Consider the following 144,179-nt stretch of genomic DNA (forward strand, 5'->3'; position numbering starts at 1 on the left):
CCAGACTTGAAAAGATCTACAATTCCCCCACAGAAACAGAAAAGTAAAAAAAACAAAAAACAAAAAAACAAGCTGCCAAAAATAATTGCTGGATAAAAGTCAGAAGGATATTTATATTAAAGCGTTAAATCATCAAAGTACACAGAACTACACCTTTAAACTGATGCACCTCGTTTTTCCTTCAAAATAGAACCCTGACTGAGAAGCAGCAGCCTTCAACAGTCAAATGTCAAGTGGACAAGAAAAAGTCACATGTAGCCAAGTTACCGTTTAAATACATTTTATTTATTATGCTGGAATATGTGCCAACATGGATAATTACAGAAAGGCCATAGTCAGACAGCAACATCACAGCGCGAGTGTCTCTGCTGGGTCTCATCACTGACTTTATGTTCTGAAGTTTAGGAGGAAACAAGAGAAACAGAGCGAGAGAGGAGCTTTTTTTTTTTTTTTTTTTTTTAAATTTATGGCATGTTCTTGCTTAAAAGTCTGTGAGACCATTACTGAATCATCACAGTGCACATCTGTTCAGAAATGTGAAATGTTGCCATCTTCATGGTTTCATTTGCTTTGCAAGAAATGCCACCACACTGTTCATGAGCAACAGGGCAGCCTAGTATCATGTGGATGTCCCACCAATGTAAGTGCTGATTTAAAAACAGAGTATAATGCAGAGAACATATACTACTCCTGGTGAAACCATTGAAGAATCGCCATTGATGACATTTCAGCAACTGGAACATCTTCATATTATACTTTTCACCAGTTACAAGAGTGGTGAGGACTTTAGGAAAATAAATGGCATCTTGCACAGACATTCCTTCTAAAAAACTAAGCTAGACAAAAACAAACATCATCAACAACAACAACAAAAAACTTGTAAAAGGTTGGACTTCCTTTTGCAGGCTTTTCAGGCAAATAGTGGCAATAAATGATTTATGGTGGGAGGACTCGTGAAGTTCATGATGGTGACAAAATAACTGAGCAGTACTCTGACCGCAGCTGTTTCATGTCATTCCTCAACTGTTCTGTCTCAACTGTTTCCATTTAATAAAGGCAGAAAAATATCTTAAAAAAATTTTTACCTGCTGTAACATAATAATAATAATAATAAAAACCAAACTGTGATGTCATGTTTTTCATACCAGACCATTTAAACTGATATTAAACACAATTTAAGGTGTGACCACACCAAATTCACGGAAATCAGAAGAGGGTGCAATCACAACTTCCGCTCGATAAACGTCCAGTGTTTGTCTGATGTTCACAGCTGGAACATCGGCTGCGGTACAGCGACTGTACCGAAAGCATGCAGTACATAGCTTACACTGTATTTCAAGACATTTTTGGTTTTTCCTAAAGATGGACCGATCCCATATTACGTATCGGTATCGGTCCGATACTGACCTAAATTACTGGATCAGATATTGGAGAGAAATAAAAAATGTAATCCGGTCCATTAACTATCACAAAAACACCTCACAAAACTTGCGACATGGCGTAACCCAGCTCATAACCTTAGCACGTCGGAGGAATATGCGTCACGTGATAGAGCGGCTGTGGTGTGCGAGACCTGGAGGCGGTCTGGTTGAGCATTTGGAGCCTCGCTATGTGCTTCCAAACCGGCATTTAATCTCCGAGAAAGGTATCCCAGAGAAGTAAAGCAAGCATCTCTGAATGTTTGTAAAGCACTCCCACGTTAAGTTTAACTTATACAAAATGCAGCAAGATATAAAAAAAAAAAAAAAAAAAAGTTTTATTGATTATAAAATACCCTATATCGGATTTATATCGGTATCGGCAGATATCCAAATTTATGATATTGGTATCGGACATAAAAAAGTGGTATTGTGCCATCTCTAGTTTTTTCATTCTTTTTGTGTGTGAGAAATACTCAAATGTGAATATTAATTAAATTGTAGTTTAAATGCTCCAATATGGATTTCTGCACATTTTCACCAAACTTACAAAATCATCAGTCACATGGGTTTAAAAACCTGTTCTATTTGGACTTGTTGTGATTGACCTCACCTACTCTTATCCCTACATGATGGACTCAAACCTTAAAGTGTAAGTGCACGTCCACAGCGTTTGTGCTGCCACTTTCAACCATGAGTGAGAAAGAGCAGTATTTGCCTAATTTTGTTACATGAGGAGGTTCAATCAGACGCGGGTCTCATGCAGGCTGTGCAGCTGCTCTAACGTGGATGCTGAAATAAAAAGGAGGATTCGTGAATGCCACGCACAGGTAAGCAGCCTGTTCGGAGCTTTGCGGTCACTGCTAACAAACCTGCTAATTGTTTGTCCATTTTTTACATGAAGTGCAAAAAGATCAAAACTAAATAACACAGCAACCTTCAGCATTTCCCACATTAAGAACAACACGATTACCCATCTGTGACGCTTCAGTAAACATGTACTTTCAGTTTCTGATCATTCATAAAGGTTGTTGATTTACAACTTAAAGGATGAAACCGCGTTGAACTGATAAATAATAAACTGCTGGCTCATGTTTTGTTTGTTTTTTCCCATTGCATTTGTTTCCATCGATTCACACGCTGTGCAGGTCGCGCCACTCTAAGCTACGTTCACTGTGAATACGGGGAAGCAATGCCAGTTAATTGCACTTAAGCATTACACATTTCATAAAAACCTTTCTGAAACAATTCATTTTAGTCACTCGGCCTCTTACATTTGCCTCATTCATGAAAAATCAATATAATTCACCGTCTATATCGTCTTTGGTGTCAAGTACACTGCATTAACATTTTCCCTTTACAGCAAAATAAAGCGATCTCTTAGGCAACCCAGTGAAATGTCTAATTCGGAATAATAAATGACATTTTATTCTAAAGCAACTTAGTGGTCACAATGTGAATAAAAGAGCATTTTAAACAGTGGTGCTTTGTAAGGGGAGATTATGCTTTTAGCTGTATTTTCCTTCAGTCTTAATGGCTTCTAGAATATAGCAGGTAACACTCAGCCTCACCAGTTCAGGAAAAACTCTATGCAGATGTTCAACTCCAGGAGCTAAAAGTAAGTACATTTTCGGGGGTAGGGGTGGGGTGTCTTGATATTGCAGTGACAAATCAAGTTTTCTGAGGTAAGAAATTATAGCACTGGAAAAATAGGCACACAGATGGGTAGTTACTCACAGGCAAAAAACCTTAACATTCATGGGAGGGCTGTCAACAGTAAAGCACAAGACGGCTATTTGGGATGCCATCATCGACGCAGAGCGTAACTCTGCCAGCGCGCCCGAGTCTTGTGCTTTGAAGTTTCTTTTCGTCTCTGATCCTTTAAAATCAGGACCATTGATCTCCGTTCAGCCGACTTTAATGGTCACTGCTTTTTGGGATTCTCTTGAAATGCAAAGGATCTCCAGGTGCAGACCCGTCGATGCAGAGATTAATATTCGGTTCAAAGGACGCGAGCGCGCTCCTGGGTGTCTGTTACATCAAGAATCGTTCACATAAAGTAACATCTAGTGATTTCGGTCCATTCATAATAAGGTACTTGTACAGTGCGCGTGGACGTATTTGACCCTGAATCCTTTGATGTGTGTTTGGGATCAAACGTTCGGGTCCACCACAGTTTGCCGACAGGAAGAAGTCACATGCGTCCCTGAGCCAGCTGAGCTCGCCTCTCCTCCAGACAGCGGCACACCCACATTGACACCACCTCTGCATTTCCATCGTTATACTGTACGATGAAGGGATGATCCTGTATGAAGGAAAAACACAAGCGCTTAATGATTTTATTTAGAAAATCTAAGAATTCAATTCAATTTTAAAAAATGAAAAGGTATTTGTAAGTAAATAAAGGCTGCTGGGAATCAAAATGAGCCAATTAAATTAAGGTTCTACTAATAATTTACTTTTTTTTCAACAAAACTTACTGGATTAAATGGTAAATCATACTTTTCACTTTTTTAACAAACATAAAAATAAATACAACATATATGACCTTCATAATAACTGCTATGTGTTAAAAAATGAACTAAAGTGGCTGTAAAAACACAAGTAATGAGCTTTCTCATAAAAAAAGAAAAGAAAACTCAAATGTTTCCACCCATTCTACAATATTATTTTATTATCAAACAGATTGGAGCCACAAACATTATTACATCTTTATGCGAAGTGTATGGTGTAGCAGCTACTTGCATCTGAGTCATGATTCACAAAATGATAAAATGCAAACAACTTAAACGGGAACATCATAAAACCCTCTTAAATATTAATGTCCAACAGATTTGGTTTTAAAGACAGAACGTTTAAGTAATGGCTTGTCAGAGCATTTCAAACAAATATCTTTTAAGTTTAATGAGCTACGTGAGTCATAACAGGATGTGGGATGAGCTTTGTAATAAAAGATAGCCATGGCAGAAACACAGCCCAATCATGAACGCGCCTTCTGAACACATTTTCCAAAAAAATAAAGACTAATGCTGAAGCCTTCTTGTGCTTCGGGAAACCCAACAACACGACCCTGTAGCCCATCGAGCCGTCAGACTCCAGCACCATTCACTTGTTACTGCTGCAGGACTTAAACAGAGATGTCACATGTCAGCGGTCCCAGTAACCAGACTCATCTGGAGGACTGTGGACCAGAGGTTGCAGAGGTCACAGAGGGTCAAGAGGTGAGAGGGGAGGAGGCTGCAAATGAGACAAATCAACTCGGACTAACCAGGAATTTTATTTGAGTGTCTAGATGTCCAATTAGATAAACAGCGCTCTGGCCGGCCGGTTTAAATGAACTTGTCAACACTGATCTCAGTGATTTCCGTCCTGAACAACAAGAAGCTGTCAGTGTTGCACGCCGTTTGGAGGAGTTCGGTTCTAAGTAAGAAGATCAATCTCAGCAAAAAGACAAAGACACACGCTCTGCTTTTTTTGTCATGGAGCTATGTCAATGAATCTGGGATAACAGGAGACAATAACATATATCAGCCAATGATTAACACAAAACATTAAAACACAACAAAGCACATTTTTTTTTGTAGAACATGCAAGCGGGCTGTCGTTATTGCCGTATTTGTCGGACTAAGGTGCTCGTAAATCTGGGAGTAATCTGGGTCCTAAACTCCCTCCGCTTCAGGTCCCAAAGTCAAACGAACACTGCAGCATCACTAAGAGTTAAAAACTGTCTAAATTCTTTCATCTTTAATAAAACGATCAGCATTGCTGCTTTACCAGGTGTAACTATGAAGTTTAACATCCAGGCACCCATGAAAACAGAATTTATTACATTTTACGGAGTTAGAAGTTAGCAGGAAGTTAGCGGAAGTTAGCTCGATAAAAGTTAACGTGAAGGTTCCTGATGGTTAGAGACAAATGCAATCGCATAGCAGGATGCTGTAAACGGACCAAACTTCAGTCAGGAGAACAACTGAGATAATCCATCCACAATAGAAGGTTAGTCATTAATATACTGCAACAACATGGGAATAGAGCAGCTGTGATAGAATACAGCATTAATGAATCAATGGTACAGAAGTGGAGGAAGCAAGAAGAATGAGTTGAATAAAGTTTGACTTATCTGACTGCTTTGTTTCGCTTAATGTGCCTTATAATCCCGTGCACCTTATGGTCCGAAAAATACATATTTGACTTTTTGATTTGGCACACTGCAGTTTAATGTTGCAAAGCACCTCTTTTCTTCAGTGGATATTATACATGGTTATGCTCAGGATATGTCAGCCCATTTCTACTGGAAATGTGTTTTGGTTAAACTTTCAGCAAGGAATTTACATTTGCACTGTTAAATTTTTATATAGCTTTAATGCACAAAAAAAACACCGCTCCTTGTTTAAGTGAAAATAAATGGATGGGTTGGGGGTTTTTTGCGCTAGTAAAGTTGTGGAGTTGTATTTTGTCTTGCATCAATTATATCGTCAGTTATATCGTTATCGCAAATTTTCAAATCTAAATCGTGATAAATATTTTTGGCCATATCGCCCTGCTCTAACTGGCACCAATCTGGCAATCACCGACCAAGAGGGATAAACCTGCATTTTCAAGTCATGCACATCTAGAGCCCAGTCAGCAATCCCCTTGGCAACCATTGGTTGCTAGAGAAAAGTATGAATCCCACAACTGGTTTGCAGCACCCCGATCTGCGACCAATCTCACCCAGCAACTGCCATCCACGAAACAGTGAATACACACTTTTCACTAGCGACCAGGAGCTGCTAAGTGGTTGCCAACGAATCTCTATGGTTGTGTTATTGAGCCCTTAACTGCACTTTGTGACCATCACAAACCCACAGTCTTATTAAACTTTGTATCCAAATCTACGTCAAATGTTACATAAACAGAACACATTGCCAGCTACAGTGATTTTATTTTAATCTGCCACTTATTAATTTTGGCCTTAAAACATCAAGATGAGTTCTATCTTCTTTGCCAACCTGAACATTTTTTTAAAACAAAACTTTAACATTTATATTTCCTTGATCTGCAGGGCTGTAGGTCAAAAGCAAAATGCAAATCTTGTCAATATGAAAAGAACATCTCCCTGCAAAAATGACATTACTAGTGTGATTCAAATTGGAGGCAGAAAGTGACTCCAAGGTGAGTAATGTTGTTGTCAGCTGTTTCTTCTGGGGTCTTTAATACCCGCCAGCAACACCCAAACTGGTGCAGACAATATAAGATTAGTGATAAAGTAGGACAGGCTGGTCCACTTTTTTCCTCCTGAGAGCCTTCTTGTCTATTTGTGGTTACACGGGGAAATATGTGACAATTATGTTCATAAAAATAAAAATCACACTGAGGGGGAATACAGTGATAACTTTAAAAAAAAGACAGTATCAGGATTTGTTAGATTTTTGACTTTTCTGCTTTCTCTGCTCGCTGCTGTTTCCTTTGTGAACACTTCAAAGAAAATGGAAACACTTTGCAGTGTGTTTTAATCATGCACAAAATGTAGAGATTGTTAAAGACTAGGGGGGAGTCCCATCAATCCTGTTGTCCTTCTAATGGCCAGCTGGGGTTAACACAGTCTGAGGTTAATTACTCTCATATCATTGTAAGCGTGTGTGTGTGTGTGTGTGTGTGTGTGTGTGTGTGTGTGTGTGTCAGTATGAGACGGGTGGAGTGGACGCTCCTGGGTGCCCCTATGTGCTGAATACCCATCTCATCAATCATTCTTCCTTCCCTCAGTAGAGAGGGAGTGATACAGAAATAAAGAAGGAAGTCCTGAGTAATGTTTTTAAAATCAGGCTCTCCAACCTCCGCTCTAGAAATTAACCCTAAAGGCCAGAGACTTCTGCTGGAATTTGACCTCGATGAAGGTACTTCTCATAGCGCTCTTTTAGCCTCTTTTCTGTCATCACATCCCATCACACCCAAGAAATAGATGAATTATGATTAAAATGAGGAAAAAAGAACTGAACAGTGTATACAAGACATCACAGGAAGTCCAGAAAATAAAACTAAACATCAAAGGTTCAAGGAGAGCGAGTAAACTGTTTCCATGGTCAAGTATGAACCTAAATCTGAATATTTAATGCTACACAAACAACCAGCTGACAAATGTCCTGATCAGGTCACCCGCCCAACACTGGGCTAACACACACAGAGACAGACAACCACGAACTCCCACATCCACACCTACACCAATTAACCTAACATACATGTCTTTGAACTGGGCACCTAGTGAGAATCTGATCCTTTCCTGAAAACGTTTAAATTTAGAATAATGGATTACACAGCAGTGGGGGACAGATTTCATCACAGTAGATGCTGTAACTAAGTTTAAAGATATATTTCACCCACTGTTATCATCTTTAATGCCTTGTACCAACTTGGAGCAGACCAGCTACCTGAACGCTACTCCCATAGAAGTCGATTATCTTGTTAAAAATTCTACTTCTTCATTACATATGACTCAACTACAAGTACTTGAAGCAGATAACGCTTAAGCTGGAGAGGAAATGGCGTATCACAAATTTAGAAGATCATCATTTAGCCTGGAAAATTAATTTGCTGCTTGGTAAAAAAAAAAAAAAGCCCTCTGTAAAGCTAGAACATCTTACTATTCATCATTAATTGAAGAAAATAAGAACAACCCTAGGTTTCTCTTAAGCGCTGTAGCCAGGCTGACAAAAAGCCAGACGTGGGTCTCATGAATAGCCAAGTCAGAGCCATTCATTCTAACATTATGGTACATGCAGTACCACTGATATTTATTTAGAATCTTTTTCTCCAAAAGATCTTTCTGAGTTAACTTCAGTAATTACTTCCTCCAAACCATCAACGTGTCTTTTAGACCCCATTCCTACAAGACTGCTCAAAGAAATCCTGCCATTAATTAATCCTTCAATCTTAAATATGATCAACCTATCTGTGAACTCATTGTTTGTTTATTTTATCTTGTGTTTTTTAAATTGTTCTTTGTTTTGTCATTGTTCTACGATGTGTCTTATTCTACTTTTTACTGTCTTTGGGTTTCTTGAAAGGCGCTTTTAAATAAAATTTCTTCTTCTGATCTCTAATAATTGGCTATGTACCACAGTCTTCCAAGCTGGCGTTACTTAAAAAGCCATCTCTTGACCCAGCGGTCTTAGCTAATTATAGGCCAATCTATAACCTTCCTTTCATATCAAAAATTCTTGAAAGAGTAGTTGTAAAACAGCCAACAGATTATCTTCAGAGGAATGGCTTATTTCAAGAGTTTCAGTCAGGTTTCAGAGCTCAGCACAGCACAGAAACAGCTTTAGTGAAGGTTACAAATGATCTTCTCATGGCTTCTGACAGTGGACTCATCTCTGTGCTTGTCCTGCTAGACCTCAGTGCAGCGTTCAATACTGTAAACCATAATATTTTTTTATTAGAGCAATTAGAGGATACTGTAGGTATTACAGGTACTGCACTGTAATGGTTTGAATCATATCTATCTAATAGAGTCCAATTTGGTTATGTAAATGGAGAGTCCTCTTCACACAATAAGGTTAATTATGGAGTTCCACAGGGTTCTGTGCTAGGACCAATTCTGTTTACATTATACATGCTTCCCTTAGGCAGTATCATCAGAAGGCATAGCATGCATTTTCACTGCTATGCAGATGACACCCAGCTTTATCTATCCTTGCAGCCGGATAACACACACCAATTAGTTAAACTGCAGGAATGTCTTAAAGACATAAAGAACTGGATGGCCTCTAACTTTCTGCTTCTTAATTCAGATAAAACTGAGGTTATTGTACTCGGCCCTAAAAATCTCAGAAATATGGTATCTAACCAGATTCTTGGATCATTACCTTGGCCTCCAGTAACACTGTGAGAAATCTTGGAGTCATTTTTGACCAGGATATGTCCTTCAATGCACATATTAAACAAATATGTAGGACTGCTTTCTTCCATTTGCACAATATCTCTAAAATTTTAAATATTCTGTCTCAGAGTGACGCTGAACAAGTAGTTCATGCATTTATTACTGCTACGCTGGACTACTGTGATTTGTTATAATCCAGATTAGAGATGGCACGATACCACTTTTTAATATCCGATACCGATTCCGATATCATAAATTAGGATATCTGCCGATACCGATACGAATCCGATATAGTGTATTTTGTAATCCATAAAACTGTTTTTTATAAATATCTTGCTGCATTTTGTATAAGTTCATACTCAAGTTTTAATAAACAAGAGACTGAAGCTATTCTGTTATACCTGTATGCAAAAAATACACTCCACCCAAAACATTTTATAGTTCAGTAACACTGATCAATCTAATAAATTTAAACCTACACCATTCTCCCTATTCTGGATTTTAAAAAGTACATACCTACCAAACTAATAGGGTTGTCAACTCCCAGCAAAAATATTAGGGAACCACCCCCCGCCCTTAATCGACGTAATCAACTTTAATTTATGCAAGTGTAAAACAAATGCACAGAAATCACTTATTTTTCTACAATATTTAAATAGATTCAACATCTTTCTTCAACAGAATTGCAGACTGCACAGACGGTACCTTCCCAAAGGAAAAAGTACTATAGCTTACTAGGGTGTATATTAGACTTATTACTATATACAATAATGGATTTCTATACATTTAATCAGATGACCACTTTTGTTGTAAGATTCAGATAATTATTTATTCAAAGTTTTTAAATGACATAAAGAAAAATATTTCTTTGTGCCCCCCTTTCCCTGTTAATGCCCAACCTGGCCCACGACAAAACTTTGCTAGACCCGCCCCTGCACAGTTACCAGCCGTCAGCTATGTAAAAAAAACGATCCTGGTTTTATTTGTCTCTCAGAAACAGTTCATAACTTCCCTTCAACTCATTCATGTCACCTAAAAGGTAAACCTGTTTCTCCATCACCTGTTCAGCTCTGATGATTCAGTAAGGACATCTCCTGGTTTCATCTTCATGTTTCCCTCTCACCACATATCCAAACGGATATCATGACCAGCAGCTTTTACAGCCGTGGCTTCAGCAAACCTCAGCTGATACTAGAAAGTAATATTAAATACATTCTAACAACAGCTATCAAGCTTAAACGTACTGCTGTTGTTTATCCGCTGGTCTCCTCTTTCTAGCGCAAAGTGGGCGATAAACAAACAAGAAAGACGGGACTTGCGGCAGAAAAGCCGATCAGCTGATCATTGATCAGTTTCATGTTTGAAGTAATAACAGGAGAGGGAGGGGGAGTGAATGAGAGAAGTAGATGCAACTGCGCCGCAAAGACAGAATAATCCAGCTTTGTGTCTATTTTTTAATTCTAGCTGAAGTACGGGACAAATCGCTTCCTTTCCACCTCAATATGGAACTCCGATGGCCAGTCCAGCTGCGGCTCAATATATCAGTTGTTAAGCTTAACGTGGAAATACTATGCAAACATTCAGGGATGAACTTACACACTTGCTTTACTTCTCTGGGATAGTTTTCGCCGAGATGAAATGCCACGGTTAGGAAGCATGTAGCGAGGCTCCAAATGCTCCAACAGACCGCCGACAGGTCTGGCAGACAACAACCGCTCTATCACGTGACACATACTGCTCCGATGCGCCGAGCTGGGTTACACCAAGTAGCGCGTTTTGTGAGGTGATTTTTTTGATATTTCGGATCGGATTACATTTTTTATTTATCTCCGATATTCGATCCAGTAATTTAGGTCAGTATCGGACCCATACCGATACGTAATATCGGATCCGTCCATCTCTAAAAAGCCTTCAGTCAATCCAAAATGCTGCAGCAAGAGTACTGACAGGGACTAGAAAGAGAGAGCATATTTCTCCTGTTTTAGCTTCCCTTCATTGGCTTCCTGTTAAATCCAGAATTGAATTCAAAATCCTGCTCCTCACATACAAGGTCTTAAATAATCAGGCCCCATCTTATCTTAATGACCTTATAGTACCATATCACCCCATTAGAGGACGTCGCTCTTGGACTGCGGGTTTACATGTGGTTCTAGAGTATTTTTAAGTAGAATGGGAGGCAGACCCTTCAGCTTTCAGGCCCCTCTTCTATGGAACCAGCTTCCAGTTTGGATTTGGGAGACAACTTAAAACATATAGTTAGGGCTGGATCAGGTGACCCTGAATCCTCCCTTAGTTATGCTGCAATAGGTGTAGGTTGCTGGGGGAATCCCATGACGCATTGAGGTGTTTCTTCTTCAGTCACCTTTCTCACTCTTGTGTTAATAGATCTCTCTGCATTGAATCATACTTGTTATCAATCTCAAACTCTCTTCCATGGCACGTCTTCTGTCCTGTCTACCTCCCCTCACCCCAACCAGCAGATGGCCGCCCCTCCCTGAGCCTGGTTCTGCTGTAGGTTTCTTCCTGTTAAAAGGAAGTTTTTCCTTCCCACTGTTGCCAAAGCGTTTGCCCCAAAGGGGGTCATATGATTTTTGGGATTTTCTCTGTTGTATTATTGTAGAGTCTAACTTACAATATAAAGCTCCTTGAGGTGACTGTTGTTGTGTTTTGGCGCTGTATAAATAACACTGAACTGAACTGAAACCACAAAGACAAAGCAAGAACATGCAAACTTCACACAGACAAGCCCCAGCTCTGCAGCAGGATCCATCATGAATAAGAGTATTGGGCCACACCTCTTAACCTTATATTTCAGGTGTTTTCAGTCCCATTGCCACAGGTGTATAAAATCAAACATGCAGATATGGTTGGGTGCTTGATTGCATCCTTTGAAAACAAGAAGTCTTGTTTTGAAGAGCTTACTGAATTTGAGTGTGTTTACTGTAATAGAACGTCGCTGCAAATCAATTTGTAAATTTTTTTCCCTGTTAGACATCCCATGATCGGCTATACGTTGTGTTATTGCAAAATGGAAGTATTTAGGAACCACAGCAACTCAGACACAAAGTGGCACATCATGTAGCACAAAGCATGTTGCAGGGTGCTGAGGCACATAGTGTGTTAAAGTCAGAAATGCTTTGCCGAGTCAATAATTGCAAAGGTCTGAACCTCCCCTGGCATTAACATCAGCACAAATACTGTGCAGCAGGAGCTTCATAGCATGGGTCTCTATGGCTGAGCTGTTACCGTAGGTATGATTTGTATGTGGACCAGAACTTTTGCCCATATAGTCTAGAACCTTCTTACGGTGACGGAACAACGTTAACCACTGTACCAACATGCTCGTTGGCTTTATTATACTTAAAAACAGCAATAATTCAAAAAATAAGTACTCTGAGTACACTTCACACTGTAAAGCAGGGGAGTCAAACGTACAGCCTGCTGGCTGGATACAATTATATCCTGCCTGCGGATACATTTGAGTCAGGCAATTGCGATTTAAATGCAAGCGTGTCAGGAAAAAGTGAAGAAATGAAAAAGCGAAAATGTAAAACGAGCAGCATCTGGTTGCATTTCAATGACACTGGAGAAAGCTGAGTGCAGAATTTACAAAATTAGGAGCTGGATAAATGATACATGGTTTTTGTTTTTTGTCCTCCACAGTTTTACATTGTGGTTTCAAACTTGCCCAGGCCTTAAACCTTATGTTCTCCCCAGTAGTAGTAAATCTATAAAAATAAGGCTTTTATGAAAACTGAACAAAAAATTGCTTCCTTGAAAAAGACTTAAGTTATAGTTCAGTATTGAATATTACATGCAGTAACAGTGTTTAAATGCTGAAGTGCTCAGTCTATTATGGGATATTTCTCATTATCTTAGGCCTAAAGCATCAAAATTAAATCACTGGCACCTGAGATCATCAGAGGCAGCCTAAATAAATATAATAGCATGTTTGAGTGACTAGACTCCTCCAATCAAATTTGAAGGATCTGAACCAACAGGATCCACAGCAGATAGAGTCTAATTAAAAAGCCTTTACTGAGTTCTTTGTCACATGCAGCATATCTATGAGTAGAAGTAAAAATAAAGCACAAGACTTCAAGAAGTTCAATATAATATTTTTGAAGACAAAATGTTTATTACCAGACTGCTCACATGCCTAAGAAAATAAACAAACCCTACATTAACCTAATGACCGTTATATCAATGTCATTTTGAATGTACTGCACGTGCACTTGGTCTGGTGCACTTCTACACGGCTGTCTAATAATTAAAACTCTGCAGCTTAAATGAAGTATGAAACCTGTGAGGGAAGAGTTTCTAAACACAGAGTGAACAAGTGCTTCTTAGTCAGGTCATTGAAGGTGTCTGACTTTCTGCTGTAGCAGAGCATGGACAGAGGTGAGCTGGGGGAAGGACTCATTTAAAAGTTGCATTAATCACCGTCTGGCCATATCAAACTGGGATAATCACCTGCAACTGCTCTGCTCAAATAGAAATGGCCTACACCCAGGGGAAATACTACCTAACTCTGTAATTGTTTGAAGCCTTTGAAGGGTCTGTTTAATCTAAGATTAATTTATGCGATTTTAAATAACTCAATGTATGATTAATACGCTCAGAAGAAATTAAAAGGAGTTAGAGGCAATTATAACAAGAGACTGGTCATCACCTCATTAGAATAGTGTTGGGAAAAACACTGTGTGTGTGTGTGTGTGTGTGTGTGTGTGTGTGTGTGTGTGTGTGTGTGTGTGTGAGAGAGAGTGTGAGTAAGAGAGAAGGGTAAAGAGGTAGGTAGAATAACTGGGACTTTACAGATTTGCATGCTAATCACTAGCTCCCTTTGGAAACTGCCTGGGTGAGTGTATGAATGGCCAGTGTGTGGGCATGTGTGCACCAATTTTAGTTCCCAGAGAAAGCTACACTGTTACAGTGGCATCTGACCTCAAAACACAATAATATACATATTTAATGTTACTGTCAAGAGAACCTGCTGTTCTTCAAATATCCACCAAATAATGTTTAAAAACCAAAAGAGTGACAGTGTCAGTCTCATGTCTTAGTTTCCAACCAAGTAACCAAATCAGTAGCCAGGATTCACACTCAGAGCTAGTAACCTGTTAGTGTTGTTAAATACAACAGGCAGATACAACTGAAGGTGCATGGGAAATGAAGTTTTATATGCACTGCACAATAAGCCTCACACCATGACTTACAAACCAGAGTGGTCTCTCTAGGATATTTCTCATACAATCTAATAAGAGTCCAGCACAAATCAACATGTTGTGATAAAGCGCAGGTACTTTCATGAATAAACTGGATTATGAGACATTATATACAGTCAGAGTTTTATAAAAAAGTATAAACGTCCACTACTGGAGAAAATGAGGGGAAAACCTATTACTTTCCCAGAACTTTTGAAGTATTCTGGGATATATTGAAAAGGGAGAAAAAGAATGAAGAATGACTAACTTTACATTTTGAACTGATAGCTTGCTCTCTAATCCTCACATCAATGATACAAACGTCCATTTAACTTTCAATTAAGTTGGCATGTTCAGTTAAACAATAGCATTCACTATTATCTAACTTATTTTTACACCTAAACAAAAAGGTCAAATCAGGAAATGTTATATTAAAAAGGATAATGTTTTGCTTTTATTATACAAGCTCCAAATATCGATTTATATGTAACTCTGACTTCAGCCATCATTTAAAATGACTTGGCTGACGTCTGAATGACTTGAGTTGAAGCACTGTAGTCCGAGTATGTGTAAATGGAGTTTACATCAGTGAACACCCAAGGGTGAAATGCGAAAACATTTGGAGGGGAAGGTGGAGACAGAAAAGTTTAGGGAGGAGGAGACACTGGTGGCTTGGTGCATGTCTCAAAAGAGGTGCTTTGATACACAAGCGGGCATGTGAAAATCCTTTTTGCACATGCAACAATGTAAACATTAACAGGCCAATTCCTCGGACGATAAAACTGTTTCCAAAGTTTTAACACACATGATAAGTGCAAGGCATGCAACTACAGTTAACACATTTTCCCAGCTGTCTAACCTGAGTTAAAATAGAGTGAAATCAATGAGAAAACCGATGGAAGTGGACCTAAAAAGCAAAGTAGATGTAGGCAGATTACCATTAATTAGTCACAGTAAATCACAAACATCCACTGTTTTTGATTCAAATGGTCAAACTGTGATTTTAACGTAGTTTATTTAGTGTCTTCCTTTCTTTGTGGTGCGTTTGTGGTTCTGTGTGAGTGTGTGTGTGCGTGTAAGTTCAAACTAGATTTGAGGACGGTCAGAGACAAGAGGGGGTTCCTTTGTGAAAAAAAATGAGGGGCTCATCTGGTGTCTCTGGGGTTGAAAGGGGGCTATGAAATTTGTGTGCGTGTGTGTGCGTCTATGAATAGAGAAGCAGAATAGGAGGAATGCTTTGACAAGGGTGCTAAAAGGCTGCGTGAAGGCTGCTGGCTGGGGAACAAGGGACAACGAAGGAGTGGGAGAAGGGGGAGGGAGAAATGAAATGTCCATCAAATCCCAAATAAACAACATAAGGTTGTGCGGATCATCGCTCTAGTTTTTCTTCACTCATATGCACAAATTAACCACATAAAAACAAGGAAACAAATACGGATGATGATATTGTGTCCATGTAAATCCCAGAAATAAGTAAATGCTTGAAACCCTCACCAACTCTTTCTTGCTCCACAGCTTAATAAATAAGCCAGGCCAGAACCAAAAGCAAGAAACCCCAGACCGGACAGGTCATCACCAAACACCGGCAGCCAAAGTCCTGGGAGCGAGCCAACGGAAAGTCTCCTCAACTGACTCAGCTTATGACGACGGGATTGGGTGTCCACAATGAAAGATGCATCAGTATGAGGACAGAAAAAACACACACTTGCCTCTCTGATGGCTCATCGTGTGATTTTCTAACTAAAGAAGAAAGATTCCTCAGCCAGAGTTTATTAAATCAAGTCCATTAGCCTTAATTAATAAATAAATGTATCAAATTACAACCCACTGATGTCACTGGGTAGACTGATATTGTTTAGCATTTATCTTATTGTTCTCAACATACACCCACCGGGTACTACATTAGTTACACTTTGCTAGTGTTGGGTTGGACCCAGTTTTAACTTCAGAGCTGCTTTAATTGTTCACAGCATAGATCCAACAAGGTAATGGAAACATTCCTCACAGATTTTGGTCCATACTGACATGCCAGCCTGAACCGTTGATACAAGGCAGGTTGGCGCTATGCTTTTATGTTGTTCAAGCCAAGTCCTGATCCTACCATACTAACATAGCAACAGAAAGTGAGACTCATCAAACCAGGCAACAGTTTTCCAATCTTTTATTGACCAATTTTTGTGAATTATATCCTCAGTTTCCTGTTCTTAGCTAACATGTGTCTCCTGGTACAGTATTCTATTACTGTAGCTTATCTGCTTCAAAGTTTCATGTGTTTATTGTTTATGTTCTTCTGCATGCCTTGGTTGAAACAAATGGTTATTTAAGTTGTTGTAGCCTATCAGCTTGAAGCACGCTGGCCATTCTTCTCTGACATCAATAAAGCATTTTTACCCAGAGAACTGTAGCTTACTGGATGCTTTATGTTTTTCAAACCTTAGTCTAAATACTGCCATCTCTAAATTTTGAGAAGGAAGTGCTGAAAATCCCAGCAGATTTCCAGAATACGCAGACGAGCCTGTCTGGCACTACCAGCCAGGTCACTTAAAAACCAGTTTCTTGCCCATTGTGATGGAAGGTAGAGCAGTTATCCAGTATTCAGTCTGCATGCTAAGTATCCTTTGGCAAGATCTCTGATCCTTTCATCAGAGAATGAGCGTGTGTGAATATTAGATAGAAAGCACTTACATGCAGGAAAAAAAGTGTTTGTATGAGTGGATGTGAATGGGTGGATGAGGCACGCTATATGAAGCGTTTGAGTCCTCAAGTAGAGTAGAGAAGCGCTATATAAGAACGAGTCCATTTACCATTTACACGATTCTGATGCTCAGTTTGAACTTTAGCGGGTCGCCTTGACCATGTCTACATGTCTGATTGTATGAGTTTCTGCAGTGTGGTTGGCTGATTAGATACTTGCATTAATGAGCAGTCGAACACAAAGTGACCAGTGATTAATTGGGGGATATTTCAGTGAGCTGACTACGTTTTGCATTGATGTTTAAAACATGCCCTACGGTTCACCAGATAATAATAAAAATGAAGGACACACTTATACTACTTCTGTTACCATTAGCTTCTGTTAACTTCGCCTTTTTTCTTTGGTAGTGTAATCAAAACACTGCGCTTCCTTTGGTCACGTTGGGATCATAGCATGAACCATTTAAAAAGCTTTTTTCTTACACTGTGCAATGATAAAGCTGCCTAATAGAAGAAGATAGTTTCATGCGCAAAGCGTCAAGTATATAACAGACATAACCCGAGCTTCAGGGATGTAACCTACGAGCAGGCACGCAATCAAACAGCAGCCTTTTTAAGAACATCTAATAGGATAAAATCCCAGTGACAATGATGTCAGTAAAAGCTACACCAGTGATTAGAGAAACCACATGCTGAAACCTGATGAGCAAACTGGAGCTACTATGTCACTTTGTATGGTCACAAAACATTATTTGTTCAGTGTCTACACTATTGTGTGCATTTCCTGCATTATCGTCCACAGATAAGAAGTGAGAGTAAATAGTGGAGCAGAGAAAAGAGAAAAGGGGGGAGCGATGGCTGGGTGCATTAACATACAGATAGAATAGGCAAAGAGTTTTAATGCACTCAGGAGGCTTGGGGAATGGAGAGCATGAGAGGTGGGGAGGAAAAGGGACTAAAGAAGAGAAAAGAGAAAGACAATCAGCAGGCTGGTGTCACAAAGGCAGGCAACCATGACCTTATATCTCAGTTCATCATGGGCACAGAAAGAAATGAAAGGCCTACAGGAGGACAAAATATAGGTAAAGGAAAGATGAGTGGGATGGAGCGAGACAAATATAGAAAACGGAGAACTGTGAAAATTTGAAAAAGAGCACAAGGATCACAGTATGAATATGAAAGAAGTGGGGCACAGTAGGAATATAGGAGGAGAGTGACAAAAAAGAAACACTGACGGGAACAGGGATGAAAGTGAGTTACAACCACGACCCCCAAAAAAAACAGGATGGGGAAAAAAAGCACTAAGTGACTGAGAAAGGAAATCATAAAATAGAAAAATGTGTTATTGCTGAAAAGCAAAATATTAAAAAGAAAAAACTGAAATTAAAAATCAGAAAAACAATTCAACCTCACGGGTGGAGAGAATCTCATTAAACTATGAAACAAATAATATTTCTTGTTCTTAAAGACACGCCGCATGGATAAATACATGATTGAACAAAGAGCCGTTTAGTTTTTCCTCTGAACAGTAAAGAATACAGACACTGGGCATCTTCCTTGGAGCTCCAGTTCATTCTTAATGGCCCAAATCAAACCCCCCCTCACCAAGCAAAACATTATTATACTTTGACTAGTTTAATTATTACAAAGGAAAATACAACAGGTAAACTGAGGTAAACTGAAAATGTTAAAAAGGAAAATATACAAAGGAACTGGCTCTTTAATTCCAGCATTGTGTTGCTATTGCCACACTTATCCACTTAATGACTGAGCCAGCGTACTGATTCAAGAGACAGTTTCACTAACAGCTACTGAGGGTGTACTCATAGAGAGCGATGAGTGCCTTGCAGCGTCTCCGAGCACGACTGACCCGCCTCCCCGCTCCACTGCTAGCCTGTGCTCACGCTGTCCGACAATCTAAGCACGCTTTGGTTTGTCTTTCGTTTTCACGCGCACTTTCACACTTGAAAAGCACGCTTGGAAAACATGACTCAATTAATCGCACCCGGGCAAGACACACAGCGATCACACTAGTCAAATTAACAACACTTTGACAGTCAAACCTGCGACTACACCTTCAGTAGGCGACTTTTTATCAAGGATTAACGGACGCACTGTAGCCAATGAAAACTGAGTGTTCAGCCAGGCAGGTTGTAAAGTAACGTAAAGGTAATGTCTGACAAGAATCTGATATTTAATGCAACCCCTGTCAGAAAACCACAAAAGACTGTAAAATACTTATAATCTTCCTTATGTGAATGAGAACTGACATATCAAAGGATGTGCCAACTATGCATTCAGGTAAAGAGAAAAAATAAATCAAAAACATACAAATAAATCTGCCTTTGAGCCAGAAAAACGATAAAAGTTTGGTTCACATAACAAAATGGTCTGAGCAGAAGATCACAAAAACATCAAGTTGAGCTTCATTTTTGGATGGAAGCATGAAGTCCCTGTACAGCCAACACTTCCCAATATTCCTTCTTTCTAGTGTGAGACTGAGAACATGCAATCTGTTAGCAGCTCTGCATTTACCCTCTCCAGCTCACCATCCCCACAACACAAACCTTTAGCCCTCACCTCTCTCGGGACATAACTGTCAGTGTCCTTGATCCGAGCACACAGAAAACCCCGAGTGTTAAAACTCTTAAAAGGCAGTCTTTACAAACTGACAGTTTTGTGTGTTAATGCTAGAACTAAAGACAATCGTCAGGTTCACAAATGGAAGGAGCCATTTGACTTGGCTTGTATGCCTGTCCCTTATTTATATACTACAGCAGGGTCACTGCCCTTTCAGCATTAAATTTAAATGCAAGTAACTAATTTGTTGCTGCTGTTGTTCACCGCCAAGCTTGATTCCTGGATTATGTCAATTTTTTCTAAAAGAATTCAAGAAATTTCAACATTTTAGTGTAAAAATATTAGCTACAATGTGCCAAAGGCAAGTTAAGCAGCCAAAAAAAAGCTACCTTTAGCTAATCCCTTATTCACAAGTGGGTAGCTCAACATCTTCAATTTAGCATTTTCATGCCGGATGCCCGCCTTATGCAACCCCAAAGGGATCTGTGTCCTAATGTAGCCTGAATGAGCAGCGATAATATTGCAGAAAATGGTAAGTGTGCATGTAGATGACTGAAAGGAAAATTTAATTTATAAAAACATGTGAAACTGACCAAGTGATTTGTTTTTAATTTTGGAAAAGGGTTGAGCTGATAATTCTACAAAGTGTTGGAGTCCTAATGATTTATGCACACACACGCACACACACACACACACACACACACACACACACACACACACTTACAGTTTCTAAAATAATTTTCTTTTGTCAGCTGGTCAAATTTAAAACTTGATTTTGTTAACCTGAATGATGTGACTCTTGAACAACAGCCTGATTTATTCATGCTGACTCCAGCGGAGTGAAATGAATGAATTATTCCTGGAGTAGGTCTCAATCCTTCCTCAAGGTTTCTGGCTGACCTTTTTCTGACACTGTTTATCCGAAGCAAAAAGTTCATTACTGCCGTTTCCACACATCAATGCTAAGTTGGAGGGTCCTTGACCTGAAACACCTCAATCTTTGCGGAAAATACAACTGCATATTCCAAAAGCTACAGAGATAATAAAATTATCTTTAATTGAATTTTTATTGGAATGCATGAATATGATCATTCTCTATACACATTTATTCAAAACCTATATTTTTGAAGTCCTTGGAAGTGTTCAATAGGAGGTTTGGTTTAACTTACCATGAGGTTATTGGGTGCAGGTCTCTCCTTGGGGTTCCGCCTCATGCTGAAAAGAGAAATACAACAGCTTAAAGCCAGACACTATTAAAACTGAGTTTCTAAGTGCCCAAGAGATGGTTTTTAGTTCTAACTTACAATTCATGCCTAATTTTATTTATAAACGAATATCAAAAAAAAAAGATGGAGGCTTGAAACTAAACTCTTTGCTCTACAGAAATTAAAAGCAAGAGTTTAATTCCCTTACAACCCAGTACTTTTCTTTCAGACAGATTAGGGGAGTATTGTGTGTTTTTCTGCAAGCGTCCTTCACACTGTGAGGTGTGCAGTCAGGTAACTTGTTAAAGCATCGCTTTGAAAGCACTATGACCATCTAGGAACAGATTGGGAGAGGATAGTACCACCACTGAACGCAGGCAGGGCGGAGTACCTCGGTCCTGAGAGAGAAATGCCCTGTTTAAGTAAATGCAACACCCATCGGGGACAAACAGCAGCTGGTATAATCAGCTTGTGAGTGCTGAACACACACATATACACATGTGGTTAGGGTGTGTATGTAGATGTTTGTCTAACTGTAAAGGTTACAAGAGGCAAATTAATCACAAGCAAATGCTGGGTAAACATTTTCTGTGTCCTGACGCATTAGATAAATCAATCATTCCTCATAAATAAAGAAAAGCTTTCTATTCAAACACACAGGAGAACAGAGCTAATAGCTATTTCAACCACAATGCATTAACACTAATGCAGTTTATTTCCATTACGCTATTATACCATTATACTTCATATTCATCTACAGTAATCTGAATGAAACAAAAAGTCCTTCTATATTTGACCATGGCAAACATTTAAAGATAGTACAAACCAAATTTACAAATTAAAGGACCTCACAGTCAATAGCTGTTGAATACACATAAAGTGTCTCTTTCATTTAAATAATTAATCTCGTGCTTCAATTTCTATAAACAGATCATTTAAACAAATAACTCACCATTGAGTGATGAAGTGAACAAACTTTTCGCTAAACTGGCTGACAGGGAGAACTGGAGGATCCTGTAAAAAGAGGAGGACAGTTTTTGACCTACTGGAGAAAACAAAAAAACGAACATTTACCTAACATCAGCAGGGATGTATTAAAACTAAGATGAGGGTTGTCATAGTCAAGGTTGGCTGAAATTAGTAAAGCAAGAAGAAACTGACAAAATTTAAGGCCGGAGATGAAAGTTGAAAATTGTTAAATGTGTTATGACTGATCAAATCAACCAAGTGATGACATGTACCCACAGAAACATTGGCTAGATTAAAGTTTTGTTTTGTGAGGTTATTCTTTTCATTTTTGAAATATGTAAAAAAAACAGTAATCAAACTTGGGGTGATGATGTCACACTGCTCTGTAAGCATTATCAAACTTTTACTGGTAAGCCCCCAACCTCAGAAGGTTCGTGCCCTACACTTCACAATGTTTTAAACATTTGTAACGTTAAAAAACAATCCAAGTTGAATGGAACTTAATTAAAAACTATATACAATAGCATCAGGAAACTGAACTGAGGTTCAACTCAACACATATTTTACACTTTGATGACGTGCCCCATTTTTTGAAAAGCACTGCTGACACAGAGATCAACCTTGATTTTATTGTGCTATTGTTATTCTCTAACAATGTGTGATGCAGAAAATATTCACACACTTAATGCTTGCAGTCTGAGTTTAGAAATAACATTGGATTTTTTTTCTCTATTTCTCTCCTGAAATTCTGGCAAGGGGACTAGTTACGGTCTAAGGTTTTAGCAGAAATGTTTTGTCTACCAGACACAGAAAAAACAAAAACACACAACACAGAGAAAAAAAGAAATAATTTGACCGTGTCCGGCATATAGCATAACCAGCAACAGCATAACAACACTAAATCTGCCACGTGGGAGAAAGTGCTCGTGCTGCTAGAAAAAGGTTTCCACACGCTTTCGTCTCAAAGATGCTCGAGCTCAGCGGTCCCCAACCTTTTTTGCGCCACGGACCGGTGTATGTCCGACAATATTTTCAGACAATATTTTATTGCCTGAAGGTGTCGCGGATAAATACAACAAAATAAAAGAAGATTTATTCATAACACACGGGAAAAGACCCAGGGAAACCGAGTTAACAATAAAAACGATAAAAAGTAACAGTAAAAAACGATAAAAACCCTAAAAACAATAAATTTCACACCAAACGGGTCCGTGGCCCGGGGCTGGGGACCGCTGCTCTAACTGAATGAGATCAAGTCATCATACTTAGGACTACAAGATTATTGAGATTGTTTGTCATCATTACTCACTGATTTTAGTACCAAAAATGTTTTCATGCAGATTCATGTTAACAGAACACTGCTTTCAAAACAAAACAGATCCTATTTATGAACCTAAATTCAGGGCTTCTCTTCAACAGAAAATAAAAGATCTAATTAAAAAAAACTATTACCAAAAAGTAGAAATTAAATCAACATGGCGCTGCTATATTCCTATAGATGAATAAGGTCTGCCAGATGTTTTTCACCTAAGTGCATCTCCTAGAAGCAAAATATAAAGTCTTTCACGCCATTCACTGCACCTGCATGACCGAGGTGACACTTGATGTCACTTGTAGCAAGATGCCACTGCATTTCTCCTGTGGCTCGTTGCATTTAGTGCAGGTTTTGAGAGGATAACGCGTCTCTTGTCCAGTCAATTGGCCCTTTTTCTGCTTTGAGGGACAAGCTCTTCTGCTGGGCCAAACATCTGAAAGTAGTTGTACATCTGTGTTTAATGCAATGTTACTCATCCACACTAGTCTGGGAAACTTTAAGCTGCACAGTGCAAGGACCAGCTGTGATTGGCAGGCACATGGTCAGGTGTCGATGCAGGGAGCGCTTATTAGATATCAACATCCCTGGATCATGTTCTTTAATTGTAAGCAGTCAAACTCTTGATCAACAATAACATCTGATTAACTACTATTACTGATAAAACCTATCACAGTGCTGAAGAGATTTAGTGATGTTCAGTGATGTTAAGTACTTTTCTTGTATAAAGACTGACCTCAAGGATGCACTCTTGATAATGCCAGGACTGAGTGGTGATTTGCTGTCAAGTTGTAATAAATGTGTTGCACCTTTGGAGTTTCTCTGGTTGGGCCAACTAATCAACAAATGTGACGAGCTACCAGGTGAAAGTGTTAATATAAGAGAACGTGTTGTACATTAAAGCCGGTAAGGTTCATGTCTACCGCCATGGTTGTACAGAGCCCAGTACAGAAAGAGATGGAATAAGACAAGATTTGGATCTCAATGAAAAGAAAATCAGACCAAAGGGAAAAACCTTTAAAGGAAACAGCTGTATATTTGGTGTGGAGCCCTCAGCACAACGCACACAACTAATTAAGTGTCACCTTTTGAAAACGAGTGCTCTTAACAGGACAGCAATTCTGTTTGATGGTTACTAAAACAACCAAATGATGCAAAGCAAAAACTTTTTTCTACTTTTTATTTTCTTTGTGCCTGCCAGGTGAACAGCTGTTGAGGTACCTGCTGGCACACAGTATGTTTAAAGTCAGCCTGGTGGGGAAAAACGGACTATTTAAACCCACTTTAAAGTATAAGAGTAAAAGGAGTGTGTTACAGTGCTGGGAGAATACAAAAATGTTATTATATTAGCAGATATCTAAAGGTGCACACAGACACAAAGATGTTATGGTAACGAAAGGGTTTTAAAGCTCTTTGAAGCTACCAGGATGAATGTTAAATTTGTAGCATTCAAGGATTTATGTAGGAGAAATTTCTGAAAGATTATTCAGTATTTTCGACATTGTGGTTTTTTGCACTCCTTTACTTTATAGACAGTGTACACAAGTCTTTTGTGCAGTTCACCTCACTTTTATCATTGCAGGTTTTTGTTCCAGGGAAATATGTAACTTAAAAGATAAATAAGAAGCTAAAATAAAGACAAATAGAAAAAAGTGGCCAAGTAGTCCATGAACTCATTTTACTTTGTTCTTAAATACAAAATATCAATGCGGATTTTGTTGTATACATCTGGGAAAGAGGCGACTGTGGTGACTGAAGAGGGAAATATTTTTTATTTCAGTATTTAATGATTGAAATTTAAACTTGAAAAAGCGTATCACACTGACAAAAAACTTAAACCTAGAACCAAACAATAGTTTTCTATAAGTGTTATTATTGCTATTTAATTTAAAAAAAAAAAGACTCTGGTTATTACTCATGTCATCTAACATCTTTGAATCTTGTAACTTCAAACATTTTCTAAAACTTCTTTTAATGTTTTGACATCCCTTTTAATTTCATTGTTAGATATTTAACACACCTTTAAAAGCAGTAAGCTCCGAGGCTGGAAAATGGAACAAACACATAAGTGTCCTAAACTGCAGCTGTTACAAAACTGAATCAGTCCTCACAGGCTGATAAAACAGTCGTCTTTAAAGCAGCCTGGTCTCTATAGCTAAGTTACCTCTTTATCACAACTGTATAGTGATGATTTTTTTTTCTCAATAACTCACATGTTTTATCAAGGACTAAAGTTAGGAGAACACCACTTTCACTGACTGCACGAATAATTAGCAAATATGTGTGTTTGTGCATTGCAGCCGATAGATGCAGTTTCTTAACTAAACCCGATCAAGCTTGAAAAAAAGCAACACGGTGGTGAGAAAAATGCTAAGCCTAAGGCTACAAAACAAAACTTAACAAACCAATAGGTCACGTAAGGTGGCTACATTAGTCTTTAATAAAGAGTCTGAGCTTTATTTACCCATTTTTCAAACATATCATTTCCTATGAATCTTTTACCTACACTGAGATAATCAATAGCAAAAGCAAAGACATGCTTTAGGATTAGTATAAGGATGCATTTAAGATAGAGTTAACGTTATGTTAATGTTACAGGATGTCAAAAACTTTGAAGCCATCTAAGTGTGTATCCCTCTGTGTGTGTGTGTCTGAGTGTGTCAGGCCCGCTGCCTGTTGTCAATCGAAGTTCTATGAACCGTGTCATGTAGAACAGCTGTGCCCGACTGACCCTCCATTACAGCCCTTCACCTCATTACTCCATCCACTTTCCCACTCTTGCTTTATCCCTGCCTTTGGCTGCTGGCACGAAAACCTCCCAACACAGTATATTATTATTTTTACACATGAAATACTTGGAGGAAAAGTCTAAACCACTTTACAGCAGCAACCTTACTAAATTAACATCTGTATTTACTTTGTTTCCAACAATACCAGCAAGCAGAAAACCAAGTATAAAACTGTGTGAAATTAACAACAATACAATTTTTGTTGTAGATACATTTGGAAGATGCTATCTGTAACTCTAAAATTTTACATACACAAAATGTGTTGTGCTTGGATATAGTAAGATCGGTAGATGCCGCAGGTGTAGGTCAAGATTTAAAAACATGTAGTGCGGCGTCATACAGAGATGATGCAAAGAGGTCTTAAAAAATGAAATAAATCAACTACTCAGATAAAACTCATACAGCCCAGGTTCAAGACCACGCATTCATTCAAATGCAAAGAATTAAACCTCTTTACATCCGAGACCCTGCTGTGCCATTAAAAACACCTCTGGGCAGTGTTCGCCATTCCTTAATGCTCTGATCGGCAGGCTCCCGCAAAGCATGATGCATGAACCCATTTAAATTAACAAAGGAATGGATTCCTTCTAATCTCAGTGCACTTCACAGTTCTGCCGCTGCTTGGATGAGCAATATATCATAGCGCGCACCCAAAAACACACGTGCACAAACAAATGCCCTTGAGCACGAAAACCCACAAACGTCAGTATACACTGTTTAGAGAGACAGAGCACCAAATAATTTGCTATCGCTATATTTTGGTGTACACACACACACAAAGCAACAATCAATTAGGTGCACCACACACATAAAGTCTTGACTATACAACAAATGTATGTGTCATGTAGGCTAAATCTGATGCAAAATTTCTGTCTGCACTTTTCACACAAATCTGCATGCAGATATAAACATGCACATTTATGCATGTATTCATGTTTCCACCTGAGAGGAACACTGCTGCAGCTTTGATGTGGCAGCAGGCGATTGCACAAAAGACAGGCAGGCTGATGAAAGTGGCTAGTCTGCGTGAATTAGTCCTCTGGTTGTCAATGTGCACCACTAGGAGACAGAACACACACTACGAGGGTACAAGGGTACAAGTAAATATACATGTCATTGCCATGAAGCAATTATTAGGCAAAATTAGATCAGTAATTACAGGCTTGAAAATAAAGTGGGAGTTCTTTATTAGTGGAGCCACTTGCTATTCTACAAACAGAGGAGAGAGGCGCATTAATGAGGGAGGACAGCTTACAGATGGTGGAAACAACTGCGGAGAACTTCTAATTCAAGACCCTGCCTGAGCAGGGTGAGTATGTTGTTTCTCTAGCATGCACTCATAACAAGGATTTCCAAAGATGCAAGTACGATGCATTTAAGTGGAGGACTGGCATGTTAAAATAAAAATTAAGGGAACACTTAAAACACATGTTCTAGTTGAATATCTTTACTGACATGCATTGTGCAATCCGATCAGCATGAAGTGATGAAACATCAGTGGAAAACAAAACCATCACAGCTCTGAGGGCTGGATTCAGAAATCACATCAAACATCAAAGTTAAGATTTTTCAAGTGTTCCCTTGTTTCCTCTTTGAGCAGCATACACGTATATAAAACCACTCTTCAGGATCAATATGAATTATACCCAATTTTATACTTTACTTATACTAGTATTTATACTTTTGCTGATGATTGGAAAGGTTTGTATTTATGGCATAAATGCAGCATAGATTCAGTGCAGAAGTGCAAATGCCCCTTTAAGTGTCTTAGATACAAGTGTGTCATTTTGAGAGTGAACACTAACAGTCCTTAGAAAGAGCTATTCAGTGTGTTACTAATGAGATTCAGCCTCGAGTGCTTTATAGCTGTTGGGTTACGGAAAATTTTGGCGTTCTCCAAATATTGACCAAAATCAACCTAATTAAAAAAAAAAAAAAAAAAAAAAAGCATTAAAAAAACCTTATAAATGAAATCAAGATAAAGTGGAGGTGATGTAATGTTATGTTAGGTAAGTCAAAAATGTGTTTTCTCTAATGCTGGCAAATTAACTGTGTGGTAAACTGTCAACAACGACTACATGTTCTTTGTTCATGAATGTCAAAACCATTTTCTTGTCTAAATAAATAAAAAAAATAAACTCCTTTACTTGAGCTGAAACCACAGTTCTTACTACCTCTACTATTCTGTGTAAGTAAATCCTTCTTTCAGCTGCTCCCTTATTCAGACAGCAGATTTATGATCTGGAAAATGTTTATGCCGCATGCTACTTCCTCACGCAACCTTCTCGGAGATTTGCATCTCCTCCTGGGGAGCAAATCTTTTGTGTGTTGGATAAATGTGTAAACCACCACACTACAGAATCACCGGTAATCAGCAATTTGAATTTTTATCATTGTTTATTTGGCCTATATGTTGAGGGCATACCTCAATTTAGGTTCAAAATGAAAGAAATGGAAGCCAAACCACACACATTTGTACCTAATATTAAAAGCTCCACTCACAAGAGCACATTCATTCAGCCAATAAAGCAACTTTCAATTTCCCAGTGGGTTAAGTCACATACAATATCCAAAAAATGTTCACATGTACAGTACAGTATATAGTAATGAGCAATATTTACAAAATGCCAGGGAGTCAGGTGTAATTTATCACACCTGCCATAGTGTTGAGTCAGGTGTGTCTAAACTAATTAAAAATACCTTTGTATTAGAGTAGCTGCTCCATGTGACGTGTCCCAGCCCAGTTATTTGGGTTTAAACAAAAATAAAAAAGGGTTTAAACAAGTTGTGCCAGACTCTGGACATCCAAGTGGGAATTTATGCTTCAGTGGGAGATCTACACTGTAGGTACACCGTAACCGCAAATACCTCTAAAACTCTATGACGTAAGCTACAGTGTAACCTGATGTGCACCTGGCCTGTTCAGAACCGTTGAGTCCTCTCCCCTGTTCATTTCTGGCGAGTTTTTTGGCAGTTTTTGAACACGACAGGGAGAGAATTACAATCACTGCCTCAATATAAGAAACAATAATGATAGTAAAAACATAAGGACTCAAAAAAAATCTGTAAATTCCTGGAGGGAGAGGGAGCCGAAACTATCTGAATGTACAAACTTGATGCATAAATGTGTTTTCCTTTGGAAAAAAAAGAAAAAAGAAAACAAAGAGCGAGGACCCTGGAGGGAAGAAAATCGAGGCATTTCATTTGTTTCTATCGGCTGGCACTGCATGTAAAACACATAATTAACACATAATGCACCACATACAGCCATAAACGCTGGCAACAATGTCAGCCACTTTATGTAGCTTGTGTCATCGGCTCTGCCAAGTCTCAATGCACAAGTCTAAATCGGGCGTAAGTGGGAACAGATAGATTTCATCTATGCAGCATCAACTGTCCAGAGAGAGGTTATCCTCTTGTCTCTTCCTCCAAAGCACTGCACTAGCTGGGACGGTAAGGCACGGACAACAATGAGAGCTCTCTTGCCTCAAGGGGGAGACGAGAAAGGGCACAGAAAAATAGTTTGAGTGATGGCTACGTCTAGCTGACTAATGAACAGTTCAGCCCAGGTCAATCCATTACAACCGAAAGCATTTAATTATTAATTACGGCCAATCTATAGGCAGTTAAGGACAAGTGACATTGTATGTTTAATGTGCGATATAGCTGGTGATGGGGGCATTGCAGGAATGCTTTATGCTGTGTAGCCAATTTGACTGTACATCAGCAAAGAAGAGGGGAGGGAAGATTATTATTCCTGCTTATGATGTAAATGCAGACAGAGTGAGCTTATATATAATGCATATTTTTGTGCACAGCAGCATCTCAATGTATAAAGAAACTGTTCAAGATTGACTTGAACAAGGTTTGGTTTCACTATGATATTTTGTCCAAGCTTGCATTTTGTATTAGAAAATGGAAAGTGTTAGAGCATAAAGAAATTTGATGAGAACGGGTACCTGAATGCTGTTACTGAGGAGATTGATCCGTTGGCTTAAATAAATTCTTATGAAGTCATTATTATGTCTTTTTCATCTTTGACATCCCTTTGCTTCTACGCAAATTATAAAATTAAATAAAACTTTATTGGATGGCTAATCAGTCGCTGTGGTCTGCAGTGTGCGTGCATCATTATCAGTCCTGTGAGTCTTTGGTTTGATGCTCCTGTGAGTCTTCTCTGACTTTTTTTTTTTTTTTAAGACACAACAATAAAACCCAGTGCAGTAAGGAGAGAAAGCCTGGTTAAACACATTTTTGCATACACTAGTACACAGAATTCAGAGCTGTGCTTTGTGTGTACGTGTTACTCATGACAGGTCCAACCTCTACAGTAATGTGCATGTGCATATGTGTATTGCCTGAGGCAGTCGCGTAGGGTGAAGGGTTGAGTGAATGGGGAGCAAAGCCGCCTGAGTGGTTTGCTTCATTAGGAAACAAAATATAAGCTTTCCGGGCCATTAGGGCTGACTTTAGATGCAAAAGCACATAAGACGACGACTCACCTCATCAACAATGCATTGCAGTAACTGGAGAGGCTGGAAAAGGAGAAGCACAGGGAGGAAAAAAACATGTTAGCTTACATGGAATTTCTTGGCAATGGAGAAAATCAATAGTGTGATATTAAAAAAAAAAAAGTATCTACCTAGATTAATCAAATTCAGTGAGCTCAGGCAAAGCCACCATTCAGCTTCTGAATGTTTTTATTATTCCATAATGGCACCTAATGTAATACTAGCAGTTTAAGCATGATCCAATATTTTTCTGCAAAAATGGAATTTGATGGGCTTTTTTTTTTATTATTATTTCAAATGAGAGAGTCAACCAAGAGTAACAGACTTCAGAGTTGTAGACCTCTAGCTTCTTATTCCACTGCAATAAAACTTACCATTAAAGATCCTTGGTTTTTCTGAATCTGTAGGGCGAGAGAGGGAGAGAGAGAGAGAGAGAAAGAGACGAGGCAATATGTAATTAGCGTGTCATAATCAAGACGATGCACTTGGACACATTATGATCACTGGGAGAAAATTATTGCTTTCCTGTTGGCAATTTGTGAGTATGTGTTAACACCATTTACATAATGAAAACACACAAATGTTAATGGCCTCGCTCTCATTTGAGGAGAATGGGGGTAAAAGATCCACTAATGCTAATTTTCAGAGCTGCACTTCATTCCTGCCCTCCAGGTGATCGAGATGTGCTGGGATGCAAAGTGACTGTCACAAACAGTATTGAGGTTTTAGAAGAGCGTGCTCACTGTGGCGGTTTCCCAGGTGACACACCGACACCGAACGAGCTAAACACACGATGACAACAACAACAAGGCGGATCTTGAAAAGGAGGAAAAAAACACAAACCCAATTCTTTGACTTACTAACACACCATCTCATTTGATCAGAATCAAAAATAAAGAAACTTTTCTTAAAAATAAGAGCCTTCGTCTTAAAATGTACGACACTGCAGTAACAAAACTATAGACAGGATTTAGTTTTCCTATTTAAACACCCCCCGGGGCTGAACTCATGAGGAAACCCATGCTTTTATTTCTAAAGATCTAAATTTATAACTTCATCACACAGACTAAATGATACAAGGCTCAAAAACTAGGTTCAGCTAAATGTCTAACAATGTTTGGTGAATAAATTGCTCATTTCTCCAGGCCTTCTGACAGTGCATTAGAGCACTTATTGATCCACTCGATTAAATACAGGTTTTTACACTCTGTAAATACCAAGAGACTCCTAAACCGCCTCTATATCCAGTTTTGCCTGATTCAGACACATTAAAGGCAACTATGGAAAACTAATTTGTTCAGAAATAATTACTAGAACAAAATTGCGTGCTGCTCCAGGAGTTGGAATTGGATAGTGGGAGACCAACTTATTCAAGCATAAATGAGCGCGTGTTCCTCTTGTACTGGGTGGCTTGACCACACATCAAAAAAAAGATTTTTTATTTTAAAATACCTCCCTGTTATTCCCCATGAAGTGAACCTTTGGATGGGCCGCATTTCTAAATGAATGTCATCATGAAATGAGTCGGATCTTCTCCTAAGTCATAAACACAATCTGACTAAACTACTAGCACGCAAATAGTGCACAGTGGAAGATGTAAATGAACCTCTGTGCCGGTGACTCATAGTGAATTAATACGAGACTGGAAGTGTGCTGAAGACTGTAGATGTATCCCACCCTAAAAATAAAAAATAATAATAAAAAGAACCCATAAAAAGAATAATCAAAAAGCTAGATCCCAAAGGCATAAAAAAAATGCATGTTTGCTTAAGTGTGCACAGAAATAAACTCTCTCTTGGTAAGCAGCATGACAGACCAGTGACCTGCCTGGGGTGTACCCCACCTTTTACCCAATGACAGCTGGGATAGACTCCAGCCACCCCATGACCCTGAACTAGATAAACAGAAGAAAATAGATGGACTCAGACTTTTATTTGTATGTTAGCTATGAACAAACACCTGTATTGTGTACGTGAGTGTATAAAGCTGTCTGTGTGTGTGTGTGTATGCAAATGTAGCTGTGTAGGAAATAAACACCAGCTTCTCGCGTCTTTGAGGTGGAGAGCCCACTCAAGTTTTTGAGCTTCTCTCATTACTTCAAACCATCACAGTGTGCTCAGCATGAAAATAAGAAGTCACAAAATCAATTTTTAGATGTCAAATGATTTCTGTCCCTTCCAAGAGCCGCTCAATAAACACTTCTAAAAGATCAGATGGCTTTTCCCCTCTTGAAAGAAGACATTTCTTCAAGGGTAATGAATCTAAAAAACTCTCTTTTAGATAGATAATAAAAGAAAAAAATACATCACTTTCAAAAGCTGAAAGGCATGTTTTCATTATGATTAAGGGCAGCCCCAAATGAAGATATGCTTATATATATATAATGAGAGGTCCGCGCCTCTGTTTTCGTAGCTGTTAGGTCAACAACAAGCATGCTGTTGCATTAGCCTGAGATGCGTTTCCCTGAAAATGAAGGCTATTAAACATCATGCAATGAAAGCAGCTCATCTCTGATCTCCTTCAGCTGCCAGCCTTTCATCCTTAGCCACAGGAATACTGCTCAAATTAGATTCTCTAAGTGTTAAATTTAGATTTGCAACGTGATTGATTAAAGGAAGCGCTATCAAGTCAAGACAACAGATCATTAAAATCAGTTTTCGGCTGCACAGATGAGCCAAAATGAGTTGTAAGCGAAACGGCCAAAAATGTGCAAGCGACAATAATTAGCACTGCAATAAACAAAAGGTCCTATAATATGTTAAGGCTTCACATATTGATTACTTATCTATTGAAACAAAATGTTAACTAGCTTGCTGACGGAGGACACGTGATCGAACAAAGTATGAAGCAGTTTGGATTTGTTGTAGCGAGCTAAAAAATTACAGCAAACATTGTTTACAACACACACTACACTGTGGGAACAGATACCATTTCCTCTCCGTTTCATTTCAGAGTGAAAAAACAAAGCAACAAAAGGAAAGCATCTATACTCTCTGATGGATGCGCTGACGTGTAATGAAAGTTCCTGAAACAGACACACTAAAGATTGACACGGCATTTCATCCACAAATCCATTCAAATTTGAGGGGGGGAAGAAAAAAAAACATGACAAAATGAAGAGAAACAAAAACAAGCATAAAGCAAGCAAAAAAGACAACAAATCAATCAGATACAATACTGCTGGCGGCTGTATACACATCACATCAGGTCTGGTGTCTTCAAAGACTTTCAGAGCGAGCCGTGCAAAACTCCATTAACTCCTGACAAAGAATGCAAATGAATCCCGACATGTGGTGAAGTGGAATTAAAGAGACAATCTCTAATCATGACAAACATGAGGTGATGACTCCACTGTGCATGCATACACACTCACACAACAATGAATGGAGGATAATCCATTAACTAAACAACGTCCGACAAATAAAAGCAAGTGGAACGCGCACACGCTCCCTTCCTTTACTTCCTTCAAAGGCTGAAATCTAAACGCCAAACCGCTTTAATAAGTCATCCAGCATTTTTCACTAAGTAAAAATTCAGACGCCACAGATTTCCTTCTAATTTTTCCTCACTCTTTTAATCTTCTACAACTTCTTTCTGAGCCTGTGCTAAAATGTTCTCTGTGAAGTGTAGCAGGGGGTTTTGCACAGACAGCTGTGCCAGCGTCTGCAAAAATGACAGCTTAGGCCCGAGGACTTTGGCAGGCTGCGCCTGACGAGCTGGATCCGAGCGCTCTCGCCACACTGCTCTGCTACAGCCTGCAGGTGAACTGTCTGCAGTGCCATATGGAGTTAGGGGAAAATTAACACCGAGATGAGGAAAGCTGCGTGATGGTAGAGAGCCTTACCCAAAACAGAGAGGTGTTTCTATTTTGTCCACCCCTTTTATATCAACGAGGGAGGACTAAAGTGCCTCTCGTACATTAGCGATTAACATGATAATGACGGAATCAAATGAAGAGAGGAGAGCGCACAAATCAGACACACCCAAGGCTGCAGGCGCACAGATCGATCACTGTATGACATTTACGTTACTACACGATCTACACCTTTGCTTTCCTGGACAAAGACCTGCACTTGCTTTTCATCGTACTTAAGAATTAACGATCGACGCCGAAAATAAGTCAAGAGCTACATCGCAACTCTAATCAGTCTCACAGACAGATGTTTACTGTGAAAGCACAAAAAGAGGTGCTGAATAAATTCCTGTCAAAACACATGACAAATGGCTTTTACTGGAGAACATCATTAAACAGAGGCAATGGACATTATCAGCCAAAACACCAATGGCATACAAGAGCACATTTTCATGCATACATCCTGAGATTTTTAAGCCTTATAAAAGATGTCCGGCTCGTTCATTTATTGAATATCTGCTCTCCTTGGGAAGGATAACTGGCGTTCCTGAAAATAATCAGTAACTCGCCAATCCATGGGCAGATGGTGCAGCAGTTACCAAACAGTCTGCCTTTTAAATCACTTATTTTCAAGCGTGTTTTGACTAACAGAGCAGTCCAACTGTTGCACACAACAAACCATTAAAAAAATAAAATAACTGATTCACCGTGTAAGACTTTTTGTCAAATGCACCGACGGGCAGAAATGGAAAATCCCAGCTCATCTATAAATAACTAATACTCTCACACAATCAGTCTAACTTCAGAAACAAATTTTCCTAAATAAGACCTGCCCCTTCAAATTTTGTAAAGGTGGACAGCCAGGAGGTAACCTGAGGTAACCAGATTGAGATTGCTCAGCTAGGGATTAGTGAGATAAACCCATCTTAAAAGGGCTAATTAAGACTTGATGGGATTGGGAAGCCACTTCTGTAGCAATTACATTTGAGCAGGATTTTAACTTAGTGTAATGAGGGGAAAAAAATAAACCCAAACAGCAGTTCATACACTTGAAACTGTAAATCAAAAACTGATCTCAATGAACTGATAACAAGAGGAAATCAGTTTCCAGGGGTTATGATTCCAGTTTTCTCCTATAAATAGAAAACTACAATTTCAAAAATAAAGAGAAAATTATCCAGCACTTTAGAATCGGGTGGGAGAAGCTGGCCAACAAAAAGCCTAATCAGCACAGTGCTGAGCAGTCTTCAGGTTGTTTGCAATTTTTCTTTGTTTCTTATTTTGTCTTAACATACTAAATTATTTCAAGAAGAGAAACTGTTATCTATCAAGAAAACTATTACAAGAATAAACATCCAACAGGAACTCCTTCCAGAAAAATTATTTGAAGCAGATCAAAACTCCCAGCATTTATTCATCAGTGCCATAATCCATTAAAAAAAGCCCTTACCTGTGGATACGGGAACATGCCAAGCGCCAGCTGTATAGAGAAGATGATAACAATTAATTCTCAAGTATATCTGACAATAAACAAATTTAGTTTTATCCATCCATCTAAGAAGTCCTGCGTGAGAGTCTCAGATTAAAATGCAACCAAAAACACAAGGCAATACTTTTTCTGACAAATGAAACCTCACAAAGGTAAAACTTCCTGTATGACCACAGGACTGCATTCCACTAGACTGTAAAGGGCAATGATAGTGTATCCATCATTGTGCGTTACTGTACAAACACCTTGCCATCAGCAGTGTCTTAATAGCATAAAATCTCAAGTGTAGACAAGGAAGCAAAATGCAGCTGAAGCTACTCGAGTATGCAGAACTTGAGACTTTCAGTCTTTGAGGTAAGCTTAGTGCCCACCTGCTGATAACACTTCCTCATCAAACAACATCAGCCATTAGTTAATAACCCCCCCACACGCACAATTACCACCTGCAGAGAACAGAATAGAGGGATAAAGAGAAGGGGGACACCGTTGGAGGGCAGTTGCGTATAATATGTGTGTGTGTGTTGTTTTCACTGGGGTGTTGGGTGTCAGCTCTCCCTGACATTTTGCAATTCACTTGGGGGTGGGCATTTTTCATCTTGGTCAAGGGCAGCTTATTGGCAACATTACTTTATTAAATTGTCAAAATGCTCAGCTCTTTACTTGAACATAAACAGACTAACTAGTAAAGATGGGAGCAGGACCGCAAGCCAATTCATTTGGCTTAATGCGCACGTCCACAGCTAGAAACAAAGAGACCAGACTCTTATAAAACGACTATATGTCTTAATCACGCAAACTTACGTCAATAAGTTTGACATTACTGCAAACTCCATTATAGTTATAATTGTAATGATATCAAATTTATTGACCAACAAAGGTGAGGCAGAAGCCACAATCGTTTATTATAGTGCTGAAGGAGAGCTGGAGACAGAAACAGATGGAGAATCAATAATGTCAGCAGGAGGACAAAAGACCGGGGAGGTGGATGCTGAAATTAAAATGTTATTTGAACACACACTGTCAGTTAAGCACTTTATCGATGCTATGTGGAGAGAAGAACAGTGACAGTGATAAACCTCCACACACAATGAGCAACAGACAAGACTTAACACATGCGATACCACCTATTACATTTTAATTACACTGCAGCTAAATCTGCCATTAAATGGACCGCTCATGTAGCGGTTAAGTGTATCATAAAGTCACTTAAAAACTGTTATACCTCCATGAAAGAGATGCCCGCACTCCAGACATCTGCATGGATCCCATACTGTTCTCCTGATATCCTTTCCGGCTATGAAGCAAAAACAAACAAGTGTAAAAACAAAGTCAGAGGCCAACGTATAACTGCATTAAAACAAATTTAAAAGTATCTGAGAATAAACTCAAGTGGTGTCTCACCGCCATGTATGCATTAGTTCCCACGTATGTTTTGGCAATGGAATTCACCAGCTGCAAATAAAACCGCGTTTAAGTGAGTAAACAATAAAAAGTATTCAAACGATCACAACATAAATAACTTAAATTAACTAAGATGACCTTAGGAATAAAGAAAAACAAGGGGGATTAAGTTTATTTACGTAAACCTACTGACATGTCAGGTCGATATTTTGGGCTGCACTAAACCATCGCACAAAGGAACAGGAGTGAGACAAGGAGACATTAGTGAGTTTGTGCATGTGGACACAATGGCACATGCCATCAATGACAGGACTGTGATAATGAGTGTCTGTTCCCTTAAGGCTGTTTTTTTTTCTCCTTTTTTTGTGAGCATGCCCTCTGGAGCGTGAAAGAGTGAGGAAGCATGTGCATGTGTGGAAAAGACTTCAACAGAAAAATATAGTTAAAAAGACAAGTCAGCGAGGGTGTAAATTCACCTTGGAGTTGAGCAAGGAAGTGGAGGTTAAAAATGACTAACAATTTACCACAGAAGCGATGTGTGTTAAAAAAGCAGACCTCGGGTTGATGTTTTGGAGAGCGGTGAAGGTCTGTCCCTGATGATTACACTACAAAACGCACGCTGATGCACACACAGACTTGCACACACGCACAGACTCCATTGTCCGTCACCCACGCTTTCCCCCAATCTACTGAATACATATCAATGAGGCTTGGCGTTGTGTGTGTGGGTCATAATTATAACAAGTGATTTTTCTCAGAGGCTGCAGAACAATGGAGGTGGGGGGTTAATGTGAGAGGAAGACCCCTGGGATAGCGCTGATGTCTTGAGTTGGAAAATGAATGTGGTGATTGACAAGCTGACCATATGCACGCGCACACAGACACGCCGAGAGCACAGGACTGAGGTTTTTGAAGCCACAGACAACTGTTCTTTTTCTTCTCTCCTCTATCTCCCATTCTCTTTTCCTCTCTCACTCATGCTCGCACAAACAAATCAGTGTACCTGTGTGCTGACACCAAAGTCACAGAGCTTGACTCGTCCTCGGGTGTTCACCAGCATATTGGAAGGCTTGACATCTGTGGAGACAAACTGCTTCATAGAACTGCAACATCAGCACACCGCGGCTTGTCTTTATCAACCTGGCTCTTTTTTAATAACACGGAGGCCGTGCACTACCTTACTCACCTCTGTGAAGTATCTTCAGGCTCCACAGATACGTCAGGCCTTGGACTACCTAGAGACACAAGCGGCAGAGAACAACTATCAATTCTGACAGCATGAGGCGTGTAACCAGCACACCCTGGTGAATAACAACTACTTCACATTAACTCAGGTTTATCGCCACCTCTGTTTTGAAAGAGTTCAGTTATAAAGTACAAAATTTAGCAGGAGGTGAACAGGCTCCAGGATCCCAGTATGCGGCATGATGGAAGGACTCCTTCAGAGTAACTGTCACTGTATAATAAAGTGGTGATTACAGGAGATTCAACTAAGACCAGCTTGCACAATCTATCAAATTTGTACCAGACTAACCTCAAGAACTAGTATGGCGTGATGTTATTAGCCAAACAACTTGTAAATTACATCATTTTAAAAACAAGTATGGAGTTGCTGCCTTGTTTCAGTGAATATTAGTTCCCATATTTAAGTAACAGAGCATTTAAATTATAGACCTGCAGGTGAATAAGGCAGTGAAATATCTGTCTTTCTAGTCTAATGGGCTTTTAGATCTGTAAAACGGCTTAAAAGCGTGTTGCTCAAAGGCTCATTGAGTCCTCTCAGTCCATTCCTATGAGGGAATGGGACTGAGGGCCGTGGTTTCACTTTTCACAGAATTCGTCAAATAATTAAACTGTGAGGAACAGCGCTGCCCAAAAGTACTTGTCTACTTCTGCTTCGGCTTGGTTCTTGTGACAGAGTCACTATCCCGACTCATCCAGTGATTTCACTCCCTGGCAGTCTGTTGATATCACATTTTTGGCTAGACTCGGCTCGCTTGGAACCCCAGCCAACTGTGTACTTAAAAATGAGCACGTAATGAAAAACCCTAAAAACCAAGTAGAATCTAGTAGAGTCGAGCTGAGTAGAGTGGAAAGTGGAAAAGAGGTTTCAGATACTGACTTTTAACTCTTTCTAATTGTACAAATTCCAGTTTTGCATTATTTACTGTATTTCCATTTATGCTTGCGCACATTTCAATAAACTGTTATTTCCCAATACACAGGGGAATGGGAGAAGACTTCTGCACAATACTGTAGGCAAGTTCTACAGTCTAGCCCAACAACAATGTTAAGCTATGAAGTCATTTGAGAAAACATGGACATCAAATTGGCTAAAATTATGAGGTGCATTCGAATAAAATGTCTACAAGTCTCCGGTGACAAAGGGAGAATCAGGAAGCAACCAACAAGAAGTGAATACAGACACAAGAAACTCTTTCTGAACAAGCTGACTTTCTCTCTAGAGAAAAGAGAAAATAGCTGAAGAATTAGGAAGGAGGCAGTTTAGGGCACCTAGAAAAGTAAGAAGTAAGTATTCAAGTCATTTGCAAATGTGTAATGTTGCTTTGTGGTGGTTTCTTCATTTACGGGGTGTGACAGCTGATTTTAGCTTCAAGGCTCCCGTCATCCAGCACTCGTGCAAAACAACCTCTGTGATAAATTAAGAAATCACAAAAGCTCTCTGAAGTCCTGCTGCTTTGAAAGGTTGTGGTGCAAGCGCAACAACTGGCGTCTGCAGCTCCACTCGCACCCTCTTGGGTGCTTTTCCTTCTGTGATAATTAACAACTGTGACAGTGGAAAGGAAGGAAAGCTGTGAATTAGAATTAACACTGACTAAATAGCTGTCATTGTTTGATTACGGACAAAGTTAAAGGAGAGAGACAGAAAAGAGGAGGTGGAGACAGGAGAAGGGTAATGAGTGTGGAAAAGAGGCATGCATTAATCAACATCAAGGCCAAATACGATCAAAATGTGAGTTTTAACTGAGAGGAGAACATGAGGGAGAAACGGACACGGGGCGAGTACGAGGAAAACAACACTCACTTTGTCCATCATTCACCTAATAAGGGCTAATTGAAAAATTCACACCTGTGGTTCTCCTTTCTTTATTTCTTTAATACATTAAATGAGTTTTTGTCTCAGGTCTGTTCTGTTTGCAGCAAACAAATAACAGGTCACACTGAAACTGTGACTGCCACGCACGCATGGGCAATTAAATTCAAGAGGTAAAACCACCGACTAGAAAAGGGAATCGAGAGCCAGGTGCGAATGAGAAACAGTTACAAAATGTCCAATTCATTGTAACGGTAAGCCTCCAAGCTTTTAGCGATGGTTTCATGTTTACAAGCAGGATTTTATATTATTTATTCATTTGGCATTGATATAAAAATGTTATCAATACCCAATCCTGATGAACGACGATGATCCCAGACATCAACAGTGGTCAGAAAACCATTTTTTTAAACATTTTTTCATAATAATGCATTCAAATAATATGAATATTTAATTATATTGAGTGACATCACTTAAGTTACATGCTCTGGGTACGCATGCACAAACAAGTTCATGTTTGATCCCTATGCAATATCTACCTTAAGTGCAAAATACAATAGTTAAAATACCTCTATAATATCCATCTATTCGACTGCCTACCTGTGCCATTAAAGCTGCAGTCCTTTAGCATTAGCATTATTATCTATTTATTTATTATTTCTATTTATGATAGTACAGAGAATATTTTTATTACTCTTTTATTTGAAAAGTATGATGATTTATGTTTGTCTGTCTGTATACACCAACATCAGCAGTGCCTCCAATTTTGTTGTTTATTTGTGCTTACAATGATAATAAAGCTTATCTTAACTTTTTAGCAGTTATATGAATGGGTATGTAGAAAGCAGCTAGAGCTAGGCAAATGCTACAATTTGTCAGTAGTCTATATCTGCTGACAAATTAGTAACCAAGGGTTTCCTGCTGTTATAGTCTGTCATGGAGGAAGTGGGACCACTGTTGTACTTGGGCCACAACTTTCAAACATATGTACTATAGAGGGTCGACAGCGCTATCTTAAAAAGTAAAAGAAGTATAAATTAACCATCTCCCTAGGGCTTTGCCATAACATATTATATATGCTTAGATATGTATATACACAATTTGTTGATGCTATACTTTTTATACATGTCAACATATATACCTCCTTTAGTATTGGTAGTATAACTGTAATTTTGTAATTCACTTCAGTTCAGTTTTATTCATATAGTGCCAAATCACAACAACAACAGTCACGTCGAAGCACTTTATACTTTACGACAAAACCCCTACAATAATACAAAGAAAACCCAACAATCAGAGCAATCACTTGGCAACAGCGGGAAGGAAAAACTCCCAGAAACCTCTGGAAGAACCAGGCTAACAGAGGGGCAATAAAAAGTCCTGAATTTTGACTTCACTATTTAAAATATTGTATATTTATATTATATTAGACAATTGTTTAGCCTCTATTCATCCGCAATTTGAAAAAAAATTTTTTTAGTGCCGCACCAAATCCCTTTAAACCAACTTTTATCTGATTGGCTGATTTCTTGCAAACAGAAAGTTTGAATAGCAGGTAGGTGGGGTCTGTTGTGCTCGCAGCTAGAGCTCTGTATATGGAGTAAAAAACGGTTTTAACTTTACAGCAGGGAAACTCTGCATACTTTATGAACACTTACCGCCACAGCAATCCTTCCAAGCACGTGCTCTGGAATTCTTTTGTAGACGTCCAATGAGCCACCTGCACAACACAGATTTCCCATTGACACAGGTTAGTCAGTGTCAATGTATGCATGTATAAGTGTATGTGCGTATATATATTTAGAGCGTTACAGTAATACAGACATGTTGCACAATTCAGATTAAAAAAAAAGAAGAAATGCTCATTTCATCTTAATCCAGGTTTTATATTACTTATCTAGCCCACAGATCTATGTCCCACAGATCCTGAACTGACATCATTGCCAAGAGAGCAATGCTGATCTACATATACACTGCAAAAAGTACACAAAACTAATTTAAATACATAAATAATCAATAAATAAAAATGAAATAAAAGTAATAATAATAATAGTAGTAGTAATAATACAAATAAAAGTCTAATCAGTCATTTTTTTATAACATCATCAAAACGCTACCCAGTTAATTTAAGATAAAGTGATACTGAGGATATCATCCAAGTACGCTGCAAAATTACAGCGACTATACACAATTATACCCAATCATCATTCAGTGTTTGCTATATGTGAACCTGTTTACATTTGTACACATACATCCAGAAATTTCATGATGTTTCATGAACTAACAGAGTACTCAGAAGTTATACAGACTGCTGACAAGCTAGAAAATGTGTGAATCGAGGGAAATCACTGCATTAACACACACTTTGACAAACATATATAGCTTTCCCCCACCTCCCCCCAAAAAACAAAAAACCCCACAGTTCTCCATCTCACACCAGTAAAGGCACACACAAATACACCTACAACTGCACTTAAGTCAAGATTTATCACGCCCTTGTAGCTTTTAGCACACAGGCATGCTAAACAGCTTACAGCGATCAGACATTCTCTTGATCTGCAGAAGTGTAAATGGGTACATGGCAGAGAGAAAGAGGACTTTTCCCCCCAAGTCTCTTTTATACAACTGTAGCTAGTAAAGGAAAAAAACAGAAGCTACTTGCTTAAGTCGCAAAGAAACTCACCGTCCATAAATTCTGTGCATATTGATATCCTGTTCTCTACAAAAAAGGCACTGAAGAAAGTGATGATGTAGGGAGAATCACACTGCAATTTAAGAGCACAGAAAATGTGATCATATAAGAGCATGCCAAAAATATTTATTCAGGATTACGAAAAAAGAAAAGAAAAAGAAAAAGAAAAAGAAATAAATTTGAAAAGAAAAAAGAAAAATTATCAGGAATTTGAGTGTTAAGTTGCAACAAATGCAATGAACTGTACAAAAGCTTTTTGTGATCAGATTTTAAGATTTCAGTCCATGATTCAAAAGCATTCCTGCAGCATCCATTGCAAGTCTAACTGCTGAAAGAAGTATTACATTTATCACTGAATTACACACACACACACACACACACACACACACACACACACACACACACACACACACACACACACACACACACACACACACACAATGGATATATTCTTGCTCAGATCACACACACATTTGTGTGTGTGTTCATTCATGTATCACTGATCCCTGGCTTAGTAAGTAAGACCAGAGGTGATAAATGGCATTTCATTAGTTCATTAGACTCATGGTTAATTAAAAATGTAGGTGCGGTAGGACATCAGACATCAGTGGAGAAAAAAATGTTTTGGTGAAGAACAGGAGGCAAATTAGTCGTTCAAAACTAACCTTGTAGAGAATTTCTAATTCTGACATGATTTGCTTCTGTAACTCCACCGTGATATCCAGGGGAATGACCTGCAATCAGACATGGGCGAGACAAAAGGGGCAGCCAAATTATAAACTCAACACCAACAAATTCCGCTGATGTTTCAAAGGGACGGACAAAATAAAAGAGTAAGTACAATGACCGTCATGTAAATGCAAGGAATTCTCACCTTGACAGCTAAAACCCGTTTGCCGTGAACGTGGTACGCTCTGGATGGGTCAAAAGAGAAGACAATAAGGTTAAAACAAAACAGAAAAAAAGAGGGAACGCAGTCTCAGACAGTAATATGTTGTTACTTTTTATTTAATGAACTTACAAAATGAAAGAAATGTGGCATTTATACAAGTTTGAGCACTCTCGTTACTCAGTATTTAATAAACCTGCCTCATACAAATAGTCCCATATTCACCCCTTGTGAATAAGCGAGCAGCCGAAAGTAGCTTCTTATTCTTCTACAGCATTTTTTAATAGAGTCTCAATGATGTTCATATCTGGTGAATATGAGGGCTCATAAATTCATATTTAGCCATTAAAGTTTCCTCCCTTTAACACTTCTATAACATGAAGCTGCTCTAGACTCTGTTCTGAAAGAAAAACATGCAACACTATCTGATTAAAACCACCACAAGCTGTGATGATGAGAGTAATGCTACAGTTAGTTCAATAATGTTTTACTGACCAACAGAACTGACTATAAATCATCCACATCGGACTTTTTGAGCAGAGTTTAAACAAGACTGACAAAATCCTGCTGTTATTTCTCTTCAAGGTCAGAGAGCATCAGGCAAAACCTGATGCAGTCAGCCCTCTGTCTAGTTGCTCCAGACAGAGTTTTGAGTTGCAAGTAAAGCAGCAGCCACCGACCTGGCCCCATAATGATTTAATTATCAAACTCCTTAATGCCAAACATCGGCTTTAGTTACAGCCCTTGAAGGTTAGTTTACGGCACCGGTGACAATACCTCAGGACCTCTCAACATACAATCCTCAAGGACAAATACTGTCCAACAGCTGTCGGGTGATGGGGATGAGCTGGCTTCAGTGTACGTCACACAGGCTGGTTAGCTCACAAACAGGCTTAGTAAATGTGATACCTGGCTACTCAACCGTCTGTGGGTCATCCAGAGAGAATGTGCATTGCACGAGGTGTGATTAATGTGTCTAAGATTGGAGGATCGCATTTCACTTCGGACAGATACCTCTAAACTGTCCCAGGCCTTTAATTAATGGCACCTATTAGTGCCTTTCAGGTTTTTACCCACAGTTAGAGCTAACTTTGGCTCTGGCTTTCTGACTACAGCTATGCCAAATTTCTCTTTTTCCCCTAATTAAAGACAAAACTTCAGACATTTAAGAGACTGTCATTTATTTCAAGGTGTCCAGGGAAGAAACAGTAACCTCACATATTAAACAATTTATTAAATTCACTGATAGCTACAGGGTCTCAGCTTCTATGCCCTCCTTGAATCTACAGGTAGTAGAGTCAGTATTGCTTAAATAATCCTCTGAATTTGTGTCAGGACCCATGACAAAGTTCTGCCATGAGCCAAATTTTACAGACAAAACAAGAAGGCCAGATTTTTTTTTTTTTTTTTTGTTAAATATTTTTTCCCTTAGCTTCTTCTGATTTCACACTGTCATTTCGTTTTGCCTCGAGACGGAAACAGTATTTAAGAATTTAAGCGTCATCTTTCTAGACCAGAGCTCTTTGAACACGAAGGCTGATAGCCTTGTTTTCATTTTGATGTCTCGGTCTTCCTTTAAGCTACAATCAATATCAGTTAAGCATGACTGCTGCTTCTTAATTAAGACAAAGATGTTAATTGAGGCAAGATTGCAGGGGTAGACATGTTAAATACTGACTGGGCAGGCTGTGTAAGTGTGGCAGCCTGAAAGGAGATTAAACCACGTCTTCACCGTGCTAAACAACTTATTGTTCTCACTGAGGAGGCTAAGAATGTCGAAAACTGAACACTGCTTTTCAGGAATAAAGGAAGTACAAGTTCTAAAATGATCTTAACCTTAGCCAATTATGATGCATAGCAAGCTATAAGAGAGCCGTTCTATGAAGTCTGGAAATATTGATGAACTGACATGGTTTTGGAGGAAGAGTGGTCCTCTGCAAGTTATTTCCTTGTCATGCAAGTCTCAAGTTACAAACATCTCAACTACAGGAAACATCCGATGGCAGTTTCTGCAGCTAAAGGAGGCCACAAAATCTGAGAAACAGTGACTAGCTCCTTAATCTCCAAGTTTAAAGAAATGCATGTTCAGGGCATGTTTTAGGGGTGGAGATGCAATAGGACCTCTACTGCACTGAAGCTTTATTCTGAGGTTGTCCTTGACTGCCTCAGGGCCGAACATCCCTGTATGAGTTACACTGACAGGCTTGTGACAGCAGGAGACATGGGGACAAGGTTACATAGCCACCCCCTGCCACTTCCCCCTGATCTGACCCCAGTAAACGTGCCCCATTGCCTGGATCTTATTTACACTCCAGCTCGCTCTGTAATAAAAGCTTCATCATGCAGTATTCATAGGGCCTCTCTCTATGTCTCTGAAGTTGGGGCCGTGGGTTAGAGATCGGCCTCCTGGATCAGGGCTAACGTGCTATGCTTACACTGCCACATGGACAACGAGCTGCCTTTCTCTCTCCCTGACTCCCTCACCTGATACTGCTTTCATCGGTCACCCAAGTGCCACAGACTGACAGAAACCCAAACACAGAGACATAAAAGGCTCCCTAATTATCCAAAACATTATGAGCAGAAATTCAAAGTTCAAATAAAAAGCGTTTAAAGGTTTCTTTACCACTGTGCGAAAAACGGTCAATATTTTTGTGAAAAGGCCTCTTGTGGATGAAACAGATGTAGATGTGCATTAATGAGACCCAAGTTGTCTTAACAGGTCTTCATATACAAATATCAACAAATATCAAAAACCATAACTCATCTAAATTATAATCACCACTTCAAACTCAGCCATGTACATTGCTCCATAGAAGTCCTGGGCTGAGCACATGCACAAAGCAAACATTTATTCTCAAGCAAAGATGGGCAGTAATGCGTAATCCGATTACTTTTTTCAAGTAACGAGTAAAGTAAGGGATTACTATTGCAAAAAAAGGTAATTAGATTACTCTTACTTTCCCGTAAGCACGCTGCGTTACAGCGTTACTAAAACCGTGATTTATTTTTGCAAGAGTGTCTCGTGGCAATGACGTAAGTGAGTGCGACGTTCGTGGCAACAGATCAACAATGGATAATATAACGAGTGCGGGAGAGAGTATGACCGTGCAGCATTTAAAGCGTGGAAATACTGACCTTACTTTGAGTTTGATTCCGTAAAAAGTGACAAAAACATTAGCGTCCGCTCTTCACTGCATGGGAAGAAAACTTCTTTTTACAGCGAAAAAACCCCTAAATTTCTGAGCAAGCACCGAATACGCTGCTGCTGGAATGTGAAATTCACAGAGAAACTGCTGGATCCTTCCACTGACCGCTGCGACACACCTGCACCAGGGCAAACCTCCGCCTGCCCCACTCCTGCTATACAGGTGAAAATAGAGCAACAGGACCGCTGAGTCTTTGATTTTTTTTTTATTTTCTGCTGTGTTTTACTTGCATCTATTTGAAAGAGTGAGTGTAAACACAAAAACTATTTTATTTAATATTCTGGAATATGCAGACAATAGGTTTAAATAGCTTTACTTGACCAACACTGTTCTCAAGTTTGGTAAAAATGCAGATCAAGTGTTTAGAGTGGGACATCCATGTACCACGCCAAACACTGCAGCACAGCTGGAAACAGTTTCACTCAGAGAAGGCTTGAGCATTTATGGGTGAAGTTATCCATCCCCAAAATGTATTTGATATACCTGTTAAGGCTCTAGTTCCCATCACTGCACAAATTCATATATTGGACCAAATTTAATAAAGGAAACAAAAAATTAAAAAAAAAAAAAGCGTTCCTTTTTAAGGGTCGTTGTAATGACAGATATATGGAAACACAATGCCTCTGGTTCTTCAGACAACTAGAAAATCTAAGAGCAATCAACCAATGAAGCACAGCCATTTGAAATGCAATGATCAATAGAAGGGAAAAATAAAATCAATGGAGAAAATGGGCACTAAAGGAGCAGCCGTGGATGTCTAAGTAGATGTCACCACAGTCAGGCAAATGTGCTTCTTTTAATTGCACCGCCACGAGTCACAAGTACAGCCTGTGTGTCCTTGTTATTGTATTTATAAGGCGTAGAGTCAGTAGGAGTGGCGGACAAGATGGACCTCTGAAAGAGTGTGTAATAAAAAACAAAGGCTGACATTGATGGATGGTTAGGTCAGCATGTGGCTATGGAGAGCTGAGATGTTGGTAACATCCAATTGAGTCTAAATGGCTCTAGGTCATAAATGGGCTAAGAGGTTAAAAGGTGGGGAGCTTATCGTAGTGCTATTCACAAGTGATAGGCCCAATATAAGCTGGAATGAACAGCAGGTCCTGAAGAGGGCACAGCATCGCCTCATTTCTAGGTCACAAAATTTGCTAAATGGAATTAGCATCATACATAGTAAAGATGGTATGAGAGTGAGCGGTCAACATGCACATTTTTCAGTACACTTGGTTTCCTTTGCTTGTCTAGATGATTCTGACCTGCAAAAGCATCTGTCAAATAATTAAAGCATGTTCATTAAATAATAATAATGAAAGCCAAATTAAAATTAGATAAACAAATAAATAGAACAAATAACAAACATTACTTGTTTTGTTTTTTCAAAATCATCTCCTTTCAACCTTAGAAATTTCAGCAGCATTGCATATAGATTTTTTGCTGGGCTAAATTGACTGAAAAGTTGTTGGGTTTGCAGTATTGGCCTTCCCCTGTGCAGTGTAACCACTTCTGGTGCCAAACTGATGAACAATCTTATTCTATGACAACTATAAGAAACTGCTGCTTTATAAATATATATATTAAAAAAAACCTCAGAAAAATCATAAAACAGTAAAAGGTGTTTGGAAAGAAAAGGATGAAGAAATAAAAAAGATAGACGTTTGGATTTGTTGGACTATCAGAAGCAGAGCACTCCGTCAAGCCAAGGTTAGTCTGAGCAGTGATCAATACTTCAATCTCAATAAAACAGCTCAATAGCTGAGGATTGATGGGAAAGAGAAAGCACAAGGTAGGGGAAAGAAAGATAGAAGGAGCGACACAAATGCCAACCTTGTCACAACGTTATCAGGTCAGTCATACATTTGTCTAGCCAGAAAGGATGGAAGTCTTCTTGGTGGTAGGTTATGTGCTTTACTATAGGCCAATTAAGTCAATGGCTGTCATACCTTACAGCCCCAAATCGATATCATATATGTTTGCAACCTTCAACCCAGAATAAAAAAAAAAAAAATGAAGGTACAGACGAAAATCAGCCTGACAGATGCCCCACCAAACAGTGAGTGATAGATGGAGACACAATTGAACAGAAAGAGTGCTGTGAGGAATGAAAACCCTTCACACAAAATACAGTTTTAAGTCCTATTTTGTTAAAAAAAGGTGGACAGAAAGATGATAAAAGTCGCACTCAATCTAAAAGTAGCCACTCTTGTTGAATATCTGCCAGGTACAGTTTTTTCATGCTTACTGAATGCACCATAATCTCTTCAGTGTCACTATCCATTACAGTGCTTTGGCCTTGCAATGCTGGTGCCTCATTGTGAGAGCCAACAAACACTTACTTGTAAACTGTGCCTCCATTTCCATGGCCAAGTTGCTCCTGATAGTGGATATCTTGGGCATTTATCTGCAGAGAAGGAAACACACCCAGGATTACACTGATTGTAAGTGGATGTTATAACATGAGAAGCAATACAACCGCTGGATTACATGTGTAACTAAACTGGCAGAGAGACAGAGATGTGAGCACGTGAGGGAGATGGGACTGCACTGTAATTGAAGGCTATAAACAAGACAAGAATTCAGGTCAGTCCAAGTTCAGCGACATAAGGAGTGAAAAACAAAATAAGAGAGAGAGGAGAAGAGATCAATACAAGGTTTTGCTGTCCAATTTAAAACAAAGAAACAATACTGTGTTTGGGCGAGTGGGACATTGAATGTTGTAAGATTTAATGATGATTTGTTTTCAGTCATTTTATAATTATTTTATTTTTGTTTTTTAAAGTCAGAGTGTGATAATGTAGCTTCCTCCTCTTTTAGATTTTTCCAACCAGGACGATGAAATAATTGATTGAGGCAAAGCTTATGTAAATATAAATATCAACTAAGCAATGAAGAAGGCAGAATAAAATCCATGAAAAAATAAGTAAGAGTTGTATGTTGTTGTTTTGTATAATATCAGGATACTTTTATGTAAGACAGCCATCATGTGTTCAATTCATAAATACATTTTACAGTTCATTATGTAACGTTTGTCCTGGTCTAAGATTTTAGGGTGAAAATTACTCAAAACATCACTATTCAATATTAAAATATGTCCCTTAATAATGCAAAATAAAAATATAAAAGCAAAATAAATCCAACACTCTAAGCACCACACGTTTTGGTAACTACACAACTTAAAATTTTATTTGTCATTATTTTTAAAAGTACTTTTATTTGCATGCATAATTTTTTAATTAACAAAATAAAGTGAATATTTGTAAATTCTAATTATTGCCTCCATTCAACATGACCTTAATGTGTGTGATGTTCACTGAGGCTGCAGATTAACATTAGTTCAAAAAGTTCCTTTATTTTGATATTTAGACTGTGGATGAGTACTGATAAGGGTCAGGTTGTGCAGTAAGCATGTAAACATGCCTGCACACAACACGTGATAATGGACCCTCCCTAATTTAACCACAACTAATGTGATAGCAAGGTGAGAAGATGGAGGTAAAGAGAAAGGATGGTTTCAATTCCAATTTTACTCATGTAGTGCCAAATCACAACAACTGTCACCTCAAGGCACTTTATATTTTAAGATAAAGACCCTACAGTAATACAGTGAAACCCCAACAATCAGGCAGAAACCAGGAAGGCTGTATGTCTAATTTTCTTCCTACACTGTGTCTGAATGCATACACTAGTTACAGAGTCAGAGTGTGTGTGAGTGAGAAAGGAGAGAGCGAGTCTATATATTGGGTGCAGTCAGCGTGACGAGACAACATCCAAATACACACCCTGTATGACATGCCCACAGCCCCTCAGTAGGTATCAGAGCAACAGCAGTAAGATTACAGGCTGGAATCGTACAGAAACCCCAAAGCACACACTAACCTGGCCATTTGTCAAGATCCTCTTCAGCTCTGCAGATGACTTTTTTAAGCTGGAGGACAGAAAACAGTATATCAGACTTCACCACATTTACCAACCAGAGGTTTAGTTGTTTATTCCAGGTAGTGTAACATGATCCTTGTGCCCCAGAAAGCTCACCTGTTGTTAGCTATAGAGTCTGGGACAGCGGGACTGCAGTCATTTGCTGGGTTAGGCCTTGTATTAACCTGAAGGTGTGCAAACACAGGCATAAGAATGTAAAAAGACACACACACAAAAAACGGCACACGGTCACATGGACAATAAAACACAAGACTCTCGCTTCAGCTTGTGAAGTCAATTGACTGTTTAAAAAAAAAAAAAAAAAAAGAGTCAAATGAAGAAGAAGAATTTTTTTATTTGCATAAAAGCACAGGAATGTACGAGAGCAAGAAATATAGCAAAAATCAGCTGGGAGAGTCGAGACGAAAACTTAAGACATTCACATTTTCGTGCCTCGTGGGAGACTTTTTCTTTACATCTATTCATCTGCATCTATGTTTACTCCAAAGACCTCCAGACTCAACCTAGATATGAACACAAAAGGAGAGACAAGACCCTGTAAAGGAGATACTAAAAATAGCATATTAATTGAGATCAAAAGGCCAATGCGTTGGGTCCACTAAAGCACAGGGAATGTCTCTTTAATTAGTGCCCAAGAAAACCTCATTTAAAAAGGCACACAGGGCTTCCCTCGGCCAATTACTTTTGTATTAAAGCAGGAGAAAAGCGAGGAAAGATTAGCAAAAGACTAAAGGTTTTCTGGAAAGAACATCGTATTCTCAAAACCAACTCTTGACCTTTAAAAAAAACTGACTCGGTTCAGTAGCACTTCTCAAAGCTCCTCAGAGGATACATAAAGTAGTATTTGTGTGTGTGTGTGTGTGGGGGGGGGGGGGGTGATTTTATCATTGAAATGCAGATGGATATAATATGGATCATCTGGAGAGATGGAGGAGGTGTCAAGTCATTTAACCCATGGTAATTAGCAGTGAGTTTCAATAGCAACATATGCCTAACATAAAATGGGAAGGTCTGCGAGAGGCCATTTGGGGGCTTGTAATGACAATTTCATGGTTGAACAATGACATCTTCTTATTGCTCGATTTAGTTTTTTCTCTAACCAACGCTGACACTCTTTCTATCATAGGGAATGAGAGGATCATAATACTCTGGAGGGGAGATAACACCTTGTTCTTAAATGACTATCGCAGCATGAGAATCAAGAATACAGAGAGACGGATGGAAAAGCAGAGAGACAGGCCCTGCTACAGCCGCAGCCAGATATGCTAATGCATAAACATAGTCGAGGGGAGCAAGACAATGAGTGAAAGAGAAGGAGAGCCTTGACTTCAATTGACATTTCAATAAGTGGAACACAGCATTATCAATCCATTTGACTCAACTTCTCACCCTCCCCTCCCCTCATTCTTTGTGTAAGGCAGCCGAAACAATTATTGAGATAGGTACCTTCAGGCCATGTATGTTCCGGATCCCTGGAGTCTTGCCGGCTGAAACAGTAATTGACTAGATTGTAGAACACATCACTGGGCCATTTACAAATGTGGTGAAAAGGAATCAGTTCTTCATGAAGGAAAAAAATGATGAAATGAAATGAGAGTTACTAAAAAATTAGTTGTGGACAAGAGAGTGATTGAGCTGTTGGTCTCTTGAGATGCTTGGTTGGTAGTTAGGTAGAAAGAAAACAATCACAGCATTAGAGGAAAGAGGGGCAGATAGAGAGAGAAACAGAGTGAGCCAGAGAGCTAAAGGGAGACAATAAAATGTTTCATCACATCTCCCCTAGGGCCTGTTAGAGATTATGTATGTCTTTGAGCGGTGTGAAAACTAGCTGCAAATATAGAAAAACTATGTTATGAAAAGGCCCTCATTATGAAAACCAGTTCAGGAACAGAAACTGCACAATGCCAGAGATGCAGGCAAGGCTTAGCCTGAGCTGAACACAAGCATGCACTTTGAATGCCCTTGGAGCAAAAGAAATGTCGATTTATGAATGACATTCAACAACAAAGCCAGCCGCTGAATTTTAATGTTATCCAGAGGCTCCACTGTTACTCCTACTCACCAAATGCTCACGTTTTTGTGAAAACAGCGCAGGTCATGTACACTAATTTTAGTAAAATAGGCGTTTACAATTAAAGTGTGAATATTTTTATATATTTAAATGGTGCTGGTGATTAATTGTCACCACGTTAATTACAAAGCAGCCTTTAGCATCGCCTAGCCCGTGATAAAAATGGAACATCTCACTTTTGTACCTCTTGGAAAAATCTGCAGAGGGTCCGGCAGCAGTCCATTCATGCGTTGTTCATTCATTGTGTTGCAGTACTAAAAGGGGAAAAGAAAATGACAAACAGTCGAGTGTGACACTAATTTTAAATGACTTTACATGCATATAAGTTCACAGATAATATCTGCACAAGAATGTCAACGGCTCACGACAGAGGGAGAAAAACCTTAAATTTGAAGATCTGACCCTACACTACATGCCCTAATTTTAGAGTATTACACACACACACAAAATGTTTATTTAACTGCCACCAGAATTAATCCACAGTCTTTTGTAAAAAACGTGAGCATGCTGTGCGGAAATCTGTTGCAGACGAGGACCAATGCCCTGTGGGCTTGTTCTGAAGGAGTGTAGCATTAACCCTTCTCTCCTCCAGGTCAACAGCTCACCAAACACTCATATCCTACAGGACTAACACGTGCATGCACGCACTCTGGAGCCTCTCGGTTGCTTGCCAAGGCAATGCAATAATTGATGTTTCAGTTAACCAAACCATCTGTTAAACCGCAAGTGTGTGTGAGCATGGGAGAGAGAGAGAGTGTGTGTTTGTGTTTACTTATGTGCGTTTTGTTGATGTCTTCTGCTTTTGCAGGGGTTGAGTTTGAGACGATGTCTTTATATTGTGCACACATACACAAGTTTATTGTAATTCATTTACAAACTAGTACTGACTCATCGCAGCAAAATGTAAATGCTCTTTCACTGAGGAGGCAGGAGGGAGGACGATGGGCACGGCTTGGATGGGAATGGATCAGAATGGCTACCCATGTGGCACAGCTGTTATTAAAAGGCCTATTTATCACTGTCAGATCCCCTCCTCGCTCCTAGCCCTCTGCTTTCGCCCTCCAGCATTCTCAATAGGCCGCATCTGAACAATGGGTCTTAATAGCAAAAAAACGTGGTGTGTGTGTTGGGGGGGGGATTTGGGGTGTTCGGGCTTCACGTACCTTTAATTTTCCGCTCAGCTAGCTTATTGATTAAGGCTGCAATTACCACCTAATCTGTAGTAGGTGTGTTATTAAAAGACATTCTCCATTGTTGGCCAATAACTAAACAGTGTCCGATCCCAAATACCATCGCTCAGCCTTAAGGGACAAGCCAGAGTGCAAGAGAGAGAAAGTGTGAGTCTCATCATCATTAGCAGACCAAGAGCAAATGGGAACGGTGGAATTAGCGCCACTACCTCCAGGGGGAGCTGAGTGAGGAAGGGATGAGGTCACATGTTTTTTTTGTTTTTTTTTAGCACCTGACATAGGCTGGTCTTTAACTTTGAACAGGGGGCGTCTGTCTTTCAAGGTGTCGAACAATGATTAGAAATGCCTGGAAGTCTAGCGGGTCTCGCAGGAGCATGTAGCAATCAATGTTCTTAGTGCTGGGGGATACTTCTCACAATAAATGCCCTCTGTAGACTGATGTTAATTAAGTGCTGAATTTGAGCATTAATTTTGCTCAGTAATCACGAGCGTGAATTTTTCGCAGGGCAATGTTAAAGCAAAGATCTTGAACAAGACAAAAAAAAAAAAGAAAGAAAGAAAGCAAACATCGTGCACTGACAGCGTATTTAAAAGCCTGATTATACATTTCCTAATAAAAATATACACACCCTCCCAAACGCACACACACACACAGACACACACAAAGCAACCGTGAAGAAACTGAATTATCCTACATTTCACCTAACATGCTGCTTCCCTTAATTCCTATTAATTTCATATAATGGCTGTCTGCTCACCTGGAATTAATAACACTCAAGCAAAAACCCACTAGAGTCTCCACGGAGGCCAAAAGGCAGCAAACAACAGGAAAAAAAAAAAAACCTAAATACAAATGCAATCCAGAGCTGAAATGCATAACACTTGCATAAAACATTCAAAGTACACGGCTAGCGTAAATTATAGTCTAGTGAGCCCAGTATTTCCAGGTGATCAGCAGCTTTTTGTACAGCTGGCAGTCCCATGAGTAGAAAGCCATTATGAGGCTCCAAGATTTGTTTGCCAAAAATTCACTGAACAAATGGGGTCTGAAATCTGTGGGAAAAGCTGTGCACTGTTGTGGATACTTAATATTTCTATTGGGCGCTGTAGAAAGAGGCAGGGGTCAGTCATAAATTTATATACACCTAAGGCATGTCAGAATAGAGACAAAAAGTATAACTGCCAGCAAACACGATACATGTTCCAATGTTTCTTTAACAAAATATCAATTTTCGCTCAATTTGTTTCAACTGCAACAAATTACAAGGAACTCAAGGTTTTTGGACATGCATTTTTTTCAGACAAATAAAAATGCAATAAAAACAAACCAGTGTCGGCCTAATTTTATCTAACAAGTAAAACAAGTCTGCATGGTTCTGTAATTAATTGCACTATGTTCCATGTAACATACAACTAAACATTTAGGCCATGATAAATGACAACTTTTCTTTTTTGTTGAAATCACAGACGTATGACTTCTTGGGCTGACATCACAATAGAGACAAAGCAAAATTTACATAGAAATTAAGAGTCTCTAATGTTAATGCTAGTTTGTGGTTTTATTGGAACAAGACAGAATTATTACAAAAAAAGTATTTAATCCCCTTCAACCCAGCCAGAATTACGGCTCCTACAGACTGGCTGTGTGCGCACACAGACATATAATGAAAGAAATATAAAATGACCATCAGTCAACGTTGGTCAGCATCATGGAAGCTGGAGCTGCTGTGGAATTTTGTGGAAACCAAAATTGAGCTCTTTGGCATCGACCTACCATGTCTGAAGAAAGAGAAATGTTGGGTATGACCCAAAGAACGGCATCCCCAACGTCAAGCACGAAGGTGGAAACATTATGTCTTGGGGCTGTTTTTTTGTTATGGGTAAAGGACAACTTCACCGCATCAAGATGACAATGGACGGGGCAATGCACCCTTAAACTCTTGGACGAGAATCTCCTTCCCTAAAAAATGAAGATGGGTAGTGGGTGCTGGATGGGTCTTCCAGCATGACGATGACCACCAAGGCCACACATGAGTGGCTAAAGAAGAAGCACATTATGGTCATGGAGTGACCTCGCCAATCTTCACACCTCAGTCCTACAGAAAATCTGTGGAGGGAGCTGAAGCTTTGAGTTGCCAGGAGGCAGCCAAGAAACCTACAGGATTTAGAGAGTTTCTGTAAAGAGGAGTGTGCCAAAGTCCCTCCTGAGATGTGTGCAAACCTGAAGACCAACTACAAGAAACCTCTTACTGCTCTACTCTCCAACAAGGGTTTTTCTACCAAGTACTAAGTCCTGTTCTGCTTGGGGATCAAATGTTTTTATTCACTCAATGACATGCAAATCAATTTAGAACTTTTATGCAACAGGATTTTTTTTCTGGATTTTGGTTGAATTTTGGTCTCTCTCCATTAAAATTAAACTGCCATAAAAATTAGAGACTGTTGATTTCACTGCAAGTGAGCAAACGTACAAATTCAGCAGGAGATCAAATCATAATTTGTCCCACTGTAAACACTGCCCCTTTCTCAACCATTACTCCAGCTTTAACAGGACAGTGCACGGAACAACATCCGCTGGATCTGTGGAAAACAAAACTTGCTTAGGTCAAAGCCTTTTCCACGTCTGTTTAACAACACTTCTTAGCACAACATCTGTCTCTTTTTGCTTAATCACCCTGCTACCCTATGCTACTTAATGATTAAAAAGCAACCACAAGTGAATGCATGACAAAAATGGACAAAAAAAAGCAGGGAGTGTAAATTGTGCCTGTGGCTCTAGTAGCATCATTGTGAGCTGATGGGGGGTAAAAGACATCCACAGATGAAAGTAGATTTTGAACAACTCTGCAGCCCAGGGGGGCTGCTCTTTAATGAGGCAAAACTTTAAGTACTGAATAATAAATAATAAAAATTGACAGTTCATTTAGTTTACAGTGTACTTCATACAGAAAACCCATTACACGCCATTACTCTTACTGTCCGCGGCATGAACAGTAAGTATGGTCGAATATGAAAATATACTGCAGTATTTGAGGGAGCTGAAGGGGATGTGGGACGTGTGTCTGCATGTGTGCTTCTGAATATTGCCATAGGTTAACTGCTACTAGATGAGGCTATATGGCTTCAATTTCTTCATGTTATATTATAAATAACTACATCAGTGGAGATTGCCATCAAATCAGCATCTTACCGTCTCATGTTTTGCTACCTGAAAAATTGTGCTTCTCGTTCTAGGCCAAGTGTTTTATAGTATTTGATTTAACTCACCAGATTTATGAGGTCATTTTGAATTCCACCAAGGTTTTGTTGGCTATCGAAGAACGCCTTTTAATTTAACATTAAAAACTTTAGTGTAGCATATTTAATATTAAAGGTTTTTTCAAACCATTCTTAAAATGACTTGTTATTTACACCTTAAGTCCACGAGCTAGAAAGGTAAACACTCAAACTGAGAGTTCAGGATTGCTGAGGATTGCCTGGGTCTAAGGTTTTGCTTAATAAAAAGAGAGGTGAGTGGCTTTATTATCGCGCTGAGCAAAGCACTTAAAAAATACAGAAAATCTGAACAACGTCCTTGTTACTGTGTCATGTCAATTTGACGTGCCTCAGAAAGCTTTCCAAACGATACAATATACAAAACCCCAGACACTTGGCTCTAAAAAGCTGCACAAAAAAAATTAACCAAAATAGTGCAGAACACATAAAGGAGGAGGACCTTTCAAAATGCTCAAATGTAGTTCAGACATGCTCTTGGCCATTTCATCTAAACTGCACAAAGGATTGAATGTGAACAGTTTCTGTCAGAACTACGTTCCAATGAGGAATCGGCACACAGTAAGAATGCTACAATACAGCAGCATAACTAGAAAACATAACCCTGGCATGTACAGTGCTGTGCAAAAGTCTTGATCAACCCCTCATTTCTTTATATTTTGCTAGGAAATTAGGAAATATGTGCAGTGATTTATTGACACATGTGCAGACATACCTGGAAATACAGCATATGTATAGAGCTTGTATAATTCTAACAAGTCTGAAATTCAATATTTGGTGTGACCATATTTATTCTTAAACAGTGTGAATTCTCCTAGACGATCTTTCTTTTAATTTGCTTAAATAGACTTTAGGAATATTTCTCCAGGCTTCTTGAAGGACATTCAGAGCTCTCCTTTGGATGTTGGCTGCCTTTTGTTCTGTTCTCTGTCAGGATGATCCCACACTGTTTCGAAAATATTGACGTCTGGGCTCTGGGGAGGCCAATCCATGACTGACTGTGTTCAATTGTGTGTTTTTCTGTGCAGACATGTTTTACTGCAGTGGCAGTGTGTTTAGGATCATTGTCATGCTGAAAAATAAAGCTGTTGCCAGGCACACACTTTCCAGATGGGATTGCATGGTGTATCAAAGTCTGACCACACTTTTCTGCACTCAGATTCCATCAGCTTTGACAAGATCTCCAAGACCACGGGCTTAACCGCAGCCCCAAACCATGACGGAGCATTCACAGTGTTTAACAGATAGCTGAAGACACTCACTGTTCTACCTTTAACCTAAACTCAACAAACTTTAAACAAATTTAGCTCCATCACTCCATAAGACCTGTTGCCACATATTTTCAGTCCATATCTTGTGTAATTTAGGTTGTCACCTCTGGCTACCAGTGGCTGTTGTTGTTGTTTCTCAAACTCATAATCAAGTAACTTTCATGAAAACCACACAATCACACAGACAATAACACTCATACTCACAGAAATACTGTACGTTTGCGTATCTATCCTCTATCAGGTGCTTTTTATTTGTTGAATGCGTTTTGTTACAGATGCAGCAGTTGGTGACCTATTGTCCTTTGTGTCTTTTTTTCCCACCCTTTTAAAAAATTCTCTCTTTTTTGCTTTACCTTTCTTCATTCTAATCTGACCCTCGCTTTCCCATGTCTTAATGACTTTCTGTGGACTTTCAGATACTTTTCATCTACTGTAAATAATACTTTTAGGCCTACCACATCTTCTTTTGTTCTCCACTTGTTTAGTTTCTTCAGATTTCTTGACACACCTTGCCGAGATATGTGATTTTTGACTAATAGCTCAAAACAACAAACACCAGTCCTCTGAAAATGGTCAGGTAGAAGGACTGAACTGAAAATTAGTAAAAAAAAATAAAAATCAGCCAATATCCTGACCTTCAGATAGCCTAGAGAATTATGCTCAAGAGCACTTTAAAGACTTACAAAGTCCAGCTTGCTGGAAACAAAATATAAAGAGGAAGCAAGGGTCGCTCAAGACTTTTGCACAGTATTGTAATTTGTGGGTATTATGCCTGACTTGGTCAAAATACTGCATGCAACATTTATGTACTCACATATGACAACATGGCTTTGAGTTCTTCATCACTTCTTACTGTGATTCTATCTCCCACCTCATCTTCGTCTAAAAAACACAAAAAACACAAAAACAGTACAACTGTAAAAAATAAAATACTAATAATGGGGAAAGGGGGAAATCACAGAGAAAATTCAAAACAGATTTTTTTTGCAGTAACAAATGTGGTATAATAAATATAAACAGAAAATACTGTAAAACAACACTTTTACATATATAATAAACGTTTAATAAAATCAAGGCATGCAAACAAAAAAGCATATCATTCCATATTAAGTATTAATGCAACAGCAAAATTTGGGGAGCCAAAACACACAATCAAAATCATACAATAAAATATAACGTATAAAAGTACTCAGTAAGAAGAATTTATATGTTTGTATGTCAATCAAACTCTTTGCATTCTACCCGTAAACAGGCTTGAATGGTGCCTATTCCAAGAGGCTAAATCTTAATTTGATTGAATGAGAGAAACTTCAACTGTTCTTGTCAATCAATCAGTACAGTAGCTATGGCATGTCTGGATAAAACGCATGCTAGAGGTTAACACGAGTAGTAAAAAAAGGGAACAGAGAAGAGAGAAGCTAACACAATGAAAATGAAATGTGTGAAGCTTTTTACTCTCTCGGATAGATGAAGCCAGTTCAAGATGGCTAGAGTCTAGCCCATGACAGCAGGGATCGGTTCTTACAGTTTATGACGGGATAAACAAGTGTCCCACACAGCTGATGAGATCTCCTCTCCTTCAGACCAATCTGATAACTGATTACAAGTCCCTACATTACAGGGCTATTGTTTTGGTGTGTAAATACAGTCATTCAAAGCTTCCCATTTCCTCTTGCAGCATTACAGCAGTCCACCTCTAAAGCAGGTACTTACATTCAAAGGCCGTGACAGTGGCTTCAGGCATGACATCTCTGATTGCGACCTGTAATGTTTGACAGGGTGAATTAGGACCAGACAGCTAATGATGGTTATTAGACTGACAGATATTAATGAGGCAGGGTTACGACACGCTGAGTCAGAAAGAGTCCGTGTGTTTTTGACTTGTGCAGTGTGTCTGTGAGTGAAAAGTGATAGTTGGCATGAGGCAGACTCACGAGCAAGTCATTGAAGTTCAGAAGAGACGGACAGTCCACGGACGAGTCCATGTCTCCTGTCGGCGTTTTTATACGGATCACTATCGCCTCGGTGTTCATTGCGCTGTCAGTACTTAACCTAAGTGAGAGCAATAAGAGGGAAGCTTCAGCCTCATAATACTTGACTGGATTTGGAAGCTAACCAGCTAATTCCCTGCAGCAGTTTGCTAACGATACATGCTAGCATCCTGCTCAGTCCGGATTCTTGATTTAAGTGATGCGGAGCTTTTTAAAGAAACAAAAAGGTTTTGAGGTCGGTCGCCGCTGACACCACAGTCAAGTCATAACCGTATGAAAGGCTTATCCCGAAGTGTGAACGTGTACACCACTGCTCCACGAGACAAAGTTTACACTGTACTAACGTAGGTGTTTAGCTGTGTAGCTAGTTTTGAGGAAACTGCTACAACAGCGCTTCCGAATCAACATCCGCTCGTGGCCTTTTCAAAATAAAAGACTTGCACCATCTATATCAATCTGTCAAATTCTAATAGGCGAAGTTTGAGAGAACGCTGCTATTCTTATGGATCTTAGTTTGGGGGTTTTTTCCTATGTTATAAAATGAAATATACATACGGTTTAAAAAGTTTTGGTTTCTGCACTGAAAAGGAATTATTACCGCTTTTGCTGTAGATAACACTGATCTGAGATCAAGGTTGATAAGTTGAGTACAATACTGAGAATACAATAGATTTCTGAGGTATTGTGGATAAATATTCCTTTAAAAACATGACCTTAGATCACAATTGTAAATGTTTCGTAAATGGCCCTCACTTACACGGAAATGTACTGCTGTTGAGATGAAAACCACCCCGGTTTTTTAAAAAGTGTTTTTTTCCCTCTTTCACTTGACATTAAAACAGCAGTAGTATTTAAAGGTTTCCACTCTGCACTCGCCATTAGCATATAATTGAGTGTAAAACAAAAGGGCTCTTAAAACCTCTGTTGATCGCGGCCCTGTGAGTGAACAGCTGCTCTGTCCACTCTATAAACAGCTCTGATTGCAGTTCATGGAAAAAAGACATTGATCCCTGAGTAAAGTGAAGTCTCTATCCTGTTCATTTACATTGCTCTACCCACAGACCTGATACCTAAGTCTGTTCACCTGGGTTCTGTGTAATGATAAGAAGTTGTTAAAACCTGTTCTGTCTCCCCATGGCTCAAATTTGGCTATACAATACATGTGCCAGTTGAAAACAATTTCAGTGGTGGTGTGTGTGCTGTGCCGGCCATTGCACTAGGCTGGGTTTCATTGGCTCTTACAAAAAATGTCTCCATCCCATATTGGCCTGAGGATGAACTCCTCTATCAGTGATTACCATCTCACTTAAAAAGAAAAGGAAATGTAAAACACTGAATCTACCATATATTTATTTAATTGTCTGTACTTGAACCTTTAAAAAACACTCCCAGAGGGATGTTACGAGTTCATTGCATTGATCCTTCCTGATCTTACACCTGTACCAACAATTGGGTTAAAGACCCACTGATTTCCATGCAATGCTTGAAATTATTACTCTGCCTAATTGCAACTGGATACAAAAGGGGAAACACAAGCAAGGCCATCAAGCGCTCGGATTAATGCCTCGACCAGCACTGACTTCTGATGAAAAGCAGAGGATCTATATGGCACTTTGTCAGACGTGCTCTCCCAGGACGTGATGTTAGATCCTACTGCTTTAGGGACAACTAGGATGAAGCCCAGTCAGCAATCCGCATTATCAGAAATCAAACTCCTGACTTAGCTGGGAGGGGAAAGTGGACGAGGAAGGCCAACATTCACTGTCTGGTAATTAAAAGCCGTTTTATCAGGCCTCCTCTCTCGCTCCATGCCTCTTTTCTTGCTATTGACAAGCTGCTTAGCGCAAAGAGAGCTCAGTTTGACTCTAAATATATGAAGCACACTTATTTAACTTTCTCAGCAAAGAGGGAAAAGCAAGTAAACAAGACAGCAACAAAACTGCCTGGCAGGACCGCCAAATTCCTTTCACTTTAGTTTTGTTTTCTTCTGTTTATTAAGAAATGCAGCCTTTGTTCACATCCTCTTTTTCTCTTGATGATTATTATTTCATTAGTCTGTGTCAAACATATTGGGCGGCTCGTTGTGTTTATTGATTAACGAGCCAAAGTCAGCACCGTTGTCTCTCGTTGTAATGCTGATATAGAAGATCTTGAAATGCTATTTGTCTGCCCGTTAAGCATTGATCGTTCTCTGCTATATTGGCTGCTACTTGGTATCTTTCTATATCTACTGTGCCCCTTAACTTTAATGGTAATTATTTAGAGTAAAAAATGTGAGCTTGTAGTTAGTTTGGCTTGGTCTCACAAACGTGAGCTGTGAGCTCAGCAAGAAAAACATGTCCCACCATCTGTCCCAGGGCCACGTCCCAACTCAGGTATCCAGATGCAAACCCTCCAGCTGAAATAGAGATGTGTCTCCTCAGCCTTGAAGCCTGAAGCCTGTTGTTTATTGATGCTGCCAGAGCCCCCGCTCAGATCGATACCATCTCACTCAGATGGGCCTTCACAACACGCAGCCTCCAAATTGAGGTCAGGATACGTAGACGGTTATGGCACTTCAGCAGATATGAATTGCCCCAGAGGCTGTGATCATTTGTTACCTCTTCCTTTAAAGTTCATCTCCAAGTTGACCTGTGATGAAGCACGAGGACTTTGCGAGTCACTGGTGGAAGAGTTATGAGGAAATGCACCAAGATACGTATGAACTGACTGGAGAGAAATGGGTTGTGTGACTACCTTTCAGCTCCTCAAACTGCATACTTTTCCTGCCATTTCCAGTCTTTCAGATTCACCTCAGAGGGCCCCTTTTATGGCTGTATGTTGTTTCTGTTGTTTCTAATAAAGAGGAAATATTGGTGCCTTCCTGACCTGCTCATAGTGGCCACAGAAAAATTTATGGGGTATGTCTCCTTTAGTGAGGTAGCATCTGAGCTGAGCCCCACATAAATAACACATCACTAGTTCATCCAAGCTCTCTTGGCTTTTCTTTCATGCTGTGGTCAAATCATTATATTGAATGCAAAATATGACTGTTTTTTTTTTTAATTAAAAATGCTCAAAGTGGTGAATCTTTTCCCTTTCATGTAACATTCTTGTAGTGAGCTGGTAGCTTCATCCTAGGAATTTGATTGTCCCAAATTTTAGATTAAAATATCCTGATTGTTCCCTGAGCAAACTCACCAGGAAACCCATCACTATTTTTGTTCGCATGTTACTCTGTTCTTCAGTGAACCTCAAAATAAAATATCAGCATGGATTACATATAATGTTATTTTATTACAATGTCCAGTATCGTCCTTCAAGCAAAGAGATATCTGCGTTCTGCATTGAATAATAAAGCAGTCTAAAGTCTAAAGTCTAAAATGAAAGTCCATATGGATGGGAATGTCGTTTGGACTGGAGAAGTGTAATCCGAAAGTAGGGCTGGGCCATATCATACCGTTCACGGTAATACGGGTATAATGTTAGGCAATGATAAGAAAATGAAATATCGCGATAGAATATGGGTAAAACGAGCACACGCAGTGCCTTTGTTTTCATACGCACATGGTGGAAAAAGCATGGCGGCGACAGAGAATTAGAAAGTGAATCGTTAAATGAAACAGATAAACCTGAATTGGTTTGTAAAAATGGTGCCAACTTCAGTGGTGTGGAACTGGTTTGGTTTTTGTCCGTCAGATACCCACCAAAGCACAATTTTTGGTAGAACATCTAAGCGGCCAAAAAACCTGGGGCTGCACAGCGTCAACGCAATAGCGCCGTCCAGCCCCACACACGGGGCGATCCGCGTTAACTCACTAACATGAGATTTGCAGCGTTAACGCGGTTATGGCGTTAATGTCATTTTAACAAGATTAACTCTGACAGCACTAGTTTTAATACGACTTTGGTAAGCTACGAAGCTGCATCGTTTGATGCATTGTCGGAGCATTATGGCTACCGTTTCAGGAGCCTTGTGGAGTAATACTACTGTGCTTCAACATAATATTACCGTACTGTGTGTGTATAACCTCTTTTTAAGTTTTGTGGATATTATACATGGTTATGCTCAGGATATGTCGGCAAATTTCCACTGGAAATGCTTTTTGGTTAAACTGTCAGCAAGGAATTTGCATTTGCACTGTTAAAATTTTATACAGCTTTAATGCACATAAAAAACAGCTGCTTGTTTAATTGAAAATATATTGATGGGGTTTTCCGCACTAATAAATTTGTGAAGTTGTAAAGTATTTTGTCTCGCGTCAATTATATCGTCAGTTATATCGTTATTGCAAATTTTCAAATATATATCGTGATAAATATTTTTGGCCATATTGTCCTGCTCTATCGGAAAGTAACAAAAAGAGGGAAGGTAGTCAGAACTGAGGGGACACTGAGGACAGCTACGAATATCTGGGAATTACGAGGAGGCCACTAGGAAAGCTGCAACTACCAAGTACCTGCAGAGATTAAGGCAAGTCCTGAGAAATCAGCAGAATGTAAACAACAAGACCTGATCAATGAACACAGATACCCCGATGGGATAAGAAGCTGGCCAAAGGAAGAGATAGAAGCCACTAATGTCAAGACAAGGAAGCTCCTTACCGTGCATGGACGGTTTCACCCAAAATCCAGCACCCTGAGACCGTACCCTAAGCAGAAAGGTGGCCGGGGACTAGTGAGTGTCAGAGCCAGCAGAAGAGGAGCAAGAGAAGAAGCATCATGGAAGGACAGGCTCCTGCACAGTGTGTACAGTGTAATCGGCAGATAGAAGATGTGGCTGACATCCAGAAGTCCTACCAGTGGCTGGACAAAGCTGGACTGAAAGACAACACAGAGGCACAAATCATGGCAGCACAGGAACAAGCTCTCAGCACAAGATCCATAGAGTCTATCACACCTGGCAGGCTGTGTAAAGATGCCCCTGAGTCAATCCAGTACATAACAGCAGGGTGCAAGATGCTAGCAGGAAGGACATACATGGAATGCCATAACCAAGTGGCCGGCATAGGAACATTTGTGCCAAGTATGGCCTGGAAGAACAACCTGACGTGGTAGTGGTAGACAAGCGGAGGCAGACGGCCATATCAGACGCAACTATACCAAGTGATAGCAAAATCAGCAAGAAGAAACAAGAAAAGTTGGAAAAATACCAAGAGCTGAAAGAGGAACTTATGGACGATATGGAGGGTGAAAGCAACATTGGCGTCAGTGATATATATATATATATATATATATATGTATATATATATATATATATATATATATATATATGTATATATATATATGTGTATATATATATATATATATATATATATATATATATATATATATATACACATATATATATATATATATATATATATATATATATATATATATATATATATATGTATATATATATATATGTATATATATATATATATATATATATATATATATATATATATATATATATACACATATATATATATATATATATATATATATATATATATATATATATATATATATATATATATATATATATACATATATATATATATATATATATATCATCTGATAATGATGATAATATTGGCCGATATTAGCTGTGTGCCAGTCTAGATGACACCCTTCATCATGTTAAGTGTTGACATTGCATAAAGTTTACTTTGCATAGTTAGTCCACCGGAGTACATTGTACATTGCAACTTTCCCTTTGGGAATGCTAAAAAATAACTAGCTGATTCAAGCAGAGTCGAGGAGAGTGTGAAAAAGTAAATAAATATTTGCAAATGTTGGTATCGGGCCAAAAAATCCTATATCGTTCAGGCTATAGTAGCATTTTCCTCCAACGTGTAGTGTCCACATATATAAAGGAAACATGTTATTTTTGTTTGTTTGTAGTCAACACAGACAACACCACAGAGAGTTCTGGGGGGAAAGTAATGTAAACAAACAGTAACTAAAAGCATTCACAATAGAATAGCAACAACAGCTACACTGTAACTGTATACACATGTGCATGCACATGTGCATGACTGTGGCCAGAATGCGTGACCTCTCTCTAACCACACATTGCTCTGGTGAGGAGTGTCAGGTGGCCGGTTTGTCAGCTGAAATATTCATCAAACAGATCAACGGAAAGTCTGGCTGGCTTTTCAACTGACAACTGCGGCTCAATAATTGATAGAGGAGCAACTGAGTGTTTGTGGGGGTCCTTCTCTTTCTGTAAGTGATGCCTCTGACCTTTGTTGTGTGAAAGAACTCATCACGGCGAGCAAGCATGTGTCATATAAAGACCGATGCATTGAACTAAGCAATGAAAGTAACAAAGGAAATAAATGCTACAATGAAATTGATAAATTCATTGGTTTGGTTTTGTGCTCACACTGAATAATATCTCTAAGTGCCTTTATTGTCTGTGTATGAGCGATTGAAAGCTCAGTAATTAATTTAATTTTCAAAAATAGTCTCTAACCTGACTTATGACCTGCCACGATTGGAAAACATTTCTTAGTAGAATCAAATCAAATTCATATTAACATGTTATTGTGCTAACAGTATGCGTAGTGGCAACATGTCAAGTGGGCCATCGTCACTCACATATAGTAGTCGTTCACAGCAGATGACAAACCCAACACTGTGGTGAATCAGTGGAGAGCTGTAGTGACGTTGCTGTGTGTGCTGGCCCTTCCTGCCAGGTGACAGCCTCTCGAATACTAATGCATTACTGCCTGTAACATAAAAATTAATAAACATCTTTAACATTATTTGACTGGGGACAAAGTAGGATGCATTAACTGTGCTGGAGGTTGCCAAATATATTATATCTGAATGTAGCTGAAGTTTGTTCTCATGGTTTTATTAGTCTTCATATTTTCTCATTTTACTATCGTTTTAATTGACAGTCTTTGTGTTTCATCCAGAGATTGGTAGAACTTTTCTGAACCATATCTGATTATTTTATGAATTCTATTGTTCTACTAATTCTATGCAACTATGACTATAAATATTAGGTTATAGTTGTGCCACACATGCACTGTGTGCCACACATTTTTTTCCTGTGCAAAACTGAAAAATAACAAATAAAAATAACTAGCAAAAAAGAGAAAAACATTATTACTATGTACATATACTGCTGAGTTATTTTCTTTGTGGTAATTTTCATCATATTTGCCAAAATCTGCAAAGCTTGTGATTCTTTGGTAACTCGTAAATTTCGCAAATGGTCATAACATTACAAAGGCTAATAAAAAGCCGTCCCTTTGCATGCATTTGATGCAATCCAGACTTTAGAAAAGTGCACGTCCTTGAGAGCCAGCAAAAATGTGGGACATAGTCTCTAGAAGTGGGACAAGCAATACAAATGCTGTGCAGTCCCACATAAAGAGGGACGTCTGCTCTGTTATTGTGAGTGAAAGTGTTCAGTGTTACCATCCTTAAAAACATTTCTGTGTGTTTTCTGGCCCATCGTGGCTTCCGATGTGCAAAGGGGAGATTCATGTGTAAAAATAAATATGTACGATTGCTGTCTTGCACAATCGTACATATACTAGTTATGCATTTATTGCTTCTGGATTACTGTAATTCCTTAGTATCAGGATGTCCAAAAGATTCCCTGAAAAACATTCAATTGATCCAAAATGCTGCAGCAAGAGTCCTGACAGGGACTAGAAAGATCTTTCTCCTCATGTAAAAGGTCCTCAATAACTAGAGAGCTTCTCGTCCCTGAGCCTGGTTCTGCCAGAGGTTTCTTCCTGTTAAAAGGACGTTTTTTCTTTACACTGTCACCAAACTTGCTCATACGGGGTTGTTTGATAGTTGGGGGTTTCTCTCTATTATAGTAGAGTCTTTATCTTACAATGTAAAGTGCTTTGGGTGATTGTTGTTGTGTTGTGATTTGGCATTGTATAAGTAAAATTGCATTGAAATGAAATGAAGTGAACAAAAGAGGACAGCATTCACACTCTTAATTATTTATCACTTACATCTTTTTTTTTTTTTTTTAACTATATCCCGCTAGTACATTTTGTAATAGGTCCCTGATGACTGTTAGCCTGCTGCCTGCTATCCTTACTGTAAACTGATTTGCAATATTTTTTTTAATTATATTTATAGTTTGATAGGTATAACACCAGGTACAGTACGCCATGTGGTACTACTGCTAACAGCAGATTTGTGTTTGTTTGTTTGGGGGGGGTGGGGGGTGGCTCATGAAAGGAATATAATCTTTCTGTCGAGATAAGATCTGTGTTTGTGTGTGTGTGTGTGTGTCTGTGCGTAAGTCCTGCATGGTAATAAACAGCTGGCTGGAAACAAGAGCACAGATTTGAGCTCAGTTTCTTATAAAACGCAAGACAGATTATACCACTGCTACACTTGCCAGTAATTTGCACTTTTTTTCCAGGCAGACTATTTCAGGCCGTTAGGATCAGCCGTCCAGTTGAACAGCTGAGCAAACACTTTCAATGGCTCATTGACTGATGAGCTTCCTTACATTTTTTTTCTTTTGCAGGTGAAACTCAGAGATGCTTCTTGGATACATGTGATCGCATACACACAGTAAAGTAAGTCTATCTGTAAGCTTAAATCAGTTCTCAGTAACACAGATTCATTTTGTACCATTCACCATAACTGATGAAATCCACTGAAGATGTTTGAACTAAGCCTAAATGAGTACAAAAAATGACTATAATTATGCCGCTGAGAAAATATTTAAATATTTTATGGGTAATAGCGATAAGACTGTCCTTGATCTGCAAAGAATACCCACAAAGAACCCTAAAATATCTGACTGCCTGTTTCGCGTTTTCACCAAAAAATAAAAAATACAGCGATTCTTTCATTTCCAAAGTTGTATTTGGTGGGCATTTAATAACCTCAGCTGTTTCCTCATATACTTAATGAAAGTTTGGAGACATTTAATATTTAATGTCTGATAGAGTCTTTCAGATGATCAAGGATACATCCAAAATTTGCTTTTTTTCAGGGAAATACATGAGTGTTTATCAGCCACTGCTGTAGCCATCATCATTGTTGGGTTAAATCTGCGTGCGTGAGCGCGAACGCGTGTGTCTGTGTGTGTACATGCGTGCGCTCGTCCACACAGCCTCATTGTGGGTTACAACAAAGCCCTGGAAATACAACCTCCAGGGGTCTTACCTGGATGTGGGGCCCCCCACTTTTTCATTAAAAATTGCAATCCTGCAGCTGAGGCTCCGTTACACCACAATGTGCCAGAACTATGCAAGGGCAAACATATGCGACCTGGACCCAACCTTCAAATGTGCCCCAATAGATAGATCTTTTGCTCTTCTCTATTTTACAACAAGTTTGAATGCAAATTGATGCAGACCGCTTCCAAAGAATCTGTGGGACATGTGGGGGGTATTGTTGTTGGCCTTGTCGTGCTGTTTTCACAAGCGCTTCTTTAAGTATTGAAAAGTCTTCCTGTTTAAATGGATACTAGAATTTACAAATCTGTGAAGAGGGGTTACAGGTCTTTTTTTCCCCCTGAAAATCATGCTTAATAATAACTAGGAAAACCGTACAATAAGAATAACACCTATGATATTCTTTTTTTTCTTTGCTGTTTAATTGCAACATATCTTTTGTCTCTTTCTCTCCTTGTTATGTGCAATAAACTTTGGATCAGTCCATTCCCTGGATTATCATTATGACTTTGCTGGGAATGTGAGAGCAAGGTATTGAGGGGTGGTAATTGAAGTGTCTGAGACCAACCTGCTCTATTGAGATTTGAGAGCAAAGTAGCAATGTAATTACAGGTCATAAGTTGAGCACCTCAGAACCGCAGCGGGTGCGGGCAGAGCTGAGCCTGTCAACCACTCTGACATGCACAAATACACACACACACACACACACACACACACACACACACACACACACACACACGCACACACATATTTTTCACTCAAAATCCAGTAACATTACAGCGCGTGTTGTACGACCATCCACAGAGCATGGCTGCATAGTCCCAAAGCAGGAATTAGAGTTTTTCAATGGGTGCAGCCTTCAAGTTCATCCATATAATACTGCCCCCCAGTGGCAAAATGAGAAACTACTAAAGCACAGAGTGTTATGAGGTTCAACTGAAAGGGGGCTTGCTAATTAGTAGGACCTTACCCAAGAGTTACCCAAGAAAATAAAATGGTTCAATATTCATTTTAAAAAAAATTTTAAAATGCATTTTACATTCTGTAGATTTACCAAATTGTAGGATGAGTGATTCTGAAAGAGTAAGTGGTTTGTAATTGATTCAGACACATCCTCTCTTTGGCGAGACCGGCCCGGGGTGAGTCCAGCATTGCGCACCATGCACCCCCCTCCATCCCCCTTCGCTTGAGTCATTTGTTATCACCTCATGGCTGCACTGGGCAATTGGCCGAGCTCCTCCAGGGTCGAAGGGTCAAGCCTTTAAAAGGGAATTACTTCATTGACACAATAAGAGATGACATTTTATTTGACATCTTACCACCGCTTCACCCCCCCCTCCCCCCTCTCACCCCCCACCCCTCACTAACATCCAGCCCCCATCCTGCATCCTAACTGCTCCCCGGGGAGCACTGGATCTGTGTGAATGTGTGCAGGCTGGCTGGTGCATCCTTGTTCAGTCATTTTTTGCTTGTTTTTACTCTTCCAACAGAATCCATTGGATCTTGTTTTTTTTACTGAAAAGCCTCTGATATTCTGACCTAATTTTAATCATAATCTGAACATCCCAATAGAAATTAGTATTAACACGTATCTGTGATTTCAGGTATCATACCTGTATCTAGTGTTTTCAATCCATTCTGCTATGCCTGCGCTTGTGTCACTGCATCCCTGTCAGGTGTATTTAGAATGAATAGACTGCAGATGTTACTTAGGATTCAGGCAGAGTCCTGAGGCCTCGGTTTGTGTGTGTTTATGTGAAAGAGAGAGAGAGACAGTGAGTGAGCGAGTGAATGATTGACACCAGACACGTGTGTCGCACCCAGGGGGATCGGTAGGGGCCACGCAGCCAGTCTGGCAGGTCATTATCAGTGTGTCATGCAGTGGCATGACGGCTACTTCCTCTGAGACAAAACACACAACACACACCAACTCCTTTCCCTGAGTCACTGAGGAGTGCCTATCCAAGCCAATCGATTGGGCGATCAATTGGGGACCAACTGGCAATCCCCTGCAATCAATATGCCCCTTGTTGCATGGCTCCAGAAATGCCACAATGGCTGTGGCACTTAATTAAGTTGTTAATTGCTGTGTTAAGCTTTCTCAGGTACCTTCCCCAGACAGTAATTGAGAGTGGCTGGACAATTCGGCTATCGGCAGCACTTTGCTAAATTTAATCACAAATCCAAGTAACGACAGAGGGTGTAATAGAAAGAGCCAAACAGCAGCAATGGTGTCAGTGCAGCAGAGTCAGTGCAGCCTGTTGCAGTCTGACTTCTGTAGGAAAAACATAATGCGGGACTGTTTCCATTGAACATGCTGTTAATTGCACAATGCAGACATCTGGATGATATCATGCAGCTGTGTCAGCACACGCCAGTCAGCATTCTTAGGGATGATTTGGTTTGTTGTGCGCAAAAAAGGCAGAGACTCTCCACAGGGTAGATAAAATGTAGGTTATTTCAAACATTTTTAAACGCTAAGCCTCAATAAAACTTCTATCTCTGATGTTTAATTTTAAGATGCCTCCCAGGCAATATGATCAAAAGTGAGAGCCCTTTACAAGTGTGAAAGATCCAGCGTGATTCGAGCTCTCAAAAGACAGTCGGTCTCCTCACACTCCCATGTTAATATTGCAAGCATGTTTACAGCCTGGTTACAAAAAATGTTGGTTTTTTTTTACCTCTACGTAAACTCTGTTAGTTTATCCTGTTATTGAAATTATATGGGGCCACATACAGCACACCGCTCTGAGGTGAGCCAGAACAGTGAAACTCTCCTTTTCTGTCTGCATGAAGACATTTACATTTAACAGAAAAGAGTAGCGTTAGAGTTAAAAGTCAAAAGTCCTCCTTGCCCTCCTTCACATTTTCCAAAGTGGTGCACTGGGTTGGATTGGAGTCTTTGCCGGGCCGATTCTGGCCCCCAGGCCATGAGTTTGGCATCCCTGTCTTAAAGTAAAAGGCTGCCAGTTTCCACAGTCAGATCGACCTGAACATGTATGTTAATTCCTGAAATATTTTGTTTTCCTTGCATGGCCAGCCATAACAAAGCAAACGTAGAGCTTGACTCTCAACACATGCAACTGCAACGGTGCCTTTTGTAGAGTGAGTGATGGAGAGTAGCCAAATCTGAAGATAAGAGGCAGATAAAAAATATGAAAGACACAGGCGTGAACGCTGATGTGACTTAACTTTCAACTTGTGACCTCATCATCTCCATGTAAACAGGGTCTCAGTTACCCACACCAATGGAATCAGTTTTAAGCTAAAATGTTATTAATGCAGCATCACCCACCAACACAGTTTTGGAAAGTTGAATAGGTTGTTTTTGCCACAATCACTTCCCCTTGTTGCAGTCTCTTTTGTTGCTGCAGAGGAAACGTGTTGACAGCTGAACAGGATCCAGGCTCTACATGTTATTGCTGCCATTTTCAAAAGTTTGGAGTCATTATTGCGATTCCCTTTCATGAGTTCACAACATTAAAACAAAATAAACTGACAACCAGTGTTGGTTGAGTTACTTGAAAATAGTAATTAGGTTTAATTACTAATTAATGATTACTTCTCCAGTTACTTTACTGATTACTTATTTTCAAAGGTAATTAGTTACTTTATTACATAGTTACTTTTAACAACATGATACACAAGCTGAATAGTTACAAATCAATATTCTATTTTTTCTGTATAATCCATCATATAAAATCAAATAATCAAATGAAAAAGTCTCTTTTTTAAAAAATTGTTTTATTAGTTTTAATCTTTTAACTTTCTGCACATTACATCAAGCAAAAATTAAATTATATGCAACAGTCTTTGACTTGAAGAAATAGTTAAACATTCAAACCTATTTTCTGCATATTCCAGCATATAAAATAAAATAATGTTTTTTTTTTATTACACTCACTCTTTCAAATAGATGCAAGTAAAACACAGCAAAAAATAAATAAAATCAAAGATTCAGCAGCACTAAGTCCAGTCAGTTATCTAATTTCTTTTTTTAATAGTAATCTGTTACTTTACTCATTACCTGAAAAAAGTGATTATATTACAGTAAGGCGACATTATATTTGAAAAGAAATCTAACCCGACCAGTTTACTGACCAGCTGAGGTTTTCTAGACTCCAGTATTATGCAGGGATATATGCTGAAGTGTGGAGTTGCTCAAATCAAACAGAGGGAATCTGCATTTGAATGTCCTTTACAGTAATTATACAATATCAGATGCTCCTGGTAAAACACTAGGTCTACTTTAGAGAAACACCTTTCACCTGTTTTCTGTGTGTGCTGGTTTTTTTTTTTTTCACAAAAGTGAACTAATTTAATACAATATTGATGTTCCTGCAAGAGTTCTGTGATAAAATAAAACACTCAACCCCCCACGCAGGCCTTTATCCCTCACCACGTGCTTAAACTGCCTCCAACCAGTGTGGGGTTTCAAGGGAGTCAGCCCACTGCTGACTGGCACTTTTATGGCGTTATTAGCACATATCCCACTGTCTCGCCGCCTTTTGTAGCCTAATCCCATTATGTTCAGCACTCAAATGGAATTCAGATGGAATGGTGTCGTCCATTTTAAGAAACGACTCCAAGCGCAGCAGGCGTCTGCGTTCTTATCCCGCTTTGCTGGGAAATTAGAGCTGCACAGGCAGGAGCCTAAAGCGTATCAAATCATCATTACCAAAGAGGAGCTTTAACCTCACACAAAGTGCAAACATTTCTCACTTCCGGAGAGAGAGAGAAACCTGGAAAGTGCTGCCGCACAGCTCCTCGGAGATTTGGTAAGGCGTGCTGGGGCGTAGTGGAGCAGGAAAAGTGGAAGCAGTGCTATGACAATGAGAAACAACCACTGCAGCTTTAGGCTCTGTGAACAGGCTTGCCATTGATTAAAACAGCAAGGTGTGCAATAAAGCGCAAGGCAAAGTGTTGCCTTCCATATGGACCCCCGGACCCTTAGGCTCTGGCCACCAATTGGGCCTTTCTGTCTGCTGCTGTTCCCCTTTTTCTCCTTTCTGCTTCCCCTTCTCTATCCCTCGGTCCCCAGATGGTAAAAACAATTTTCCAGCCCTCTGTCTCTCTCCTCTGCTGCCCGCCACTCTGCAGCCACAAAGGGCCCTGGCCGTGATTCAACCGTTTACTCCAGTAATTAACAGCACCCATACCACAACAATTACAGTCACTAGGCTACTACACTCCAGATATACACTCTCTCACACACACACACACAGTCTTAACTGTGTCACAGTGAAGGGAAGGTAATAGCTGGAAGCTGTAAAAATAAAATCAAAATAGTATTAACCAAAAAAAAAGAAAAAAAGGTGAGAATGACATGCTGGCACTACAGCAATGATTACCTCATAATTAGACGAGACAAAGCTCTCCCCCTGTCTAGTGGCAAAATGCTGTAATTACTGGCATGACAGAAAATCAAAGGCTACTTTGTAAGCAGCAGGAAAAATTAACATTTTAGGCCCCGGAGCTGCATGTCCTGATTAGAAACGTATTAAATCAATGCATTGCTAACTGCCGGACATAAATACGTCCCCTCCTGAAGGGGCCTATAATTGCGAGAGGAGGGGGAAAAAAAAGAAAAAAAGTGGGGTTCAATTTCACAGGGATGTGGCATTAATTGTAATGGCAGTATTATGTGGCAAATGTACACCGCCTTTGTTATAAGATGCTGCACTTAAAGCAGCGATTTTCTCAAATGTGTTTTTAGGTTGAAGATCAAAGTGTGTTTTACATAAATTGGTGGAGGGCCCCCACCCGACCCCAGATGCGGTGCCCCGTTCACAATATCACAGCGCACCAAAGCAATAGCATTTTTCCTCTAAATCCAATCTGTTCAGGGACATCAGGATACTGTACTTTGCTTCATTCTTGGAATCGAATTGATAACGGCCTTTGTTTGATTTTATAGAAATGCCATACGTAGGCTGGGTACAGGTCCATATCTTTCTCTGTGCAATGACATTTCCTGGAGTTTGACGCGTTTTAATGTGTTTTGTTCCTTTCTGTCAGGCCCTGCAGGATGACTCTGTAAAAAAAAAATTAAATATAAGAATCTGTCTCATATTATTTGAATCAAGGTTAAATGTAGCCATCAGTGACAAAAACTCAATATAAAGCCAGGTTTAGCAATACAATACTAATTCGTGAGCTGTAGTTATGCTTTTATACTTTTACCTTAACAAACTTTTTGATTTGTTAACATAATGTTTGCTTGATATGAAAAATCTGAAAGCCCGTTCGTTGCTAACCAGTGCTGTGCTACTCTAAATTATGATCTTGGGGTATATTTTGTCATTTTCAATAATTAATTTAACACAGTTCATTGGGCTAAAGATTGAAATTGGAGGATAAAAACAGTATTGATCCTATCGTGTTATTATTATCGATTCAGTACCAATAGCAGCATTAGTATCGATAATAGGATGGATCCGCCCACTTCTATTGCTCAACCCTCCAAAATAAAAGTCAGCTCCTGGGCTGTGACCCATTTAGTCTCTGCTCCTGTTTAAACTGATAAAAGCTGCTATGGTGGGAATGCTGATCCCTACCATCTTTAACATGCCCGCGATGGTCTTCTTGGGAATACATCTAATTACTTCACATCTGTATTTATTTGATCCACGTGGAATTCTTCCTTCTGTCACCAGTGCTGAGCTGTGCCAGCTTGGGCTAACAGTGATTCATCTAAGTGACACTTCTGGCGCAGATTCACATCAACCAAGCTCCAAAATCAATAGGGGAAACACGGGGGTGACGGGGAGGAGGAACTTTTTTCCTTCTTCTTCCTCTTCTTCTTCTCAGCAAAACTGTCATACATAAAAATCAAGCATCGTAAATAAAGCAATCTTGCGCTTGCAGGTTTGCTGAATCAGAATGGTAGCTGAAGGAAAAAAAACCCCCACACGCTACACAACAAACAAACACAACTGCGGCACATTTTGGGAACTTCGGTTCACAGCTCAGGACGTAGCAGATGTGCCGGTTTCACGTGCAGGAGCAGCCTCTGGTGACCTCTGTTGTACACAGACAGCAAGTGAACTGCAAACAGTTGGAGTCCTGAGCAATGAAGCAGCTACTCTAAAGCACTCCGAAACAAAGCTGCATAATTAAGATATCCGAATGTTTAGAAAATACGAAGTGCTCCATATGGCTCCACAAAACATGTGTGCACATAATCCAAATTAACGATTAAAAATGGCCCGTTTTAAGTTAATTGATAATTGCTCTCATTAATAGGTTGAATGCAGTCTGAAGTCCACTAGCAGCCTCTAGAGTTTGCAGTGTTACACCGCATAAGATAAGGCCAACCCTGAGAGTTCCACATAAAGGAGCAAAATGTGCATACATTTGTCTAACTTGTCATTATATTAAATGTTAGGAGTGCCCATTGTGTGACAGTGTTTTCCTATATGCGCCACAAAGAGGCCACAAAGCAGAAAGTGATATGTGACTCGGTTGATGAGTTGCTGTCTCCTCCCCAGTGAGTCCTCAGGTATCAGGAAGCATCTCCTGCATGGGGCACCACAACTTTAACACACTGCTTTTCTCCAAAACAAATAAACACACTGAAGTCTCAGAAAATAAATATATAAATAGAATAAAATCTATATCTTCTCAGTAAAGGCTTGAAGGTGAGGGCTGCTCCAGGCCAAGCATTAATATACTGTTAATTTAAAACAAATGTACATCGTAGTGTTGATATTTAAACACAACTTGAGGAAAAAACCCCACAAAAAAACAAAAACAGGACTTTAACTTCTTAATTATTCTTGTTCACACTGCATTTCCCATGCACACCACCGCCTTAAGTGCAAATAAAGCCTCCCATCTGTTTGTAATTACAACTACATAATTTCAGTCGTTGTGGCTGATCATTTTGACTGCACATTCGATTAAAACTAGTGCAGCAATGGCCCCAGTTCCTGGGCAGATAGTAGGAAATGTAGAGGGCCGAGGCTCTGGGTGTAAAAGAGGGACCGAAAATCTACAGTACTGATCTTTGCACGCGCCAACAGGGTCAACAACATCAAATCCTTTATAGTCCACTTTCCATAAGCACCCTCAGAAATTACAGCAGTGCAGTAAAAGCTTTTTCCACGAGCTTGTGTGACCCCGTTTGTTTGCCAAATCCACCACCCCCACCCCAAAAAATAGATTTGATGCAGGAAATTTTAAACCTCGCGTCTGTGTGCTCTCGTCATGTCTTATTTCCCTGTGGTGTCCGTGGAATAGGACAAGCAGGCTGCATAGCAGGCTTCTTCAATAAAAGGAGCTGGGAAACGCCATGTAACGCCACTTTTCTGCATCTCTAACGACATTATGAACCCTGGGGCAATGGTGAAAGCTAATGATGGGAGGATGATGGCAACGCAGTGTTGCCATAGAAGCCACTTTCCAGTGACTTGCCAGATGTTAAACATCTAAATGTGCATTGATCAGTGACAGGATGGCCCATAGAGATTTCTCCATTTGCCCCAAAGAAAAGCAAGGTTTCGAGTGCTACCAGTTTAACAGGAACCGAGCGAAGCATAAATGATACGAGTTCATTTAATTACATATGTAACATCTAGTCTCAATTAATTCTGTGAGTCTGCAACATGATTCCACTGGCAAGGGTTACATCAGAGGAAGCAATTAACAGGAAATGCACTGCAGAACGGCACACCCAGGCACAAAAGGGAACAGAATTGTGTTTTCGTTACTTCAGAAGGCATTAAGTTGAAACTAGCCATACATTTAGGCCAATTCTTCAACCTGAAATTTGGTTGCTTGCATATAGGAGCTTGCTAATGTCCAAACACATGCAGATATAAACTTGTTTGAACCTCTAATAAGGTTTCAGAGGCCTCTTTTTCATTGCAGGTAGAGATTCTTGAGCATACAACTGTGCAGTTGGTGAAGAGATATTCCCGAGTTTTCCGAGGAGGTGAGCAGCATCTGATCAGTGCTCAGTCACACCCATGTCCCCCTAACATCTTCATTTGATTTGGTGGTAAAGAGGACTGTGTGCTTTTTAGGACACACAGTGACACGTCCTCCATCAAAACTCAGACAATAGAGTCATTCATAATGGCAGCTCCCCCGAAAGTAAGTCAATAGCATCGGGTTTATCTGCTCCCAGCTGACTCCGGACCAAAGAGCCTGACAACAGCAGCTCGGGTTACCATCAAACTAATTTTCCCAGCTACATACAAGATGACAACAAAGTGGCAGGGCACCGCCCAGTAGACACGAAACAAGCAATTAACCCAACTATCACCCTACAATCATGAACTGACTGTGGAGTTAGCTGGTTTTCGTGCCCATTTTGGCAGCAGAGCCTTTTGGAAGGAAAGCAGGGAACATCTGGTGGAAGCAGACAGGGGCTGGTGCTACACGATGGGAGAACAAGTGCCTGAAAGCTTCATTATGTCCCAGCTGTTGGGCTTGCTGTTACCCTCAGCAAAGAAAAAACAGCCTCGGCAGGATGATGTTCCTGGCAAGTATGCTGCAGACTGTTTGAAGCGAAGACCCTTTTTATGTGGCATTTTTTAAGAGGAGAACAGGGAGGTAGCTACGGCTGCTTTCACTTCCCAAGTCCTAATTCTCACTTAATGCCGCCAGACAAAATGCAGAAATGTAACAGTCCCAGTGCTTTGTTCAAAAACATTACACTGTAAGGGTGGCAGTGCCAGTGACATCATACCCCACATGATAGTACTGACTGAAATACACCCCTATTTCCTAAAAACGGATGCAATGTAAATAAAAACTACAGTAAATGCAACCCCATTACCTCATATTACTGTGAAAATTTCAAAAATATATTTAATATCTATCTTATAGTATCTTTAATACTATAAGCTCATTTTGAATTTCATGACACTAACACATATCAAGTCCTGAAACCCTAATCATGGTGAGACACCTCACAACAGCTGGTTAGATTAACAGGCAACAGGTTTAATGACAGGTCAAACAATCAACATGTGACCGAAGTGCAGATTTTGGTTTTAATTAAAGGGATGTGACAAAAATATCGCATTAATTGTTTAGGATTTGTGTACTATGTATTTTAACATTCCTTCTTCTTCCACTTCCATCTCCTCGTTGGCTGTGGAAGTGGACCCTCTGCCGAATGCTCACCTGTTCCCACAACCTCATAATCTGGACCCTCACTGAATACTCACCACTCCAGTCATAACCCTGTGGACCCAAACCGCTCCTGGACATCTGCTTCTGTAAAATCAAGCAATCTGGATCAGTCACTTTTCATCTTTGTGGACAATTCTCTGTGGATAGTTTTGGGATTAATTAACCTGTTTCGAAGAAGACTCACCTCCATGACCCGTGCATTTTCCCAGAGCTCTGTTAATGCCCTTTGTTAAGTTACCTTTGTGTGAAATAGTTCTTTGTGGAAAAAATCAGGAGCGGTCTGCACTGGTTCTGGGTTTGGGGTCAAAGATCTGGCCACAGTCATGCCTCATAGAGTACTGCGTTACCTTACACTGTAATCTAACGTGCAAATCAGACTTCAACAATGGCGATGGATCAGTTTGATAGTAGTATAGGACTTTGTAACTGTAACCAGCTCACTTATTTTCCCTTATATAATAGCTCAGCTTCTGCCGTTTTTCTCATTTCCGCAGCTCTTAGAGCCCGTGCACAGACTCTAATTAGGTTCTCAAGTCTTCTGTTCCTGCTTCTCAGTAAAAGAAACTCCAAGACCAACATGAACAGCTCAATTTCACACAGCACACAAGTATAAATGCAAACATGGCAGTGATTCAACATAGTAAATCTAAGGATGAAAAAGAACTGAAGATCCTTGAATAAAAGCTGAAGGTACTTCAATCCCATGCAGATTGCTTGACTTAAAATACTCTGTGGTGCTGTCATTGTTCAAAAACATAGAGATCTAACTGTAAAAGAATATCCCTGCAAGGCTGAGATTGAATTTAAATACCCCCCCCCCCCCCCCCCCCAAAAAAAAACAAACAAAAAAAAACCCCCAAAACAACAATGATTGCATTCTTTGTCTTTTCCTAAACACTCCACATTGTATGTTACTCACTGAGGTCAAGGAAAGATGAAAGGAGAATTCAGGACTGCAGGAAAATACGTTGTAGCCTTGTAACTAAGAGAATACAAGTACAGTATTTGCTAGTCTGGCAAACTTAATTATCTCCTTTTCTTTCTTAAAGGATGGCCCATTCATCAGGATCTTAAGGCCATAAGAAAGGAAGCAATGAAGCACATTTTCTCAGCATTTAGAGAATTCAACCACAGCTGCTACTTTCACGTTATTTCAATTGGTAGGGAATCTTCTGAAGCAAAAAGACTGTCACGGGGAGGGGGTTTGTCAGTCTGAAGATTGTGAGGGCAAATTGTTTAGCAAATTAAGAATAATATGTCTCAACATGAAAGAGCTGAGAGTTAGAGGATTTCATTATATACGGTACATAACAGCATTAAAAGAATCAAAAGAAGAGAGATTTCAAGGCCAAAAAACCACGACTAATGAATGGCTGTGACCCTTCAGGGAGCACTGCATTAAAATCAGATACAATTCTGTAGTGGGAGTTACTGTAATGCTGAAAAACGCATCCAAAATATAAGTTAAAAATCGACAATGCAAAACAAACAAACAAAAAAGCCCAGATATTAGTATGATCCATTTAGGATGGATGGCACAGGTCTGAACCATGTATGCAGATGATGTAATCTTGCTTAAATAAACACTTACTTATTTAAGCAAGACAACCCACATTCTACTTTCATGTCAACAGCATACAAAAGAGCCCTCGTGGCCAAAGTCAAAAGGTTTAACTTAACCAAAATTGGATGTCTAATCACATAACTGGAAAAGTTAAAATTCACGTTTTTCATTTTCTTTTGTCCTATCCCCTCACCCCCAAGCAGTCGTGGCTGATGACTCCCCCTCCCTGAGCCTAGTCCTGCTGAAGGTTTCTTCTTTTCAAAAGAGAGTTTTTCCTTCCCACAGTCACCAATTGCTTGCTCATAGGGGCCCTCTGATTGCGTGGGACTTTCTCTGTATTATTGTATGGTCTTTATCTTAGTGTATAAAGCTCATTAAGGCCATTGTTGTTGTGATTTGGGGCTAAATAAATAATAAAAGAATTGACTTGATGTGAATCAACGTGAATCAACATTTAAGCACCATGTCTCAATACAGCCTATCTGTGAAACTGTGCACTTAATATATTTTTGCCGTGCAATAAAAAGTATAGTTCTCAACTAATCTCGTATACTGGTTCTCAGAATCAGGCTTTACACGTTTACATGTTATTGCCTTTACACCACCTTTTCTTTCAGCCTCAGATGGTGTCTAATGATTAATTCCCAAGTATCCAAAATTTTTATTTGTTGCTCAAAACTTGAGGAACTATTCCTCATGTATTAAGTTAGGACCAAAGTGAGGCCAGGCACGTGCCATTGAGGCCAGCTGTTCCAAGTTCAAAGGCTGCAGTGTAAACTTAGATGCAGTATCTACCCCCCTCCACATTTCTGACTTTTGTTATTTCAGCTTCTTTGCAGCCCACACTGGCAGCAGCAGAAACTCACTCTCTCAGGTTGGACAGCTTGTTCAAGTCGAATGCTATTAGTTCTGGGTCAGAGCCCGGGCTTTCTCTACACCCCAACAACACCTTTTCACCAGGCAGGGATTCCAGCCACCATTAATCAGAGCGGTGACAGCCCATGGATGTCAGTAAATATGTTTCCCTCACCGCCTCCTTTTTCCCGCCACTTTTCTTCCCCACTCTCTCCCCTGCGCTTCTTTTTCGCTGTGTAACATTGACTTTTTATTAATTATAACAAAGGGTTTAACAAAGAAACTTCCCCGCACGAGACAGAAAAACAGATATTTGTGCTCTTAAGTGCAAAGTTTGGCTTTGGGAGACAAACTGAAGCATATTGGCAGAAAAAGCAAATAGCGCCAAGGAGCAGAAAATTGCTTCGAGGCACAAAATTAAACTTTTTTCGCTCGTTTCTTTCTACACCAAACATTCTCTCACAGCCAGCTTGCATCTGAGCATTTTATATGCATGTTTTTTTCTTCACTGAACATAAGTGTTGGCCAGGTGCTTTTGAATGAAGCGTCTACTCAGTTGAGGGAGTGTGACAGTTTCCTCTCCTGCATAGGGTGGCACAGCTGACGGGGGAGCGGGGGATGAGTGCTGGCTAGCTTTGCACGCAGGGTGACGAGCAGGCAGAGGGCCAACAGCAGCCAGTTGGAGAAATGGGTGCCCATCTCTGCTGGCATGCAGTTCTGGGTACCTGCTGCTGTCCAGAGACAGCTGTAGCGTAGCCACCCGTGGCCGTGCAATCAGGTTGGAGGCGTCTGAGCGCTGATAATAGCGCGGTCTGCGCTTTTCTTTACAGAGAGAGGCAGCCTGTGGAAAGAAGTCGGGCAGGAGCCAGAGATGGGAGAGAGTGAGTACATGACAGTGAAGGGGATGAAAGATTAAAAATAATAATAGTAATAAAAAAGGAGAGTGAGAAACAAATGGTGACCTTTGTCAAGATGGATTTGTTTACCAACAAACATTCACACTGTCGAAACCTGCGTCACGGTGACCTTCACACTGAGACGGAGCTGATGCCACTCATCTGTTCCCATCTTTGCGCCCACTCGTCAACTCGAAGTCTTCCTAAATCACTGGGACACCTCATTTCTGCTGTGCTGGTCGATGTACCGAGCCCTTTCTCTCTGCTGAACGTATTCATCTTCATTTAATCATTGTTAGCTGTAAGCAGGCAGCCCCAAACGATCCATTTCCCTAACAACATCTGAATGAAATGACCTCAATGTGGCACTAATCTACACCTGAATATTATCACCATTATGCTGTGTGTACTGTCTCACAACATAAGTCTTAATTTTATCACATGCAAAGTAAGTGCCCTTTGTTTTCCCGCCTGATAAAGTCACGTAGTTTGCCGTGCCCCGCGAGCAGACTGCGTCCAGCTGTTTTAAGTTCAAAGGTTTAATAGTTAAGTGCAAAATCTCCTGATCAGTTTTATATAAATCGAGACAAAAAATATTCTTTCTACATTGCGTGTGATGTTTTTGTGCACACTCCACCTCTTTGATGGCAAATAAAGGCGAAAAGATTGTTCTATTGATTTATTTCAACGTATCTGGCCTGCTATTATTCTGTGCGAGCAATAGATGGCAGTGTTGAGCTAAAACTGTTTATTATTACCGACCCGAGAGTACGTCTTAAAATATTCCAGTCTGTGAGCGCTTATTATATGTGTTAGGGTACTCATTTCATTGTGGGTGCACTTCTTCTGTGTGTGTGGTGAAATCATATAAACTTATTTTGGCCCGCTCTTCTTTGCAGCGTCGCTCATTCAGGTTTGTGGGCACAGCTCTCTTAAGGTCCCACCACAACATTGGTGGCTACAGGTAACATTTCTTTGTGGTTTGTTCAGATGCTCTTTTGTAAACTGAAACCGTGCGACCACGAGACTCAAAGAAGCCATAGTTTTAATTCCATTAACTTTAACCTTTTAACACAGCCCTGTAGAGTCTGAGATGCAGCTCTTGGAGTTTTGTATTGTAGTTTCGCTGAACATGGTCTGACCTTGGGGCGAATTTGTTTGGATATTCACTCTTCACTCCTGGGATAATTGTGGTAACACATCTGAATGTTTACACCAGCAGACTGCCAGATCTTCAGTTTTTCTATTGAGGTGATTGGTTAGGAACCCCTGGTTGCTACTTACCCCCTTAATTCCTGTGAAACCTTTAGTTTATTTTTTTACACATTAAAAAAAATGTAAATTTCCCTGTCAGGTCCTCTACCAGAGGCCTGGGAGCTTGAGGGTCCTGCGCAGTATCTTTGCTATTCCTAGGACTGCGCTCCTCTGGACAGAGATCTCGGATGTTGTTCCTGGGATCTGCTGGAGCCACCCGCCCAGCTTGGTAGTCACATTTTCACCTTCCGGGCCATACTCTGCACAGATGTTCAAGTATACTTGGTCATGATGTTCATTCTATGTCCTGTCTGCTAGCATCTTACACCCTGCTGTTACGTGCTGGATTGTCTCAGGGGCATCTTTACACAGCCTGCACCTGGGGTCTTGCCTGGTGTGGAAAACCCCAGCCTCCATGGATCTTGTGTTGATGGCTTGCTCCTCTCTGCCCACTAACCTATAACACACTACCACAACTCTGTGTTAGCTGGTTCCACACAAGGACCCAGTACATTCAAATCTTTTAATGCTGCCAACTGTTTTTGGCATTTTGCTACAAGCATTCGCACCACTCTCCATATAAATAGAGCAGTTTGTGAGATGTACATCTATATTATATGCCCATGTCTTACTATATTTGCAATACTGCTTCTATTGTACATACCTTTGATTTTTATATCTTCTCTTGAATGTCCTTTGAATGTCTTTCCATTCAACTGTATGTTCTGTACATTCAGCAAATTTACTATTAAAAACAAACAAAAAAGCTTTCTAAGTTATGCTCACACATCTTCATTTCTTTTTAAATGACTTGTTCCGGAATCAGATCATGACAAAAAGTGATTATCAGTGCTCAGACACAAGCAGCACTCTCTAGTTTCTATATTAATCCATTCAGTTTTTCATGTGGTTTGACCTGAAACTAGTTTATAATTATCTGCCTTCAGGTATAGTTCAGATAAATGTGAAACAGGATGTTTAACAGAGGGCTTAATTGTCTGCACAAATTCATTTTGTGTCACATACTTTCCTCTCCTGCTCAGGTAGAAGGTTATGGTGGAGACAGACATCCACTCAGCTCTTCGTCTGTCTCCTCTTATACAATCGCGAAGAAACAATTAATAATGAAGCCTCACTGCTGCGCTGACTGCCTTTCAAATGCATGCACATACAGCACTTTTGTGAGCCAGCTTTGGTCCTTCCACACAAACTATTCGTCACCACAGCGGCGAGGTCTCTGCAGCGACAAGCAGCTTGTTCCGGCCCTTTTCCCCTTGAGGGCATCAACAACAAAGCCTGCCTTCATGTTCAAAGCCACGCCGCGCCTCTGTGACGGCACAAATGTTTATGGTTTGAATTAGCTCGTAACGTAGCAGTAAGTAAAGAAACAAGAGAGGGCTGCTGTGGGCCTGTAATTACCGTCTCTGTCTGCTTCTGAAGACGGTATGAAATTATCCACCGCAGACGAGGAATTCCCCACACTGAAGGAAATGTTAATAAAGGGCTTTAAGTACATTTCATGCGAGCAAATCTCGTTTAACTACAAAACTCAGCTAACTGTGATTCATAATGTTGATTTGTTCCGATGTTTGAATAATTATGCACAGCCAAGAAATAAAGGTGCAGTTTGTCATGTAAGATTAGTTCCACCCAGCCTCAGTTTCTTTCGTACTTAGCACGTAGGCTCGCGTATCACCACAAGATATATATATTTTATTTTCGAAACAACAATAATACACAGAAATATAAAGCATCACATCAACTCTTTATAAGCAGAGAAAAATAAAGGGTTTTGTACAAGACATCTAAAAAGACCAATTCAGAGCACAGAAGCAGAAATCACAACTAATAATAGCGATTACAGGGTGGGATTTAAACAAAGGGGATAAAAAAACAAAACAAAACACAAGCACTACCACTTGCAGAATGTATAAAAATGACAAATTTGCTTTAAAAATAATCCCTACCGGGTAAATACAATGACTATGAGCCCATCAGAATCAGGACTACTGCATTCGAGGACACTAGAAGCTCTACAAAGAGCTGGCTCGTCTCAGATTGGTAGATGCTACTGTTTCTGAAACCATCCCACTAAAGTTTGCAGGTTTAAAAGTCATCATCATTCCAAAGAGATCAAAATCTACCAGCGTTGATGGTAAACTCTCGGGCCTTTGTTGTTTACTCTTCAGTCCCTAAAATGTTAAAGACTAGCACCACTGGGCTGCCGTTAACATCAAGAGCCTGGACAATGTAAATAAGCACAGTAAAAAGATTTAAAATATTTTTCATGCTCACCCACTGAGTCTTTGTCTAGTGTTAGAGAACAAGAAGGAAATGGTTCCACTTCCATCACAGTGGGTGGCTGAAAGGAAACGGGACTAAAGCTTTGACTGTCTTTCTATTTCTGCCATCGCTTTTCCCAACATTTGTTTTTCTTCAGTTTTTGATCTTTTTCTTCTTCTTCTGTTTCCAAAACGATCAACATTATAAAGGCTAATGGCCACATTATTAAAACACATGTATATACTATATGTACAAGCCTAAAAAAAAAGAAAAAAAAGGGACTTTTGAGAAGCTATTGGTATTTACATGCCTCTTATTTATCTCAACATGTCCCTTTGTTAAAAGCTGTGCTTTGTACTTAAACTGTCTTATCCTCACAGATTATTAAGAAAAAAAAAAAAATATATATATAGGGCTACTACCCCCCCCCCCCCCCCAGACCTGCCAGCAGTTATTTTCCACTGTATCATGTTACAAACCTAATTGATAGCAAAATAGACTAAAAAGTCTCAAAGGTCATACATCTCTTCTTTTCATTGGTTTCTGTATGTTATTCTGTTTTTTTTGTTTTGTTTTTTGTTCTTTTACAGTCCTGAGTGCACAAAGTCAGCATGGCTAATTTTAAGACCAATATTATGTATGGCTGAGAATATTAGCAAAAGCAAAGGCATCCTTTGCTCCCCTTGCACTTCAAAGCGTTCTGCAGATACATACATAAAACACACAAGTCTGTTCAATCTGCAGTTCAAAGGGGACCTTTTATATTTTTGTTATACACACGTACCTTTACAGTGCTGCATGCTGTTATTAAACATGGCCATTACTTCAGATCCTGTAAGAGCACAGAATAGGTAATCTCAAGCAGAAAGCTCTTAAGCGCCTTCCACCTCCTATTCAAACCTTCAGTTTGCAAAGGTCAGCCAATCAGAAGAAAGGTGGCCTCAAGAGTAGAGGAGGTAACAGTCTGCTCCTGACAAAGCACAAGCAGAGCTGCTGGATGCAGGATCAGAGCAACAAAAATGAGGATTATTTTGACCAGTGAGCTCAACAACAAAAACCTGAAGGCAGAAATAAGCATAACGGGTCCCCTTTAACGATGCAGAAATGTACAGTATGTGAGATGTTTTCAAGTCTGCATGTGTGACACACTACAATATAAATTGGCAAAGCTTCCAGAAATGAATGCAGGATATATTTCACTGACAAGCACCACCACAGCAGCTGCAACACCACTTTACCAGAGAATCAACATTTTATAAAAGTGCATCATCCTGAATGATCCCACATGTGAGATATGTAACTGTGATTCAGGTAGTAGTTCAAATCAGCACTTGATTAAGAACCACCTGAACGGCAGCAAGTCTGACTGAAGCTTTGCTTTCCTTTGTTTCTGTTTGAAGTTTGACTGTGCAGCTAAAACATCCTGTTATTCACCCAGTCAGAAATATATTCCTATTCCTTCACGCTGTATTTTTATAAATGTTGGTTGACTATTCCCACTATACAATTCTTTTTCAAGCCATCTGACTGGGTCACATTTTCAAAAAGTATTAAATGCCCAAAAACAGAAACAAAATCATGTAAAATGCATTTAACATGCGCATACACATGCATTACAAATTCAAAAGTAATGGTTAAAAAATAAACCTTTTTTTTTATTTTTTGGGGATCAGCCGTTTGCTTTAACATCTGTACAAAACAGGTAAAAACCATGAGACTAAGGTTTAAACAAACACGACCAGACAGGAAGAAGCTCGCGTAGCAATAACTTCGGTCCTTTAGGTAACAAAAGATAATTGCTGTCGTCAAATTTAGAGATCCTTCTAACATTTAACTGTTATAATGCACTCGTCCCCTTTCAAAACAGACAAGTAAATAAAAAGTGCTACTGACAGCTGGTGGGGAGGAAGAACAAAGTAACAGTGGCTGAATGAGGGGGTTCGTCATCTTTCAGTACTTGTGTAGCCGTTCTCGTCCGTGTGCAGTTTGTGTGTTTCTAGTCATTGACAGGAAATGAGTAGGTGAATGGTCTCCCTAAGAGACGCTGGAGCAGCGAAGACTCGGGGAGCCCATTTGTGTGAGCACCTTGTCCAGCCACTGCAGGGGCCCGTTCAAGTGCAGCTCGATCCAGCAGGGGGTGCTGGTCACCGTCTGTCGCCTGGGAGAGACCAAAGAGGCACAAAGGGATGTGAGGTAAACAGACACAGCTGTTAAGAGTGTGAGCAAACTTACAAAGTCACATTGCTCTGCTTTCATTACAGCGTTGATGTAAGACAGACAGCTTTCACAGCTTCTCTGAGCTACAGTTTAACACACTGTACCACTGAAGATAGAATGCAAAAATTCTAGTGACTGAAAAACCAACAACAGCAACTATTGATTTTCACCTCTTAAGATATGTATTTGTAGTTCTAATCAATGACACATACTTCTTGAATCTGTACAGTTCAAATAAAGAAATCATTTGGAAGACTTGCAGCAACTGCAAAAAAACAATAACTACAAAATGATGCAGTTTCTTAAGCTTTCTTTCTTTAGTTTTTTTTTTCTTGATAAAGACAAAAAAGGGGCCATAAAAATTTTTCCTTTACTGCTTTTCTCACAGCAGAGAGAAGTGAACAGACACGCGGGACTAAAGAGTTAAACAGGCACAGTCAACAATGGAAACAGGCAGTGAGAGTGAGGTGAAGGTGGAGGTAGAGAAGGAGGGCCTGGCTGCTCCAGTAACCTGAATCCTGTGTTTAAGTGTCTCCACATGTGAGCATTTGGTCTGGACAGGACTGCTGAGCAGTCACTCCCAGCTCAAAGGTTTCTCCCTTGTGGAAACCGCCTGAGCACGGCCAACTTTCAGCCAATCATCTGCTTGCCTTCAATTCCATCTCTTCCTTTCTTACTATCAGTGAGTCAGACTGTGTGGAAAAAGGGGAGGGAATGGAAGAGGGAAAGTCTGACATCTCTTTTTGACACACCACATGTGTGTTTGCTTAGAAATAGTCTGGTTTGCCAACTGGGGCCCGTTTCTATAGACGAAGGCTCTGTGACATCATTGACCGGATTCACCAGTGTGTGCACATGCCAGCGAGCGGGGGCGGGTGGATTGTGGGATGTAATTCACAGTCTGTTTGTGTCTATTGTCTGCGTTTACATGCAGACCTCGTATGGATTTTACACTGCTACACTGTTGCAGAAACAGGAGACGAGAGAGTGGCTAGCATTAACTCAGAGCTGCAGCTTACCTGTACTCGGCTCCCCAGCCCTTCACAAAGCTCATGCGGATGGTGCACATCCTGGTGAGCTGGTACACAGCCTCGAAGCCCTGGTTTACTGACTGTGCGAGCAGCGCAGCAAACTCCTGGTTGTTGAAGATCTTTAGGTTACATCCTGATGAGAACAACAAACCAGGACAGATCAATTAGAGGTGCTAGAAAAAAAAATCAAGATGAAGCTGATCTCTAGCTTCTACAAAACACAATTTAAATTTATCTGACATAAGAGGAGTCAAACTAACATTATTAATCTGATGGCTTTCGACACAGACTTGTGTCAAAAGTGGAGGAATATCTTTCGTGGTCCTACCGAATCAGATTGCAGTGACTTGGATGAAAACAGCCAAATTAAAAGAATGCGTGCTTGAATGCGTCACTGACTCAACTAAATGCTGCAATGATTGTATAAACATCTTGTTTCAGACAACAAACTGTTAACATTTACAGATGTGCTTGGGGAAAGCTTTTAACGCTCCAAACCGATTACGTGGTAAAAGTAAAGAGACCAGTGTGGAAAGGAAAAAACCCTTATTTTTAACCCGACCACAGTTTAGCCAAAGGAGACATTGACGGGCTGGTGATGAGGTATGCGATGTGTTGCGGCCTCATTTGATGATTGAGCCTCAGGGAATCATTTCTGAATCATCAATCAATTTGTTTTTGTGTACATTGGCCTCTGCCTCTCTTTGGAAAACTGAATGGAATCATATAGCACTTCAATCCCAAATTACTTTACATTCAACCATTTACACACACAAACACACACAGCAAACACAAGTTTTGGAGATCGAACTGCCAATTCTGTGAAAAGTGGACTTTCGTCTTTCTCTATTGCACTGTCTTCCGTCCTACTCATTTGTCTTACTCCCTTTCCCTGTCCTGTATGTCTCTCGTTGCTCCCAGTGTTAGCTGGACACATACCTGGAGGGATCTTGCAGACTGTAGCAGGATGCCAACCATAACGTTGATTACAGTTGGGGCTCTGGACAAAGATTGCACTGTCACTGAGACACTCTGCAAACACTTCTCCACCAATGTAATACAGTCTTACACCACGACCTTGAGGTAAAGAGTGAGAGGCAGAGAGCCAAAACAAGTCAGCAACAACAATAATTAAAAGTACAATGTTGTATAGAAGGTCTAAAGCAACACGTAATCATGTTTGTTAATGAGCCAATAGTCTTTCAAGAAATCACGTGAATAAAGGTGTTCTGAGAAGGCAAAGGAGTTATTATCCGAATGGAGTCATAAGGCCTGGCCTACCAATGTGTCTGCGCGTCAGCTCCACAGCTGCGTTGCGGTTGACATTGGACAGAAGACCCAGGCAGAATCTCTCTGAGTTGGACGGGTCCGTAAAGCCGTCCACTGTCAGCGAGGGCTGCGAGGCGTGGAAGGTCTCCCCGACTCGCTGATTCAGCTCGTAGTAAGAAATGGAGCACCAGAAGGCCGGCTCACAGTACGTCACTGGCTGGAGGTCTGAGACAGAGGAGGACCACAAAAAACGAAAGAACTGAGTTCAATACTGTTGCTAATACAGTGCAGAACAATTAAACTAATGCAATGTTTGAGCGTATCCTCAAAGTCATAGTAGTAGAATAGTAAGACAGAAATCACAGAATTAATAGACAGAAAAACATACAGATGGTAAAGGGCTGAGAGGCTGCAGACAGAGAAAAAAAGAGAAAACCAACAAAAACACGGAGAGAGCTTGCGTCACAAATCTCAAACCCATACACTGTTTCCCAGAAGCTTTAACCAGACAAAATGTGGAAACTCAACCCTCACTTGCAGGATTCTGCAGCCCAATTGGTCAGAGTACTGACTTGTCCATGGTACTCTTCAGTAAATTCAACTGTTTCTGGTAATTTGCTCCTTTTTTTCCCCTCAGCACAGCCCCTCTACCAGCTGAGAAACATTCTGTCCTTTGCTTTGAAGTCCAGAACACAAACGGACAGCACTGCCAAATGAAACTGGTGTTGCTTTATTATTTCACCAACTGCGTTCCAGCCAAGCCTCCTGGCGCTTTTCCGTCTTGATATAATAAACCTAGGATATTGTTATTGATGTTAGTGTGGGCTGCGTGGTGTCTTGACCTGTTCAAAAGTTCACATGGTGAGCGGGGAACACAAAGGCTTCTTTCATCATCTGGTTTCCTCTCACAGAAATGAGTTAAACCAAACAGAGAATTCCCACTGGGGAGATACGCTGCTGAAACATTTGTTTGCAAATCAAGGCAGACAAACAGAAAAGTACACAAACAGACACACGCATTTCTTACCCAAGTTATTGTGTGTGGGTGAAACTGGGTTAGGTGACAGATTTGGGGAGCTTGTGTCCATGCTATGAGTCATCTGGTGATCACTGGTTTCTCCATCCTCACTGAGGTAGCCTGGTGGAGGTGTTTCTGAGACAAACAAAGACACAAACACTCACTCATACTGACATTGTTGGTGGTCCCTGATCAACCAAGCATTGTAGCTGCACTGAGGGAAAAATAACAGATTGAGATGAGGAATGAGAGCAGCCCAAAAGTACTTGTATTTAATAATTTGATTAAATCCAGTATGTATTACTACTATTATTACAGTTGGCCTGCTGTGTTTTAATTATTTTGAAGTACAACATAATTAACGACGCAAAGAGTGACTGTACAATCACCTACACAGAACTTCCTAAATAGCGAGAAGGTTCTAGTCAGTGAGTGAATGAGTGAAAGGAGTGTTTAAAATTTAATAATTGTTAACCTGTTGAAAAACAGCTTATGTAAGTAAATCCCTTCCTAAATTCATAGTCAAAAGGCCATTTTCTCAATTCTCTCACAATACATCAAAACTCGACTTTTGAACAGAAAAGCCAAAAGAAACGTAAGTCAAAGGATCAATAACACTTCAACAGCTACCGGTTGACAATAAACATACAGCCACATTTAACCTTTTATAACCTTTTATAAAGTTAAAAGCTTGATCTTGAAACAGGAACACCAAACTTATTTTACATTGTGGGCCACATGAAGCACACTTTGACCTTATGTGGGCCAGTCATGCAGCTGCCCGATCTCTCCATATAAAGGAGTATAATTATGCATTAAACTGCACTACTCTGTGGGCTTAAATTGTACGAAAGAAATGGCTAAAAAATGTAAAAAAAAAAAAACTTCTGTCATTTAATTGGTTTTCTATAACTTCATTAAATAGTCATGGGGAGGTCCTTAATAGTATGAAAAAGTGTAAAAAGTATGAAAATGCAGTTAAGAAGTCCAATGTTTGTGCCCTCCTTCACATATTCCAAAGCTTATAGGACCAGATTGGAGTCTTTGTCAGGCCAATTCTGACCCCAGGCTCTATGTTTGATGCTCCTGTCCTGGGACGATGTTGAAAAAGCTTTTCATCCAACTCAAGATTCAAAAGGAAAATTATAGTAAAGCTGGTTTAATTACACACTTGGTCATCACACATCTTTGCAATCACAAACTAGGTAGGTCTCTTCCAAGAGCTGTACTTCCGCCTTTTTTGTGACAAACAACCCACAAGTGTGCACCATCATCCTCATATTTTAACTACATTACTACTACTCCTTCTCTGTGACAGTCAGTTTTCACCAAACTCTTCAGTACAGCATAAACAGCCCACCTTACAAACTTGTTCTCACGAAGCATAAACCATAAGGAGGTACTTTGTGTGAGTCATGCTAGGAGGCACGCTGGTACCTGGTATATAGTTGCTCTGGGGCTCGATGCCAGCAGGGAAGTTGGTGTTTTCAGGGATTGAATGGCTGTAGTCATCCAGAGGTGGGAACTCAGTGGGGATTTCTGTGTGTCTGGGGACCAGCACTGGTGGGAGTACTGCGTAACAGACACAAACACACAGAAAGTAGTTTTCTCAGAATATAGTAATAAGGCAATGACTGATTTCATGTATGGGTAAAATAAATATTTATTGGAACAGAAATTAATAAACTGTTGATCAGCTGATAAGAGGAAAGGTGTTTCACAAACCCTGTGGATACAAATAAACCTATAAAAACATCCAGTGGGGGAAAAAAATAATAATAATAATAATAACAAAGCTTATTCCACTAACCAAGAGCCATTAGAGCACACTGGACAAAATGTACGTAACTATTTTCTTCAAACAACACAACAGTGAACGAAGAAAGCACTCTGTTTCTCCGAGCTGTCGTACCTGGTGTCTCTACTCTCTGATAGTGGTATGGGTTGACACACACTTCATCCTTCTTCGTGTGGAAGGCGTACTCGCACAGCTCCACCGCCCGCAGCTCGTGGTGGGACTGCAGGTCGGGCCAGCGCCACAGACGGCAGTAGATGACGTGGGGCAGACCTTTTCTGTGGGAAACTTGAAGACGGCCATCCAAAGATCTGCAAATACACGAAGAGGAAGAAGAAGCATAAGTTTGAGACATTTGGTTTGACTTTCCAGTTATCCACCACATTTTTTTCTTTTTGTGTAGGCTTATATTTTTTTCTGCTGTGTGTGTGAGTGTGTGTTGTGACTAAAATGAGAGGGAAGTGTGCCTGGGCACGACCTTATACTCTCCAGCAGAAAAATATCTGAAACCTGCAACTGAAAACAGAAAATAGAATAGTTACTAAAAAGAAGAACTGCTGAATTTGTTTCTTGATAGTATCTGGCTCTGATGTCATTTTTCTGAAAGGGCTATGTTGGTACTACCACTCTGAGGCTGGTTACGGTTTGATCCGCCTGTCCCTTCCCCTACTGTGACCTTTTGTTTATAAAAACAAATTCATGAACCTAAAATTAAATATTCTCATCCATTGTTGTTATCAAGTAGTAATTGTGTGACACGCTCCTTTTGATTGATTGTTACAGTATTTTTGGCACTTGATGATATCCAAATTATGGGTATACAGTCTTTGTCTTGACAGTCCTGAACAACTAAAATATATTTCTTCATTTTTTTTAAACTGGTTTTCAAGCAAAAATTCACTGTACACAGCTCTGTCCTCTAAATGTTATCAAATGCTAGATTTGGTGTTCACTACTGTGCTATGCAACTACTTCCCCATGATGAGGGTCCCAGCTGTTAGTGCAGAGGCGATATGAGGTCATGTCTAATAATAAACAACCGGCAATGACATTACAGTATGTTTAAAAGGAATTTCATTGTGTTGTATAACATCTGCACTCATCTGGCATGCTTCTGGCAGGATGATGACTTAGGCTGGCAGATAGTAATGAGCGACAGTTTGACATTGTGGACTGACATAATAGGGTTATAGGCTGTAATCTCGGAGCACAATAACCCTTGACAGAGGAAAAAAAAACAAAAAACAAAAACAAAAAAAACCCTCCAAAACAAAACAAAAAACCCTGCACAACATCTTACGCAAGAGGCAGCAGTCACATATGTCCCCTCATTTTCTGTGTCCCACCCACTCACTCTCTCACACAGCGTAAGGGTCAAAGGCTTAAGATAAAGCCCTTTAGAAGGACAAATATGACTCTCTAAATAAAAACAAGGCCACGCCCAACTGCGGAAAGCTCAGTTGTGCCTCATCTAGGTCAACCACTGCATATCGAGCAAGTGAATGGTGTATGGTGTGATGTGGTGTGTATTGGTAGATACCCAAAGCCAAGGTACTGGTATCATACTGGAACTGGGAAAGCAACGACAGAAGCTTTTATTGTTTCCCATGCAGAAGTCGAGAGCCATGAAATGAAGCTAATGTCTGATCAAATAACTTTTAAAACTTTCTTTTTAAAAAGTGTTGTGAATTAAACAGAGAAAATTACAAAGACCTGGCAATTTAAACAGCAAACAAAGATCTCTGGGTTACTATGCAAATTGAATAGAAAACCATTTGTTCAATATTTCTTTCTGAATATACCAGTGTTCATTTAGTCAACAAGATCTATAGTGGGTGGCTCCACAGTGCACTGTTTAACACATCCGCCCAACATGTAAAAGATCCCCTTTTTGGAGGAAACTATCCTCGGGAGGATTGTGACCAGAAGAGCATCCGGTGTAAAGATCTGCCAATTCAAATCTGCTGGAGCAACCCCTGAACAAGAGAGCAGCTGAAAGAACCTGTTTATCAAAGCTATATAGCAATCTATAGTAATGTTAAGCCAGATTTTGCATAATCTTGATTCTATGGGGGTCTGCTTGCAAACACAGTTCCTCTTTTCTTTTGCGGTTTTCCTGTGTTGGCATCTATTGTCATGACTTATTGAGGCTGCTTCCTTTTACCACACTGCATAAAGCCACGCATCAAGAAGTCACTTAGACTGCTGTTAGACCTCTATTAAACAACTTAACCACACACCCTCATTCAACAAACAACTTAGGAAAATCTTAATGTTACACAGAGCTGCACCGGATGCTGAAATAGTGAATCACTGTAAATTAACCAACAGTGATGATGACATGAAGGAAATGCATGGAAAGTGCATCTACAAGGAAACCACATTCACATGTAGGCATGTGACCCCCCCCCCCCTTGGAAAAAAAGAACACATTTACAACATAACAGCACAAAATGTCAGAACAGAAGTTAAAATAATAACTGATGTGCTGCCTTACTTGTTTTTGGATCAAAACATTTTTCACTGTGGATGTGTTGAATCGTGAGAGAGGGCTGATGTGATGTCACTGGTATGTCTGCTACTGGGTGGGTGGGACTGTGTGGGCTCAGACAGACATACAAACTCTACTGGTCATTTGGTGCCCTACTTACTGTCCCCGTTTCCATTCAGTTGTTTTTTTTTTTTTAAAATAAGAAAATAGTTATAATGTATAATAATATATCAGCCACAGTAATAACTTCAACCAGGAAAAAGGAATATGACTTTATACTGCAGCAATTACAACTGACATCACCTATGTATAGGCAGGCATTAACTAATAGTCAGTTGAAGTTATTTGATTTATAGTATATATGTGCTGAACAATGTCTCAGTGACATGGACATTGTGAGTCCATGGACATGGTTTATAAACAGTTGCAAAAGCAACAGTTTATAAACCAGAAAGAAAAAGGAGTGGAGTAATAAAAGTCAGGACAAGAAGAAAACGTCAGGCAGGCTTTTAGTCATTACTGAGAGACATAATGAAAAACTTTTAAATTAAACTATGAGCTGGCATGCTATGTCTTTTGTGAAAAAACACTAGTGCTCACATCTGGCCAATAAGCATGCTGAACATTTTCATTCGGTCTGTAGTGACACATTTTGGTTTGCTTGGAGTCCACTTGGAATTTTCTTGTGTGAAAACAAACCAAATCATAAGGAAAAGCTACAAGTTCACAAACTCATCAACTGATTAAAACCAGAGTAAACAAACTATAGCTGTGAAAACACCCTTAATATAACTTTTAACACTGGCTTCTACTCTATATTTAAAGTGCGCATGGCTTTTGGTGTAGGAATAACACTTTTTTATGGCTCTACGTCATCCTGATTTAGCACCCTGAAGTTAAAAGGCTGGATGATACAATGTTGTATAAACTAACCAGTTTTATTTAGACGTGTAACATAGATTTTCCTATTGCTATAGACAGTGCAATTGCTGATTTGTGTTGAGATGATGATCTTGTGGTTGTTACATGTGCCACTAAATAACTTTTCTCCCAGCACTGACCACCAGTAGGAGGCATCCTACCAGAGGCCCATACCACCTCAACTGGGTTCTTTTAATGTGGAGGAGCAGCTGTTTTACGCTGAGCCGAATGACCGAGCTCTTCAATGGGTCACTAAGGGAGAGCCCTGCCACCTTTAAAGGACACCCATTTCTGAAGCTTGTATCCACAACCTTGTTCTTTCAGTTACTAAGAGCTTGTGACCACAGTTGTGGCGTAGATTGACTAGTAAATCAACAGGTTCATTTTTATGCTCATCTCTCTCTTCACCATAACAAAACTGATACAGCACCGCTCCAATCTTTCTGTCAATCTCAAGCACCACTCTCCCCTCTTTTGTGAACAAGACCCTAAGATACCCCAACTCCTCCATCTGTAGTAGTAACTCATCCCTGACCTGGAGTGGGCACATATGTACTAGAAATGTGTAATCACAACTTACATTCACAGAGGCCGGAGAAAGAGATTCATATTGAACTCTCCTCTGCTCAATAAGACACAGGGCAAATCAGCCTGGATAACCAGGACAATTATCTCCAACCTAAGCCCGAGACCTCTCATTTAAAAATGCACGATTTGTTGACAGGAGCCTCAACACCTCCCAATTAAGAACTGAAATCAGATGCAGATCAAAGTTTGCGCCAAGTCCATCCTGGTCTAAGTTGACCTCCTACTCAAGCATACTCAAGCACTGGGGATTTTTTTTTTTCCTAATACAGAAGCTACAACTGTTTAGTTAGTAACTGAAATGTATGAACCTACTACTGTTGTCAGCTGTTTTACACATACAAATACACCTCAAAGAAAAATGAAGCAAGAGATTTAAAAGAGTAATACTAAACCATATCTGGCAGTAGTTGTGAGTTGATGCTGTTTCACTTGTCAAGTTTCTGCCCACCTACACTGCCAGTCAAAAGCTTTCATTACTGCTTTGCACACTCTTGGCATTCTCTCGATGTGCTTCATGAGGTAGTCACCTGAAATGGCTGATTGGTTCTGGCCATAACAGGGATTCTTACACTTGTCAAATAGGGCTGTCAGCTGTTTACCAACCTGACTTCTGCACAACACAACTGATGTTCCCAACTCCATTAAGAAGGCAAGAAATTCCACAAATAAACCCTGACAAGGCACACCTGTGAAGTGAAAACCATTTCAGGTGACTACATCATGAAGGTCATTGAGAGAAGGCCAAAGGTTTGCAGTACTGTCAACAAAGCAAAGGGCTGCTACTTTGAAGATATAAAATATAAGACATTTTTAGAGTTAATCAATTTTTTCTTTGCTACATAATTCCATATATCTTGCTTCATACATTTGGTGTCTTTAGTACGCATCTACAATGTAGAAACTAATAAAAATAAATAAAAAACATTAAATGAGAAGGCGTGTCCAAACTTTTGACTGATAGTGTATATCCACTAATCACATTAGTTTGCATCAATCTTTGCTACCCATCAACAACATTAACTGAGACTTGATGCCCTCTTGCTGTTACAGGCTGTAAATTAAGAAATAAACTCCCCAGTGTTTTTTCTCTTTGCCACAAACAGTCTATGCAGAGCTGCACCTCAGCCAAACACCACACTCACCACATCATTATAGTCCATTACATCATAAATGATTATATCTATGTCTAACATCAATTTCCACATAAAAGAAAGTCATTTCTTTGTCACCTGATCTGCTGTTTAATTACCAAATTAATCAGTAAATTATTTATATGGGCACAGCTCTCACTATCTCTATTACTACACCAGGGAGTTTATTACCCAGTTTCTGCATGAAGAGTAAGTCAGATAGGTTATACATGTGGGAGAGCACCAAATCACAGTCAGTGTACTTCAAACTGTGATGAATCATTTAGTCCACGATAGCTACTGAGCTCAACTCTGTGGTTCTCAACCCTTTCGCTTCTTCTAAACCCGGAACAAAAAGCTCACATTCCACAGTTTTTATATAAATTATTAACAATAAACAAGGGATCCAGGTTGAATTTTACTTGAACAAAGGTCAGCGAAATAGGATCAGCAAACTCTTCTTTAGCAGATGAACAACTGAGGGTAAACAAGCATTAGATCATTACTCTGCACTGCTGACAGGCAAGGTCAACTAACTCTCCTACAAAGGTGTTTGTATGATTTAAAAGTAAACCAACGCTATCAGCAACAGACAGTATTGCGTATGAGACAAGTCAAGACACATTATATCCTGCTCAATGTGAGTGACTCACTTCAGAGATTTACGATGGCCCACTGAATGAGACAAATGAGAAACCCTGCTCTGACAGCAAAAACCACTCCTGTGAAACCATCAAGCCTCAGTTTGTTGTTTAGTGGCAGTAGTAGCTCTATTTAAACAGCCAACCTCAGATATTGAAGAAAAAAAATGAAGAAAAAAAAATGATCTGGACCTTAAAATACTCCAGACATGAGGCAGGAGGTAGCTGAGGGGAGAATAACCATGACCCCAAATTCCCAGCTGGGCTGGCCTCTGCGTGTGTGTTCCAGGCTAAAGATCTGAAGTACATGGGCAGGGCCTTCAAGACTTTATACAAGACATTTTTCACTCTTCAGCTTCTCTCTACAGGATCAGAAACTAATCAAATCAGCACTGACTGATTTTATCTACAAAACCAAAATGTGAATTGAAAAAGTTAACATGGGCACTTAAAATGAATGAATAGCATTATTGACAGTGAATAGATCCAAAGCTAGGGGAGTCACATTAACAATATATCACAACATAATTCTATTTTTACAGTATATCCAATACCATAATGCTATAAGCCATGATTGATTGGCCTGGTTATCAAGCTCTAGCTCTACAGGTTAGTTTGACCTTAAATTTTAAATAAAATTTTGTTAAAAATGGCTGAGATTTCTTAAATCTATCAACTACATTGGTCTATTAAGTATTAGATAACTCTTTAAAAAAAATCAAATAAAACCAGTGGGTGTATATTTTGCTGTTACATAACATAATCAAGCAAATCCTCAAATCAGGTTTCTATTGAAGGAAGTACAATGAAAAAATTATAATGGATTTTCGGTTCTTTAAAAAAAAAAAAAAAAAAAAATTGGCTGTGTTCAATTATCTAAAAAAACTGAATTCAGCTGAAAGTTAACTTCAGAGGAGGAGTATTTCCTTCAGCAAGGCCAATTCTGGAGCACAAAATTTAAAATAAAGTGATTCAGATCCATATGTATTCTTCCTTTGCCTACACTTCATCTGCCCCATGAAATCTGGGGTAATATTTGTGTTTTTTCATGCAAGCTGATGTTGCTCTCAGAATATGGACCGGAACTGATGTCTAAAAATAAAGCGGTAAATTGGTATAGATTTTTGCCAGAGGGGTAAATGTGTCAACATCATTTTGGCTCATGACCCAAAGCTGAGACTGAACATGAGCTTTACATCCATCCAGCATGTATGTTTGCGTGAATGGTAGAGCTCCACAGATGGACACACATACAGAGAAATGTAAGAACAGAAGGAATATAAAATAATTAAGATAACTTTACATTTGAAGTATGCATTAATTCAGCATTTGCCAGCGTAGCAAAAGTAGTGAAATAAAAAAAATATAAGCAAATGTTAGTGGCTGTGAAGGTTAGTACATACATAAATTTTGAATATGTGCGCTTTTGGCTGACTCACTATACAGACTCAGACAGAGCAGATTGAGCTTCACTAAGCTGGGGAAGGGGGAGGGGGCAAAACAAACACCCTGAAGCATACCCAGTTACGCTCAGAGACACAAACATATACACTGTGTGTGTGTCCAGGCTGGCAATAGTCCGAGAAGTGTTGAACACACAGACGCCTTCCTTGTGGGCTTAACATGGACTTTTTTTATTCTCTTACTGAAAGCCTAACCTCGCTAAGAAGATGCCAGCACACACAGTTAGAAACTGAAGGCCTTGGAGAAAAATTTGTTCTCATCCAATGCTGGTTATTAATTATGTAACTAAACTTGCATGTTTAACTTTAAAAGTAGAATATTTTCACCATTTTAAGGTGCCTACAAACACATCACAAAGATCAGGATCAGTCACAGTCTGTCCTTTAAAAGCATGCAAGGGTAGAGGACAAAGTGGGTGATGGATAAAGAAAGGAGGGCTGCAGCTGCACAATAGGTCTGCCAGACCGTCTCAACAGCTCAGGGCAGCTCAGAGTGTCTGTGACTGAACCCCTAAACCCCCCCTTTCCCTCTCCTCCGTCTGTCCCACTATCCTGATCTCACAGCCTCCATTGCAGTGCTGAGTGCGGGATGAGGGTAGTGGGGGTGAGGGGGCTATTGGGCTGATATGGCCTTTGTGCCTTTCATAAAGTCTGTGGCCAGTCTGTTGAACCCCGACCAACAGGGCTACAATCTGGTGACATTTAGCAGAGGCTGGTGCCTTCCAACAACAACAACAACATATAAAGAGACAAATCATTCACCAATTCTACCTTCGGTTAGACACGACTAACTCAGTAGTCTGTGACCTTTAGATCATTTTTTGTTAGCCCTGTGATAAAGCGAAAAAATTGTTTAATTTGCTTCTCCCTGCACAGCTGTTTCTGTGCAAGCGTCATCACAGATTAATCCTTTGCTATCCCAACAGTTTAAGGATCTGAAACTGCAGAATCACACAGAGTCAACAACATAACACAACTGGGAAAATAAAGTTGGTTACAATCTGGACTGTCTCTGCAACCAACCTCTTTGTAAAGTCTCTTGGTCTTCCTCGGCCACTGCCAGCCGATACGAGGGAGAATGCAGCATTATGTTTTAGATGACTGAAAGAAAATTAAATAATCCATGAAGGATCATCCAGAATAACAAATTTCTAAGTTGCTAGTTCACTAATATAGTTGTTTTAACTACAAGCCCGCATGTGCACAATGGTATTCCTTGAGAGTGTGGTTGCTAATGTCCCGAAAAATTTATGCCAACTGCTAAAAATACAGCTCACAACATGACCGGGGCAGGCAATATTATAAAGTAAGAAAAGCAGCGATTCAGGATCACTGTAGTTTTGAAGAGAAGTTCATGTATAACTGAGATGCCCAGTTTCTCTGCCACCATCTCCACATCAGCAATAATGCACCAACCTCCAGTGTTCACATGGAAGATATTTCACATTTGGACTGGGATAATTAAGTCCCAATCTCTCCAGTAGTGGATATGCTCTAATCATCCAAATAACCATGTGAACTGTGTCGACATTGGAGGTATTGCAACACTTCTGCAAAAAGTTTTCCTTATTTTACTTTACATATCCTGATATCATCTGACCCCACTTGCCACATAATACTTTCTGTGGTTGTAATCTATTCTGGTTTGCTAAAACAACTGTCAGCTGCAAATGAAAAAAAACCCCAAAAAAACTACAAAAACAGATTTTTTTTTTTTTTTTTTTTTTTTTTAAACAAGACTAAATAGTCCATTTAGTACAGCTGAAATAATAATTGTTTAGTCAACAAATAGAAAATGTGTTAGCTAACTAATTTCATAGCTGACCACTCATTTCAGTTTCAAGCTAAATCTCTGAACATTAATGTAAAGTCTGGTAACTTCCATGTTTTGCAAAGTGGTTTGAGCTACAAAACAAGACATTTTTTGCCTAAACAATGAATTAAGTGAAAACAATCAGCAATTGTCATAAATGAACTTTTTAGTTAAACTTTCTGAAAAAGTTTGTCTTCATTCAGATGTTTTAGTTTACATATATTTAATCCCTGATGTCCAAACATATATGGGCTTGCAAATGCATTCCAGCAGTGATGAGGCTCAGGCGGAAAAACATATTGCGCACACACAAAGACACACACCAACCTCCCACTCTCTCTGGAAAAGCCATCAGACTTCTCTATTTCTAACAAAGGTGGAGGAAGGAGGAAAGGAGGGGGTGTCTGGCCCATAGGTGATATCATAGGGCTGAAGTGTGCTGGGACCAGTGAAGGAGGGCCTAAAGTGAAATACGAAACCAGCAGACAAACGACTGGCAGGGCTAGACGACAAATAACAGAGTCTGGACTCCAAAAATCTGGGGAGACAATGGAGGACTGGGAGCCATTAGTTTTACTGCAAACAGTCAATGAGCGGAGCAGTACGTCTCTCTCTTTCTGAAGCATGATGATGAATTACAGAGAATATTCCAGATGCAAGTCATCAATAAATTTCTCTCTACAGTCCACAGTCCAGTTGCATTTTTTCCTAGGGAAGGGCAGAGTGTAGGCTGGTTTATCTCTCTTGAAAAATTAATGTTTATTCTTAAAAACATACCCCCATGCTGTGTCAGCCTCCGATTGGAGGTGATATCCCACAAAGAGAAATTTCCACTATTAAAAAATTCACAAATTTCAAAACTGACATTAACTTGTTGATTCTTCAGTGGCAAAAATCCAAATGATGATATCATTAAAGCTCAGAACTGGGTAACTGCGATAAATTAAGGTCATTACGGTGCATGTGTGTGCCGTGAACCCTGGATGCTTTCCTCGCCAAAGTTAGAAACCTGTGTGCTCGAATTCATACATGTCAGAATTGTTTAAAAGATGCTGGAGTGTTTGTCTGTTATCCTGACTGCTTATTCTTTCTCGTTTTTCCAAAAACTAAACAGTTGCTATTACTCTTGGAGCAAGGATTTAAGTGTGTATGTAAGCTTTCTAGTGTTGGTTAACTGAGCTGAGGAACAGGAAAACTGTTTTTAAATGACACAATTTGAATTCTAATCGAAAGCCTAATAAAGAATAAGCAGTCAGGATAACAGACAAACACTCCAGCATCTTTTAAACAATTCTGACATGTATGAATTCGAGCACACAGGTTTCTAACTTTGGCGAGGAAAGCATCCAGGGTTCACGGCACACACATGCACCGTAATGACCTTAATTTATCGCACAAAAGAAGACAGCTAAGAAAACACCAAACATTAAATACATTCATAGATACTTCAGGTTGAGATCAAAATCAGATAATAAATAAATAACCTGGCCCACATCTGCACCTGATCACTTTCTCCAAAATCTGTTTGTCCTAGTGGCAACAGGACCGACAAAATCCTACCCACCTCATGCCACTTGCATTTATTTGGTAGATTTTACTTATCAATCTCCCTAGAACATTCAGTCTAGGTATTGATTTAATGAGCTCTTCATTCTTTACTATTAACTTTGTAACTGATCTTTGTTTGTAAAACGTATCTTTTAGATGTATTTTGATTTTTTCTATATTGAATTTACTTTATTTAGTTGTGGTATAATCATTTCCCAACACTTGGTACAATTATAGTGTAATATATCCATCTAGACACACGATACAATATCTAAAGCATTTCTTATCACGTTCTGCCCAAAGTTTCTCGTGTCACTACTTCAGGTGTCATTGACGGTAAAGTGTAAGAAGACCTCACAGTCACCGCTCATCGTGATAAAATGTTTCAGCCTATCAAACCTTACAAATTGTGGCCCAGTGGCCAAGAAAGACTCATGTTTCTTTCCTGTTTCTTGTGTTTTTAGCAAGTCCTGAACGACTATGGCAACTTCAGTAAGAAACACTTATCACACAACCTCCTTGAAAAGTCATTGCGTAATTTCTGTATTTTATGACTTTCACCTGTACTTCCTCTCCCTGCTTAAAAACCCCTACTCCTTCCAATCAAGTGGCCTTCCCCCACACACCCAGCTTTACCCTAGCACCTGAAGCAGCAGTGGCAGCAGTGGTGGTGGCAGTGGCAGTGGCCAGTGGAGCACAAAGGCGCATTTGTTGTCTGGAGAACACGTCTCTGTGTGTGTATGTGTGTGTTTCTGCATGTGCACTCCCCCGCAGATAGTGAGACAGGCTAGGGCCAAGTCGAGGCAGAGCTGTGTCTCTAACCCTTCCACCCGTGGTGCAAGCCACAAACCAAACAGCAGCCCACACCCTCCTCAAGGCCCCAGCAGTCTGAAAGAGCATTCCTCTAAGCTGACTAACTACATGCACACACGCACACAGAGTCATGTACAATGGCATAAATATATTTATATCTATTAACGTATGGTTAAGTAGCCTGAATTCTACAGTCAGTATTCTGTTTATTTCCTTTGAAGGAACAGAAAACAGAAGCACGATGAACACCAAGCTTCAGGCATGGCATATACACTAGACTTATAATTGATCAGGATCTTAAATAAATCCTGTTATTGTTTGTACAACCAATGATACCCTCAACAAAAATGCAACAATATTAGGATGACATCACCATGTGACTTAACTAAGAAATTACTGCCCAACAGTAGCGAGGACACTAAACTCTTTTGTTTTTAAGGTCCAAACAAAGTAAGCACAACAACACAGTTACTACTGTCTACAAACACAGACTTCAGTCATGACTCACAGCAGTATTCCCTTTCAGTCAAGTAAATCAAACAATGACAGGAATCCTGAACCCAATCCTGAAGAGGCAGACTTGTCACTGTCATTAGAGATGCCAACCACACACAGACAGACAACACACATAAACTCTCTGTGACCCGTCTTGAACAGAGTCCTGTTGAACAACACTGTCTCGGGTGACCCAGGTGTGATACTTGACATGAAAGTGAATGACAAAGTGTGTGTGCGCTCATTTAACAAAGTGATGATGCATTTTGTTAAACCACGCCTACAATATGAATCTAATGTTTTACATTCATTTGTCATTTTAGCTTTTGGCTTCCTACCTTGAAAACTTGGTGTTCTTCATTCTCATAACTTTCTAAAAAGTTTGATTTCCTTGAGGCGAGGTTGGATTTTTCATTGCATAAAAAAAGATGAACTTCTTACAGTTCTGAAATTATACAAACCACACAGTTGATTTGATTATGTGAGAATATAAGTAGCTAAATAAACAGAAAATTACAAAATTATTATCTGAGGGCGAGGGGGAGGGGGGAGGAATCAGAACGGAACTACCAAAACAAAACAAAAAAAGTTTAGCAGGCACAAACCTCTGCGGGTGCTTTCACACTCATGCCCTTTAGTTAGTTTCCCCTGTGCTGCGATTTCACTGAGCAGGCAATCACATTAAAGTGCAGAATAGAACAACCAGAACCTTCATAAGAGGCTCAAGTCCATTCAGCTTTAGTTATTTTAGCTGTCTTATTTAATCCAGTCCCAAAGAACTCTGGACAGGTTGTTTGTAGGAGGGAAAAATGTACTGCACAATTCTGTAGCCTGGCGTGCTTTGTATTCTGGAGGGTAGCTGTGCACTCAAACTTTTATTATGAAGCAACATACTGACTGTTAATTTCATGAAAAGATCTCCCTGGTTCTGCTCAGGTGTCTGGCAGCTCCATATCATCTTTGCAAAGTGTGCAGCAGTAAAGTTGTTTAAGACACTTCCATAAAGTGCTTTTAGCACGCTTCTAGAGTAGTTTTACTTGCTCTGCTCATATAATTAGCACAAGAATGAGCAAATACCAGCTCTGTTGTTGTTCCACTTTAAAACTGCACCACATCTCTCTCTAACAGACAAGATCCCAAACCACGAAGGCGCATTACGTTTTCACTTTCGTGCTCCCACCTCAGACACATCGGACTGATCATCAACATCTTGATCCTCTATAGTGAGACTGGCCTACGCTTACAAAATCACCAGATGATTTGAATGAGACAAAATTAACTCTGAGTATGACAACAGCACAATGACATGACAGGGCCGCTGTGCACACTGTATGAGTTTGGCAGTGTGTGTCAGTGTGCATTTAATCAAGTCTAGTCTGTCATCCAGACACATGCAGACACATCTCTTTTGATGTTCAAATGCTGTCTAGAAGGTAAACAAACCAGTTCTATCTCATCTATTAGCGGGTATATTTTTTTGTGTGTGTGTGAACCACACTAACCACTGTCTCCCTCTGATAAGCCTGAGAATCCAAGATGCTGCAGCTTGCCAAAGAGACTACTTCCTCAGTTTCTTTCATCTCAACCCTTGGCTTTCTGTTTTACCTTCTACTTTCATACTTCTCTCATTTGTCAACTGTGTTTTTGGTCACCCATTAATGTCTCATCTTCCCTCATTAAAGCACATTTTCCCATTATAACAACAACTTCCTTCCAACACTGGGAATTCCATACTTCTCTTCTGCACTCTGGATTCCCACATTATCTCTTTTGCACATTTTTCCCTCTACATCTTTCTTTCAGTGCAAGTGTCCACAGCTTTTACAATGAGGCAAAAAAATAAATACTGCTTTAATTCTACTGACTAACCAGAAGGACTATTAACCAAAAGTAGCAAATATAAAAAGACACCAAGTATACAGCAAAAGTAAATCTGTTCGGTCTACATTTCAGGATTAAATTCCGCTGATGTGGATCACAAAGCCATCTTTACATAACTGCTGCACACTGATAAGGTGGAAAACATGATGGTCTGACAAAAGTCAACAAAAGGAATTTCCTTAATCAAGAACTGTATTGTTGAAGTACTTTCAACAGTGATGTATAAAGAAACAACAGTGTGGATGCAGTCCTTCTCACTCTTGGTCCAGTCTCTATTCCTGTCTTTCTCATTTTATCCCATCTTTTACTTCTGAACTTGAAGATCCTACACTCCCTCCTGCCCCAACATGCAGTGTGAATCAGACTGTAATCTTAGTGCCAGGAGAGATGTGTGTACATAAGACAAACCCTCTCACCACCCCTTGCACAAAGTCAGAGAAAATTAAGATAAAAGGTGAATATAAAACTCACACTGTCCACAGTACATGTATCACACATGATATTAAGACAATGGAAAATGTCTCAATGTCTTTTTGATGCCAGTGTGCAACTGTTGGAACTCATTAACCCCAAATATATTTTAAGCACACACACAGAAGACGCAACTTTGATGAGTGTGTCTTTCTAAGGATTATTTGACTCTCATTGAGTTTTGTCATTGAAAAGTTACCTCTGTTCAAACATGACAGACCCTTTATGCACAGGTGCATGATTGTGTCATAATTATTAAACATTTGGCATAAACAACTAGACAACAGATTGAGTTAGTGTGATGTTGTCTACCTATTGTCACAACAACTATCATACACAAAGTAAAATCAGGTCAAAAACAGCACTGTATCTTCTACAAGTTTTGTTTGTGATTAGTTCACACATTATACTGTACGTACAGGAACTACTGATTTCTCCAATGACAACTTGCATAATTGGTTATTTCAAAAAACTTCAAGCCGATATCCGATTCCAGCTTCCCAAAAACCAACACTTTTTGTCTTAATTTCATTTATATTATTATAATCTGTATGCTATACGCTTCTAAACAAAACCTATCTGAAAGTGTCAACTTGGACTGCACAAACAAAGTGTATTTTTGTTATTTCTATCATTTTATAAATCATCTTAATTACTTGAGTAACCAAAACATTAAGAGATTGATCAACACGGCAACAGTTATTAGTGGCTGCCCTAACTGACAGTCACAAATTAGTATTTACAGAAGACAGTCCATCTCTAAGAGGTCTTTTACAAGGTCTGTCTCAGAGATCCTCCTATTCACAACAGCAAAAATTATGTGTGGTGAAGGTCAACTGTTTGCTTGTAGACTAATCTATGCAATCCATAAAAAACACAAACAAACAAATAAAAAAAGATGCTGTAGTAATAATAAATTTCAAAGTAACAGCTAGTTTAGGGTATGGAATTGTATACATTGGAGTGTTCTCTAGTTTATGAATGGATTCCCAGTCATAGATGACAAGAACAGAGTTTTCTATACTTTACCATGATTTATGCAAAGTAGCACCACTTGTCAGTCATAAAGCATTAGCCTGTGAGCGTGTAGTACCATAGTTAGACCCCCTGTCCTCATCACATCTGTTTTGTTTTGTTTTTTTTTGCAACCAAGATAGCAATGAAGGAAACACTCAAAAGGCTTCAAAAAGGGTTTAAAGCAACCAACAGGTGACCTTATGGTAGCAATGTCCTTTTTTATACCTTCTATAGATATATTTCTAAAGGAGGTACAGGAAGAGATTATATTGTTTTTAATCAATATGGCATTTTTTGTTACACTGTTTGCAACTGTTTGACTTACTCAACCACTGCCTCCCAATTACTTGCACCTAAAATTCACCCTTAAAAACTTTAAGATTAAATGTTTACATTAAGTTTGACTGTGTGGCAATAGTTTACAACGTTTTTTTCATTTGGGGGGGGGGGGGGTGAAATGTGGTAATGTCTCCCAAAACAGTAACAAAACAAGTCACTTCTCTGAACAGAAAACCACTCAAGAATGGACGCCACTATGGTTGGAGTTTGAGAGGAAAAAAAAACGTGACCTGGTTAGGGTTGGGAAAAGGTCAGGGGTTTAGGCTAAAATGTGAAATGCAATAGTTTGCTTTAAAAATGTGGTCTGGGTAAAGTAACTACTTCCTTAAGGCTAAAAAGCCTACGTAATCTTGGTTGACGTTAGGAAACAATCATGGCCATAGCTCAGAAAAAGAAAACGACATTTACTATGCTTAGGAAACAGGAAGCATATGTACATGTTTGGTCTCAAAGCTTGAGGTTTTGTTGACCTATCCAACCAACCTGACCTCCTCCCCATACTGACTTTGTAACTATATTTAACTCTGCTCCCAGTTTACCCTGGTATAACGGAAACACAACTTGGCTCCTGTTTATAGATACAGGTCTTGGTAAACAACAGGACACACATCTGTTAGTCATCTTGTCACACTCAAACACACAGCAGGCTGTCACACTACACATCCATCCCTCGTGCATCAGAAACTCATAGTGGCTTGACGCACTTTACACACTAGTGTTTTCGGCTAACCCACGTTTACAGCTCACAGGAAGACAGGACTTTAATAGGGCCAATGGAGAAAAGAAGAGGGTAGGTCAGTACCACAGCTGCTCGTTGCTGAATGAGTCAGGCTTGAACTTGGACAGAGGTTTAAACTTTTACTTACGTCTTAAATGAGTAAAACTGCTCATTGTCAAAAACCACTAAAAGGCAAGTAGAGCAATGGCACTCTCTGAGTAACAGTCAAAGCCTGCAATACTTTGTTTTGACCTCAACTGGGAACATGACTAATGTTTTTTCATAAGATAAAGGCACACCTACACCTACATGCAGCCCCACTGACCACGTCAATGACCTCCAACCCAAAAATAACTTAACCACCAAACTCACCAAGCTGTTATACAGTTTCCACAGATAGCCCTGTAATTGTTGTAAGTGTTATCTAGCAGGTCGCAGCCATTCAAAAACAACTAGTCTTTCCCAAAGCTCCCCAGCTGATTCGAAGATTCATCTGACAGACCAAACTCACATACACAAAAAGAAATAAGTGTGCTTGACACGACAGGAAAAAAAAATAGCCTTGAGATTTCAATATAATATTCTGTCACTTGGCCCGCTGAGACCTGATCCTTTCTTTCCCCATAACTCTATCTCAATGTACACCACTGAGATGTGATACAATTTTCCTGCTATTCCCCCACCATATACAACTATTGATTCAATCAATATACACAGAGCCCGCTTCCTTCCTTCGACTCAGCATCACTGCAAACCACCATTAAGACGGGTAGCAATGAGCTTGAACAGGGAGTTCATGTGTCAGAGAGATAGAAGCTGACCTCCCTGTGGACAGGCCTGAACATGCAAGCAGCTGCTGTCAGCATGCCAAAACGTGGGGGAATTAATAGAAACAGCAGCTCTCCAGGGACTCTGTTAGCCAACACTGACAGCCAGCTCTGATCTGGGGTCATCTTAATCCACTCCACCTCTTCCCTTCTGCATTAGTGGTGGGAAATATGAAACCTGGATCATGGCAAACATTATTTAACTTTCTGGGTAGGCTTAATTCTGAACGCTGGCCCAGGCCTGTGCAAGCCGTGATATGCACACTTGTGGCAATGAAGAATGTGGGAGTGTCCCACTGAGGCTCAATTTTCATCTGACAGTATGCTATTAAATCTGAATAGCCCACAAACACTAGTGAGATTTTGCGGATGCAAGCAAAAGTCTGGAGAGTTTATTTGTAAAAGTGGAGAAAGCAGAAAAAGTAAAATACATGTGAGCACACACTGTACTTTTAATACAAGTTCCACCTGTCCATCCATCCATTTTCTTTCGCTGCAGTTGGACCTGGTTAAAACTAATTCAATTTGATATGACATCTCCAGAGCAAAATGTATCATGTTCAGTTTTTAGAACTGTTACAGGGACGTGTAACAGGCTCTTTATAGCTATTTTGGAGGCTGCAGACCACTCGCTTCTTCTGCACAAGAGACTGGAGGCATTCTCCATCTGTAGATACTGACAAAGCTTTTTATTACTGACACAGGTGTTAATTATATGCCAAGTATCTTATCTCAAAAGGGATGCCCCTTAAAAACCACATCATGAAAGCTGACACATGTGAGTATGCAAAATGACTCAAATTGATTATCCATGTAACGGACAAGAACTTTCAAGTTGACTAATCAGTTTATCTCTGCACATTGGGTGGATTAAGGTGTACTAAAACAACCGGCAACTGAGAGTTACTTGAAAAATCAACACTGCAGTAATACCACACATACATTTTAAAGAGTGGCAGGGGTAAAATCCATGATTTGTGTTTACATTGTGCACCTCAGAGGCTTTTACAAGCACAGCCTCTCATCGGGGGAGGAGAATGACTGCTCAGGAGAGAAGTGACTCACAGAAGCTACCAGCTGTGATTTGCTGACAAATGCCAGTGTTGGTTATTTGTTCTAAATAATGTGTTGATGGACAAATGGCTGTGCAGGCTGAGAGCAAGAAGAAGCCAGCTCCACGGGCTCGCCTACGCACTAAGAACGCTAGAAAGCGTCCCAGATTAAGGCCAAGTTATATAACTTGGACTCCATTAATGCTTTTGCACTGCATGTGCTCTGCTGGCTAGTTAATGCATGGACTGTACCCTTTTTATTCTCAGCAAAACACCCTCAGCTGAATGCTGATGTGATAATAAGAAAGTGCTGAAGGCTGCTCGCTTAAAGTGAAGTGTGCACACGATGACAGCATGATGCCCCAGCAGCTCGCCGCCGAGATGTTTCAGACATGATCTGCTAGCTCTGCTCATGGTCCAACGCTAGCTCGTTAAGCAGCACCTTAGCCACCATGTTGCTGCACAATAAACACGTAAAGGAAATCAACAGTTTGAAATATTGACGCCAGAAAGGAAGTGGAAATGTCAACTTCTCAAGTCGAGCAATGATGGCATACATGTGCAAGGCGCCGAGGATGACAGAAACCAGGGAGGAAACCTTTTTGAGTTTTCTGTAACAAAGCTGTAATGAAATCAGCTGAAGTAATAACCCCCGGGGGGAGCTACTAAGTGTACAGCTAGCTAGGATGCTGATTTCACGGTCAACATCAACGCTCAAACTCTCCTTACCGCGGTATAGTGATGCATTTCGTGTTGATATTCTGGGTGGTGATGGCTTTCTCCAGTTCGTCCAGTTGTCCCGTCTTCTTCAGCTTCTTCACCAGGCTCTTCACCGCTTTTTCACACCACTTCTCCTCCTGGCCGTTCTGCTCTCCCTTCTTCCAGCCCAAAAGTCGTTTGACAATGGGGGGAGTGAAAGGCAAAATTGACATCTTTTGAGTTCAGCTGAAGTCCGTCCAGTGTCGAGAAGTCCGTCAGTTTGGACAAAACACGGAGGAACAAGTGTCCCTAAAGCGCTCCGAGTAGTGGAGACGACGGGAGTAAAGACAAACTGCTGTTGTTGTTTTTTTTAAAGTCACACAAAACACATCTCGGAGTCACACCGAGCACTTTTAGCGGACTCGCTCCGTCTGTCTCGAGCTCAGCGGTGAACTGTGCACCGGTAGTCTGTTGCGCTGTGGATTTAGTGCTACTCCGCCAGAAAACCTAGTTCCGTCTGCACTCTTTCAGGCCAGAGCTAGTCTAAATACACCTCACTTGACTCACACCCAAAACTGCGTCGCTAGCTCTAAGGCAGAAACGAAAGCGTCGTAATAGGTTTTTTACGTCTCTGAATGCTCTAGCCTTCCACGAGCAAAGTTTTTGGTTAAGTTCAGAGTCATCCGCGGGTGCTGGATCCTCCGACTGAAGTCTGCTAAGAGTCTGCATCAAATGCAAATGCATGAGCTGCTGCTGAGAGTCTCCATTCAGACTTTAGACTGTACAGCAGACCCATGAAAGGCCAGTCTGAGCAGCTGGCCAAATGTGTTTGGCTGATATTGCGCAATCTCCATCCTTTTCCCAGTTATTGCTGATAAACCTCCATGTGGCTGTGTCTAAATAAGCAGTCACAACAGATCACTTGATTTAGTTATGTAACACTGGGCAGTTTTTGTTCTTTTGCATGTGACTTCACTTCAAAATTTCTGATGAAATTAGGTCCTTGTTTTCCTTCTGTTTTTCTTTTGTTTCAGTAGGCTGTATAGGACAGTGGAGCTGTCTAAATAAAATAAAAACGTTGGCTCTGTTGTGTTTCAGTTTATCTGTGAGACATAATTATAATCAAAAGAGCTGTTCTTTTCTCCAACCACGTGGTCTTTTTAAAAATAAGTGTAGGTTTCCAACTTCAGCTGGAAAACATACTCTATGCTTCTTTTCCATTTTACTTTTAGAAATCCACATATGCTTAATTGCCTGGCTGTCAGCCACATAACCAAGGTTGCATAAGAATACAGCCGTGCCTGTGTTTTTGTTGAATAAAGGCTTGAGGTTTGACATTCAGCATCTCTAGCGCAAAGGGTTTCCAGTAATTGCTAGTGGCTTGTTTTGTCTCCAGATGGGTGAATAACTCTGGAGCTGCTGTAAAGATGGAAGGTGATAGGAGTCATACATGAACGCAAAAGATGAGCCACTAACTTGCCTCAGCTTGTTTTACACGTGAACACAGGAATCAACGAGGTGGCAGTTTGGCTTTGCACCTTGGCTCAGCTCCACTAAAGCACAAGTACAGCTTGACACATGCACATGGAGGTAGGCCTAAACACCCCCACCGCCCCACCTTTCACACACACTCCCTGTTTCAGTGTCAAGAAGTCAAGTGGCAGATGTACAATAGGCCGTGCAGTGCCGCTGAGCTCACCGCAGAGAGAGTGATAGCGGGACTGTTTAGGGTGTGAAGCTGCCTTTGTTCCTGCAGCTTCAAAAGAAAGACTTTACTGCTTTCAAGCATAGTTTCCAAAGTCGGGTATCTTATTAGCAGGCACTTGAAAGAGTCGTAAAATGTGAACGCTCTGCACAAAGAAGCCGGTGCACTTGCTTGGATTCAGTTTACAAATTTTCTATAGTCACACAGAAGAAGAACTTACACAGCTGGAATTCAAATGGCCCACAGTGGACGCATATATGAGGATTGTGATGGTAGTGAGGTGCCAACATTTGCTCACTGCCTCCACTGACTGTTCAGAATTATACAACTATAGTGGCATTGACCTGCTGTTACCATTTTGGTATGTGTGTACAGGCGCACTGACCTGCATTCAGCCAGCAAGCCCCCTCCTCCACTCCTATGCACAGTGTGAAGTTTGTGCTAAAAATACAGCTGGCTTTAAGCTCAGCAGGACATACCCGTCTCCTTTCATCTATTTTGGTTGCACAGCAGTGTGTATTTTTATATCTGCTACAGGCATGTCAAGGTTTCTTCATACATGACATCTTTGTTAAATGAATTCTCACCCTTGAGCAAAGATTTTCTAAAAAATAAACAAAGGACTTCTCAGATCAATGACTGTGAGGAAACTATCACAAGCACTTAGTGTGAGCAGCTGCTTTGACCTGTAGAGATTAGGTTTTATGTGCAGTCCCAGATATCAACAGCTCCTTGTCTGTAGTAACAATCAAGTCCACAAAAGTGTAAAACACACCACTCTCTCGCTCTGTGGTGGGCTGGCAGGTTGGAGGAGAAGGCTGGAGGAGCATGTGGCCGTGTGTCACACGCTGAGGCCCCGCGGCCCTCTCGACACCTGTTTACGCCCCCAGGGACACGACCGGCCAAGACAGCTGGTTTGTTTTGGAGAAGTGCAGGCCGAGACGGGGCGGATATGGGGGTGCGGGGCGGGGGGATGGGATTACAGATGGGCCACAGTAGACAGGCGGGAGGACGGGTGTACGGGTGGGGGTTGGGGGTGGAGTTGTGGGCTTCTGTGAGAAGAATTACTGAGCACAAAAGGAACGTCAGCGAGACTCAATGGGCAGTGGCCACTGCAGTCCGATGGATGATAATGACATTGTGCTGGCAGCAACCTCAGGGGACTTGGTCCAGTGTGTGTGTGTGTGGGTGTGGGTGAGTCTTTGACGTCATAATGTCCCAGTGGAGAGGCATTCAAACTGTGGGACTCTGGATGGATGTGATAAGGAAGCAGATGACCAGTTATTAGCCAATTTAAAAAAGACAGATGCTGAAGATTATATCATTTGAACTTAGATGTAAATAACTGCTTAAATACAGTCAGCATCCCCTAGAAAGTTTAATTCATCGCTCATGTGTACCAACCCCAACTACATCTAAAATTATCGCACACTTTTATTTCAGTAAATTAAAAAAATCAATTTAAAAGTTATACATTGGACACAATAAACACAGATCTTTTTCTGTTGGTTATTTTATGCAAATTTTTGTAACATATACTGTTTAGAGTTTTCAGAAGGTCCTGGTTTTGGATAATCACATATAAAATTTTGTATTTGACAGTTGCTACAGATGTTTGAAAAGCAATAAAAATACACAAAAAAATGTAGGTAAATGTCACAAATCCTGCTTAAAAACCCCTCACAGAAGTGTTGCAGCTCAAACGCAATGGATTACTAATAAAACTAATAATAAAACCAGACCATGAAATAGAGTGATTGCTCCAAATGTTACATATTTTACTGTTCATAGTTTGTCAAAGAGGATCACCTTTTAACAACCCTGTGTATGATTTTACAATAAAATCCACAATTATTATGTCAGAAGATTACACATTTTTAGGTGTTAAAAACGAAATAAATAACTTCAGTGATTTTAAAAGACAATATTTTACCTGGCCATGAAGATTATACACATCTTTCTCAAACTAAATGCGCAAAGTCTACCATTCACCATTCTTCATGAGAAACAATCATGTTTCACCACAGACTCTCAAAGTTTTTCTGGCATGCCCTGCTAGAGAGAAAAAAAAAGCATATTCCTCCAAAAACCTTTTTCTGTCATTAAAAATGTAAAAGGAACACGTTTAATTTTAGTTTAAAAAATGGTGCAATATTCTTTGACTTCTTTTTTTTTTTAATTCCTTCTCCTGATCCGTCACACCAGCTTCTCCCCCTGAGAACCACTAACATATACAAAGTTGGCGTGACTGCCTGCATGCGTTTGTTTGTGCGTGTTTGACATATACCAGTTCATGAGTGAACAGAGCTCAGGGAAAACTGCTTGGTGCCATATAAAAGTGTTAACACTGATCCTCTTGGCAATAACAGGACACTGTGTTTTCCCTCTGAGAGAGCCATCAATCGTTCAACAGCTTATGACAGCTCCTCCAGGGATGGTAGAGCGAGCACATGGTGTACCAATCAACACCATAACTGTCACGCACACACAGGCAAACACACACACACCCTTCCACATGCAGTTCCTTTCTCACTTCAATACTCTATAAATGACAGTTCGTTGTGCCTTCTTGTGCTTTCACTTTTGTATGCAGACCCATCAAAAGTGACTCTGTTTCCACATTGGTATACAGATTGTTTTGTTCCGGCACTTATTTTGTGTATGACGCCACTCTTTTTACCAGCTCATCTACTCAAACACAGGAAATGGTGTTCGGTCCAAATCCCTTGTGACAGATCTTTTGAAACTTTGTGCTGTTGCGCAAGTCACTCTGCTATGAATAACAGGAAGACAGCTATTTTTCTTCTCAGTCTAATTGCCTGTCACTCGGCTAAATCTTCATAGTCAGTCTTCATAAGCATGCCCTGATTGGTTGTTTGCAGTTACTAGAATTATGTATCACACAATTGCAAGAAAAACTTAAGAGTGCATTCTTTTTAAAATATTTGCAGTGTTCAATCTGACTGAACTAACACACAATGCGGGTAAAAAAACAATCACACGAGTGAACTCTTGCCAATATAACTCATAGAAAGCGGCAACAACCTCCATTTCCTGTAGCTGCTTATGAGAATTGCACATTGATGATGATTAAATTAGGAAGGTTCATTTTCGCAGAGCTGTTTCAATTCACTATTTCTGGGATCCCAGCTGTCTTCAGGTCCAGCAATAGTATTGTAGTTGGGCTAAGGGGTCAGAATTTAGTCTTGACTTGATCATTCAAAAACATGCGGGTTTTGTTTTTTTGGGTGTGTGTGTGTGTGTGGGGGGGGGGGGGGGGGGGGGGGGGTCATTTACTTCTGTGTGGTTCTCCTCATATACTCCTAAATAAAATCTGGACACACTTTTGAATGTATGCTGATCTGTCCACCGTGTGCAGACCCACTTTTCCTCCAAATAAAGTCATGTTAAACTTTATACTTGGTCTTAGTACTTTTTTAGTGAGCACGCTTTGTAGTGACACTTTTTATAACGACACTTCTGCAATCCTAACGTCTAATCTCATCTCCTTAAATTAGAAAAACTGCCAAGTGGCTCTAGGGGCATTTGTTGCGACAATGCCTTCTTCTTTTCTTTTCTTTTTTTTAAACATCTTGTACTGTAAGTTCTTCTCAATATGTTCAACAACACTGCATGCCTATTCTTTTCTGTTTATCCAATTTAGGCTCACAGGAGGGCTGGAGTCTATCCCAGCTACCATAAGGCATGAGGCAGGGTACACCCTGGCTAGGTTGCCAGTCTGTCGCAGGGCTTACATAGAGAGAGACAACCATTCACGCTCCCATTCACACCTACGGGTGATTTAGAATCACTAATTAACTTGCTCACATTAACTGCATGTCTATGGACTGTGTGAGGAAGCTCGAGTATCTGGAAAGAATATGCAACCCCCACACAGAAAGGTAACGGCCAGATCGTGGATTCAAACCCAGGACCTTCTAATGAGGCAACATGCTCCACATAACATCCAAAACTTATGAAATTGTGTTGCCTTTCTTTATTTTTGCATTGCCAGAGAAGCAGTTTTTTATTATACAGAATGCTTACATTAGATGGCAAATAAACTCCAAAATAAACCAATGTTGCTGCTGTTAATTAAAAAAAATTAAATTACTAAATTAAAGTCATTGTAATGTCTCTTTTTGCCAGTCACAGCATTCTGAATGCATGTTATTTGTTTGAAAAGGGCAATAAGAATAAAAATTCACTGTCTGATGGCACGCTGACTCAAACTAGTAAAATAAAGCAGAAGCAAAGCCAAGCTTCCTGAGATAGATTTCCTCTCAGCGCAAATGTAAAATGGTAATAACTGCTTGTATTACCCCCTATGCCCGCTGAATTATGAACTTACTGCCCAATAGCAGCTGCTGTTAGTTTTCTCAAAATAATTGAGTTCAGTATTATATATATTTAATTTTAAACTATTTGTTAGATATTCCCAGAAAAACAAAGGATAGGAACACAGTAATAAATATTTCCTTTTAGCTTTTCAAGTAGGATTGACAGCATGACCCTGCAGAGAAATGGGTCCGTGTGAGTGTCCTGACTGGTACAACAGACTCATGTTTGTTGCTCATCAGCACAGTGTGACTCTGCTCATACGACTTCTCCCTGGTACTACATGAACACACATGACTCACAGTCCAGGTGGGTCTTTTCTCTTTCCTTATATAGCTGTGGTAAACCTAGTCTTTGTAACTGCAGTGAAAAGTTTATCTCCACTTGAGCTATGACTCACCGTATAAAACGATAGCCCTGGTGATAACCCGTTGTTCCTACTATGACTTATTATAAAATGCAAGCTTGTACAGTGTGGTCTGAGGCAGCACTGCCATGACTTACCTCTGAGTCATGAGTCACTATAAATGGCTGTTGGTCAATCCCTGTGAGAGCAAATTTCCTTTTGTTAGCATGCCTGCATAATCTCATTGATAGCAGACAGGATATTGAGTTAAGGTCACTCAGTTTGAGACACTGTTTGGAGGCAAAGAGTACTGAATACTGTGCCATATGACACACGGAGTCATTAGGTATCCTCTAACAGCCTTATTAGAGTACTTTCACTTGTAATTTGGGGTGTGCTAAACCTGATAAGTAGCAGAGTATGTGGCCGAATATAATTGGAAGAATAATCCACTGAACGTACACATATTTGATGACAGAAAGTCAGATAAAATAAGCTTTACAACCGATTTCTCATCATATTGACATACCCACAGTGTAACACATATACTTGATATTCAATGAAGGAACTAATCATTTCTCTTAATTAAGTGTAAAAGTATTACTTTGAGCAAAATCAGATTAATCTAGAATTCTGACTTATTTTCATACTCCTTTACAACGTATAAAGCTCAGTTATCCTTAAACTCATTTTTCTCAGATAACTATACTGTTTCAAAAGAAACATGATGATTATATTAACATATGTGTATTTTGAGGGTTCAGACTCTCCAGAAAACTTCAAAAGGGATGAAGGGAACATGATATTCTCCATTTAGTCAGTTTCTTGCAGGAACTTTTCACCTACAAGTAGTAGTAAATAGGTATTACTTACTATAAAGTAGTTTAAAAAAGAATAGGCAGTAAGTACTTTGTAGCAAATGTAAAAGGAGGTCATTAAACTGATATAATAACAGGAAGTAAATGGCATTTTATGTTTCTTAGAGTAAAGCGAACAATTTTTCAGTCATCCTTCACTTTATTGAACTTGTTTATTCACATTAAATGAACTTAACTCTGTGACTCATGAGGTGATTTGAAGTGACTCAGTCAGCGAATTCACATTGTTTAAACAGCTTTAAATGATCTATGTGTCTAAAATAACTGCTGCATATAGTATAACAGCATGATTCCCGTCCTCCTATCATCAGTTCCTTTCACTAATGACTCTAAATTTACTCCAGTGTAAAGCAACTGTTGAGCCCTTAGCACAGCAATCTTAATAATTAACACTTGAACAGCTGTTGCTTCAACCAAGTCTCTTTTTTCAACTTTACTCAACAGTGACACCTCAGTGAGGTATATGTGGACATCATATGTGGACACCACAAACCAGAAATAAGGTACCAGGAGACCAAGAGTGTAGCGCCGAAATGGGAAAATACAATGCGGTAAATGATCAAACTAACTGGCTTTGCCAGGAAAAAATTCTGTTTTTACAGACTTCGGGACTTACATTCAACGACCATTTGAACGCTAGTGGCACAGACTCAACAACATTTCCTCAGACTTTTTGCTTCATATTGACAGCATCTGCTGCTGTCCAATGTTGGTGAGTCTGTGTAAATTAATGGGGGCACAAAGAAAGACCCAAGAATTAATTTCAGTAACCATGAATCCTTCAGTCAGCACCACTGCTCTTGGATTTAAACCCAGGGTTGGCCTTTTAAGGATCTGACAAAATCAAACCATCAAATTCCATCCAACCATTTTCCTCAGCTTATACAGGGCCAGGTTGCAGGGGGCAATAGCCTAAGCAGAGAAGGCCAGACCATTTCTCTCCCTAGTTCCCTTCTCGAGCTTGTCCGGGGCAACACCAAGGTGTTCCCAGGCCAGCCGAGAGATATAATCTCTGCAGCGTGTCCTGGGTCTGCCTAGGGGCCTCCTCCCAGTGGGACATGCCCGGAACACCTCACCCTATCTCTAAGAAAGTGGCCAGTCATCCTTCGCAGAAAGCTCATTTCCGCCGCTTGTATCCCTGATCTCGTTGATCCCGTCACTACCCAAAGCTCAAGGCCATTTGTGATGGTCGGGACACAGACCAAACGCTAAATTAAGAGCTTCGCGCTCTCTTTACCATGACGGACTGGTACAGGATTCGCGTCACTGCAGCCATAGCACCAATCGGTCTGTTGATCTCCCGCTCCCCTCTTACTTAAAGTTCCCCACTTCAGGCAGCAACTCATCCCTGACACAGAGTGGGATCTGAGTATTCTAACCAGAGGGTGAAAAAGGTGAAATTGCACCACCCAGAGGTTTTTTTCCTTTATTACAATCATATATACCTAATAAATAATCTTTCTGACAATGTAGGTTGCTTACTCAACCAAACAGAATATTATAAATCTCGTGATTCAGTAAAAGGACTAGGTGTTATAGTCCCTGATATTGCATTGCTTTATATGGAGAGAATCTTGAGGGATGGCTTTTATGAGGAAAGGCAGCCCAGAAACTTTACCAGCAGCACACATCGTCAATATTTTATCTCATAAAATAATTAAAGCTCATTAATCCTGGACATCAGAGTCTTGATCTTTCTTTCTCCTCCTAAAGACGAACAGCCATCTTTATGTCTAAAGTCCTACTACTCAGTGGGATTTTAGTATGCTCTAGTATGCACATCATACTTTGCAAACAGTAAAGTGGATGAGACTGAGTAAAATCCCAATTTGACTCATAATTGCACATTATGTCAAATATACCAGCCTGCTATTTGCATTTATATGGCAACTAAAGCCCTCAATCTCAGAGAACATATGCATAGAAGAGCAAGCATTTGGTCACAGACCATTGCTTTTCTTTGTGGCTGATATCATTTCTCAATCGCCTAAGCCCCATTCACACACCCCATGACAATATGCAAAGAATGTCCCTGGGCTACCACTGTATTGCTGCAGTTGAGCAATGCGAGAGGAAGGAGCACTCTGGTTGTTGGAGTTGTTATCAGACTCCACAAGCCTTTAAAAATGTGTAACGTATAAGTCATGGACACAAATAAAAGAGGTCTGCTTAATAAGGGTTCTGCATTACCGACAAACATGCAAAAAAGAAGACATTAAAATGATTTCACAGCTCATCGCAATTTATTCCAAATATTTTCCTCGAGATGGAGTTGGTTTAACCAATTTAAGATAAATGCGGTTAATAGTAGCAGCTTTTTTGGGGTGCTTACTTGTAACACTGGACTCAGTCTACGTGCTTGATACTTTTGTGCCTCCAGCAAGAATCGAAGCAGGAACATTTCAGTGTCAAGCAGTTGCATTCCCCACTACACTGAGCAGGCAAAAACATTCAACAGACTGACTGAAGAGTCTGCCAAGAACAGGGAAGAATATTGACATGTGACCTGTTTGTAAAGAGAGGGTCAGCTAGTGAACTGGAGCCTTGGGAATCTGCAAGGGACCAGCTGGCAGCTACATAAGGATGTGTGATGAGCAAATAGCTTCCAGTGTGTATGAAGCTTAATGGTAACTAGTATCGAATCACGTCAAAGAGATTAAAGCTGGAACATCTGAAGAGCATTTCAACCCAACCCAGATACTGTACCTTCAGTTAGCGAACTGAGTCATCTGTTCACACCTGATGCATTTGTTTACCTCCTGCGCACATGCGCTTGAAATACATGTACATCATATGTTTGCCTTTGATGTATCAAAGACTTCTGGGCTATGATGTCAGTGCAAAGTTCTGTCAGCTGTAAGTAGCAGCAGGAGGTCTCGATAGCATAGCATTGACTACGACAAAGCCATGTTTTTCTGTATTTATTTGATTGATTATTTTTTATTATTTGGCGAAAGCAAGTACTAAATGCCCCTAAAGCAGCAAGGGTGGAGTGTTAGGTGCTACAAGCAGTGTTTAAGGTCGGCTGTGTACCTAACATTGTAGCCACTAACCCAGCAGAGGTTATCACTGCGCCTGACCTCTCTGCGGTTCACACTGAATACCATGTTCTCGCCCAAGTGTTTAGTAAGGATCGGGCCTTGTCGCTCCCGTCTCACCGTCCCTATGACTTTCGTATAGATCTTCTCCCTAGCGCTTCCTTTCCCAACAGTTGCTTGTACAGTCTCTCAAAGCCTGAGCACGGGGCTATGGAGCACTATATAACGGATTCGCTTGCAGCAGGCATTATTCGGCAATCCATATCTCCCCTCGGGGCGGGATTCTTCTTTGTTGATAAGAAGGATAAAACCCTGCGCTCCTGCATTGATTTTTGGGGGTTAAATTAAAAACTGTTAAGAATAAGTGCTAGCTGATAGCATACGCCTTTGAGCTACAGCAGGTGCCACAACCTTTTCTAAACTTGACCTCCACAATGCCTATCATCTGGTCTGCATTCGAGAAGGGGATGAGTGGAAAACTGCTTTCAACACTCACCTGGGGCACTTTAAGTACCTCGTTATGACGTTTGGCCTCACCAACACCCCAGCTGTGTTTCAGGCCATGGTAGATGACGCTCCTCGGGATTTCATTGTCTACTTAGACGACATCCTCATCTTCTCTAAGACCCGAACATGTGAACATGTGAAATAAGTGCATTTGATTCTGCAGCGGCTACTGGAGAATCGACTGTAAAGGGAGAGAAGTGTGAGTTTCATGTTCAAACAGTCTCATTTTTGGGCTTTATTGTGGAGCAGGGACAACTGAGGGCCGTCACTGCTAAAATTAAGGCAGTCGTAGAGTGGCTGGAACCCAAGACCCGGGAAGAGGTCCAGAGGTTCCTGGAATATCCCAACTTTTACCAACGGTTTATCCACAACTTCAGTAAAGTTGTGTCACCTCTAACTCAACTTACTTCTCCCAAAGAGAAGTTCCTTTGGTCGTCAGCAGCGCAGCAAGCCTTTGGGCTTTTGAAGCAACTGTTTTCCTCTGCACCTGTTCTAATCCAGGTGGACCTAAATCAACCCTTGGTGTTGGAGGTGGATGCTTCGGACTCTGGTGTGGGAGAGTCCTCTCGCAGCAGGTGGAAAGTAAACTGGATCCATGTGCCTTTTTCTCCTGTCGTCTTTCCCAGGCGAATTATGACGTGGGGGATCGAGAGCTACTAGCTATCAAGCTGGCCTTAGAGGAGTGGCGTCACTGGTTGGAGGGGAGCGAGCACCCGGTACTGATCTGGATGGACCACAAGAACTTAGCATACCTTCAAGTGGCCAAATGCCTCAATGCCCTGCAAGCTAGGTGGGCTTTATTTTTCACTTGTTTCAACCTCACTATCACCTACAGGCCGGGCTCACGCAACACTAAACCAGACGCCCTCTCACGGCAATTCTCACCAGTGGAGGATGCAGAGGAAAAGGACAAAACCATCCTTCCCGCCTCTGGTGTAGTAGGTGCAGTGACCTGGAAGACTGAGAAATTAATCAGAGAAGCCCAGCAGCAGGAATCTTACCCTGGTTTGGGCCCGGAGGGCTGGCAATATGTACCTACTGCGGTACATGGTAAGGGTAAGGTCATCCACTGGGCATACACTGCACAGTTTTCCTGCCATCCAGGTAAGAATCCCACTATAAAATTCCTACAACATCTGTTTTGGTGGCCTCCCTTGCCAAGGATGTCCAGGAGTACGTGGCTGACTGCCCTATTTGTGCTCAAAACAAGGGTCTGAGCTCTCCACCTTCGTGCCGTGGATTTCGTTACTGAACCTCCGTCACCCTCAGGTAATACCACCATCCTCACCATCATTGACCGCTTCTCCAAGGCAGCTCATTTTGTGGCGTTGGCTAAACTCCCGTCTGCCTTCGAGACTGCTCAACTCCTCACACAACATGTCTTCCACTTGCATGACATACCACAAAATATTGTCTTGGATCGGGGCCCCCAGTTCACCTCCCAGTTATGGAGGGAGTTTTGTTCTGAGCTGGGGGCCTGAGTCAGTTTGTCGTCTGGTTTTCACCCTCAGACTAATGGCCAAGCAGAGAGAACTAACCAGGACCTGGAAAGCCATGCTGCGATGCGTTGCCTCCTCCAACCAGTCCTCTTGGAGTGAGCAGTTAGCCTGGGTGGAGGATGCCCACAACGCTAGCACCTCAACAGCAGGAGTGACCCCCTTTGAGGCATTGCTGGGATACCAATCCCCACTCCTTTCCATCACAGAGTGTGAGTTGGCGGTCACGTAAGTGCAACATCACATTCGTCACTGCCGGCGAGCATGGCAGGCTACTAGGGCAGCCTTGCCCAGGATGCAAAATAAAAGACTGGCTGACCGTCATCGTGCTCCGGCCCCTGTCTACCGAGTCGGCCAACAGGTATGGCTCTCGTCTAAACACATTCCACTGAGGACAGAATCTAAAAAGCTCGCTCCAAGTTCATCGGTCGTTTTCCCATTCAAGCTGTTCTCAACCCTGTCACTGTTTGTTTGACCCTCTCTTGCAATATTCAAATTCTCAATGTGTTTCACGTCTCTCAGGCGAAACAGTTTCGGAGCAGCCTGTTGTACGTACATCATTTTTCAATTCAATTCAATTTATTTATACAGCGCCTAATCACAACAACAGTCATCTCAAGGTACTTTATATTGTAAGGTAGACCCTACAATAATACATACAGAGAAAACCCAATAATCATATGACCCCCTATGAGCAAGCACTTTGGCGACAGTGAGAAGGAAAAACTCCCTTTTAACAGGAAGAAACCTCTGGCAGAACCAGGCTCAGAGATTGGTAGCCATCTACAGCGACCGGTTAGGCTGAGAGAATCATTGTACATCGTAAGAAATCAAAATTACAAAATAACTCAAAATGCTGTGTCACAGACAAAAAAAGTGATCTGGACTTATTAATTCTTAAAAAACTGTAATATATTTAATGTTGGCCCTATTTACATGGTAGAAAATGAAATCACCCACTTCTAACTGATACCCTTTAGAGGCGGTTCTATCCCATGTTTCACAGTAATTACACTTTTTTGTAGCCGTTTAGGCTCGGAGCCTCTTTTGGATCCTGTATCATTGTTCTATCGAGATCTGGTTTTCTTGCTCAGGTCCATCAACGGGCACTGATGTAGGATCTCACATCCCAGCTAGGGGTTAATGTCTATCTGGGAAAATCAACTCTTAAAATATGTTTAATAATTGTTTGTTTATACCACACAGGTCTGCTGTTGAGGCTGAAACATTACATGCCTTATTTCACTTCAGCCACATGATGACAGCAAAAAAGCCCATACATAAATGTAAAGAGTTCAGCCAAAGCTGTTCTGATAATTTTTTGTAGTTTAATGTTAGTATCTTGGTCACATTTTTAATTTGCTTCTCATAAAATAAAATTATACTGGCACAAATTACGTTTTTCTATGTCTTGTCTGTTATGGTAACTCTGTCCATCACAAGCTGTTTAATCTTGTCATGCGACCTGGCGTAGAAAGAGATTGAAGTCCCTGCCCATCCACATCACAGCTAGGAGACAATAAAAGGTCTCAATATCCAGCCTTATGTGAGTAAAAATGATCAGAGTGCTAAAACAGAGCTTTTCTCTATTTCCAAATAGTGAAAATTTTTTATTCATAAGGATATAAATCAAAATATGTTTGATCAGTATATAAATGAGAAATGCAGTTTGAATAGTAGACATAACTGTTCTAATGTCTGAGTGTTTGAGGGTGTGTGTGTGTGTGTGTGTATGAGCACATGTGCCAGCTTCAGCCTTTTCTGGAGAAATGCAGGAAGATAAGAACTGTGTCGCCAACTCATCATACAAATAATCCTAAATCAGAAGAATAGCATAAGCGTTGCAATTCTTAAACACAGAGCGGTTTATATGTGGTTTTGCTGATGGTTAACACAGTTGCACAATCAGGGGGAACCGCAGCCCAAACTGTGAACCTGTGAATAGATTTGGGAATTTTTGGCTTTTCATCTGCTCATTTTTGCCGTGTTAGATGGTTAATTCAGAAAGATCTGATTAACATCATATTTCTGAATGCCCAGCTGCTTTCCTGTAGGGTGATTTTCATCAACTTGGAACACTGGGATAAGTGCTTTTTTAGATCCAGTTGTGCTTAAATGCTTATATTGGCATTATTTTTATGAACATATATATATTTTAATAGAAAGTGGGTCTGTTTGCCATACCTTTCTTATGGTGGTGGTGGAGATGCACACACACATGCACAGTGACATTTTATGCCTTCTCCAGAACACAGTCTATACTCTGACCACAGGTTGGCATCATGGTGCTGATCCAGAATCCTTATCTTATTGTTTATTCCTAGTGCTATAATAATAAAGTAATAAAAACAAAAAAATAAAGTAATAAATTCTTGAGACGCACTAATGCAGCAAAGTGTTCGCAGGTTGCCTCTGTGGTGGCCATCTTGTTTTCCCTGCCTCGGTTGCAGCTCTTTTATAGGCCAGTCTGAATTGAGAAGGCGTGGCCTCAGATTATTTAAAGCTGGCAGCTTCGTAACATAAACATAACTTTGTATAAAATGTATTTATGATTAGTCAGTTTGTTTGACTATCCACTCTGTGCAAGGAAGAAAGGCTATTAAATGTTTAAAGTGCAGAGATAGAATAATTTTACTGCTGTAAAATCAGCATTTTGTCATATTTGAAATAAAAATCTAATATAATGTGTTTCTTCACGTATTTTCTTTTAAAATACAGTCTGTGTCTTTTCGCATAATAATCCATAATTATGTGGATATACATATCAAATATCAGTTTTTAGTGAAATATACATGTACACAATCTTATTGTTTAGAATAAATCTGCAGCAAAAGTTACCATGATGGTAACAGTGGTACCCAGGGTAAGTAGTAAGCCACCTTTGTACACCTGAAAACCCATTCAAACCTCAAGTCTCCTCATTAATCCTTAAATCCTATTTCACAGTATACGTCTGTCATATCAGAGCACATTCAACATAGACTTGAATTTTATTAAGGGGAAAATCGTGTGGATATAGAGCTTTTCATCTGTCTTACTGTTCAGTACGTGAAATCTAAATAGATTGTTCGAGGTGTTTTGTAATTAGTAATTTTGTATCATAATATACACAGTCATTTAAGAACTTTCAAAGGACACACATGATTTTTTTAAAGCAATGTTTTAATAAATTAAATTAAATTAAATTAAATTATAAATCTTTTATTAAAAAAGAAAAAGGAAAGAGAGAAAACCCCAACAATATGACCCCCAATGAGCAAGCACTTGGCGACAATGGAGAGGAAAAACTCCCTTTTAACAGGAAGAAACCTCCAGCAGAACCAGGCTCAAAGGGGGACGGCCATCTGCCGAGACCGGCTGGGTGTGAGGCGCATCAGACTACAAAGTGTTAACTAGAGTTACGTGGAGGATGGATGTTCACTGGATGTGAGACTATGGTTCATTAGACTCCACCCAGCTATTATCCTCCTCTATAAAAACGCTATAAAAATATTATAACTTTTTAAAGATGTTTGCAGCCTGATTTGTCTTCACATGTTTTCTCTCATTTTCCATTTATACTTACCTCCACCACAGTCCTACATGTCTCCACAGTTTTAGTGTTCATGCCATGCTAGTTTGCCATGAACTCTAAAACTGTAGATACATGAGTACTGGGAGTTGCCCCAGTTGTCATGAATCCGTAGTGTCACGTACTTCACCACACTGATGTTAGATTCCTGTGAGACAAGAAAGATAAATAAGAGGTAGTTGAATAAAACCTCTGTGACTGTTAAAAGGGTGACAAGATGGTAAATTTAGAGATATTATCACTGCTACAAGAGGATATAGGGGATAATCTACAATTATTATTTTCTAAAAAGTTGGTAAAAAAAAGTGGATGTGCATGTGAGCAATGACACAGTGGACTCACGGCTATTTTAAATGTTTGAAGCGGCCCTCCCTTTGGGTCATATTGAAAGGTACCCAGATAGATGACTGGATCCTCAGCATGTTGGTTTCCCTGAGACACAAAGAGATGCATATCAAGTTTTTCTATAACATACTGTATATATGCCAAAGTTCAATCGTGCGTGTCTGAGGAATCTGTGACTTACAAATACTGAAAACTTCCTGGGTGCACTTGACACGGTCAGATCTGGAGATAGCATCTGTGGTATGTGCCCCAGTGACACGTGGCTGATGGTGATGTATTGGGCCAGTTCAATTGAAACCTGTCCCTGGCTACCACCAAACGCCCAGCACTGACCCGGAAGCATTGGTGCCCGGCCCTAAAGAGGGGAAACAAAAGGAGAATAGAGTTGAGTAAAGGATAAAGCGGTCGGACTATAATATCATGACATATTTGCTTTGTGGAATACGTTTTTTTACCTCAAGAAGGATTCTTGGGCTTATGCATGGTCACTGGTTGGGACAAATCAACGTGAAACCAAAGATTCGTAGCACCGGTTTACCAGGGAGATAGCTTTCTGACGTCTTATCGTAAATGATTCTAGCTCCTATAGATAAAAAACAGTGAGAAAGAAATTCCAACACAACAACATATTTTTTTTGGACCTAACTGGCAGTTTGAGTTTCTGACTTACCGAGTGACTCCAGGGCAAAATTTGGCATCCTGTCTGCCACCGGAACTAGAAAGTCGATTTTCTCTTTCAGACTGGCCAGTTCACTTTGAAGATCCTCGAGTTGTTTCCAAACCTGTTTGGAGCTTGTAGTGAATATCTATAATTGCAAAAAGAATTTGTTTATGTTTAATGTAAACACCTTTACAATGTTACTTTCTGTTCAGGATTGTTTTCTTTTTTTTGTTCTTCTAAACTGCATAAGTATGCCATACCTTTGTCATGATGACAGAGGGGATGCCGGTGAAAATTGCCAGACTGAAGAGTAGACCTGGTGGATGAAGAGAAATCATGTGATAAGACGTTAATTCAAAAGAAAATCACATATTGCTACTGGAGAGCATGCAATGGGTTGTGGAAAGGGATCATTTACCAAAAGAGAAGACCAGAAGGATGAGGAGAAATGTTTTTCTTTTTGTTGAGCCAAATCCAGGCTCCGCGTCACTTGTGCAAATGTTATGTTCCAAGTCATGTTCAAAGTGACGTTCCTCACCATTTCGGAAATGAAATCGACGCCTTTTGAAAACTCTGAATGAAATAAAACCAAATGAGAACAAAAGTATGTTTGAGAACTGCTGACTGTTTTATGAAAGCATGCATGGCATGGGTGTATACACACCTTTAACAGCAAAAAAAAATATGCATACAAACACTTACCGATACAGTCTCTCCTTATAGGAGATGACTGGTTCGCCGGTGCTATTATAATAGCCATTAGACTGTAACCGACTGCTTCTTCTCAGCATAGCTGTGAAAGACAAATATGGGAAGAATTGTTTTTTTAAATACAAATATAAAACATATATTGTGAAATAAAATCTTACAGACCTTGTTGCCTTCTTTGGGAAATCATATTTTAAAGATTTGGTACTTACTTTCACCAAATAATCAGAATAATCAGTAAATAAACTCAGATAAACGGGATTCGTTGCAGTTAATGCTGTCCTATCGAGACCTCTTGCTGCTAAGTTAATCTTGCAGATTCGAATTTTTGACGTCATACGAAATGCTTTGCTCTTTCCACCTTATGACGTACACGTATTCCATGCGCATGCGCACAGAAGGTAAACAACTGAAGGTGCAGTATCTGGGTTGGGTTGAAATGCTCTTCAAATGTTTCAGCTTTAATCTCTCTTATGTTGACGTGATTCGACACTTTCTACCATTAAGCTGCGTACACACTGGAAGCTATTTGGTCCTCGCGCATCGCTATGCAGCTGCCAGCCGGTCCCATGCGGATGTCCGAGGCTCCGGTTGCCTAGGTGACCATTTGTTTACGAGCAGGACAGAGGAAAAAAGTTGGAATAAATTGCGATGATCTGTGAAATCAGTTTAGTTTCTTCTTTTTTCCATGTTTGTCGGTAATGCAGAACCCTTATGAGGCAGACCTCTTTTGTTTGTGTCCATGACTTATACGTTACACATTTTTAAAGGCTCGTGGAGTCTGATAACAACTCCAACAACCAGAGTGCTCATTCTTCTCGCATTACTCAACTGCAGCAATACAGTGGTTTGCATATTGTCATTTTGTGTGTGAATGGAGTTTAGGCGAAAAAGAAATGCTTGCTCCTCTATGCATATGTTCTCTGAGATTGAGGGTTTTAGTTGCCATGTAAATGCAAATAGCAGGCTGGTATATTTGAGATAATGTGCAATTATGAGTCACATTGGGATTTTACTCAGTCTCATCCACTTTACTGTTTGCAGCGTATGATGTGCAGCAGACATGTTCATAAAATCCCACAGAGTAGGAGGACTTTAGACATAAAGTATGCTGTTCGTCTTTAGGAGAAAAAAAGATTAAGCCTTTTCAGGAAAAATGAGCTTTAATTATTTCATGAGATATATAATATTCTATTTGGTTGAGTAAGCAACCTACATTGACAGAAAGATAAATTGTTAGGTCTATATGATTGTAATAAAGGAAAATAGCTGCTGGTAGTGCAATTGTACCCTTTTCTCTTTATTCTCAAAGGCTGTCGATTTGGTTGGAATACTCAGATCTGTGGCTGCTGACATGCCTCAGTGTGAGTGCACTCTTAGCACTCTGTGTTTGTCAAGCACCATTTAATTATTTATATATATTTTTTTGCAATTCCTTTTATTAAATCATACATTTCATAATTCAGACATTCTCTGAGATTAGTGGCTCCAGTATGTTGCTCTGACCAACCAAACACAGCAAGTTCAGACTGTGAACAAGCTCTGAGTGAGGCCTGTTATCAGAATCACTGTTCCGTTTCTGATTCATTATACTGGTTAACTAAAACATATTTATTTTTCTTTATTTTGTTTATTCAACATGCCAGTATTGAGCAATTGAGCATACCTAACTCTCATTAAAACCAAATACGAGTTATGCTTACTGGTACATATTCATGTTTATTATGTTGTGTTATATTTTGATTCGTTTTGTTTAAAATATTATTTATGAAATGCTAAGCAGGTCACTTCAAGTATGTGTCATATTTTTGTGACACTGTTGAGTGAATGTGATTAAATAATAATGATATCTTGATTAAAATATGATATAAGCACAGTGTGCAGGGCTGCTGTATGCCTAATGGGGAAGGTGGTGACATATTATTAATTGTTATGTTCATATCAAGGTTTTAGCTGTTAATTTAATTATAATCTCAGCTGTGGGTTAATGTTTATCTGGGAAAATCTGTAAGAGGTTGAAAATGGATATACACTTAAACAATGTTTTGTTTTGTTTTTGTGTACCACACAGGTCTGCTGTTGAGACTGAAACATTACATGCCTTATTACACTCGTGCCACATGATGGCAGCAAAAACTCACCAGTTGCATAGTGAGCAGCAAGTGCCTGCTGAGCAAAGATAAAAACTCACTAACAGCGTCTATTTACATGAATCAACATTTCTTAGACAGCATTTTGATATGAAACAGTAGCGTTAAACATAGGTATTACTAACAACACTACTAAAGGTTGGTTTGTGTTTAGTTTATACAACAAGTGAAACTATTTCTAAATAGAGACATTATAAAGTTTAACAAGAATTCAATTTTTGAAAAATACATTTCTTCTGCTCCTTTTAAAAAAATCAATTTCCAGTGGATACACCAGGTGTTTGTGTGTATAAATGCCTTCTGTGGGCTGTAGCAGCGATGTTTGCATGTTTCTTTTGTCATTTTCAGTATATGCTGTAACTTCTCAGTGGTTGCCCAGCATAGCCCCTGCAGCGTTGCCAGCTGCTCCTTATACTGCCTCCTCCTGGTCCCGGCGCAGTACTGCAAGAGAGGGAGAATTATAAAATACTCCCCAGCTTTACCAGCCCAGCTTCTTCTGGTATTGCCCTCCACCCTCAACCCTCCAGCTTCAACTCTCACCATGCTGCTGAGCCACAGCCACATCCCATAGCTGCGGGTGATTTTCACATTTTACTTTTAATTAAAATCACAGATGTTTTAAAATTACTTTTCAAACTCTTGTCAAATGTCCGTGCTCTACTGGATGTCCTGAATACGATGGATTTCCTCACTGCTCTAAAGATCTGCCTCAGAGACAGGAAACCAAATGACTAAACTGATTACAGTGTGCCTGTGTCAGGGTGTTTAAAAGGGTGAAATGGGTCATGCTTGAATTTTCGGCGTGATTTTAAAGGACAGGATGCCTCTGAAAAATAATTCTTCTAGTAAAGTCAGAATTGCACTGTAGATGCAAGGATAAGTGGCATGTAATATCTGCAATATGCACAGTATTCCATTGTTTTTTTAGGTGCAATGCAATGTAAACCCTGGTGCCAACATTTCTGTGGTTTGGGTTTTAGTTAAAAAGAAAAAAAAAGTTCTCCTTAGGTTTTGAAGATGTCTTGATTTTCAGGACTTTCCAGCACATTATAGATGAAAATGTAATACCACAAAGAAACACAGACAGAGAGGGCGAAATCAGATTTTAACGCAGCACTGCAAGGCATGTGTTGACAACTCCTTCAGTTATCTCAAGAACATCAGTAGTCATGGTTATGTTGCCTTTAGGGCTCAGGCTAGTACTTGTAACACTAGCACCCTGACAGGCCAACATAGTTTTCTCACCTCCACCTCGGTTTGATTGACAGTAGAGGAGTTATCTTCTCCTGTCAGTCTGACGGGTTGAAAATGATTTCTTCAGTTTCCAACATGTTACCCTTAGAGCTGCAGGGGCTCTCTCAATTCCACCCTTTTATTTTTGTTTTTAACACCTTCCTTGAGACAAAGGGTGAGAGAAGAAAAATGGATGTTATACCTCTGACTGGCTCAAATGGAGGTCGGACAATGAGGCTTTGTGGCTTTAGATGGCTGCTGCAGTTCAGTAACATGCTTTGATATGAGGGATAATGTCTGTGAAAGAAAAGAAGAAAGGAAAAGAGATGAAAGAGTCACGTTTAATGTCTCCAGCAGTTTGGGGCTGTCTGATGCAGCCCTGCACTTTCTTGTGTTCAGGTTCAGTTTAGTCTTGCTCACAAATGAAGCCGTTACCACAGATTGCAGATGTCACGAATGCAGCCAGTTAGAGCATTAAACATAATAATTATACTGAGAAGGATGAAAGGCCTATGGGCAGGTCCATTATATTATTATTTTCAGTGTATAATTAATGAGTTCTTTAAATGCTTTTATTTAAAAGGTGAATGGGAAGACAAAGGGAAGAAAATGTAAAGAGAAAATCTCTATATTGGGATTTACTTCCATTTTTAAACTGCACAAAGTATAGAAATCTGAAAAGCTCTGGACAGGACTTTAAAGGGGACGTCATTAAATGTGTATAATAACTAAGTCCACTCTTATAGGAATAAAGAGGGTCAGTAAGCAGCTAGATCCTGCTAATCGAATGCACTTGATTAACTGATCATCATAATTTGTTTTCATTTTTATTTTTATATATGTATCATGTAACAATGCCAAAGCTGAGAGGCAGAGAAACGAGAAGGAAAAAAGGAGAAAAAAATAGGTGAATAGATAAGAATAAAAGGTCAAAGCACAAATAAAGTGGAACGGGTCATCAACTGCTGCATCTGTAACAAAACTCTAAAGACAAACAGCACCTGAAAGGGGAAAAAAATAGATACACAATCGTGTGTGTGTGTGTGTGTGTAGGTGAGCGTGAGACAAACAATGAGGGTGGGAAACTGCAATAACGGCCCCTGGGGCCCAAAGGCTGACAGAGCAAAGTCCAGGAGGCCCGGCCAGTTCACGACCCCCCAAAAGAGCTGAAGACCCGAGGACACATGTCCCGATCTACCACGGTCTACCATCGCATGCCCAGAGCCCCAAAAGACCAGAAGCAACAGGCAGCCGACTCTGCCAGAGGCCGGGCGTCGGAGTACGAGCCGAGGGCAGGGCACCAACGTTCTTTTTCACATCTTGGGTGTAGCTGTAGGATGGGAATAACAGTGTGCTGTTTGGTCCAGCACTATGGGCGAGACTTTAATGTATTGCATTAGATGCAACAACAACGACGAGAACAGCAGAGCTGCTAGCATGGCTGCAGAGCCATTGAATAGTAACAGCTCAATTTCTCAATGTGTATTAGAAGAATTTTATATTTAATAAATTTTATTCACATTTTGTTACATTTATTAGTTTTTCAGAAATGCACAAACTTCTGAGGAGTAGATAAACTGCGGCCTTATGAACGTAACACTTACAAGCGTGTAGCAACAGGCTCATTCTTCAAGCTAATTGCTGTCAGTTTTAAATGCTGTTTATGCAAATTCAAAAACTCCCCCAACAACTCCTGACAAGACTAGGTCAGCGTTAAACATGCTGCTATGCATACTGAAATCTATCTGCATCTACATTCTCACTCGCTTCTCACTATGTCACAGCATTTATATGTGCTTTTCGTTGTGCTTGCACAGCACATCAGGTCATCTGCTATGATCTAGACACTCATGATGTTTTATGGTACAGGAGGAGAAAAAACGGGCACGGTCAGCTGTGCTTAAATGATGCCTTTTGGGTCCGTTTAGAAATGCCGAAACTGCACTGAAGTCACGCGAACACATTTGTACAGGATTTAAAATCAGCTCAATCCCTAACAAAGGCAAAACACAGTGTGCACAACAGAGAAATGAGACTTCCCCCAGCGAGACGAAACCTGAGCAGGGTCGGTCGGTTCTGAAATCTACCACACTGGCATCTACCAGAGCCAAAACCTCACTGTGGAAGTTTGGAAAGCAGAGTGGAGTGACAGCATTTCCTGCATCCATTTAGAATACCGCAATATGGAAAACATTTAAACCTCTTAAAGAAGAAAAGTCAAGTCGTACAGTGGTTGCGCAGTGATTGTTTTTTTATTTATTTTTGTATGTGTGTGTGTGTGTGTATGTGGGGGGGCACTGGTATTTTGGATAAATGCAAGTTTTGTAAGTGGAATCTTTCATCTGTGAACAATAACAAATTGAAAACAGGACTGGTTTTGATATTTGATGGTGTGGTCTCGAGGCAGAATTGGTCTTTGTAAAATGAATTGCTCTGAAATTTCTGTAAAAGTAGTCAAACATCCTCTGTCTCTCTGGAAATGTGCTGTAGCTATCGTCCGGGTGGTGTGGCTCTACTCCAGCATAACCAGGCATGATATTTTCACTAACCACTATATGAACCACTATTTAACCACCATATGTTGTGTGCTTTTTCATTGTTTTCAGATACATGCCTTTCAAAAAGATGGAGGAAAGAAGCAAGCTAGCCCGGAACTATTTGTTATTTAATGTCTGACAGATTCATGCAACGTGTAAGAGTAAGATATCACATGCATTCAGCTTTTATGAACACTAATAGTGTCATGGATTTGGGTTTTTTTCCCCTCATTCTCTCCAGGTCTAGGCTGGGTTAAGCACATGTTGTTTCCTAGTGTTCCCCGTGTGGCTGAAGAGTGTCCCCACCGAGCTGCTCACCTTGCTACAACTGTACAACCAGCATAAAACAGACCAGTGCCCCCCAAGTGTCCTTCCCAGACCGAGCAAGTAAGCAGTCACATATACTGTGTGCAACTCTCATGAATTAACCAAGGGTGACCAACCTCTCCTCTCCACTAGTGGCTCCAGTCCCTGTAACCCAAATTGTCCCCAATAATTTCCGTGGCAGTGTCTGCTTGCCTCAACTCAATAAACCTTTTGAATTTTGAACTTGTCTTTATTGGGTCCTGCTTTAGAGGCCACTTAGCTTTATTGCCACTTTGGCATTTGACAAATAGGTCTATAATTGGGTTGTGCATAGCTTGTAAAGTGGAAAAATCCAATATTGGTTGTTTGCATTTATGTCCACAGTACGTTGTTTTAAGAAACAGCTGAAGAGAAACACTTAAACATGAAGAAAGTGGGGGATGACATACAGTTGGCTAACAGGCCTCTAGTCAGGTGAACAGGTGAGAATGATGGCGGTTTTTTCCCTATATGCATTTTTTTTTATGTCGTTCCATATTGAGTGTGGATGGCTTTTTTATTAACATTTGCTTCCACTTGTACAGCCAGGAGGAGTTCCAGGGTCTCAGGTGCTCGTCAGGGGGATGCAGATGTAACATCTGGCCAAGACTAACCTCCCTGCTATCAGCGCATTTTGTGGCACTTAGAGTAACATAACGACTTGCAGCCAGCTCAGGTAATGTCATCTTCTCCCGGCTGCTCTGCTCTGCTTCTAGCCACCTGTAAAACACACACACACACGGAGATAGAGCACAGGAGATGTACATCTGTGAATGACAGCAAAGTGCATTGAACAGTGAGGTGGAAATGCTGCATATAGATTAGGTCAAATAAAAAAGTAAATAAACAAAACAATGTAGATAAAATGAGGACTAACTAGTCATTTTCAACAGGAAGAGGAGGTGGGCTGCCCCTTGATGCCGGTAGGGCAAACACCATAGTACTAAATGGGCAGCAAAGGTTAATGTCACCAATTGAGATCACTGAGAAGGCTAGATTTTTTTAAAGTTTGAGTTCAGATGCTTAACATAAATTTTCACATCACACTCAGTGGCTGTGTTGGTGAAGAAAATCCTTAACTTCTTTACGTCTACACTTACAGGTACTGCCTCAGTCTGGATTAGACCTAATGAATGATAAATGAGTCTTGTAAAAATAAACGAGAATCTCCCCTCCCTGTGTTTTTCAGTACCTGACAGTGGTTAATATACCAACCTGTGGATCAAAACCATTTTGGAGGGTAAGAAACGTCACTTCCTACGTTTTCCGATTGGTCAGAACTATTTTCTGAGGCACAGGTGAACTGATAAAAACCAAAAACCTGTTTGGGTGATCTAAGGGGTTAAACCCGAGTTGGAGTATCTCTTGGCTGTTGTTCAAAAGGCGAGCAGCTTCAGGCCGAACTGGTCGCGGCTCACAGCAGCTGAAAGAGAAGGCTGTCTCCACTCCCCCCAGTCTCCATATAATTACACTATGGCTGACAGACACGGTGCTTAAGGTAACAAAACAAAGACGAACTGGAAAATAAACAGCACCTCAGTCATTCATTGAAAGGGTGAGCCAGAGATGAGTGCGCTGCGGAGTTTTGTATAGACAATAGTTTTACTGCGACCTGGATGTGGTTTACAGTGAAAACAAAGACGTTTCCTTATAACCCCTAAAAGTGACAGTTATTACTCATTTTCATTTATTACTGATGTAAAACAAAGCTCCAACACAACTGTTGTTTTATTTCTAATAGCAAAAATGAGTCATCTTCCCTTCAGTTTGTAATTTGCTGACAGAGACGTCACACAATAAATTTAAGTGACATAAGTGCATGTGAGTGTTTGACTTTGAGACTGGTTTTGTTCATTTGTCACAAATACAAGGAGTGTATGATACAAAGTATCAGGAAAAAAACTAAGAAATGTGTCTTTAGTGTAAATTGTACTTAAGATAAAAAAAAAAGGAAACAATAATTCCCTAATAGACTTCAATTAAACTCTGAGACAGTTTAATTAAAGGTGTAAAAAGCAGCCCAACAGTCCATCAGGGAAGTGCAATATGGGCAGCATGGTTGGAGAGTAAATTTGACCAGTATATTATTCACTCTCTAATATAAACCTCCAGCATTTTGGCTGGTGATCAGAAACAATTAAAAAAGAAAGCAGTGGTGCATATGGATGGACTATGGCTGCAGGTCTAATAAAACTAATGGAGCCTGAATTCCAGTAACACCTGTGCTCTAACTAAACTGATCTTTTTCATTAGCCTTTGTTCAGTCATCCATCCATGTTCCTAACAAGCAAGCTAATTTAAGATTGCGGGGGGTGGAGTCTATTCAGCTGTAGTAGGGTGAGAGGGAGGCTCCACCTACTATCACCAATTAACATGCTTGTTGTTGGACTGTGGGCGGAAGTCTGAGCACCGCAGTTAGCCAATAATAATTCAAAGACAATTTGAACCACTTAATAATGCTTTTGCCCAACCAATATACTATTCTCATATCTATCTATCTATCTGTCTATCTATCTACAGCACACCGTCTTTGTATGTTTTTTAGGTGTTTTTAATTCCTTCTAAAAATTCATAGTAACATCATATGGACAAAGACCACACAGACACATTTGTTTCACAGCAATGTGATATTGATTTTTATAGCAGAGGCTTCTTTTTGGGTGAAGTAAATAACAATGTGAAGAATGAGTAACTGATCTCAGTGTAAGATCTGTTTGTACACATGTCACTCAAATCAAATCAAATCAAATCAAATCACTTTTATTGTCACATCACATGTGCAGGTACACTGGTACAGTACATGTGAGTGAAATTCTTGTGTGCGAGCTTCACAAGCAACAGAGTTGTGCAAAATACAATAATGTAAAACAAGCAAAATATAAAAATGGCTAATCTAAAAAGTAATAAATATATGTACAATATGTAAAGGTATATACATTACTGAATGTGTATACTAAATATGTTTTTCTACGTGTGTGTGTTTGAGTGTGTATATAGTATGTATATACATGTTTTACAAATGAAATAAAGTAAACAATAAAATAAGATATATAAAATATACAGAGGTTGGTATGTGCAAAACAGTGGTATTTATATATACGACATTTATATTTGCATCTTTTCACATTAAATTGCTGGATGGCCATAAAGGCGACTCAGTGCCTTTGAGCTGCCGAGTGGTTGAAGCGTCTTTACGCAGGCCTGACCTTGATGTCAGCGGATGTTTACCTGAAGCTGAGATGTGTCTGAATCTGAGCATTCTCTAGTTGCCGCACCAACAACGCTGGATTATACGTGGCAAACAAACACGAGAAATCTGTCAGAACAGCTGTTTATTTCCTGGTGTAAAGTTAGTGAGAGGCTAGGGCCTGTATGTCGTCATTCTTGTGGCTGTGAGGGTGAGAGTAATAAAGTTGGACGTTAAATCAGCTACAAAACAGCAAGGGGATGTCTGAGCTGTCTGCGGTTTCACACACAAGAGGGCTCTCGAACAGCTGAGGTATTGATCCAAGGGCCCACTCAATAGCAAAGTGACAAAACACTGTCAAGATGATGATGACGCGATGGAGAGCGAAGATTATGGATTCTGAGGTTTGAGCTTTTTGCTCCGGTTATTTTTTTAGATTTTTGTACTCAGATCATTTGGAGCCGTTGCTTTTAAAAGTATATGACATACTTATGTAGATTTAACAATACTGATATTTTCAGTGGTGCTAGTACCAAATGTTCTCTTTCAGTTTTCCATTTTCCTCAGTCCATGGTAGTCTGTCACAGAGTGGTTCAACCCTCAACAGTGAAACTCAGCCTTACTGTGATGCTCTTTTTATGCCCATCATTGTTGCAAATGAAGCGATTGAATGAAGCGATCATTAGCTGAATTTGTTGAAAATGTCAAAAAGTCTAAGAACTAGTTTAATTTTTGGCTTCCTGACCCAACTTTGTATTTTTTTATATATATCTGGTATCAAATTCTAACAAAGCAGGAAAAACAGTGATATTTCTCAATTTTAGTACTTAATATAATTTTTAAATATGTTTGCGTGTAATCAAATATGTAATTAGATACATTTCTAGTACACATATGATTTGAAAATCCCAATTTTCTTTGGGTAAAGTGTTGAATTAGACTGGGCCCTGTGACTGATTTATCTTCTACCAGTAGCTGATACTGTATGTGAAATCAGCTTTAATTCCATTGCATTGCTGAATAACATTTTCCTGCTGCACTGGTCAAGGCGATATAGTAGCTTCCTGTGTAAGCTGGTAGTTCCCAGCCTCAGGATCAGACTCCTTTCAAAGCATCACATGATAAATCTGTGGGTGAGATGAATAATTTGATAACAAAGATAGAAAAAACCCTACAAACAACACACAATTGTGTTAATGTCTGCTATTTGTTTTCTGGAATATGTGTTTCATTTTCAGTGAAATGCTGGATTCTTTTGCATCATTGGATTTCAAACAGTGACCTACATAAAACCTGAAAAGCTGGGAGGAAAAGAAAAGTCTGTTGGGTGTAGCAACCCACAGACATCTGATATGTTGCTTTTCTTTAAGGGTCAGAAGGTGAAAAGATCCGATTTTACAGTGTTGTCTGCAATCATTGGAGCCTAATAGGACCCGAAGCGCTTTAAAAACAACATCACACACTGAAATTGTTTAGCCCTTTCAACACTTTCTGTGCACATTTCTTCAGATTTTTGTCTGTGAAATTTAATCAGCACAATACTGCATTTAAAGCAGCATATGTATGTATTTTCCATACAATATACAACATGGATGTTGTATATTGTACAACTCCATCTTTTAACTGATATTAGCAACAGTATTTGAGAGGGATTCAGCAGTGTGAAGGTAAACTGTGTATAGAGCAAAATGCCTCGTAAAATGTATCTCAATTCCTAAATGATTAGATACAGACAGAACAAAGTTTTCCACCCACGCCCATATCCATTATTTACTATTCCGATGTCCTGGATAAACTGGAAGCCCTGATGCGAGTACAATCCATGTGAATTTAGAAAATGTGAAGTAGGACATAAATTTTGGACTTTTAAGTCTTACAGCTTGTCCTACTGATAAGGACCTCCCCCAAGGCCATCCACAATATACCAAAGTAATTAAATTACACATTTCTGTAATTTTATACATTTACTTCATACAGTTTAAGAAAAGAAATTTACTACAGCAGCATTTCTTTATCATGTAGAGAAACTAAGACAAACTGTGGATGTTGCTCTTCTTTGTCTTTGCCCGGCTGACAAAAGATCAAAGTGTGCTGCGATAGATTATCAGATCGTGTTGTTAACATTTTTGATTAAACTGCTGTTAAAATAGTTACCATTCAACATTACACCAACAAAACTGATAGTGGCTCACAGTTCAGAGCAACTGACTGCTGAGCTCTAACAAGCTGCAAGTATTGAATAACTCACAGCGATATCAGTGATATTAGAAGAAAAAAACATGACACTTGAGCAAGATAGCAATTCGCGGCAGTCCCAACCCTGGTGCCAAAAGAAAAAAACACCTTTACAATAATCGAGCCAGGAAGCCTGTGAGCCCAGTCATGCTGCTGCACTGGCACTGCACAGGTTAGTAGTTTTGATGGTGAGCATTACTGCACTGGAGATGTAGGTGAGAGTAGGTATCATTTTTCTTGGATTAATTGCATCCACTGTGTCATTAAGTGAATTTAGCACGGCATTTTTTCGGTGCTCTGGTGAAGTAAGCAAGAGCATTAATCATGTATGCAACATGAATGGAGTTGCACTCTGCACATGAGCAAACTATAATAGACTGGAAAAACAAATGTTTTTAGAGGTCCAGCATGAGGGCAGCATAGTGGCATGGGCGTTAGCACTGTTGCCTCACAGCAGGAAAGCCCTGGATTCAAATCTGGCTGTCTGGAGTTTATATGTTCTACCCATGTTTGCGTGGGTTTTTTCTATAGGTAATCTGGCTTCCTCCCAAAGCCACGCACTTAGGTCAATTGGTGAGAATTGGAGGCTGAGTAGCTATCTATTGCTCTGTGATAGGCTGGTACTGTGTGTCCTGCCTCTCGCCCAGTGGATAAGCAGAAGAGGATGGCTGGATGGGTTTTGGAACAAAGTCAACAAATGTTTGAGCGTCTTTTTAATCAGATTTCTCTGATGATTCTGCACCTGCATATTTTATGTCCTGGTGACCACTGTGGATCCCTTACAAATGAAGCATTACCTACACGAGACTCAAAACTAAAAGGTAGATGGTGTTTCCAGTTAAAGAGCTCAAACTTATAAGCATCCATTTGTCACTTATCTTGTTTGTAGCAAAAACAGAGAATGCCTTCCATTAATTACACATCCCTGATGTATTCATTAACATAATTATAACATGACAGTTCGTACAGGGATAATTATACAGTGAAGGGGTGGAGCTCAAGAGCCAGGGGCAGAATTAGCCCATTTTCCTTCAGTTCACAGTGAGGTCAGCAGCCACCGCAGCCCCGAAGTCAGGGGCCAAAAAAAAAAAAAAAAAAAAATACCGTCCTCCGCTGCTCGCTGTGCATGGGATCCTTTCATTGTCTTCATGACTCTGAAGGAAAACAATTAGAACAGGAGGCTGTGCCTGGCTGTTTTCAGATGGGAAAACCAAAAAAGAGGTGGAAGAGAAACATGGTAGGTTTCTGGACTAGTCGTGCCAGCAGCAACTCTCCCACCCCAACCCCTGCACTGAATCCTTCCATTGTATCCAAACCACAAATCCCACACTTTGCCTGGAAAAGCAGAGAGGAGCCTTGACTGAAATATACATTGGAATTTTTTTTAGGAGGGGGTGTATGGGAATGCCCAAAACTTTTACAAAAGCCTTTATTCAGTTAAACAAATAAAAGTTTAAAACTAAGATACTGTTACTGTGTTTTTGTGCTAAGATATCTATTACAAACTTCCAACACTGGAGAAGTTTTTAAGTGGTGCGGTGCTTCTTCTTTTTTTTTTCCTCAGGAGTGTTGCAACTTTGTAATCAACCCCTCTTTACTTTTCAGGCTAAAGTTAATTACAGGTTTCAGCAAGCAGCCTGAAGAGGTTCAGGGTCAAAACAAAAATGCCTGAC

The 144,179-nt window shown here is 39.9% G+C and overlaps 2 protein-coding genes across 2 annotated transcripts; both read right to left on the reverse strand.

Moving 5' to 3' along the window:
* Positions 1-269: 269 nt before the first annotated feature.
* On the reverse strand, positions 270-61,226 carry map2k5 (mitogen-activated protein kinase kinase 5). The gene is made up of 22 exons (XM_063472478.1): positions 60,801-61,226; positions 60,580-60,628; positions 59,681-59,748; positions 53,317-53,386; positions 52,508-52,548; positions 51,158-51,225; positions 51,002-51,050; positions 49,462-49,526; positions 43,905-43,944; positions 43,696-43,764; positions 43,022-43,103; positions 41,997-42,058; positions 38,470-38,518; positions 38,287-38,360; positions 37,284-37,334; positions 37,105-37,176; positions 35,844-35,873; positions 30,915-30,941; positions 30,532-30,564; positions 21,912-21,973; positions 20,924-20,969; positions 270-3,723 (listed from the first exon to the last, which is right to left on the reverse strand). The coding sequence occupies exons 1-22, from the start codon at positions 60,897-60,899 to the stop codon at positions 3,613-3,615; spliced, it is 1,317 nt and encodes a 438-aa protein (XP_063328548.1). The 5' UTR covers positions 60,900-61,226; the 3' UTR covers positions 270-3,612.
* Positions 61,227-87,424: 26,198 nt separating this feature from the next.
* smad3a (SMAD family member 3a) lies at positions 87,425-113,977 on the reverse strand. The gene is made up of 8 exons (XM_063472489.1): positions 113,257-113,977; positions 94,437-94,630; positions 93,962-94,096; positions 92,534-92,659; positions 91,519-91,731; positions 91,177-91,314; positions 90,226-90,370; positions 87,425-89,147 (listed from the first exon to the last, which is right to left on the reverse strand). The coding sequence occupies exons 1-8, from the start codon at positions 113,457-113,459 to the stop codon at positions 89,024-89,026; spliced, it is 1,278 nt and encodes a 425-aa protein (XP_063328559.1). The 5' UTR covers positions 113,460-113,977; the 3' UTR covers positions 87,425-89,023.
* Positions 113,978-144,179: the final 30,202 nt, after the last annotated feature.

This window comes from Pelmatolapia mariae, linkage group LG1 (genome assembly GCF_036321145.2).
Source record: "Pelmatolapia mariae isolate MD_Pm_ZW linkage group LG1, Pm_UMD_F_2, whole genome shotgun sequence".
Classification (NCBI taxonomy): domain Eukaryota; kingdom Metazoa; phylum Chordata; class Actinopteri; order Cichliformes; family Cichlidae; genus Pelmatolapia; species Pelmatolapia mariae.

Bases quoted from the DNA above. Each gene is read 5' to 3' on its own strand.
- map2k5 (XM_063472478.1), bottom strand. From the start codon at position 60,899: ATGAACACCGAGGCGATAGTGATCCGTATAAAAACGCCGACAGGAGAC. The intron at 51,226-52,507 runs GTACCTATCTCA...GCACACCTTCAG, and splicing joins GGAACATACATGGCCTGAAG to GTTAATACAAGGCCTAACCC. The intron at 30,565-30,914 runs GTAAGTTTTATT...CTCCTTTTCCAG, and splicing joins AAAACCAAGGATCTTTAATG to CCTCTCCAGTTACTGCAATG.
- smad3a (XM_063472489.1), bottom strand. From the start codon at position 113,459: ATGTCAATTTTGCCTTTCACTCCCCCCATTGTCAAACGACTTTTGGGC. The intron at 91,732-92,533 runs GTAAGAAATGCG...CCTCTGTCTCAG, and splicing joins ACCCACACACAATAACTTGG to ACCTCCAGCCAGTGACGTAC. The intron at 91,315-91,518 runs GTAGGCCAGGCC...CTTTACCTCAAG, and splicing joins GCTGACGCGCAGACACATTG to GTCGTGGTGTAAGACTGTAT.